Raw genomic sequence first — 143,360 nt, 5'->3', positions numbered from 1 at the left:
TGATGCATAAGGTGAGGATGATGGTTCAATCACTCCCATTTGTAACATTTTAATCACTTCCTTTTCCATGGTTTGCTGTAGAGCAAAAAGGAAGTGGATAGGGCCTTAAGCGCACTACCTCTGGAGAAGTCAGTCTAATTTGGTGCTCAATTTCACCGTTAAACTGTCCTGGCATCACGGTCAGTATGTGTTGATAATTCTTTAGAATATTCCTCAATTGTGTGGTCTGGAGTTCTGTCAAGTCGGGCCCCACTTTCATGCTGTTTATGTCTCTTCCATCTCCCCAGGAAGAACTGGTATTTCCACGGAATCATCATCGTATCGGCTATCAATAAGGTCACATTTGCCAGGTGTCTATTTGATTCCTTCTCGGATACTCCTGACGGCATGATAAATCTTTGGGGGCACATCTCTTCCGAGATAAGATCCGAAAAAGCCATGGGTTTATCGTCATTGGTCTGTCCACAGTTAGCCGTTTTGGTGGTGTCTGGAATCTTCACATCAATCGGCGGTTCACGTCTGTGATATTTGCGCAACATATTAATGTGCATAACCGGTCTTTTCCCTGCATATGGATCGCGTAGTCTGGATGACATTCCCGGATGACTGGAAAAGGTCCCTTCCATTGCATGAGTAGTTTATTCGTGGACGTAGGTAACATTATCAGCACTTCTTCCCCACCTGCAGAGTTCGTTGTTGCGTTTTTTCTGTCAAAGTAACGTTTATTTCTCGCCGCGTCCTATGGCTATTCTCTTGGGCCAGTTGATAGCTTTCCTGTAGTAGATTTCTCAACTCATATATGTATTGGTAAACAGGTTTTGCATCCTCATCACTGATTTCCTTCTCTGTCCAAGTTGAGATAAGGAGATCAAGTGATCCCTTTGGTCGCGTCCGAAAACGAGTTCGAATGGTGAGAAACCTGTACTTTCGTGAGTTTTCTCTCTGCAAGCGAATAAAAGAGCAGGAAAGATAGCGATGCCATTCTCGAGGCTGGCGATGTACCAACTTCCGAGCATTGGTTTTAATGTCCCGTGGAATCTTTCCACGCACCCATTCGTTTGTGGATGGTAAGGGGTGGAACGTAAACCCTTGATGGACAGCAGTCTGAGAAATTCCTTCATGACATCAGACATGAATTGTGTCCCTGGTCGGATAGAATTTCTTCGGGAAGACCCATTCTGGCAAATACAACCAAGAGTGCTTCAGCCACAGATACACTGTCAATTCTTTTTTAACGGTATTGCCTCTGGATATCTGGACGCCATGTCTATTATACTCAATACATGGGTATGGCCCTCATTAGATGATGGATGTATAGGACCCATGATATCTATAGCCACTCTCTTGAAGGGCTCATCGATGACTGGCACATGTACGAGTGGCACTGGTCGATTTCTTCCGTGTGCCACGGTTTTCTGGCACGCGTCACATGTTTGGCAATACTTTCGGGTGTCGCTTTTTACTCCCGGCCACCAACAATTGGCGAGCACCCGATTCAGCGTGGCACGGACGCCTGTATGTCCGGCTAAAAGACCATCGTGAGCCGCACATAACACTGGATGCCCTGAGTGTTTGTGGCACACCACTTGTTGAAAAGTCCTGTAGTGGTGCGGGATGATCGAATCAACATTCCCTGCTGAAGATGGAAGTTCGTCTCCAGGTTGGCTTCTTCGCTCCTTTGACAGGCTGCAGCTCGGCATGTGATCAATGTCGGATCCTCCCTCTGGAGTCGAAACTAACTCCTCTCTAGTGATGTCCATTGCTGGCTTTGAATATGCAGCGGAATTGGCAGTTCCAATTCCCGCTTCTTCTGTCCTCTGGTTGTGACTAAGGCTGCTTTTGGTTTTGTCACCAACACTCCCTCTACCCCGTCTATATTACCCAAAATTAAATCTGTTATTGGTTCGTCTATTACGCAACAGCGTAGTTTAACCCGCATAGAAAGGGGTCTCTACCTGTACCTCAGCGACTGGAAAGACTTCCGTATTACCCCCAAACGTAATACAGGACTGGGACTGTCCAGTGTATTCTGACTGCCTAACCAGGGAGGCTCTTATGCCTGCTGTTGTGGCTCCCGTATCTCTTAACACCGTTATGGGTTTATCTCTAATATAACCTGGATAGAGAGGAAGTCGATCCATCTCTTCACTATTAAGAGTGCTACACAGGATGGAAACGCTGGTTTTACTACCGGAGTGGATACTTCTGTGTTTTCTCTCCGTCTTAACATAAGGGCATTCACGGGCAAAATGTCCAATTTCGTTACAAGCGAAGCAAATGAGCTCTCTCTTAGGTCTTCGCAGTACCCTCGTCTCTTTGCCTTCTCGGCCCGTTACTTCCTTTGGGAAAGGTTTTGTTGGGACTTGATTTACGAGGACTATTTGGCCTATTAGGAAGCCTAGATTTGGTGACCGAGGACGCCAATTCACCCGGTGTTGGCAACTCGATACGACTCGGCTCTCCTCGCCATACTTTTATTGGCATGCGCCTGCCTGTACTTCTCTGCACTTGCTATCATCTCGGCTGCGGACTTAAATTCACGTTCTTGCAGGAAGATAGCTAATTCCTTCGCTACGCTCTGGAGAATCTGTTCTCGTAACATGAGGTCCAAAAGACCATCATACGTTTTGTCTGCCTCGGCTAAAGTTATCCAACGGTTTGCTAAACCGGACAACCTAGAAAAAAATGCGCCATTGATTCCTGCGGTTCGGGTCGGATGGATCTAAATCGTTTCCCGAAATCCCTCAGCGGTACACTGATACTTTTGAAGTAATTCCCTCTTGAGTGTTTCATAATCAACTACCCCACTTGCACAAAGTGCATGATACAGGGTTAAAGCCTCACCCTGTAAAAGAGCTGACATAAGCAAAGGCCATCGCGGCTCCTCCCACCTAAGAGCAGTTGCATGCGCTTCAAACCTAAAAGATGAAAGAGTCTATATCATCTTTATCCTCACGGAAGATTGGAAGTTTGGGCAGGTTACCACGCGGACCCCCGTGGATTGAGCTACTTCCCTTCTGTCCTGCTTCCTGCTTGTAGCCTAAGTCTTTCTAACTCAAACTCCCTTTCTCTCACTCTTTCCCTTTCTTCTCTTTCTCTTTCTTTTTCCCTTTCTTCTTTCTCTTTCTCTATCAAAACGTTCTACACACTGTTGGACGTACTTTTCCAGGTCACTATTAGTCTTTCCAAATTTCTGTCCTTGGGCTATGAAGCTATCTATATCCGGGAATTCCATGTCTCTCAAGAACAATTTAAAAAATGTACCCTACGATGGCAAAACAAGAGTAGTCAAAAATAATCCACCAGATACAGTACTAATAATACCTTTTGTACAATATTTGTAAACCACCTCGCCTAGTACCGCCTCACCCTAAAGCGATCACGTCGGGGGTCACCAAGATGTCACGGACCGTCCGCAGACATGCGCATTCTTTCCACAAACCAAATATCCTGATCGCTTGAGGGTGGGCGTACCTTCTTAGAGGCACAAATAATTATTCAAATCAAATACAAAGTCAAATGAAACAAAGGCAAAATCCACACTCATAGATTCACTCCTTCATTCGCCACACAAGATGTATTACCAATATGTTATCATTCATCCACATAATATTAAAGGTAACAATAAATCGACTCTCCTAAATTATTGTCACTGAAAGAAGAACCCAATGTTCGCTCCCGATGAAACATCAACCTCTTATTTTAAAGTCTTTGAGACCCCTCCAAGTCCTCTATTCCAATTAATCCCACTGATCTTCTTTCCACGAAGTCTATTTATGATTGAAAATAAATGGTTTTTCACAGTACCCACAGTTTATAAGCAGACGTCTCGATCTTGCGCATGCGGCCGCCTCCTAGATGTTTGGCCGGATGATGTTAGATTCGCTGAAGGCCGGGAGGAAACCTTTCCTCCACCGGCGCTTACTCTCAGGCTGTGAAGAGCTGCCCCTTCCAGGCGACAGATGGAAGTCGGTGCCCCAGTCTTGCACCAAGTTTTCTGTTCTTTTCTCGCTGATACCAGTGTTTAGTTTCTTGACCCCGCCAAGAAACTGGGATGCCCAAGCCACAGAGCTCCCCCACGGTGCGAACACGGACTACAGTGACTCACGACCTGTGAAGTACATCCACCTGTAGTTTACCCACGGTATTACTTCCCGTAATACTTTTTCCGCTGTCGCAGCAGTTGCGAGAAAGTCCCGAGAAAAATCCACCAGCTCTCACTTCGGTTGCCGTCTGCTCTCTGCCCACCGTTATTTTCTCTAACGTTAATTTTCTCTATCTTTTACGTCACCTTATTTTGACGTCCCAGTTTACGTCATTTGCTCAAGGGCAAACAACTTCCAGCCCACTACGCTAAATCAGATCAACCACGGTTGTCGATCTTCCCTCCTAACCCCCTCTACTAAGTACTTATCCGTTACATTCCATCTTCGTTTTTCAAATCGCTCCCGCCACGTGGACGACCCGGTACTTGCGGTTACTGAGCGTGCGAGACACGTGGTGTCTGGCTGTCAACACACCGAGCAGTGAGAGCAGTGGCTGTCGTCGTCTTGCTGACACGCTGTCGACGAATGGTCGTGAAAGTAGCCAACATGTAGCCAAGCTACGGCTACTTTCTAAAATGTAGCTACGGCTACAAGCTACTTTTTTAAAATTTGTAGCCGGCTACAGTAGCTGTAGCTAGACTACTCTACTAGACTACAGCTACTCCCAATCCCTGATAATATGCAACCCTGTCTTACGCCGGTCTTCACTACAAAAGGTTTATTGACTTTCCCATCGTGAATAACGTGGCAGGACGAGTCTTCGTACAAACCTTGAATGATGTTTATGGGGAACAAGTTCACGCACGCTCACAAGCAACTAAACAAGTGTAAAAGGTTGCACCCCACAAGAGCTTTGTGACAGGCAGGCAACCCACAATAGTCTTTACTTGCACGATAAGAGCAGATTATTCAACTTACAATGGCGTCGATCCACGGAAGACGGAGGTCTATATAGGCGTAGCACTTATTTTCATGAACACTCCAGCTGACTGGACAGTGATAGCAGACTGCAAGAAGATAAACAGTTGCTGAGTGATTGAGAAGACAAACTGTAAGAGAACGGTCGTAACGATAGTACAAATGAGCTCACCACACCCTCTGTCGCATGAAATGTCGACTATCTTTATAATTGTATCGAAGATTTTTTTTTCTATGTTTATATTTTACATTTTCTCATATCCATGGATGCCTTTCCTGGCTTTATTCTGATTATATTTTGTATGTCACCCTGGAGCAGGGTGGAGTAGAAATAGAGAGCTGCTGATGAGCCACATACTCGCGCGTGCCGCTGGACATTGGGGCACTCCAATTATAGTATATTATTACAATTTTAAATAAATGAAGACATTAATTCTAATACTTGTAAGAGTGAGAAGGGTGGAGACCTGTTTACTCATATAGCACCCGTTCCCATGAGATACATACGTGTGTTGATAATTTGAAACAACCCTGACACATGGCTTACCACAGAGACTGACGCAGGCAGACAGGAGGAGCAGGACTCGAACCATGGCTGCTGAAGTACGAGAAGAATGTCTGGTGAACTTGTAGGTAAAGCTACTGAGTCGTTTCTAACAAAGAAAGCCGACAGTTAATCGCTGCACGCTCCACCTCGTATCATCAGGTCTCGACCAATCATTTCTTGACTTTATCACATTCGAATATGTTCGTTGTCGTCAAGGAAACACGACGCTAGACGAAATTGACGTAAGACATCAGACGTGATAAAAGATGGAAGGAAGATAATAAAAAGTCTGACTACAACATTTTGCTGGAGATGTTGGTTGTTTGGTAGCAACGTGAGCTGTTAGGTGGTGAATGTGAGCTGTTTGTGGAAATGGTAGAGGCCTGGCTAGCTAAGACAGTTCATCTACCTACAGACCTTCTCTGCCAACACGTTACCATGTGAACAACGAACACGTCACAGTGTATGAGTGTATAGAGACTGTAGAGACATTGAACAGACACTGGGTGACGAATGGACGGGCTATTCGTGGGTGGAAAGCCAAGTCGTCGTCTGCATGGGCATTGTTGATAATGACTCAGATGATGAGATCTGTATTGTCCCCCCTACATCTTCATGTCATTCTGTACGTCACAACTGGTGATTGTCTCCCCTAACCAATAGTTGTCTGAAACATCTCTAGTTCATTCATACAAGTTTCACATTTATTGTAAACTTTGTCTCGTGTCGCTGCTGTCCGCTGGTCTGTCGCTGATGTGTTTCTCAAGCTGTGTAGTCGTGTCTAGGTCAGCTGACTACATTATGTCTATGACAGTCTGTGCTTTGTCCTGACTACACGATGTAAAGTCAGGTGTGGTGAGAATGCTTTCATCACTATAACTCTCTTGAGCTGTCAACCCTATACACGTTATTCAGGGGAGACAACGTCACACCTTGGGGGGGGATTACTGCCCCTGACTGTCTATAACCGGGCTTTACCGAGAAAGAAAATAGGAAACACCATCAAGTGAAGAAATGTTTATTATTATTTTTTTGTTACATTCGACACAATTTTTGCTTTTTAACCTTCAAAAATGATGAAAGGGTGACGTTCATGGACGTGGTGTAACACTGGTGATAACACCGTCTGTGACGTCACTTGTGTATAGGGAGGTCGTGATCGATGAGTCCTCACACCTGGGAGACTGAGCTGACATTTTTTCTTTATTTTAATGATAGAAGAATTCTCTCTAGGTGTTCAGCTGAAGATTATCATCTGGCACCGGGTTCAGTCCGCCTGTAAAATCAAGGATGAGTAGATGTCACGGATGACGATACAGACAACGAGTAACCTGCCTGTCCACTTGTGCCACATTCAAGTGAAAGTCAAATTTCTCGCCCTCATCAATTTCCTTGTGGTGAATGTACAATTGTATGCACAGAGGACACTGAGAATAGTATGTGACACGAATATGTCAGCTTTGTCTAAGAAAATTAATCTTAGATGAAAATGTCCATCTTACAGAGATATATCAATCATAAATATATAAACACGTGAACCGTCGACTAGTAATATATAAATAGAATGTGCCAAAAAGGAAGGTTTTCTAAGTATGAAAATAAAGTTAGTTTTTTTTACAACGACCAACAATAAAACATATATGCTCATAAGCAAAAGTTGCCGGAGGCTGAGATAAGACATCGCATGTTCTCACCAGGCGTTGACAGACAAAAGTGAACTTGGTGCCGGGGTCACAGCTGAGGTCATCCCACTCACCAGAGTTGCTCATTACTCCACAGTCCTGATCACCACTATCATTAGGCTCACCCCGACCCCAGGACTGATATACCATTGGTTGGTTGGAAGTGGCAGACACCCAATGGCCTTCTTTGACCAAGTCGTTAAAGCCCAACCATGTGAAGCGAACTTACAGGAAGGAATGTGAAACAATTCATAATTTCTAGTTTCTTTAACTAAAGGTATGGCGGATAAAATATGACCTGTCTGTAAATGATATTAAGATATAAGTAATAATGTTTTATCGCTAAACATGTTTAATGTTCAAAACAAATTTATTTAACACATAAAATGTAAAAACCCAATATTTTTGCTATTTTTGACACTTGGGGTTTATGATGAAGCACGATGTTTAAAATAATACTACTGTTTTCTGTGTGTTTTATTTATTGCTCTCACTAGTCATTAAGTCTCTAGTTCATCAAGAACTAATTACTAACTCAAGTGTGAAGAACCTCTTTCCTAAACATAGAGAAAAAAACCGTACAAAATTAGTTTTCTTATTACTTGATGAAATATGTTTTAAATGAGATTTTTTAAACACTGTACTTACCGCCTTTGATGTGCATTAGTCGACTCACAAAATGATTCTCAGTGGCCGAGTTGATTTCGACAAGATGGCCGCCAAGAGTCTTGCAAGTGTCCTGATGGGAGAATGATGACAATGAGCCAAACTACCAACCTCCAGGGTTTGTACACACCAGACCTGATATTCGAGTGTTTGTCAAACCACTCGATTCTTTTTGGAATATTTATAATAACTACGAGAACTTGTAAAATAAATAAACTGTGACCAACACCATGAATAATAGCGGGGATGGTGAAGACGACTCTGACAATCGTAGTTGTCGGTTGTGAATTTGCTCGCACGAGGCGTTAACTCTGAGAGATAAAAACTGTAAGTAAAATACCACGTGACTAGGGTCATGTAACGTTTCATTTGTTGTTGTCTTGGGTTGTCTTGTGCATAATCCGGACTATGACCATCAGGAAGGTTGTCGGTGATAATATTCAACCCTGTCTTACGCCGGTCTTCACTACAAAAGGTTTATTGACTTTGCCATCGTGAATAACGTGGCAGGACGAGTCTTCGTACAAACCTTGAATGATGTTTATGGGGAACAAGTTCACGCACGCTCACAAGCAACTAACCAAGTCTAAAAGTTTACACTCCACAAGAGCTTTGTGACAAGCAGGCAACCCACAATAGTCTTTACTTGGACGATAAGAGCAGATTATTCTACTTACAATGGCGTCGATCCACGAAAGATGGAGGTCTAGACAGGTGTAGCACTTATTTTCATGAACACTCCAGCTGACTGGACACTGATAGCAGACTGCAAGAAGATAAACAGTTGCTGAGACAAACTGTAAGAGAACGGTCGTAACGATAGTCTGTGTACAAATGATTTCATGAAACCCTCTGTCGCATGAAATGTCGACTATCTTTATAATTGTATCGAAGAATTTTTTCTATGTTTATATTTTACATTTACTCAAATCCATTGATGTTTTCCCTGGCTTTATTCTGATTATATTTTGTATGTCTCCCGGAGCAGTGTGGAGTAGAAATGGAGAGCTGCTGATGAGCCACATACTCGCGCGTCCCGCTGGACATTCGGGCCCTAGGCTATCGTGTACTATTTTAAATAAATGAAGGAAAAACCATCAAGTGAAGAAAAGTTTATTATTGTTTTTGTTACATTCGACACGATGTTTGCTTGTTAACCTTCAAACCTGATAAAGGGTGACGTTCATGAACGTGGTGTCACTGTCGTGATAAAACCGTCTGTGACGTCACTTGTATGTAGGGGGCGTCGTGATCGATGAGTCCTCACACCTGGGAGACTGAGCTTACATTTTTTGTTTATTTTATTGATAGATAGAAGAAGTCTCTCTAGATGCTCAGGCTGAAGATTATCATCTGGCGCAGAGTTCATTCAGCCTGTAAAATCAAGGATGAGTAGATGTCACGGTTGACGATACAGACAACGAGTAACCTGCCTGTCCACTTGTGCCACATTCAAGTAAAAGTCAAATTTCTCGCCCTCATCAATTTTCTTGTGGTGAATGTACAATTGTACGCACAGAGCACACTGAGAATCGTATGTGACACGAATATGTCAGCTTTGTCTAAGAAAGTTAATCTTAGATGAATATGCCCATCTTACACAGATATATCAATCATAAATATATATACACGTGAACCGTCGACTAGTAATATATAAATAGAATGTGCCAAAAAGGAAGGTTTTCTATATTAACAATGACCAACAATAAAACATATATGCTCATAAGTAAAAGCTGCCGGAGGCTTAGATAAGACATCGCATGTTCTCACCTTGCGTTGACAGATAAAAGTGCGCTTGGTGCCGGGGTCACAGCTGATGTCATTCCACACACCAGAGTTGCTAATTTGTCCACAGTCCTCATTACCATTATCATTTGGCTCACCCCGACCCCAGGACTGATATACCATTGGTTGGTTGGAAGTGGCAGACACCCAAAGGCCTTCTTTGACCAAGTCGTTAAAGCCCAACCATGTCAAGCCAGCTTACAGGAAGGAAAGTGAAACAATTCATAATTTCTAGTTTCTTTAACTAAAGGTATGGAGCATAACATATGACCGGTCTGTAAATGATCATTAAGTCTCTAGTTCGTCAAGAACTAATTACTAACTCAAGTGTGAATTACTACCTTCCTAAACATAGAGAAAAAACAATACAAAATTAGTTTTCTGATTACTTGATAAAATATGTTTTAAATGAGATATTTTAAACACTGTACTTACCTCCTTTACTGTGCATTAGTCGACTCACAAAATGATTCTCCGTGGCCGAGTTGATTTCGACAAGATGGCCACCAAGAATCTTTCAAGTGTCCTGATGGGAAAATAGTAACAATGAGGCAAACTACCAACCTCCAGGGTTTGAATATTTGTCACCCCAAACTACGATAACTTGTAAAATAAATAAGCTGTGACCAACACCATGAATAATAGTGGGGATGATGAAGACGACTCTGACAATCGTAGTCGTCGGTTGTGAATTTGCTCGCACAAGGCATTAACAAGTTCACGCACGCTCACAGGCAACTAACCATGACTAAAACTTTACACTTCCCAGAGGCTTTGTGACAGGCAGGCAACCCACAATAGTCTTTACTTGGACAATAAGAGCAGATTATTCTACTTACAATGGCTTCGATCCACGGAAGATGGAGGTCTATATAGGCGTAGCACTTATTGTCATTAAAAGTCCAGCTGACTGGACAATGACTGCAGATTGCAAGAAGATAAACAGTTGCTGAGTGATTGACAAGACAAACTTGAGAAGGGAGGAGACATGTTTACTCACATAGCACCCGTTCCCATGAGATACATACGTGTGTAGATAATTTGAAACAACCCTGACACACGGCTTACCACAGAGACTGACGCAGGCAGACAGGAGGAGCAGGAGTCGAACCATGGCTGCTGAAGTACAAGAAGAATGTCTGGTGAGCTTGTGGGTCAAGCTAATGACTCGTGTCTAGCAAATATATCTGCCAATTAATCGCTGCAGGCTCCACCTCTTATCATCAGGTCTCGACCAATCATTTCGCGACTTTGCAGTAGTTTGCGCGAGAAGCCCTCGCAGGAAGACTTACCATGCCCGACCTTGGACAGAACCTGTCTGTTAGCAGTCAGTTAGCTGCTTTCGTCTTATCAGGACATGTTAATGAAGCTAGCAACATCTGAATTAAGGAAGCAGTCAGGTGAATCAAATGTGGGCCACAGTTCACAGGATTTCAGTCGTGAGAGGTCAAGTCTGAAATTCAAAATCTGTCAAACTCTTATCACATTCTAGTGACTGCGAGATTAAGTCATCTGCATATTAATACTCAGTATCACGGTGAGCAAGCATGCCACACATACTCACTACGGGATTAAGCCACGTGCATATTAATTAATACTCAATGTCACGGTCAGCAAGCATGTCACACATACTCCACCAAAGGTCACCGTGTGACGTCACACCACTGTGTCAGTGTCCTTGTGGTGCTGTGTGACACAGCTCCTATGGCTGCCTCCATACCGAAGTCCTCTGTAGACCTGTGTTTATGTGGATGTCCCAGTGGTTGCTGGGCTTCTTTGCTGTCAAATCGTTGGATTTGTTTTCTTCTATGATCTTGTGTCCATCGCCTTCTCTGTCGCTGCTGTCGTCGTCCTGCAGATGTCGCGAGTCAAAGTTTGTGCTGAGGTCGCTGACTGTCCTTACAACACTGAGTAGGTCTCAAGAACTGACAGCCGCAGTGTGTTTGCGCGTGCGTTCATGAATATAATTAGGAAAATCGGCCTGGCTGGCTTCACTGACTTTGACTGAGATTTTTAAAAAAATTCACTGAAGCATCGCGATGTGATTTTTGGACAAACTTTATTGATCATCGATATCGACGATTCTCCACCACTGATGTGAACAACACGAACACAGCGCAAACACGCACACACACACACACAAGCATGCAAACTTATTTTCTAGATTATTGACGACAGATTGTTGCCATAAATTGGCAACTATAAATAATATTTGGAAATGCAGCTTAAGTTCAGTTAAAGTAAAACTTGTTCTAGCTAAAACTGAATATTTGTGTCTTTTAAAGTTATGTAAAGTCTGTGATTTTTTTGTTTCTTTTTTTTAAATTATCAGTTGTGCACAGTGCTATAGAGTAAACATGTAAACTGGACCTTGTGATGGCAGATAGTTGTCATCATATGATGGATGATGAGCTCATGGTTGAGTGACGATGAAAAGGATAATGAAGATGAGTTTTTATGTAAGAGAGAGTGAAAGACACAAGACTACAAGAGATGACATGTGTCTGTGTGTGTGTCATTCATGATCAGGAGACTGGGTTTCAGCGGGAAACAATGACAAGTTGTGATGTACAGCGCGACATGAGGTGAAGTCTGACAGAGCCACCAACATCATAAGGACAGACGACGACTTTCCTCTCCAGACCAAGGACATGGTCTCCCACCGCCGCCCACACCACGTCACTGCGGGCCGTGGCCACGTCCTCCATGTCATCATCCTTCATCACCCGCACTGGGATACCCGCTTCAATGAGGGTCCTCACCATACCGCAGCTGTCTCTCCAGCTGTCTGACGATAACAGCAGCACGTCTCTCCACTGCAGGCAGGGTGGTGTTGACCCGCAGCTGATGGGAGTCGAAGATGTTGTCACAGTCGCTGTTAACATATATAGTCAATTTAAATTCTGGACTGTCTCTCATTTCCTTGTTATTTACCGCAAAATAAACTGCTCAGCTGCCAACAGATTTTACACTACACAATGCCCACACCTACCTGTAACACCATCACGGAGACTGTGTAGGAAGCTGGCCACCTCACGACCACACGTGACACAGTCACCTGGCCCGTCACCTGAGTGACCCTGACCTCGGTGATACAGTCGTGTGACTGGCGGGCCGTCTGTGTGGTCGGGCACACCTCGCTTACTGTACGGCTTTACATGACGGTCTGTAGTGATCCTCACGTCCTGCTTAACTTCTCTGACAACGGCCGGAGGAGAGCGGAGGGGTCTGGTTAAATATTCCACTTGCCAGCCGACGGGTGCGTCTCCATGGAAATAGCTTGCCGCCCAAAGATGGAGATGAGGAACTTGTGTCAGCAGCTTGTGACAGAAAGTCTTGAAGATGTTTACCATGCTGAAGAGAACTCTGTGAGAATGGAGATTACCAGTGTTACACTATCTTTGGTTACACGTTGTGCTTATTTTTTGTGCACTGTGTGAATCTGTACAAATTAATATTATAAACTTGAGTAACTTCAAAAACTCAATGAGCCTCAAAATCTAACACATTAGATATGTTTATGCTTGTCTCGAGATATGAAGACAATATCTACATGTACATCACACTCCTTACAACTTACATGTACTCACTCATCACTTCATCAGCGAGCACGTACAGCTGCCCTCCCTTTGTCTCCTGTGACAAGTCGTTGACGGCCTTGTCCACGTCTTCACTGCCATTGAGATCGTATTGGAGAAGGTGAGGCTGACCGGGTGACACACCTGCTGACTGTTGTGTCTTTACTGTCTGCAGCAACAGGTGATACAACATGCTGCTCGCTGCACGACTCCCCCACCACGTACTGACAACGTAGACGTGGTGACCACACCGCAGCCACTGTATGGCCATCAGCAGCAGCACCACAGTTTTACCTGTACCTGGCGGTCCGGTGACAAAGAGTGTGGGAGGCGCCGTGTGTAGCAGGTGAACTTGCTCCGGGAAGAGTGTGATTACAGCAGTATAGCACTCTCCTGTCCACCACACGGCCTGACCCAGGGTCTTGACACTCACACGTGGAGGACATGTGCATGGCACACTCACTGTTGTCGCAGGACCGCAGAATCTACAACAAAGAAAAGTAGGCTGCGATGAACACAAACTGCAATCACAACACATCTAATTACTAAAAAAATAATTGGCTGGTTTGCGCTAGCGTGTGTTGGGAAGGGCAGTTATAGCTTTGTATGAATGTTATTAAAGTAGTACCATGCTCTATTTTGTTTACAAATACTGATATTGTATTGCCCTTACGATTACCGTGTACGTTTTATGTGAATGTTTCAGCAGATGATCATGTTATCAAATTATCCACTAAGAAAATAAAGTTTTTGACTGCATGTAGAGACTTTATTATAGTGCACCAAACCGTGTTTTATTACAAGTAATCGTCAGGAAAAGCTAATCGGCTGCATTATGTTGCACTGTATTGCAAACTTGTGAGTCCATGAGCCAGTATCAATGAGCCTATGTAATGGTCTTGGATAAAGGAATTAATCATTCAATGCAAATTACACAGTCCACTATTGGTTTCATTTCAATTGCTTTTTCTTAACCATCCCATCTCCGCCAGGAGTCTGATATCGTCTCCTTAATGAACCACGTTTTTTGGGAAATAAAACACAAGAAATATTTTTTACACGAGAAATTTCTGTCCCAGGTTTTCTAGATATTCATATTAAATTAATATTCTAACACTGACCTTGCCACTAGTACCCTATACACGTGACGTGTCATGTGACTGTCAGGTCCAGCCCCAGCCACACGTCGCTGCCACCAGTGTCCCAGTTCCCTCAGCACGTGACTACTGACGTCACACGGGGTCTTGGGGTCAGACAACTGATCAGAGCACAGACACAGAGCAGTGATGTCGGCGGGGTCTGATGTTCCCAGACACAGACACAGCTCCTGTAACATAATTACCCTCTCAACATAAATAAATCAAATATTCTGTCTGAGAAACAACAAATGTTGTTGATAGGCTTTAGATTGTTTGTTTAACATTGAACAATCAGCAAGAGGTGATAACAACAGAAAAGCAATTACAGAATGAAAAATAGACATTTGGCACTATGACAGAATCAAAATAAGCATTTTCCACAACTTTTTCATCTTCATTAAAAGAAATTATATTTTCAGCCTCATTCACAGGCCTGTGTGTTTGCTGTTCATCACTCATTAAATGACACTGAACACCTAAAGAAAGATTTTGTTCTTCAACAAATTTTGAAAAGAAGAGAAACATGTACACTTATTTTTACCTGTCAGTGGAGACAATCGCGACAGGGTTCTTACCTGGGTCAGGTGCGAGTCTCCAGAAATCGCCTGTTGTAGCTGACTAGTCGTGAGGTTGGGGAAAGCGATGGTCTTAGTGATGCGCAGACCGGGAGCGATGTCGGACACCAGGTGAGACAACACAGCATTTGCCTTGTCCAGCTGCGCAACAGACTCTTTCAGTTTCTTTCTAAAAGTTTGGTCTATATCTTGCTGTGACAGCTTTAGTTGCTGTAGGTTGTCACCGAAGGACTTCACCTCACAGACGACAATGCCATGATGTCGGTGAATGACGAGCACATCAAAGTCTCCTCTTCTCCAGGCTTTCGGCAGAGCAGGAGGGAGGTTGGCAAGTCTGGGTAGCTGGGTAGTCGCAGCAGAGTAGGAAGGTTCCCCCAGGTACTGTCCGAACTGAAGCTGACTGAGTACAACCATGACGTCCTTCCTCTGGTCACACATCTTCGTCAGACACATCAGCAACCGCCTCATGGATGCGTCATCTCTGACGTCACTGTCCTGAACTCGAGGAGGGTGAGTCAATGAAGGCTGAGGGGATGCTGATGGGCTTGTCGGCGATTGGTTGGTCTGACTACACTGAGCTGCTGATGTGAAGACCAGAACATCCTGACCACCAACTGACTGTCTAGTCATGGGCACGCGGTTGAAGTAGACAGGAGGCAGGAAGTAGGCGCGAGACTCGAGGTCAGGGAACGCGGCCTCAACCCACTGGAGCCAGAATTGTTGGGCCTGCGATGAAATGGATTCCTGTATTGAAATCATCATGATAGTGCACACGATTAACTGCGGTAGAAAGATAGTTTGGACCTCCAGTCGAATTTGGTTTCTGTTTCAGCCAATCATCTTTCTACCACCTCATGGGCTACCTGTGTCGCCTATATTGTATTTACTTCTGTTACAGTTTACTGACATAAAAAATTACGCCAATATTTTTCATGATAAAGATAAAAAGATACTTGTCAGGCTGCTAACATCGACTGTCTTCCTCTCTGTGACTTCAGACAAATGTAAACGTCTTCACAACAGTCTCCTCTTCCCATCTTCATCTACGAGGGCTTCGTCGAACTGTTGTTTGTAGTGTGTCGTACCTGTGCGGGGTAATATATACCTAAGATTACAACAAATGCCCCGGATTTACCTGTTTCCAATCCAATGTTGGACAAGCAGACATGGCTGATGATCTCCACTGGTCATAACTTTCGGGCGAAGCATCTGCGACAGTTGTTTACAGCACGGAAACCGATCTTTGTCACGCTTGAACATATTCTGTAGGACATCGATACAGTGTTTACACGCTGAAAGTGTAGAAAAATCTCGCAAAACTAAAAAGATTTGTCAGTAATACCTCTCACTGTAAAGACTAAATATGTTGTTTTGTAAAGTAGTGATATTTTTTAGTTTATTTGAAATAAAATAATTATTCACACCTGTTCACAAACGATTTGGTTGTCTTTATGTGTCAAGATCAGTCTGACATTACATTGAGGTTTCACACTCTAAAATTATTACATTAGTTTAACTGCGTCAACGTGAACACAACCTTTTCATGGATTCAAAACCTCACATCTCCAAATATCAAAGGAAACAACGCTGAACATCAGTTATTTCTTTTTTTGCTCGTGTTTTTAAGTGTGGCAATTCGTTGGTCTCTACTATTTTTTAAGCCCTTTCATCTCTTACTGTCCAATTAATCGTCTTTTTTATAACGAACATTTTCATTCTGAGATTTGTGGTACTTTCTTGGAGTCAAGTTGGACTGTACATCAGACTTTATGTTTATGAAAGGAAGTAAGGTCAGACAGACCACAGATCATGTAATATCTGTTTGGTAAAAGGAATAAGGTTTGTGTTAGCCATTAGAAAAACAATTTTCTAATTCCATTTGCTGCTTTCTTTATACTGCTCTCCCCTTAATGCCAGTTTGCAGGGCTTTTAAATTACCATACCAAACTGTTGCCAAGTGGTCAGCTTTAACTTTCATTAATGTACTTGACTTTCTGATTTAATAAATCCATACTAAATAAATACAGAAGTGATAATTTGAATACATTATGCCAATGCTTTCAAATTTTTAATATTCTCAAAAGGATCAGATGCATCACCTCTTCTTGTGCTCACCTGCAACTGACTCAACGAAAAGCAAGATACAATGATACATGCCAGCCTTTACTTTTGCCTCAATTTGTTAAAGTGAATGATAAATATTAGTTTATTTTTGTTTAAAATTTCCTTTGACATTGATACTGTATTTATTTTACTTTTTATAAATTTATAATGCTCATTCTGATATAAGGGAAGGTATAATCATATTTGTTGTTATACAGTTTTTGGGTGTTGGATGGGATGAGGTGGTTCAATAATATGCAGTTTGTCATGTTTGAATAAACCTGAATTTGCTAATAATAAACTCACAGTAATGTATGTTTTTCATAATAAGTGGTCACGCATAGTACAGTGGGTTAGCTCAACTACACCCCACACTCAACCATTGCTTGTTTTTGTTAACAGATTGTACATGGGCTTGTTGATGAATGAGTAAATAATTTACAATTTTCTAACACCACTCTTGTCTTTCTTCCCATTTAATGGCACAGTATCATTTGCCCCTGGAAAACATTATTCTTTGAAACTCTGATCATAAGTGTTCTGATGAAGATATATTTGAGGAACAGAATTATTCTGTTAGCCTGAAAACATAATATTGAAACTTGCAGTTCATCACGAATTAAAGCAACCCAACCTTCAGTCTCAGGGTGTATCTGACTTGTTATCTGCATACATCAGGATTGGCAGGAGCTAGGCAATGTCAACCACTTCATACTTGGTGGTGGTTGTTCTAAAGTTTGTTTGCAGAAAACCAGCACTGCAACAAACCAGAGACAAGACACTAAATTTACAGCATGAAGTTTGCTCACAAGTAGTCTCATATACTTGTATGCAAGCATCTGTGTTTTAGTCTGACATGTGTGGATTATTTTTTGGCACAACTACACATTGTAATGTTCACTTCAAGTGTTGTACACTTATGCTAAAAGTAATTATTATTTTCTTGGGTTTAGGAGTTTTGATTCAGTAACAAGGAAACATTAACACTAATTACTTGCTGACTAGTCACAAATACACACTATCCTAGCACTATTGTCACAAGTACACACCATCCTATCATTATTGTGATGTAAGTGAAGGCTCGTGGTTTCCTATCGGGCCGGGTGTCTACAGGTCGACTGTGACAAAGGTACACAGTTACGGGCTTTAAGAGCAAATATACACATGCTAAGCATGCAAATTATAGACACACACATGTACAAGCCTGGTGGTAACAGTACACAGCTGTTGCTACACAGTTACACGTGACAGTTACACCTGGCGACACACGGCACACACACAAAGTTACATGAATACAGAGAAACACGAGTCTTTATTAAATGAATAAGTATATAAACATACAGATGGAATGAACTGACCTGTGGTATACTTCCTGAAAAGATGACAATAAACGTGATGTGCTGACCCTGTCAGCAGGAAGTATTAGAGGAATTTCCTGTCACGTGACACGTTACGCATCTACGTTACCGGGGTTTCCCGCAACTGTCGCACGATAACAAGAGATGAAGCTGTTGCCGCGAAGAAAAAAGTAGAAAATATGAAAAGCAGAAAGTTTCATATCTGTGTTTAGTGTCATTACATCGTCCAGAAGGAGAATAAAGACAGATATTCCACAGTCATGTAAAAGCAATGTTGTTAAACTTGTAAATTCTTTAATAACACAACATTAATAAAGAACAGTTAACTGACCTGCACATGGGAATGTTTCTCCCCCCTGCTCAGGTCCCTCCCTAGTAAAGAATGGAGGATTACTGTAAAAGTAATGTGTTCTTGCGAAAGATTATAGTGTTTGTGTCGGGGGAGCCAGTATTCAAAAGGTTAGCTGTTTTTTATTTGCATCTAGTCTCTGTGTGTTGTGCATGGTTCTGACCTCTTACACGGGTCACTTCCCCTTCCTAACTTGTCTCTTCATCTTCATACTAAAGTCACTTTAGTAAAAAAGTCTACAAGGACTTTCCATTCATCCGTAACCTCAACACGAAAAAAATAAGTCCATTTTAGGTTCTGGGATTTTATGATTCGATAAGTAATTTCACGAAAACGAAAACAACAACATAAACCATTGAACATATCATAGTTATATTATAATAAGAAATATAATAAGAAAGAATGAGATATAATAGGCGCAAGCAAGACAATGGCGTTAATATCTGAGATTAAACAAGATTTAACAGAAATTTTAAAAGAATAATCCTTCGTAAAATAAACAATTAATCATAACAGCACATCTGCAATGTTACATAGCAAAAGCCTTTTAACAAGAAGTACAACTGCTCGTGGATCACATCAACGAATCTCACTCAAAAAATGATAACGGCTTTTGCTGGCCCAGAAATCTCACGTTTATGTGAATGCAGAGTAAGTACAGATTAAACATGTCTGTGAATACATCACACAGTAATAAACATGTATGGGGACATATTACACAGTAATAAACATGTATGGGGACTTAGCACGCACTAATAAACATGTCTGTGGACACATCACACAGTAATAAACATTTCTGTGGACACATCTCACAGTAATAAACATGTGATGTGACAAATCACACAGTAAGCACGGAATAAACATGTATGGGGGACATATCACACAGTAATAAACATGTCTGTTTACATATCACACAGTAATAAACATGTCTGTTTACATATCACACAATAATAAACATGTATGTGGACTTAGCACACAGTAATAAACAGTCTGTGGACACGTCACACAGTAATAAACATGTATGGGGACATAACACCCAGAATAAACATGTATAATAAACATATCACACATTAATAAACATGTCTGTGGACAGGTCACACAGTAATAAACATGTATGGGCACATAACACCCAGAATAAACGTGTATAATAAACATATCACACAGTAATAAACAGTCTGTGGACACATCACACTGTAATAAACATGTATGGGGACATACCACACTAGAAGGAAGCGACTACTGTGTACTATGTTTACAAATGTCAGCCAGTCGTATGCTGCTCATTACTATATATATAGGAAATAGAAATGAAATGTCTCGAGGGAGGAGATGAGACCAGCCACGTCACGCCCTCTCGCAGGTGACGCTGGTGGCCCAGTCGCAGGCGCCGATGACGTCACTGAAGTACAGGCCGTCAGGACAGGTCATCTCGTACACCTGGCCGTTACTACACAGGAGGAACTTGGTGCAGTCGCTGGGGTGGGGCTGGTGCACACGGGTGGGGTCACACTCTGTCTTCTGCTCGTGTCCCTGGGACTGTGGGCAGATAAGACAGACCCTGATTGTTAGTAAACATACGGTAAACAACACGGTTGTATTGAATGCTGTATGTGGTAGGTCACAACCAGTTGCTTGTCTATGATTCAAGTCTCAACGTGACAATGATTTGTGGTTCCTGAGGTCTCAGTCTTCTGAAAGTAAAAAAGAAGACGATCAAAACAGATTGTTTCATGAGTTATGTGAGATGTGTGGATGTCTTCTCACCTGTTGTGAGCTCATATATACAGGTGCCTTCTCACCTGTTGTGACCCGTCATGCACGCAGGTGGTGATCAGCTGGTCCCACACGGTTCCTGTCCCACACTGTCTGAGCACAGCTACACCGTTGTCGCACTGGTAGTACAGGCGGTTGTTGGTGGTGTGGGCGATGAAGGTGATGCTGTCTTGTGGACATCGATCTGAGGAGTAAGATCGAGTTGATGAATCACATCCTGCAACTTTCATCGCATTCCGCATTATCGATGATCTCTCACACAGTAACTAGGGAGGTTGTGTCCATCTCGTCAGCGACCATATGCTGTATAATCATGCAACACAGACTTTATTATTTCATTAATTATGACTCAACTCAATATAATGCTAAGACTGGTTGAACACCAACACAATAATCTGCTACCTGCACAGTTGTCATGGTTACAGGTGATAGTCCGGTTTTCCCGCTCATCTCCATCACACATCCTACCACCAGAGGCAGGAGCGGGGTTGTTGCATTCTCGCTCCCTGACCTGCTGCTCTTGACCCCCGCCACAGAGGGCGCTGCACTCGCCAGTCTTGTGCCACTGGCTCCAGTCGCTCCACCTGCCGTCAACTTCAACACGACACCAAGCAGAGACTATAGACATATATATATACAGTCCAGTCTACTGGCCAGTGAAGCAGAGACTATAGACACAGATGTCTGTCTTCTCCACCTTCCTTCTCTCCTCAGAGTACGAAGTCATCTCTAGGTGGAAGCACCTTCCCTCCAAAGAAAGTAACCAACCTAAAGTTTGCAGGAGGAGGCAATCCCTCGACTTCTTTCTTCTGAATTCTTTAACTGAGCTTCTTTGGCGATTGATGGAGAAGACAGTTCACTGTCTGTAGCTGAACTCAGTTATGAAAACTTTATCCAAATCTTCACTTACCTAGTATTTTTATCTATGACGCCAGTTAATATTTACCTGGGCAAGACTGTGTACTGCATTGTATGATCTCCACTCGGGTGTTGTCCCCTGTGCAGTTACTTCCCCCAAACTGAGGGGCAGGACTGTCGCAGTGACGTCTGTAGGTCAGGGTGAGTTCCCCCACTCCACACGTCACAGAACAACTGCTGGTAGTCTCCAGGTACCACGAGGACCACCCGCCATGGACTACACAAACAACAGGAAGCCTGTGAGTCGCTGTCATTGTGTGATGTCTTGATTGACACAAAGTCTGAGCATCTTGTTGACTCATTTTTACGAACACGAATAAATCAAGTTGATAATGTTTAATGGGTTAGTGCAGGATATGTCGAGAAAGCAATGTAAGACTGATAGAGTAGAAATAGTCTGACGAGACAAGTGTAACGCAAAGTGAGATTAGCCGAGAAATAACGAGTGACGTGCTTCATCAGCGATGAAAGATATTACTAGAGTGTTACATAATGACAGATTATGAGGAGAGTCTCACTGGGACAAGGCTGTGTGTTGCAGACCACGGTGTCCACTCTGATGTCATCTCCGGTACAGTCACTTCCGCCGTACTGAGGGGAGGGGCTATCGCAGCGACGTCTGTACGTGACGTTCATCTCCCCTCCTCCACACGTCACAGAGCAACTCTCGTTCTTCTCCATGTACCAAGAGGACCAGCCGCCATCGACTGGACAAACAGAAGGCACGTGACAGAGACGTGTAGGGACCGTAGTTATCAAACAAATGTGTCTCTGTAATTTTTGTGATGCTATGTACATTTTGCAAATTTAGAATAAAAGTTTACTTTCTCTCGCTCACTCTCCCTTTCTCCTTCGCTCATTCTGACATTGCTGAGAGTTAGAGGTGAGTGTTTCAGTCTCTCTTACTCGGACATTCCTGAGTGTTGCAGGTGAATGTTTCAGTCTTCCTGTTGTTGCCCTCACACACTTTCCCGCCAAACTGAGGAGCGGGGTTATCGCAGTGACGTACATAGGTCATGCTCAACTCTCCTTCACCACACGTCACAGAACAGCTGCCGTTTTTTTCCGGGTACCACGGCGACCAGCCGCCATCTTCTACACAACAAAGTATAGTGTAATAATTATTTCATTATAATCCTCTCTGTGTACATGTTTACGTGTAAACGAGCTCAACAGCTGTGACGTAGTCTGTGTGTTTCCGAGTGTAAACCACAACCAGCATCATTTCCTGACACGTAACAGGTTGAGTCCCCAACCCACAGCCCATCACGTGACTAATATAATGTCACAGACATTGTTTGACTGCCCACCTGGACAGTTCTCTGTGCCACAGGACTCCTCCTCGACTTTCGTGCTGCTGCCAGAGCACGTCACACCGCCGCATGACGTTGCGGGGTTGCTGCAGGTACGCTGGTACGTCACGCTACGTGTTCCACCTCCACACGTCACGGAGCAGGTGCTGGAGTCCTGCAGCTCCCAGTCAGACCAGCCGCCGCTGACTGGTTACAGACGGAAACAAACAAAAGTCACTGAGTCGAGGAAGATAACTCTGGTTGTCGGGAATAGTCGCAAGGGAAGCAACACACATGGGGAGAAGCACGGCCATGACACTCATCTCAACAACACGAGAACATATTATTGCTGCTGACGACTTCCCTTGCATGAAGCATGGCTGTAGTTGAGCAAGGTTCATAGATAATCAAGGAAAGAACATTAATTAACGATCCCACGTGGTTTGTTAGTGACATAATTATCCACTTTGAATATACTTTCTATATTTTAAACAGGAGCGACACCAGGATACCAATCCGCGAGCATGCCAGTCTGCGAGTTAAATAAGATAATGAAAATTCCATTTAATGTAAGAAATGAAGGAAAAACTCGTGCATCTTTCTAGTCTATCGGATATTTTTGGCAGACATGGCATACAAACACCTGTCTACTCTCGTCAACACTTTCCAGTCACTCACATCACCTCACGAGTTCTCTGGCCTTGCGCCTTCATGGCCTCCCAACCCTCTTCAATAAAATGTTAAACTTTGATTACAGGTGAGCTCCGACGCACACCTGCCTTTCATAAAACCATTACACTTGTCTGAAGTGGCACTCTCTGTGTGAAAAGTGAAGAATAGTTGAGGTGAGAGGTTTAGACGGTAGAAACACCAGATCCGTTTGCTGAAGTCAACACTAGACCTGAATCAGACACCCGGGGTGCGGTAGTGTCTGTGGGTCAGGCGTCAGACGTCTTTGGATAATTGTGATTGTTACTTTTATTTCAACATCTTTTTTCAGACATTTATTCAACAACTCAACCCTGACATAAGAACTTCATACATTATTATATCACACGCAAGTCAAAATTAAAAAAAGAAGAAAAATAAAAAGTGGTCATAGTATATTCACAACAGTTCACCAAATGTCTCTCTGCTTTTTTTTTTGGCTTGTATGCTGTTATGGTTTCCTTCAAAGTTATGTAATGTGGAGTTTGAATATTGTACCATTGTCACCTCTACAGTAACTACATCTATTATTAGTCACTGCTACAATATTTAAGTACATAATATTTGTTTTTGCGAATTAAAACATTCAATTTATCTAAATAAATCATGAAAAATAAAAGAAACAAATATTTGTCGTTTGAATGACTGCTTTGTCTTCCTGTCCCAGGCTTCTTGTGTTTGTGTCGTCTATAACGAGAGACACACCCAGACTAACAAAGTCAGCACCCGTGTAATACCATGAAAACACCCGTATCATACCCGGACAACACCCGGCGTTGCAGGACTCGTATTCACTCCGCTTGTTGTTGCCGGGACAGGCGGCGCCACAGTCGGTGGGGGCGGGGTTGTTGCAGTGTCGTTGGTCAGTCCTCACGCGAGTTCCCAGGCCGCAGGTCACGGAACAACTTCCTGTGTCAGAGGTCAACCAGCTGGACCATGCGCCATTTACTGACGACAGCGTCAACAGACAGTGAAGAGCAGACGTGTCATGACAAGTGTCATGTGCAGCACACGATGGACACAGAAACATTTAGTTGAGGTCTTTGTGTACATCAACTACACTCGCATGTGTATCATTGTTGTTTGCTGTGTAAGTCTGTGGTAAGCGGATTTATTTCTATGTAGAAATGTTTGCGCACTGTGTTTGCATGATCACGATCAGGGTACCAGCTGGTCGTTTTAATTTTCACTATCATGATTGGTTTGAAGATAAAGCACACCATCGTGGAAGGGCAAAATAGAAATGTTTGGAGAGTTAGTTTGGATCCATCTGACTCGAATCATTTCACTTAGTGGACTGACAAACACTTACCCTGTATTTTTGGGATACTGATCGCCCAGACACTTACCGCCCGTTCTGTAGCAAGTTGAACCTTCTGCCCTGAAGAATAAAAGAGTGAATGGCTAAGAATTTGAAATAGGAGTTTGACATAAACGTTGGATAAATGGATACAGACTATGAGACATGATACACAACAGTCAGTGGGATCGGTTTCTATGAGAAATCAGATGTCCTCCTCAATTCAAAGCTAGCGAATAAATTACTAGTCATGTTCCTCATTGCCGGTTGCTAGTACGCACTTGCGTTTGTGTGTGTGTGTGACTGACATGTCCAGCACCTTTAGTCAAAGACGAACCTGTATCGGGTGCATCGCCACCAGTTGAATAACCCGCAGCCTGTGGTGTAACGGACAGACCGCGTACAGTAGTACGAGCAGCTGTAAACACGACAACGACAACATCAACAATCACATCTGTCGTGGGTCAGATAATCTTCTAGAAAAAAAATAAGGCATACGTGTAAATGTGACAAAGACTTGACCTTACCTCACAGTACTGCTCGCGACACGGTCTAAACCCACGACGATGACTACAACGACGAGAAGCTTCATCGTCAGCAGCGACAACAACCAGTGAGAGAATAAGGTCTGCGGTCTTGTCCTACAGGTGAAGCAGTAGAGCCGTCAGGTGATGTGTGTCTTCAACAGACAGCCTCCTGTGTTTATAGCCGTGTTTACTGTCCACTGGGCCCGCCACCAGGATTCTTGTCAAGACACTCGTGTCAGTCAGTAAATCACGTAACAGGATTCCCAATCACGTAGAGAGGTTTCTTGACACCGAAATCTGGGCAAGAGATTCCGTCTTCTAAGAGATTTGGACATAGAAGATAACACCACCTAATAAAACCATGAAATCAAAGATACACCTGTTGATAATATTGACAAGTGTACCTGTCTGTGTCTGTCTTGTTGCTGCTGGTCCCTACGACTTCCGGTATTTTTATCGAGGGTACCGGAGACAAAAGCCAACGACTTTAGCAAGGGTTTAAAACTCCACACAATGCAAACTGAATCAAAAATAACAATTTGTAACTGGAAGTCTGAAAAGCCTTTGTATGTTTAGTGTTTGACTGCTTGCCACGAGTTCCTTTGTAATCTGTTACACAGACTTACTCCCTCTCAAATCGTTAACCTCCGGGTAGTTACAGCGGCGCTACCACAGGCCGTGGTTTGATGTCTTAGAGATGACTGGGTGCTGGTGTCACGAACAGGTGTGATCGCGACAATCATTCTGGTTGAACAGGTATGATAATGACATTCTCGTTTAACAGGTGATCACTGTTTATAGTATCTACATCCCTTCATACCTTCATCCACTGCTTTACCTTCTACTCTTGTACCTCATCTTGATGTTGTTTGTGTGTCTGTAGTAGCTCACTGTCCACTGGTTTTTATCTTTCATTTATAATTATTAGTCTGCACTCAGAGTGCGATTTGTCTTGTTCGTGATGCTGCGCGTCATCATCATTATTATTATTATTATTATTATTATTATTATTATTATTATTATTATTATTATTATTATTATTATTATTATTATTATTATTATTATTATTTATAACACATTATACACAAATTATCACAAACGTTAGTGACAGTACATGGTGTAACACATGTAGACACTTGCTTTTACAGTCTTAACAACCGGACAAACTATTTCAAGCCTTTCTGTGACAAGCGGCTGACACAAGTTCCTTGTCTCCATCTGTGGGCGGCAAGTTGTTTCCATGGAGACCCACCCGCCGGATGGCAAGTGGAATATTTAACCAGACCTCTCCGCTCTCCACCGGTTGGTCGTCAGGGAAGTTAAGCAGGACGTGTGGATCACTAGAGATCGTCGTGTTGAGCCGTACAGTGAGCGAGGTGTACCCGACCACACAGACGGCCCGCCAGTCAGACGACTGTTTCACGGAGGTCAGGGTCACTCAGGTTCCTGGCCAGCTGACTGTGTCACGTGCGGTCGTGAGGTGGCCAGCTTCCTACACAGTCTCCGTGTTGGTGTTACAGGTAGGTGTGGGCATTGTATAGCGTAACGCAGTTTACCTGTGATACATAACAAACAGGTGACAAATAGTTTTGTGGAGACAGTGTGTTAGTGACCTGACTTTAGTCATGTTAGTTACATCACGCTATGACGTCATTTAAACCACGTGTCTGTTAGTGTGTATGTTGTATCTGCGGCATGTTAATTAGAGAATAAAAACATTGTGACTGTTGACAGGGAGTGGCATAACAACGTCTACAACAGTCACATCAACCAGCGGTGGCACAACACCACCCTGTCTACAGTGGAGAGACGTGCTGGTGTTGAACTGGTGTCACGTTAGTGACAACTCGGGTGTGGTAAAAGGACTGCAAGAAGCGGGTATCCCAGTGCAGAGGATGAAGGATGAAGACATCGAGGACGTGGCCACGGCCCGCAGTGACGTGGTGTGGGTGACGTATGGAGATCGTGTTCACGGTTTGGAGAGAAAAGTCGTTGTCTGTCTGGAGGATGATCCTGATGTTTACACGGATAGACCTTGGTCCGCAGGACAGCTAGTCCGTAGCTCTGTCCGACTTGACTTCATGTCCCGCTGTACAGCACAACTTGTGATTGTATCCCTTGACCAGTAGCCGCCTAAACATCAGTCAGCTGTCCCTTGATCGGCACCTGTGGTTGGGGGGACCACATGGACAGACGCGGCAGCTGACAGGACCTGCTACTTTTGTCTATTGCCTATTCTCATACAGTTATTTCTTTCGTCTGACTATTCACAAAATTACCATGAAGTCCAGGTACATGTGAGCTACTGAGAGGTGCTGCGACAGTTTTTAGTTGTCATCCTGGTCTAAGGGAAAGAACTAGTTCTGATCTTTCAAATATCTTCCTCGGTAGTCTCCCTTCTACGACAACTTTCCGTTGTCTATTAAACTATGCTGTCAAAATATGCGCAAAGGAGTTAAATCCCAGACTAAAGCTTAGAGTCATGTCTATACAATTCACCTTATTGTCGACAGGTTTCCGATACTAACACAAACGGTCATTCCAAACCGCTCTCTCACGAAGAGTGTAAGAAGAAAAGGACTTCTAACTTTGAAGTCAGACTCTTTAGTGCCTACTTCACTGAAACATTTAACTTTTTCGGCGCTGTGGAACATGTACTTTTGCATTTATGATCTGCCGGCCTGTGCTTTCTTGCTGCAAGAAAAGATTTTGGACCTTTACACCTCATCGATGTCTCTGATGAAGATGTGTGTTTTATTACGGATTCGTGGTTCATGTCGTCGTGCGCCATGAGTGCTTTGAGGCTGCTGGCAGGTTATCTTCTTCAGTGCCAGGATACTTAGCTGTGTGGTCCCAAAACTTGTAAGGCAGTATTCAGAATCTTTTTCCAAGTTCCCTTGACTGGGGAGACCTGAAATAATGTTTTGCATAACGCCGCTGTTTTGCTTGTTTAGTTTCTGTGCGACAGATTGAGATTGTCTATGAAGACATTTAGTTTTGAATTGTAATGAAACAAATGCAGCAATTTAAATTTGAAATTCATAGTACAGACTAACTTTTAGGCCTTAGTGGTCCGCCATAATTTTTACTTAAGTAAAGTGGTCCGCGGTCCGAAATACTTTGAGAACTACTGCTCTAACAGACACTAACATACCACTAGCATACACTAATATACACTAACAGACACTAACATACCAGTAGCATACACTAATATACACTAACAGACACTAACATACCAGTAGCATACACTAACAGGCACTAACAGACACTAACATACCAGTAGCATACACTAACAGGCACTAACAGACACTAACAGACTACATGAATTCTCTACCCCTCCCTCTTTGTTCTGTCTACGTTTGAAGCCTTCAACTTCGTCCTGGGAACCCAACTCTTATTAAAGAAACATCTTGCATAATCAAAAGTACTATTCATTGAATTCCTCATCCATGCATTTAGGTCATGTTTTGTCAAACTGTTTTAAGTTTGCTGATATTTTGTGTATGGACTGTCAAGCTGTCATTGTTCTTCATAATCAGCGGACGGGAAATGCGCTTTATAATTATTATTATTACTACAGGTAAAACATAAAGCCTCGAAGAAACGTAAAAGTGAATGTTGGAATGTATTTAATAAGTGTGTGAAATATAAAAACATATTATCGACAACATCAGCCTATGACATTGTTGTTTGCATCCATTAGGCTGATTTCCTTGTGATTTGGGTTGACTATCTCTGAGTGGATCTGCAACACGATTGATAGAAAATTTTATTGAATTCCTAACGACTGGTTAAAGATCCTCTAGTCTATTAAATTTCATAGATAAGCAGCTCTAAACTGTACTGTACTGAAAGCAAGGAAGCACAAACACACACAAGCAAACACACACACACACACACACACACACATGTATAAATATGCACACTTACTACACACACACTCGTCTACACGCAAACATACCGGACTTCAGCAGTATTGTTTACTTAGCGTGTAAAGAAATGTTGTGAGAAAAATGAGGACTAACTGTTCGCAGATAACATGCGTTTGGAAGGTTTCACATTTGTCATCATTCCATGCGCCAGCCCTGTAGCCAGGGTCGTTAGTGATCCACACACAGTCTTCTCCACTGAGGTCATCGGGTTCACCAGAGGCCCAGTTGGTGTACACCGCCTGTCGCTGGGTTGTGGTCCACAAAAAATGACCCTCCTCTATCAAGTCCTGCAGTCCGATCCAGGAGCCAGTAGCTGAATAACACAGTGAGTGAATTTTGCATTATCTAACAAACATTTCATACAAGACAGTTGCTCTGACAGTATCTTCATACACAGTTCACAAGTTGAATTTTCAAATGACAATCTCGGTCCAGGGCGGGTGGCTTTACGCCGGTTGCTAAAGTACAGACACAATGAGATAGCTTTTATCCATTTTAACATATAAATGATATAATTTAGCTGAACATCATGGCTTGATTATCTATATTCTATAGATATAGGCCATACCAACGACATTCAAGGGAATATTTGTTCATACACTACTACAACTGCTCACTTCTGAGGAAATCAGAAGGAGAAGAAACGTGCTTAGCAATTAGTCTATCATAGGTTGTATTCATCATAAATTAAGGGTGAATAAAAGATGGCCACTAGAATAGTGCATCTCGCTTCACTAGAATCAAACGGTTGCATTATCTTCCTTTTTGACCTTTATGTATCTTTGTATTGCTGTGACCTCCTATTCTTCTGTCTCTTACTGAGCTTTCAAGTCTACTTACCTCCATGAGTCTTCAATAGGTTGAGAATAAAGTTGTTTTCATCTTCACTGTCTATTTCCACCAGATGTCCTCCAACCGCCACACAATACTCCTAATGGCATCCGTTTGATAGAATGAGATTATTTAATGCGTAAAGGGATAAACATAAACAAGTAATTGTAATACACAACTAAAATATTTCGAGCAGACGCTACCCACGGTGGACTGTAGTTTAGACTGTAGTGGACATATATTTAAATTTACATACATAATGCTAGAAATCGTAAATATTTAATGGTGAAACTACCTTTCTTGTATCAATGACTATCAAGACATTCTATACTTGCAGTGTAGGCTTCTATACTGGACATTTGTTGTTCGTTAATCATCCACTTGAAAACTTCAGGTTTGGTTTCGTTATTATAACATTTACTAAAGGAATTAATTTTTTTAATCAATACTCCAAATAAACTTGACCAGCATAAAATATGAATGAATGTCAAATACCAATAGTCATAACGTGTATAGATGAGCGTGATATATAAATACAAACAGCGTGTAGGGACGAGTGCTCAATCACAGGAGAGTGTATATAAAAATAAGCAAAGCATCGCTTACTCTGGCTTTAAGCCACGTGACCTGCTGGTCCAGCAAGGCATAGCAGGACTCGTCCATCTGTGTCCACGACCTTGGGCATTGCTGCTCTGTGGACAAAGTTCAAACATCTTTTACACACGAACAGTTGATTCATTGCCTCCAAATTGAAGAATTTGTTGGTTGAGAAGGAGAGGAGATAGAGGGATAAACAACAAACGACGCATTAGTCCCCACCAACCATGACTTGTCTCACTACACACAATTTCTCTATCTACTGACCACCACCAGATGAGTCAGTAAGTATTTATTCTACTTCACCTGACAGTCGTATGACAGCAAACAGCAGCATCGTCACTACACCCTGTCTCTTCATGTTTCTCAGTTGTTCTAACAGACTGAGGTCTGCAGACCGCGGCGACAACTTCACGTGCGGGACACGTGGTGTGAGAGATAAGCTTGGACTCATCTGTTATCTTTCACAGCTGTAACATTCAGTGCCAATGGCAGACCTGTGGTGGCCCCGGTCACTAAACAGTGACAGCTACTTACATTTTTATTTATGTCTACAGGTCTGAATAAAAAGTGTAACTTAGTGTAACTTAGAGATGTCTGAGAGAAAAGTGTCGAGGAAACATGTCAAGATTACGACTGAGAAGGTCAGCTAGTCTGAACCTTCAACTCGCAGATGAGACGACGGTGATGACACATTCAGACAGCACTGTGATGACACATTCAACCATGACAGCTTCTTGTTCTCTCTGTCCATCATCCCCGCCGCCAGGTGGCTGTCACTGAGACACAGTTCTGAACCTTCTGGTGAGCAACACACAGTTCTGAACCTTCTGTGAGTCACTCGGCTCATCATGAGCCCAGTCTGTGTACACTGGCTCTCGCTGGCTCGTGGTCTTTAAACATTGACACTCTTATGTCAGGTCCTCCATCCGATCCACCAGCCATTCACTGGTAGAGAGCATGGCTGTCGTCAAACTGAGTCAGGCAGTCATACCTGCCAGGTGGGTCGACTGGGGAAATTGATCTTCGCAACACGGATATCGCCGGATCGCCTCTCGGGAACCTCGAGAAAAAAATAAACACACACAAGCTATCTCACGTCTGCAAATCTTGAAAGATTTGAAAAGCTTTTGTAGAATAAAAGTTGAATGGCATGCAAATGGCGTGAAGCAAAACATTATGGACTGCAAGTGGTGTGAGGAGTGGCAGATGACTGACTGTTTACAAATGAGGTGAAACTTGTCGCTGCAGAACGAGTCGTCCCAGAAGCCAGGGGTCCACCACGTCGGGTGGTTAGGGATCCACCCGCAATCTTGATTCCTATTCTGGTCATCTGGCTGGCCCTTGCCCCAGTTAGTGTAGGATGGTACCTCCTGGTCTGAGGACCACACAAAGCGACCCTCCTCTGCAAAGTCCTCCAGTCCGATCCACGGATGTCTGTCTACTAGTCTCACGCCACCTGGTGAGTGTCTGTCTCACCACGTTAATATTTACTGTTGATTACAGTCACTCATTAACCCCTTGTCTCCCACTGTTGTGTCTAGAGGACAGTTAATTACAGACCTCTGTCTGTTGTACCGAAGCAGTCACGTGACCAGGCCACATACCAGGAGCCTGTGAGTTGACTGTTGTAGTCGTTGTAGACACAGAGAGACTGATGTCATGTCATGTCAGTACACTATCCACGTCTCTGTTTTGCTAAAGTTCATTCCAATCACACAAACACAAATGTAATATCGTGTCATGTCACATCGTCCTGTCATTGGGATGATGATTGTTTACAGTGCGTTGATCTAACATCAGTCTTATTTATTTTATTGTCTACTGAAACATGCCAAGATAGATTTTCCCTGGAGGAAGTGAAAACGTTTCTTGAACAGTACACAGTCAGGGGGCGCTACTCACCCGCTGCTCACTCAACTTGTGTTGCTCCCCTATGGGGTCTGGGCAAGTGTGATGGGTAGAGCCTCGTAGTCAGGTCTTTACTACACTCTCGACTACTCTGCCATCCACGCAGACATAATCATGTGCGCGATGCACTTTCACTAAATTTCTAATTAACGCTAATTACCGACTCGAGGTCCCAGCGCACATCACCCCCCCCCCCCAAAAAAAAAAAAAAAAAACAAACCCAAAAAACAAAACAAAAACAAAAAAAAAAAAAACAGACAAAAACAACACAACGCAATTTTAGTGAAAGCAAAAATAATTATTGAGTCACAAGAAACAAATGCCGAGAGCTTACAAAACAACGAAGGAATACAAAGAATATGCAAATGAACTAAATCCCTATCTTGGCTAGTTATCTAGGGTGTCCCGTTAACCTACTCCTTAATACTAATCCAGATAGCTAGTGAGTCAATTAACTACCATGCTCACACCACCACACACTCAGTCGCTCACTCACTCCGTACATTACACATGCACACGCTACTTAGCTTGACCCAAGCGCCTTTGCTGTGTGGTGTTAGTCTCTGATGGACACACAACTGTCACTTGAGATTTCGCACAATGGTTCTTGCTGTATGGAGAGCAGAAGACCACGACGAGAGATGTACGATAGAGAGAATTGGGACGAGCTCTCACGGGTATCGACCCCGTGCACCACGTGCTCCTTATTTCCGTCACCAGCAGGTCTGGAGTTTCCCCAAGTAGAAATCAGCGCCGACTCTTGTGACCAGAGCAACTTTTCCACTACGCTGCCAGGAGTTGATCGTGGGTTCGCAGGGACAGAGTCACTCTTCATTTACACTCAGGCTGATGAGTGGGAAAACGCTTTCTTGGTCTGTCCATACTCCGCGTCTCTTGTCTGACCGGTGATAGCTGACCACGAGGTGGCGAAGACTTGAGTTGTGAAGTCCTCTTCGGATGCTCAACCTCCAAAAATCAAGTAGCGAAAGCCTCGAGTTTGGGTTCCAACCCAATATTGAAACGCTGGCTTGAGCACTCGATTGGTCAGTCATACCACATGACATACCGCTACAACCAATCACGCATCACCGCTAGTGTCAGACAAGGTCCCCCAGCCTTTGGGTTTCCACTTTGTCACTAGTAACACGGGACGTAACCCCGGCGCCTTATTGTCTGGCTTTCCATTCACTGGCTGGCGTTGTGACAATCTTGTCCTTCTTTAGTCGTAATGAAGGGGCGGATGGTGGTCGCCGTGACGTCAAGTATCGTCTCGCATTACGTCATGACCTTACGTGTTGTGTCCGTCGTGACGTGAACGGTCTTTTAATTAGCCATGACCTTTGTTGATCTTACGGTCAGCACCGCCAGAGGCTAACTATTCCTCCTTCTGTCGGTCAGTTTACCTGCGCTTCCGCCGTTCTCGTGAGAGAGAGAGAGAGAGAGCAGAAGTGCTAAACCCACACTATAGCCCTATGACTACTCTACCGTGAAAACTTCTTTTATCTCTACAGGATCTGGCTTCTACCAGCTTGTGCAGGGAAGGACAGAAGTGGTACTCAGTGTGTGTGACTGTGTGGGTATCGTATTTATACTTTCACCTCCTCACGACATCGTCAATCACTGGGAGACTGAGACCTGCCGCAGTATTTACAAGTTAAGAACGAATTACGACAAAAACCAGAATTTCAAGCTTTCGATCGTACAAAGGTTGTGTAGAACTTTGTGACCCTGCTTGGGCTCGGCGGGCAAAGTGTTTCGGACATGAACATTGACATCTTGAGGGTCATGAACTTTGTGGCTGCATCATGAACAGCCGTCTACTATGGGGACTATATCGCCGAGGCTGGTTTCAATGTTCAGTCAGGTGTGTCGTTGTACATGACGGTGATGATACTGGCGATGTGAGCCTGAATGATGAAGTTTTACGAGATGATTAGGACAGAGTGACCTCTGGTGTATCTAAACTTGGACGAGAGATTGGAAACTTGCGGTGTACTTGAAATATGAGAGGAAGCTGCGGTTGTAACACAGAACGGGGATGGAGTCGATGGCGATGGAAGTAACGACGACGACGACTATTGAGAATCAACAGGTCCACCACCAGCAAGTGTCCGAAGCCCTCACAGGGTTCCTCCCCACGGGGACATCAAGTCTTGTCTACACACGGTCACAACCTTGCTGCTCACCTGTTGGACTTTGACATCGTGATATGTTTACACAGGATTGTGACATGCGGGGTCTGTCATACTGTCTGTGTCTGGATGTCATGTGAACAAATAAATAAATATTTGGTGTTTAACAGGTGATATTTTCTCAACGGTTGTGACACGTGATGGAGGTGTCAAAATAGATTAGTTTTGAATCATTGGCTATTACAAGGATTGTGTTGCACCACGTGTCATTATTGTGAAATCGCTTGATGAGATACTTGGTAACGATATTAACCATGAACTGTGGGTCAGGGACCGGCCGCGTGTGTGAGTGCGGAAGCCGGGTGGAGCGAGCCAGCTAAAGACCCCTTCACCCTTGGGCGAGTCAGGCCAGCCTTCTCCCAGCCTAGTTACGTCACACATCCACGCGCACACACACGCGTACACATCAGCGCATACACACGCGTACACACACGCGGCTACACACTCGCGAACACACAGGCGCAAACAAACAAGAACACACACGCGCACACTCACACGCACAATCATACACGAGCACGCACACACGCTTACACACACACACACACACACACACACACACACACACACACACACACACACACGCGCGCACGCACACACGCGCGTACAAACGCGAACACACACACGATCGCACGCACACACGCGCGCGAACACACGCACACGCGCGTACACACACACACGACCACGCACACACACACGCGAAGACACACGCAAACAAAATAATCAGAGCCATAATGGGGAAGAAAGTGTGCGTGTGTTATCATGTGTGCGTGCGCGTGTGTGCGCGTGTATTCGCGTTTGTGTGAGCGCGTGTTTGTACGCGTGTGTGCGTGCGTGTTTGCGTGTGTGTGTGTGTGCGCGTGAGTGTATGCGCATGTGCTCGTTGGTGTGTGATTATAAGCGATTATTTCCGATTATCGCTGATTATAAGTGTTTAGTTCTATATTAATTCTATATTAATTCTATCTTTAGTTCTATCTTTAATTCTATATTAATTCTATCTTTAATTCTATCTTAAGTTCTATATTAATTCTATCTTTAATTCTATCTTTAATTCTATATTAGTTCTATCATTAATTCTATATTAATTCTAGCTTTAATTCTATCTTTAATTCTATATTAATTCTATCCTTAATTCTATCTTTAGTTCTATATTAATTCTATCTTTAGTTCTATCTTTAATTCTATATTAATTCTATCTTTAATTCTATCTTTAGTTCTATATTAATTCTATCTTTAATTCTATCTTTAACTCTATCTTTAGTTCTATCTTTATATCTAGTTACGGTGCAACACTTTAGTCTGGCCTCTCCCCGCAGACCTGTTCGGCATGGTTCAACCTGCCAGGAGAGCAAGGCAAGGTCCCGCCGACATAGCTCTGTGGATCAGCAAGGCACGCAAGCCACCACACCACGACAAGGTAAGTTGCACCAACTGGTGGTGGCCCTAACTTTACATCTATTTTATTTCTATTTAGTTCTACCTTTATTGCTACGTTTAATTCTATCTTTAATTCTATCTTTAGTTCTATATTAATTCTATCTTTAATTCTATCTTTATTTCTATATTAATTCTATCTTTAATTCTATATTAATTCTATCCTTAATTCTATCTTTAGTTCTATATTAATTCTGTCTTTAATTCTATATTAATTCTATCTTTAATTCTATCTTTAGTTCTATATTAATTCTATCTTTAATTCTATCTTTATTTCTATATTAATTCTATCTTTAATTCTATATTAATTCTATCCTTAATTATATCTTTAGTTCTATATTAATTCTATCTTTAATTCTATATTAATTCTATCCTTAATTCTATCTTTAGTTCTATATTAATTCTATCTTTAGTTCTATCTTTAATTCTATATTAATTCTATCCTTAATTCTATCTTTAATTCTATATTAATTCTATCTTAATTCTATCTTTAGTTCTATATTAATTCTATCTTTAATTCTATCTTTAATTCTATATTAATTCTATCTTTAATTCTATCTTTAACTCTATCTTTAGTTCTATCTCTATATCTAGTTACGGTGCAACACTTTAGTCTGGCCTCTCCCCGCAGACCTGTTCGGCATGGTTCAACCTGCCAGGAGAGCAAGGCAAGGTCCCGCCGACATAGCTCTGTGGATCAGCAAGGCACGCAAGCCACCACACCACGACAAGGTAAGTTGCACCAACTGGTGGTGGCCCTAACTTTACATCTATTTTATTTCTATTTAGTTCTACCTTTATTGCTACGTTTAATTCTATCCTTAATTCTATCTTTAGTTCTATATTAATTCTGTCTTTAATTCTATATTAATTCTATCTTTAATTCTATCTTTAGTTCTATATTAATTCTATCTTTAATTCTATCTTTATTTCTATATTAATTCTATCCTTAATTCTATCTTTAGTTCTATATTAATTCTATCTTTAATTCTATATTAATTCTATCCTTAATTCTATCTTTAGTTCTATATTAATTCAATCTTTAGTTCTATCTTTAATTCTATATTAATTCTATCCTTAATTCTATCTTTAATTCTATATTAATTCTATCTTAATTCTATCTTTAGTTCTATATTAATTCTATCTTTAATTCTATCTTTAATTCTATATTAATTCTATCTTTAATTCTATCTTTAATTCTATATTAGTTCTATCATTAATTCTATATTAATTCTAGCTTTAATTCTATCTTTAGTTCTATATTAATTCTATCTTTAATTCTATCTTTAACTCTATCTTTAGTTCTATCTTTATATCTAGTTACGGTGCAACACTTTAGTCTGGCCTCTCCCGCAGACCTGTTCGCATGGTTCAACCTGCCAGGAGCGCAAGGCAAGGTCCGCCTACATAGCTCTGTGGATCAGCAAGGCACGCAAGCCACCACACCACGACAAGGTAAGTTGCACCAACTGGTGGTGGCCCTAACTTTACATCTATTTTATTTCTATTTAGTTCTACCTTTATTGCTACGTTTAATTCTATCTTTAATTCTATCTTTAGTTCTATGTTAATTCTATCTTTATTTCTATATTAATTCTATCTTTAATTCTATATTAATTCTATCCTTAATTCTATCTTTAGTTCTATATTAATTCTATCTTTAATTCTATATTAATTCTATCTTTAATTCTATCTTTATTTCTATATTAATTCTATCCTTAATTCTATCTTTAGTTCTATATTAATTCTATCCTTAATTCTATCTTTAATTCTATCTTTAATTCTATATTAATTCTATCTTAATTCTATCTTTAGTTCTATATTAATTCTATCTTTTAATTCTATTTAATTCTATCTTTAGTTCTATATTAATTCTATCTTAATTCTATATTCTTATTCTATTAATTCTATATTAGTTCTATCTGTTAATTCTCTATATTAGTCTATCATTAATTCTATCTTTAACTCTATCTTTAGTTCTATCTTTATATCTAGTTACGGTGCAACACTTTAGTCTGGCCTCTCCCCGCAGACCTGTTCGGCATGGTTCAACCTGCCAGGAGAGCAAGGCAAGGTCCCGCCGACATAGCTCTGTGGATCAGCAAGGCACGCAAGCCACCACACCACGACAAGGTAAGTTGCACCAACTGGTGGTGGCCCTAACTTTACATCTATTTTATTTCTATTTAGTTCTACCTTTATTGCTACGTTTAATTCTATCTTTAATTCTATCTTTAGTTCTATGTTAATTCTATCTTTATTTCTATATTAATTCTATCTTTAATTCTATATTAATTCTATCCTTAATTCTATCTTTAGTTCTATATTAATTCTATCTTTAATTCTATTTAATTCTATCTTTAATTCTATCTTTATTTCTATATTAATTCTATCCTTAATTCTATCTTTAGTTCTATATTAATTCTATCCTTAATTCTATCTTTAATTCTATCTTTAATTCTATATTAATTCTATCATTAATTCTATATTAATTCTATATTAGTTCTATCATTAATTCTATATTAATTCTAGCTTTAATTCTATCTTTAGTTCTATATTAATTCTATCTTTAATTCTATCTTTATTTCTATATTAATTCTATCTTTAATTCTATATTAATTCTATCCTTAATTCTATCTTTAGTTCTATATTAATTCTATCTTTAGTTCTATCTTTAATTCTATATTAATTCTATCTTAATTCTATCTTTAGTTCTATATTAATTCTATCTTTAATTCTATATTAGTTCTATCATTAATTCTATCTTTAACTCTATCTTTAGTTCTATCTTTATATCTAGTTACGGTGCAACACTTTAGTCTGGCCTCTCCCCGCAGACCTGTTCGGCATGGTTCAACCTGCAAGGAGAGCAAGGCAAGGTCCCGCCGAAATAGCTCTGTGGATCAGCAAGGCACGCAAGCCACCACACCACGACAAGGTAAGTTGCACCAACTGGTGGTGGCCCTAACTTTACATCTATTTTATTTCTATTTAGTTCTACCTTTATTGCTACATTTAATTCTATCTTTAATTCTATCTTTAGTTCTATATTAATTCTATCTTTAATTCTATCTTTATTTCTATATTAATTCTATCTTTAATTCTATATTAATTCTATCCTTAATTCTATCTTTAGTTCTATATTAATTCTGTCTTTAATTCTGTCTTTAATTCTATATTAATTCTATCTTTAATTCTATCTTTAGTTGTATATTAATTCTATCTTTAATTCTATCTTTATTTCTATATTAATTCTATCTTTAATTCTATATTAATTCTATCTTTAATTCTATCTTTAGTTCTATATTAATTCTATCTTTAATTCTATATTAATTCTATCTTTAATTCTATCTTTAATTCTATCTTTAGTTCTATATTAATCTATCTTTAATTCTATCTTTAGCTCTATCTTTAGTTCTATCTTTATATCTAGTTACGGTGCAACACTTTAGTCTGGCCTCTCCCCGCAGACCTGTTCGGCATGGTTCAACCTGCCAGGAGAGCAAGGCAAGGTCCCGCCGACATAGCTCTGTGGATCAGCAAGGCACGCAAGCCACCACACCACGACAAGGTAAGTTGCACCAACTGGTGGTGGCCCTAACTTTACATCTAGTTTATTTCTATTTAATTCTACTTTTATTGCTACGTTTAATTCTATCTTTAATTCTATCTTTAGTTCTATATTAATTCTATCTTTAATTCTATCTTTAGTTCTATATTAATTCTATCTTTAATTCTATATTAATTCTATCTTTAATTCTATCTTTAGTTCTATATTAATTCTATCTTTAATTCTATTCTGTCTTTAATAGTTCTAATGTCTAAGTCTTTAGTTCTATATTAATCTATCTTTAGTTCTATCTATCTAGTTACGGTGCAACACTTAGTCTGGCCTCTCCCGCAGACCTTTCGGCATGGTTTCAACCTGCCAGGAGAGCAAGCAAGAAATAGCTCTGTGGATCAGCAAGGCACGCAAGCCACCACAGCCACGACAAGGTAAGTTGCACCAACTGTGGTGGCCCTAACTTTACATCTATTTATTTCTATTTATTAATTGCTACGTTTTAATCTATAATTCTATCTTTAATTCTATCTTATTCTATATTAATCTATCTTATCTTTAATGAATTCTATCTTTAATTCTATCTTTAATTCTATATTAATTCTATCTATTAATTCTATCTTTAATTCTTCTATATTAATTCTATCTTTAATTCTATCTTTAAAGTTTCTATATTAATTCTATCTTAATTCTATCTTTAATTCTATCTTTAATTTCTATTAATTCTAATTCTATTCTTTAGTTCTATAATTCTATCTTTATTCTATCTTTAATTCTATTCTATCTATATTAATTCTATCTTTAGTTCTATATTAATCTCTATCTTTAGTTCTATCTTTATATCTAGTTACGGTGCAACACTTTAGTCTGCCTCTCCCCGCAGACCTGTTCGGCATGGTTCAACCTGCCAGGAGAGCAAGGCAAGGTCCCGCCGACATAGCTCTGTGGATCAGCAAGGCACGCAAGCCACCACACCACGACAAGGTAAGTTGCACCAACTGGTGGTGGCCCTAACTTTACATCTATTTTATTTCTAGTTTAGTTCTACCTTTATTGCTACGTTAATTCTATCTTTAATTCATTTCTTTATTCTATATTAATTCTATCTTTAGTTCTATATTAATTCTATCTTTAATTTATATTAATTCTATCTTAATTCTATCTTTAGTTCTATATTAATTCTGTCTATATTAATTTCTATCTTAATTCTATCTTAATTCTATCTTTAATTCTATATTAATTCTATCATTAATTCTATATTAATTCTATATTAGTTCTATCATTAATTCTATATTAATTCTAGCTTTAATCTTTAGTTCTATATTAGTTCTATCTTTAATTCTATCTTTATTTCTATATTAATTCTTTAATTCTATATTAATTCTATCCTTAATTCTATCTTTAGTTCTATATTAATTCTATCTTTAGTTCTATCTTTAATTCTATATTAATTCTATCTTAATTCTATCTTTAGTTCTATATTAATTCTATCTTTAATTCTATCTTTAATTCTATATTAGTTCTATCATTAATTCTATCTTTAACTCTATCTTTAGTTCTATCTTTATATCTAGTTACGGTGCAACACTTTAGTCTGGCCTCTCCCCGCAGACCTGTTCGGCATGGTTCATCCTGCCAGGAGAGCAAGGCAAGGTCCCGCCGACATAGCTCTGTGGATCAGCAAGGCACGCAAGCCACCACACCACGACAAGGTAAGTTGCACCAACTGGTGGTGGCCCTAACTTTACATCTATTTTATTTCTATTTAGTTCTACCTTTATTGCTACATTTAATTCTATCTTTAATTCTATCTTTAGTTCTATATTAATTCTATCTTTAATTCTATCTTTATTTCTATATTAATTCTATCTTTAATTCTATATTAATTCTATCCTTAATTCTATCTTTAGTTCTATATTAATTCTATCTTTAGTTCTATCTTTAATTCTATATTAATTCTATCTTTAATTCTATCTTTAATTCTATATTAGTTCTATCATTAATTCTATATTAATTCTAGCTTTAATTCTATCTTTAGTTCTATATTAATTCTATCTTTAATTCTATCTTTAACTCTATCTTTAGTTCTATCTTTATATCTAGTTACGGTGCAACACTTTAGTCTGGCCTCTCCCCGCAGACCTGTTCGGCATGGTTCAACCTGCCAGGAGAGCAAGGCAAGGTCCCGCCGACATAGCTCTGTGGATCAGCAAGGCACGCAAGCCACCACACCACGACAAGGTAAGTTGCACCAACTGGTGGTGGCCCTAACTTTACATCTATTTTATTTCTATTTAGTTCTACCTTTATTGCTACGTTTAATTCTATCTTTAATTCTATCTTTAGTTCTATATTAATTCTATCTTTAATTTTATCTTTATTTCTATATTAATTCTATCTTTAATTCTATATTAATTCTATCCTTAATTCTATCTTTAGTTCTATATTAATTCTGTCTTTAATTCTATATTAATTCTATCTTAATTCTATCTTTAGTTCTATATTAATTCTATCTTTAATTCTATCTTTATTCTATATTAATTCTATCTTTAATTCTATATTATTCTATCTTTAATTCTATCTTTAGTTCTATATTAATTCTATCTTTAATTCTATATTAATTCTATCTTTAATTCTATCTTTAGTTCTATATTAATTCTATCTTTAATTCTATATTAATTCTATCTTTAATTCTATCTTTAGTTCTATATTAATTCTATCTTTAATTCTATCTTTAACTCTATCTTTAGTTCTATCTTATATCTAGTTACGGTGCAACACTTTAGTCTGGCCTCTCCCCGCAGACCTGTTCGCATGGTTCAACTGCCAGGAGAGCAAGCAAGGTCCCGCCGACATAGCTCTGTGGATCAGCAAGGCACGCAAGCCACCACACCACGACAAGGTAAGTTGCACCAACTGGTGGTGGCCCTAACTTTACATCTATTTTATTTCTATTTAGTTTCTACCTTTATTGCTAACGTTTAATTCTATCTTTATTCTATCTTTAGTTCTATATTTAATTCTATCTTTAATTCTATCTTTATTTCTATATTAATTCTATCTTTAATCTATCCTTTAATTCTATCCTTATTCTATTAATTCTATCCTTAATTCTATGTTTAGTTCTATATTAATTCTATCTTTAATTCTATATTAATTCTATCTTTAATTCTATCTTTAGTTCTTCTATATTAATTCTATCTTTAATTAATTCTATCTTTATTTCTATATTAATTCTATCTTTAAATTCTATATTAATTCTATCCTTAATTCTATCTTTAGTTCTATATTAATTCTATCTTTAATTCTATATTAATTCTATCCTTAATTCTATCTTTAGTTCTATATTAATTCTATCTTTAGTTCTATCTTTAATTCTATATTAATTCTATCCTTAATTCTATCTTTAGTTCTATATTAATTCTATCTTTAATTCTATATTAATTCTATCTTTAATTCTATCTTTAGTTCTATATTAATTCTATCTTTAATTCTATATTAATTCTATCCTTAATTCTATCTTTAGTTCTATATTAATTCTATCTTTAATTCTATATTAATTCTATCCTTAATTCTATCATTAGTTCTATATTAATTCTATCTTTAGTTCTATCTTTAATTCTATATTAATTCTATCTTTAATTCTATCTTTAATTCTATATTAGTTCTATCATTAATTCTATATTAATTCTAGCTTTAATTCTATCTTTAGTTCTATATTAATTCTATCTTTAATTCTATCTTTAACTCTATCTTTAGTTCTATCTTTATATCTAGTTACGGTGCAACACTTTAGTCTGGCCTCTCCCCGCAGACCTGTTCGGCATGGTTCAACCTGCCAGGAGAGCAAGGCAAGGTCCCGCCGACATAGCTCTGTGGATCAGCAAGGCACGCAAGCCACCACACCACGACAAGGTAAGTTGCACCAACTGGTGGTGGTTTCTATCTTTACTTCTATCTTTAGTTCTGAAGCACTCTAGTAGTGCGGTGAGTTATGTAATTGTTTGTACAGAGTCGGCTTCGAACGGCCCAGGTTGTCCCTTTCCCACGTCGGCTGTGCACGTTATACCCGGCCCATCAGAAGTTGCAAGTTGAGTGAGCCACTTCTGCAAACAATGACGAGAGAAGGCGGTGTGGATGGTTCTGGAAAGTTCCACGGTAGGGAGTATAGTCAACGTAGCTTTACAGTTGCGACGGACCTTTTAGGATTTGAAAGTAAGATTGGAGGGAGCGCAGGCCAGCCGCCGAGTGAAACACTGAATAAAAACCACAGTAGTGGAGAGTGCAGGCGCTCGAAGTACAAGACGATGTGCTGATGGAGGAGAAGTTCGGCTTCCTGAGACGAAGTCTGAAGGGGGCGGCACATCTCCACACCAAAGACAAACAGTATGGCGCCGTCAGCGAACTGGTTGCAGACTTCCAGGCGCTACGATCTGCAGACGACATGTACATTGAATTGTGCCAGACAAGACCGACCAGAGGGCAGTGCCTGTCACAATTCCTTCTGCAACTCTCCGACAAAGATGTCGGAGCTAAAAGCATTAGGCAGCCTGGCGGAGGAGGAATGCCATCGCAGGATGTATTATGTTTTCTCCGAGGGAATCTCCGAACCGATGGTCGCCGTGGAGATTCAAAGAAAATTTGGAATTCCTGGGGAAAGTAGGCCCACCTTCCCTGAGTTATACCCCCATGTGCGGCAGATTGAGAGTTTGATCTCAAAATGTGATTCACCAAGTGCGAGGAGCGACAGACGCATCAAAGCCCGTACAGAGGTGCGTGTCACCCACGTACAACAGGACAGACCGGTCCGTGAGGTGAGAAGAAGCAAGTACTGTTTGAAGTGCGGGGAAGAGGGGCACTTCTATCGTGAGTGCAACAATCCGGTGAATGCGGCGCTGGTGGTGCAGAGGGAACGAGAACGGAGGAGGCAGGACAACAAGTGGCGGAAGAAACAGGGCCTCCCAAACCTGAGAGGGACCACCACAGAGGGGCGAGTGCTGGTCCGAGAGAGCGATCGTGAGACCCCAGCAGAGAAGGTGAGAAAACATCATCTCCTTTCAATCGCCGTCAAGACCATCGAACAGGGCCTTCTAGACCTACGGCCAGTTCGGTTAAATAGTGCAGTGCTGGATATTCCTCCGCAGCAAACTGGAACTGTGTGGTAGCCTGACAACGACTCTGAACGCACCTGTTACAATCACCGCGCGTTCACAGGAATGGTTACCGGAAAATATCACGGTAGTGTCGGCCAGTGTCACAGGCTCAAGAGTGCATGTGGCGGTGAGAAGCTCCTCTTCCAGACGACATGTGACGCTTCACCCGGCCAGCGTCTTGTGTCACAGTTCAAGTCTTGTCAAGTGGGACTTGTCACTGAGAAGTGAATATTCACTCTGGATGGTAAACAGGTCCGCTACCACACTTTTCCGTTTGACAGTAACGGGTGAATCAGTGGTGTTTAACAAAGTCACTCTAATCCGCGGAAGAGTGTTTGTTGACACTTTACCACTCAACACGCACACACCGTCTGGTAATGCCTCCACTGTCGGCTCCTGAATCAGCACAGCGTCCTTGTTGATGTTTACACCATGACACACAATCCCTCGGACATCGGTCACCGAGCGTGGTGGCAGTGTTATGTCCGGTGTCAACAGTCGGACTGGGCACAGACGTCCATTGGGTGCACTGGTCGCCTCCCGGCACGCATGAGCGATCATGCCACAGAACGGTAGTCTTGTGGTGAAGTTCCGCCCCGCCATACGTTCGCACTGTCGGGCGTAGGCTCTCAGGATGTTGGTGCCGGCTATCACTGGCACTCGTGACGAATACTCCGTGTCTAGACAGACAAGTAGTAAGGTGTCTACTTTACTGTCCACACCAACGACATCTTTAGGCAGCCACACCGACACACGCACAACACCAATATAGGGCACGGAATGACCGCTTGCTCCTATCACTTGCAGTGTAGCATCAAGGTTTCCAGCTGTCTAATGCAGAAAAAAGACTCCGACACAATAGACACCTGCGAGCCGCTGTCTACCAAACAGCGTGACGTCACGCCGTCGATGCGGATGGGTGATTCGCAGCTCGGTCCTACCAACGCCTCGAGGTTTATGTTTGGGTGGTTTTCACGTGACGTCATCAGTTTTTGCGCGCTGCTTCAGCGGCCATTTTGTTTACCCTACTATAGCAGTGCATGGTTACAGAAGCTTGCTAGCAACTGATCGGTTATCATGGTCGTCTGCGGTATAAATTGATGCGGAAACAAGCCCTGCAGTAAACGAAATGTTCCTCTAGATGTATCTTTTCATAGGAAACCCAAAATTATTTTGAAGCAAGGTGACGAAACAAGAATAATTACAGAAGAACGACGTCGTGTGTGGAAGGCAGCCGCTTACCGAAGGATATTACAACAGATGAGAAGTGGAAGAAAATACTTATCTGTTCGAAACACTTTGTTGGCGGTAAGAAACCAGACGCTTTGTTAAAGTATTTAACGTTGTTCTGCATGTTGTACACATTGCGATAAATATTTTCTTCATTGTAGGTTGGTGACCGTTCACGTGATTTGAGTGAACATCAAAACAAGACTTGCATTATGCATGACCATGACTAATAAACTATAGCTATAGAGAGAGAGGATAACAAATGTTATTTCTATTTCATTATTTTTCTTTTTAGACGTGTATTTGGTTTATTTTGTTTCAGTGCTGATTATTATTATTTTTTTGTAGTTAATATCACAAAGATGTAATTCATGGGTTGTTTTATTCTTGTGTCTAGGAAAGCCATCCTATGTGAATTTCCGGAACAGCCCTTCCTGGCTTCCCACTCTACACTTGGGATATGAGCGATCAGGTACTTGCTCAGAAGCTGAGACTTCAAAAAACAGGTATTTGAGGCTTAATTGTGTCTCGCAAAAGAGGTAATGCATCTGTCCCTACTCTACCTACTGCAAGCAAGAAGCAAAAATCAATCAGCAGTGAGACAAGCCAGGAAGAAAAATTGTGTGAAAGTGATTTTGGTTGCTCAAGTGCTTGCAAAGAAAGTTTACATGGTGGCATAGAAGATTCATGTTCAAATGATGAGAACACTGAAACATATTTGACTGGACTAAATATGGATGCAATCATGCAGGACTCTGAGACCAGACTTCTTGATTCAGTTAAAAACAGACAACATTGTTCTATTTATGAAAGACAGGTGTATGTTGAAGATGAAGCTAAAGTTCCATTCTACACAGGACTTCCTTCATTGGCAGTAATGGACCTTATTTTCAGAAAGGTAGAGCCATACATGTCTAATCAAACACAGTCACTGTCCAAAGAGCAAGAGTTTTTGCTGTGTTTAATTAAGATCAGACTGAACTACCAATTCCAGGATATAGGGTATCAGCTGAAAGTATCCGTGTCAACTGTGCAAAGGAGTTTTCATAGAACTCTTGATGTACTTGTAGCACGGTTGTCTTTTTTGTTGCACTGGCCTTCAAGAGAAGCTCTGAAACTGTCTATGCCAATGTGCTTTAGAGAAAACTTTAAAGATAAAGTTGCTGTTATTGTTGACTGTTTTGAACTTGAAGCACAAAAACCCTCAGGCCAAACCAATCAGATCCAAGTTTATTTCAACTATAAAAAATATCATTCTGCCAAATATCTGATTGGGATCACACCACAAGGTTCAATCACCTACATTTCAGATGCATTTGGTGGCAGGGCTTCAGACAAACACATCATTGAAAATACTTCTTTGTTGTCCAACTTGTTACCAGGTGATGTAATTGTGGCCGACAGAGGTTTCAACATTGAAGATGAAGTTCTTTTTTATCAAGCTAAATTAATAATTCCAGATTTTACCCATGGGAAAAAGCAACTACACCCACTACAAGTTGAAAATTCGAGAAAAATAGCCTCTGTACGAATTCATGTTGAGAGAGTGATAGGCTTTGTTCGTAGAAAGTTTGGAATTTTGCAGTCTAAAGTGCCTATTGACCTGGCCCCGTATGCATGTAGACCGGAGAAGGGGTCTAATCGGTAATAACGCTCATCCGGGTGGATAGGAGCGAAAAATTCGTATGCACGAGAGCCCGGAGAAGCTGTCCGGTCTGGCTTCTCGCGTATAAAGTTATCGGTGGCCCCGGGGCTGTGTAACTCGCTATTCGGGAGGAAAAATGGCGGCCTTCACTGTGTTTACTGGCAACAACGTCGATTGTCGAGACGAAATTGGGTGTTTGGTGACAGATCGCACCCGTTTGAAGTGTTGGATGAATTAAAAACTGTATTGCAAACTTCATTTTAGACGAGAGAACATTCTAGCGCTGACCGCTGTAGTGGCATAAGAGATCGCTGTCACCAGTCGGCAAGGCACACTAACGTGTTCACTACAAGTGCTCATCACTTGACGATATTTTGCCACAAATATCAAACTTTCAAGAAGTGTGTGGAGAATTCACTGATGTAGACAAATCGACTGTTATAAGTACTGTGGCGAGAATCACCAATGGTTTGCATCGGCGAGCCCCTAAACGAATTTCATTGCCGGATCAAGGTTGTGCGGAAAAGACAAAGACATGCAGACACATTGGGCCTTAAGTACTTGGATTTATCGACAGCAACTTGATTTCAGACTCCAATGAAAAATAAAGTAAACTTATCCATAATATTAATACTTGAATTTGTAAGGCGCTTGTAAATGTTTGCTGAATGCACCACACATGAATTATTGCAAAACAAACCTACAGTACAAAACATGTATACAAGAAACATGTCGACAAAATGAAACCCTAGAAATGAAAGGCTCTACATACTTTGTAAATTCATTATCTATTCAACTCTAATCAACAAATAAACAGACCCTTATTAGATGAGCTAAGTTTGTTTACTTAGGACGGTAATCTAGAAGAATTAAGAGAATATGTGTGTGGAGGTGGGAGCTTTACATATATATATCAGTAAATATGAGTATATGCATGTGTGGATGTGGGTGGTATATCTATAAGCAAATATATGTATGTGGGGAGATTTACATATATAAGCAGAGATATTTGTGTTGGGAGGTATTAAATATATATATAGATATGAGGGAGGGGGGGATTATATATATATGTAAATATGAGTGCATAGGGTGTGTGTCAGGAGGTATTTTATATATGCAGATATATGTGGGGGGGACAACATATATATATAAAAGCAGATATAAGACTGTGTGTGCCGGGGTTATAAATAAGCAAATATGAGGCTGTTTGTGTGTGTATGTAGTTGGATTATATATATGCAGATATGAGTGAGTAGCTGTGTGTGGGTGGTATATATATATAAAGATATGAGGCTGTGTGTGGTGGTGGTGGTGGGCTAAACCTGCATACATAAGCAGATACAAGTGTGTATGAGTGTAGGGGAATTATATATATGTATGCTAATATGAGTGAGTAGGGGGAGTGTGTTGAGGGGGGGGATATTTTATGTATATGCAGATACATGTGTCTGTGGATTATATACATATGTAGGCATGTATATAGGCAGACATGAGTATGTGTGTGTGTTGGGGGGATATATATATAAGCAGATGTGTGCGTGTGGATGTTTACGTGTATATACATAAGCAGATATGAGACTGTGTGTAGGAGGATTATTTTTAAATATATATACACGTATGAGTAAGTAGGTGTGTGTGTCAGGAGGTACTAGATAAAAATATATATGTGCAGATATGAGTATGTGTGTAAGGAAGGTTACATATATATAAAAGCAGAGATGAGTGTATGTGCATGGGGGGTTTACATCTATATATATAAGCAGATATAAGGCTGTGTGTGTGGGTGGGTGGGGGTTACACATGTATGCTTAAGCAAATGTGTGTGCGTTATATACTGATATGAGTAGGTGTGTGTGTCGGGGGAGGTTTATATATATATATGTGTGTGCATGTGGCCTGTGTATATATAAGCATCAGTGAGTATGTGTGTAAGGGGGGGATTTTATATATGTATGCAGATATAAGTAAGAATGTATGTGTATATATCTGTGTTTAGGTAAGAATGAAATGGAGGGGCAGAAACATCCCCTCCAAAACTTTTTGCATGTTTACATGTGTTTATGTACTTTGATTTATTTGATTACACATGCTGTGATGCAATTTGCATTAAAGGGCTAGAAGAAGGAAAAAACAAGTGAGTGAGGCAAAAAATTAGCTTTTAATGTATTAACTGTTACAAACTGACCAGTGAATGTGTGTGTGTATGTGAGGGAGATTGCATATAAAATATATAGTAATGCGTGTGAATGTATGTATATTTTGAATATCTCAATACTCTTGAAAGGGTGAAAAAAATAAAGATTCTTGAATCATAAGCTTCACAAACTGATGACACTCTGAAAAACATGAACTAAGTGCATGGGTGAAGATGTAAGGAATGAACCAAGTAGTGCTACATCACACAGCATATTTCTTCAAGAATTCTTAAAGTAGCTATAAAATCAAATCCCCACAAATACAAGCACTGGTTAAACATGACAAATGCTGTGCTTGTCTGTCCATGATAGGAAAAGCTTGAACAAAATTGCCCATGTTAGTTATAAGATCATTGGTATCAAGCAGAAGAATTTGGGTTTTTGTTGCAATTAGTAAATTGTCAGGAAATTGTCGTGACATAAGCGGTCCGCGGTTCACGGGCCTACTGATTCCAGGGGAGATAAACGGTGGTGAGACTTCTTGGCCCTTTGTCCACCCGACGGTCCAGTGCCGCCAAAGGCCGGCTACCCGTCTCGCAAACACCACTTACAGTTGCCCATCCCACCTTCTGACAGTCTGCTTACCAGCGCGTCCGCCTGTTTCGTGGAGGGAGCAGAAGTGAGACACCAACACTGTAGCCCTATACTGGTTATCACATGACACCTGTTTACTTCACATTAGAATGAGATAGGGGAAAAAATATACAATGAGGAAATGAATAAAGGAAGATTATATATTCATTGTCTTCTAGCGATTTCATGTTCAATGTATTAAGTGATATAAGAGGTATCACTCCTTGGGTAGGTCTTTAAAATAGTGGGTGATTCAAAGCAAAGAAATGCAACAAAGCTTCTTTATAAGAAAGAACAATTCTTCTTCTAGAGACAGTAATGACATTCTCTTTCTGCAAGCAGCTTAGCTGCTGGATGGCACCTCCTAATGCCGCTGTTCTCAAACGGTGGGGTTACGTGCTTGCAAGGGGGGCACAAAGGTGGTCATTGTTTAAAGTTTCTTATACCGGTATTAGTGAAATTAGCTTACATTGCTGGCTAAGGGGGGTGTGCGGACCTACCTTTGTTCGTCAGGGGGGCGTCACAAGTAAAAGGTTGAGAACCGCTGTCCTAATGTTTAAAATTTCATGCTATATGCTATTTACAAAACAGAGAGGTAAACATGTATACATTACACATCAGAAGAAAATGGTATTGAGGCCAAACTAAACTATCTTGGCTGAGCCAGCCTTGCGCTTGCAGCATGGTGGTGTATGCTTGTCAGATCTTGAAGATGAATGATGGTGATCTTACTGCTGAATGCGCCTAATTTTACTGATATCTTGTGATATTTTACTGCAGATTGGCAGTTGGTTTTTTTTTGTGTAAGTTGTTTATTTGCTGTGTTAAAGAGAGAAATAGCAGGCCTTTGGTCTGCCAAGAAATGCGTGTTCCCACCTGCTTTTAAATATTAATAACTTGGGGTTTGTGCTGATGTCTTGTGTGATGTATATTCATCCCTTGCACCAAGTATACTCATCAAGTTCATTTAACTTGTCATAAAGATGTATATGGAAAACTCACAGATGGGTGACAAGGACTCAGGGGAGAATATCCCAAATAACTTTTTGTTTGAGAGGGGAATGACAGCCTGCTGAACAATGCTTTCCACAATATTGTGAATCGTATTTTTTGAGAGTTTATCTTTATTGCAAAAGTTGCTATTTTCTTGATGCAGCTGTAAAATTTTAATGCAATATTTTCAAGTGAAGCAGTTCAAACAATGTTTTGTGCAGTGCGCCATGCATTGTTTTACTCTTTGCATAGGTACCAGTATATCTTGCAAGTCACTGAAGCCAGCAATATCAGTCTTGTGTGGAGGAGGTGGATAGAAATTTTGCTGATTTTGAATATAAGAACTATAGGGCATTTCATTAGTTATTTTGCCATAACTGTCTATCTATCTATTCCTCTTCGTGCATCAGGTTGCACATCAGGCCTCAACCAGAGTCCGCCACCGATGTCGATCGGCTGAAACCCGCTCTAGGTGACCCCATGTCCAGCCCTTTCCTTTCATCTCCCTTTCCACTGTTCTTCTCCAAGTTTCCTTTGGGCGGCCTCGTTTTCTTCGGCCGTCTGGAGTCCATCGTAGGGCGACTGTGGAGAGGTCTGCTGTCTGCTGGCGGAGCACATGTCCAATCCATCGCCAACGCCTTCGTTGAACCTGCGTGGTGATGGACTCGGTTTCAGTTCTTCGGTGGAGTTCTTCGTTGGTGATGGTATTTGGCCTAAAGATGTCAAGTATGCGCCTGAGGCATCTGTTTTGGAAGACTTCAAGTCTGTTACTGATGGTTTTGGTCATCTTCCAAGATTCTGATCCGTAGAGGAGGGTGCTGATCACAGCTGACTGGAAGATTCTCAGCTTGATCTTCTGACTGATGTTTTTTGTCTTCCATGTGCTCCTGAGTGAGGCGAAGGCCTGGCTGGATTTAGCCAGTCGGCTCGAATCTCCACCTCCGCATCCCCGGTGTTTGACATTTTGGACCCAAGATAGGAGAAACTGTCAACTTCCTCAATCTCTTCTCCATTTAGTTTGATGCTGTCTTGGACTCTGTCGTTCACTCTCATACTTTTCGTTTTCTTTGCACTTACCTTCAAGCCAAGATTTCCAGCTGTTTCTGAGAAGGCATTTGTTTTTTCCTGCATGTCTTGATGGCGGTGCGACAGCAGGGCAATGTCATCAGCAAAGTCCAAGTCTTCCAGCGTTGTTGTTGCTGTCATCGTCGTGGTCTATCTGATCCCTTTCCTATCACTGTCGGTGGAAGTTTTCATGATCCAGTCCATGGCCAGGATGAAGAGGAACGGCGACAGAACGCAGCCCTGCTTCACCCCAGTACTGACGTTGAAGGGGTCTGTGAGCTCTGTGTGACAGACAACCTGGATAAATCCAACACCCATGTACATCAAATTCCATACACAATCTCACAACTACCCCTAGAGGTGTCTGTCAAAAAATATGGCTACTAAATGGGAGGGATCGACCGATCACACTTCAGTTTCAGGTAAACTAAGTAAACTAAGCCACTTCTCCAATACCTCCATTACTTCATTTACAGACTGTATTCCCTGAGAGTGAGTTTTCTGACTAGAACCTAAAAGATTTTGCATCTCCTGTCGGACACCATGAACTTCGCCCTGTCCGACCTATTTCCACTTGCACATCGGTGCATGAGATTTAACCTGTCCACCAGTCGGCGGATTCTGTCGGAGCGGCGTAGAGGTTGCTGTTCTTCACTGTCGCTCTCTGCTATCTCCTCTCTTTTATCTTCCTGCTCTACTCCCTCCTGCCGGTTTTCTGCAGGTACGCTGGTACTCTGGTGCCTCTGGCCTCAACTCTAGGCCCACTTTGATGTCTGGAAATTGCACCAGTTCGTCATCCTCACCATTTCCACAGTCGGGGGGTGTGGCTGCTACCTCGTCTGCGCGCTGACTGAGGTTGTTGTTTCTGGTGGTTCTTTCCTGGGCCAAGGGTGGTGCCCAGCCTAGTGCACCCACTGGGAGTAACAGATTCCGATGGAGTGTCCGTTTTGGTCCAGAGCCATCCTCTCTTTGAACCACATACACCGGTATCTCGTTCAATTTGTCCAGCACGACAAAAAGTCCTTCCTCCCAGCGATCATCTACTTTGGATGTAATTCGTGGCCCCATCTTCTTTACCAGGACTCTGTCTCCCGCTTCTAAGGTAGCTGCCAAAGCTCCTGCATCATACCTTATCTTGTTCTTCAGTGAGGACTTTTCCATTTGCTCTGTGGCCATTCTGTATGCACTACGGAGGCTTTCTTTCAGGTCCTGCACATACTGCCTGCAACTCTTCCCTTGTCGCTTCCCTATGTCCAGGCCAAATGCCAGGTCGACTGGCAGTCTTGGGTGCCGTCCGTAGAACAGGTAGGAGGGTGAGAATCCCGTGCTGCTGTGTATGCACGAGTTGTAGGCGTGCACCACAGACTTCAGGTGTTTCCGCCAGTCTTTCTTTTGTTCAGTCTCTAAAGTTCGCAGCATACCCATCAGTGTTCTGTTCCACCTTTCCATAGGGTTCCCGCTAGGGTGATAGGGCGTGGTCCTGCATTTCTGGATTCCGGCCAGGCTGCACAGTTCTTGGATGAGTTTTCACTCAAAATCCCGACCTTGATCACACAGAATTCTGCCGGGGAATCCATAAGTCATGAAGAACTCGTTCCACAGGGCCCTGGCTGTCGTTCTTGCTGTTTGGTCTTTCTTCAGTACTGCTTGCGCGAACTTCGTAAAGTGGTCGACAATGACCAGTATGTTCTGCTTTTCCCCTTTGACCTCGATGGTGAGAAAATCTATGGTCAGTAGCTCCAGTGGGTGTGATGTCACGATGGTTGACATGGGTGCTTTCTGCGCGTGAGTCCCACTGCGAACACACCGTTCGCAGCTCTGGATTTTCCTCTTGAGATCAGCCGCCATGAACGGCCAGAAAAAACGCATTCGTGCGTGTCGTATGGCATCGTCAAAGTGGGTGTGGTAGAGCTCATCGTGCACACCTCTCATCGCCTCCTGTCGCATGGAACGGGGTACCACCAGCTGCACCCGGGTTGATGTGGCATCAGACACACGCCGGTAGAGCACACCATGTTCTAGCACCAGGCTCTTCCTCTCCCTGGCGTATATCCTGGTCTCTGGCCCCGTCACTGTCAGGTCGGTTCCTTCTGTGAGCGCTTGGCAGACAGCGGCTATGTGAGGGTCTTGCTGCTGTAGCCTCCGCCAGTCGTCGACTGTCAGGGTAGCAAAGTCTGGCTCCCCGCCCTCCGGCTCTAAGATGCCGTCTGGAATCATGTTTGGGTCCCTTACGACAGCTTCGACGGCTGGGGTGAAGTTGTCAGTGACGTCATTGTCACGTGACATGGGCGTGGTGTTCCGGGCTGTCTGCTGAATGGAATGTACTGGCCTTCCTGCGCTCTTGGCTGTCAGTATGCTCACAACTGCACTTCGATTTACAATTTGTGGGGTATCGTCTTGAAATTTCCTCGCTTTCTCCAGTAGGAACCCAACTTTCTCTAAGGTGTCTCTGTACTCTTCATCTGCTTCTGGCGGGTCCTGCTGTCGCCTTGACAACCCGTCCGCGTCTGTGTGTCGAGCCCTGTTTGTACACGAGGTCAAAGTCGTACAATGAGAGGGATGACAACCATCTGTGGCTAACTGCGTCTAACTTTGCATTCTTCAGCACATGGCAAAGCGGGTTGTTGTCGGTAACCACGGTGACGCGGGAGCCCAAGATGTAGTCGTGAAACTTCTCTGTCATCGCCCATTTCAGAGCGAGAAATTCTCGCTTGTGTGCGGGGTAGTTCACTTCTGTCTTGTTGAGCCCTCTGCTGGCGTATGCGATTACCTTAAGTTTGCCTTGTTGATGTTGGTACAGCACAGCTCCCAGGCCAGTGCCACTGGCATCACAATGCAGGATGAAGGGCTGGGAGTGGTCAGCGATGCCCAGCATCGGCTCTGCAGTCAGTACTTTGATCAGGGACTCAAACGCACTTTGTTCTCGCTCTCCCCACAGGTGAGATATGTCTGACGACAGATTGAGTGCACCCGCCTTCTTAGCTGTTTTCTTGAGCTTATGTGGTACATATCCAACAGTAAGGTCGTTCAGAGGCTTGGCAATTTGCGCGAACTGGGGAACCCAGCGCCTGTAAAATCCTGCAAACCCCAAGAACGCCTTAACATCCCGAACTGTTTTGGGGACAGGCCAACAGGTCAGAGCCTCGATCTTTTCGGGATCTGGCCTAATACCTTCTGCGGAGATGAGGTATCCTAGGTGTCTGACCTCAGTGGTGGCAAAAATACATTTATCGGGGTCAAGTTTCTCTCCAGAGCTCTAATTGTTCTATCTTCTAGCTGCTGGAGATTAGTGGCATGTACTAAAATGTCATCCAGAAAAATTATCAGCTCTGCCAAGTTCATGTCACTCAAGCAACAGTCCATCAACCGCTGAAAGGTCATGGGGGCGTTGACCAGGCAAATGGCAACCTCTGGAACTCGTACAGCCCAAACGGGGTGGTAAATGCAGAAATCTTCTTCGCTCGCTCGGACAGAGGTACCTGGTAATATGCCTTTGACAAGTCTAGGCTAGTGAAAACCTTAGCCCCACTCAATGTTAAAAACAGCTGTTCTATTTTTGGTAACGAATAACTGTCCCTCAATGTCCGCGCGTTCACTCTCCTGTAATCCTGAAATCTACCCGACAGTTCAGGAACACTGTTCCTCCCTTCTTCCACGTGGTTTGCATTACAATGAGTCCTGGTGCTCGAAGGGGAAGGTTGTATCCGAAATCTGTTCAAGGCTGTTCAGATTATCCGCTGTGAGTTTGTCTGGGAATCGTGACAACTCCAGCACAACCGACTGAGAGGAGTGTACGACGCTTCATCTCCAGTATCTGTTTGGTGGCAAACAGTAGAGGAAGGCTGGTAGATAAGTGTCGGTCCTGTAGGCGCTGTTAAGATGGAGACAGCAGTCCGACCTAGGGACGTGAGACAGTCACGTGGTGGCACGCGGTGGTGCCAGAGTCTCAGCGCTTGCGAGGGAGTCAGCTACGATCGACAGAGCATCATCAACGGATTCTCGGACGTCAGCATCGGAGGGGCCCCTCACGTGACTAGAGACTTGTGTGAAGAGATAAGTGGCGAGTGCGTGTGCGGTGTGTATTAGTTAAGCTGATTAGTGGCTCATGTTGCCTAGACTAGGGATAGAGAAATAACGGACACCCTAGATAACGGCCATATTTTGAGTGTGTATCATTTGTAAATTGTTGTAAAATACTCTCGATCATTAATAACTTTCTTAAATGCACTAAATTGCCTTGTGTTGTTTATTGCGGAGGTACGCTGGGGGCTCTTGAGTCAATTAAAAGGTAATTAGCAATTTAGTGTAAGTGTGCGCGTACACGTCTATGTCAGCGTGAGTTGGTAGACGTGTCGAGAGTGTCATCAGCCCGAGGGAGCGGCATCGCAACCTCTGACCGTCTCCACGTGCTCTTCCCCAGAGTTACACGACAACAGGTATGGCAACAAAAGCCAGACAACTCAGATAGCTCAATTTTAAAAAACAAATTTTAGTGAACATTTTTTTACAAGTGAAGTACAATATCCTGCCATCATGAAAAGAAAACAGAGCTTACCTTGGGTGTACTTTTTGTAGAACATCACGAAATGTGTCAATCTTTCGCATTTGCTTACAAAGGTCATGAACTCTTAGCCCCTCTTCATGGCTTAGAACTGCCTCGTGTAAGTGCGCTTTTCCTGTCAGGTAGAAACAGAGACAACATAAGTAAACTGTTTAAAATCCTACAGTGCAAACTGTTCATCTGCTACATCTGGACATTGTTAGTCAAAAGCCAGTAGTGTAAAGGTATTATTGAATAAAGAAATTAAATAAGGTTCTGTGGTCTGTGACACTATAAAGCAGTCAAACATCCGATACCTAAAGTTTTCCGCTCTTCTTCAGACTGAGGTATTTGCAATCCATTGTTTTCATCTTGTGACTGTCCCCAGATACAGACTCTCAAACATTGCTAGCAACTTGTCCATATCTTCACTGTCTGAAACAACCATTTAATATATTGTTAGCAACAGCTTCTATAATGCCAGATTCTCAATCGCATCATCCTTACACAAAAGGTATCTTTCCTTGCCTGTTTCATTTAGTTTGGAATCTAAAATGATGTCGATTGCAAGTGATAACATTTATTTTATCTCTTCCAGACAAAAAAGCACATTAACCCTTACCTTTCTGTTCTAGTAGTGCCATGGCAACATAGAAATGTGCACAGCCTTTGTAGAAATAGTGTTTTGTCTGATCCATTGTCATCCAGGGGAAGGGCAGGTAACTCTTCACCACTTCTGAAGACATCTTGCGATGGGTGTCACGATATTTCTCTGACACCTAGAGACAGCATAAAGAGGATGAGGTTAACATGAGATACAATAAGAAACTCCTTTATCCCAGATGACAATCAGTAGCAGCTCTGCACAGATGCAAGGGTTAGAACCACACAGCACAACATTAAAAATATCATCAGACATCATACTCGCCACACAAGACAGGTCCTCATACTCACACTTCAGACTTGTGTGATCACAATTCATTCCACACAGTAGTATTCAGAGGTCGTACCGCAGTCAACAGCTTTCGGTTGTCGATCTGCATACAGAGACAGAATCTGTGGCGAGACACAAGTTCACGGAACTTTCCTATTCTCACGATCCAATGTTCTTGTACAAAAACTTCCACACCAGGCAGCTTAGCATCATCGTCTTATTCTCACATAACTCGGCCACACAAGTGTTTTCAGAGCTGACGTCATCAGCGCAGCGCATTATGGGAAGTCAACAATATGGCAGACGACATCGACGACGAGATACTTTTGGAAGCCACTGCGGCTACGATAGTGATATTGCATAATGTAGCGGAGAGAGAGAAGAAGAAAGAAAAAAATGTGGGTGAGGGGGTATGCTTAGGAGCATAGTCATGTCTTCTAAAGGAAATATCTTCGGAAGATTCACGAGAGAACGTGCAGACGGTTTTTGCGAATGTCGTCTTCCAAATTGTTACCTGTCATGCCATTGCCACGAGCCACGAGCGATTTCCGTGAAGGTATTCTAGCCTTATATCTGTTCATGTACTCGGGGTGTGCAGTGTCGAGCAGACTCGGATAATTCTCTCCAAGAGAAGTCATGAGCACACAGCTCGCATGGCCATTGTTTACAATGTGGAGGTCAAAGGGAGCCTACTGTGTTCAAGCATTCCGATTGGCTACAGTGTAGGTCGTCCTAGCGCAAAAATAGAAACACACGCTATATCTCGTAACCTAGCAACAAGGCCTTTCTGCGTGCCGTGTGCACAACCCGCTAACCCCTGCGGGGGCTGCTAGCCCGCCAAGTGCCGTGTGCACAACTCGTGCGGGGGCTGCTAGCCCCGCTAAGTGCCGAACATTGCCGCGTGATAACAGCCTATAATAACTTACCTTGATAATGTTTGTGTGTGGCATTGTATACCTTACATCCAACACAGTGCACAACTTATGTTCATGAATATTCTCGTATAACTTATGAACATAGCAATATGTTTTCTGCACATAACTATCTTTTATAACGAAGAAAACAAGAACTCGTTATGGAGTTTATCTATCATACATGTGTCATACCAGTGAAAATATAAAGGCAGTGGGCGTTGTGGGTGGAAGAAACGTTTCTCAACATAATAAAGTTGATTGAAATAATCAATTAACAACTCAATGCCAGTGTCAGTTTGCTCTGGTGTTGGGATTGCCTGACGCACTTGTGTCAGTTCACTCATCTCACTCAGATATTTCTCTGGATCCTTGCTGTAATGCTCCATGATGACATCCTATTGACAGATCACAATAATCATTTGAAAATATAAGTTTACATATGTCTCTACCTTTCAACATTTGACCAATATACTGCCAATATAATAACATACTACTAACTTGTTACAGTCACATACAGGACACCTGGTCACAGAGCATAGCTCTACAGTTTTCATTGAGACCCTTTAGTTTAGAAAATAAAAAGGCACAAACTTCTTGGTGATCTGTCTTATGTTACTGTTACAAATATAGTTTGAAAATTCTGTTGTGGTGTTTGCAAACAGTTTAAACTATTTGGTTAGCTCACCTTCAATGGTTGGCTGAAATCCAAATCCACACACAAATACCTCCCACACACACATCCACACCATTACCATGTGTAAGTAAAACACAGTGATGTCCCTTCAGATTACTAACTTGAGTAGGGGCAGCTCTATGTATTTGTCATTTTTTATTTTGACTTGCTGCAAGTTCCATGGCTTTAACTTGAAGCATGCTTCATCATCATCATGCTGAGCTGCTTGTCTGTCCCTATTTGGGTTTTGATCTATCACCTCGTCGACTGCCAGCCTCCTCTATCTACTGCAGTAACAGTTTCTTTGTATAATTCATCTGTAAGAAGGTCACAGTCACCATAGTGTGCTCTATCCTCTCTGCTTTGCCATCATGTAAATCCTACCAACCTATGTACAATCTATGGACAGCACTACTGCGAGTATAAATTAATCTGCTTTTATCTCAAAATAATACTGACTGTAGATCATAACTCCCTATGGTTTGTAAACTCATTATGGTTTTGCAAGGAGGCATTCTGCAGGGTAACCTTATGAGGAGCAAATTAATTATTACAATGCAACTTTATTAATCTACAAGGGCAATATCACATACTGTACGCACTAGTAATATATAGAGATAATGCATACATACGTATATTGAAATAATTTCTCTCTCACACACAAACTCCCAGCAACTGTAGATACAGCTGGTGACCTTAGTTACCTCAGGTTAGTAGAAAATCACAGCCAGTACAGTTGATCAAGTAAACGGCACATGGAGTGAATGAACTGCGGTGACAATTGGCATCTATGTGGTTTATTCTAGGACTGGATTAGTGGTGTGGGCATTAGTAGGAACATTCACAGCCTTGATTACTTTTTAGTATTATTATTATAATAATTATTTGTAAAGTGCTATGAGCTCACCCTTTGGGCTGGAATATAGCGCTATGTGTATACTTTATTAGTAGTAGTAGTAAAACCAGTAGTAACACCAAAAGCAATGCTCTGTCTGATGTCAACACATGTCGCTGGAGGCTGAACAAACATAGTACACCCTGTATTTGTCGCTTGCAGTATATCAACTGTTGCTTTTAAAGGTAATAATCAATGGCTTTCATGTTGTTCAATGAAATTCAAGCAGGAGTTTGTTATTTACTAATGAAAATTGTGTGTTGTATATGATATTTGCAGCTTTGCCATTTCATACATCAACTGCCTTAGCTCTGAAAATAAACACTGTCTTAAGCACATCTCTCTTGTCCTGACATGATTTATACCACCAATATCCCTCGTGGATTGATAGATCATGTTCCAGCATACCTTACACTTGCACTATGTCCTTACCTAATGTGTGCAACATGCAGCTGCTGCCTTCAGTTTCATGTGCATGATGTGACATGACCCACGGCAACAGCAGGCAGTCCTCACAGTCCTCACAGTCCTCATAGTCCTCACAGCCCTCACAGCCCTCACAGTCCTCACAGTCCTCACAGCCCTTTGTCACTGGCTCTGCCCTCGCTCACGAGCTGTCTCCCACATCTACACCTCTTGGCTTCTACCTCCTTGTACTCCTCTAACTGGCATGTCCCCCACTTGGCTGCATCAGGGACCTCAGGCTTGTCCCCCAGCCACTCTCGACCCTAATGGGGACGCTTGTTACGTCACCATCTACTGTCCCATGTGACATTCCTGGTGAAGAGAACCTTTCTAATACATGTCTGTGGATGTAGCTGGTGATTATTACTGATCTTGTACACGAAAGTCTGATATTGGAGATATCTAATGAGTATGTATAACAAGGTTTCAGTCTGTTAGAGTAAAGGATGTGCATCTGACAGTGTTCTCAATAAACTTTTCTTAGAGCCTCCTCACATGAACCTTTAATTGCTCAGCCATGTTTGACACTGGAAATTCTCATAAGGCTGCTTACTTGCAATGATGTGTCGCTGGTAGACGGGTAGATGATAATTTGAATGTTGCTATCTACAAACTGGTAACTATTGTTTTGCGTATTTTGTACAAACACATAACACCAACAACAAAGACATTACAATTTGTAACACTAACAACAAACACATCACAACGTGTGACATTAACAACAAAGTGTGTGACATGTGATGAGATGTTCACAATCACAGAGGGTGGCATGACGTCTGTGACTTGTGTGACTTGCTGTCAGAGCCGTGACTCTGAAGTCACATGGGGGGGGGGGGGGGGGCTGTTCACTTGAGTGAGCCCCAAGTCTCAGGGCCGTAGACCCACTCCCAACACCCGAATGTTGTCTGTGGAAAGGGAAGAGGGTGCAGCATGGCGTCCACTAACGGCAACAGTCATGGCCGCTACACTGTCACACAACAAATCATGCCTGCCCATGCGTGATGCCCGGATGTGGCCAGTTGTCGCCTTCCTCCATCGCGATGACGGTCTGGAGCCTCATCCCGCAGATCTTCCTGGAGGGGGATGGGGTGTTTATTTTTTTAATTTAGTTATTTATTTCAGTTTTTAGGAGGCCATCTGGCCCACATCAACATCAGATAATAATAACAATCAGACAAGATTCAGACAAGATTCTGACATTCATCCTCATGTAATGCTCATGGTCATGCAGATCTCCTTTACAAACCTTGTTTTTAAGTAAAGGACAACTCTAATGGCTACTCTACACTCTAGGTTCTTACACGTGTAGTTTACAATTTCGAAATGCCATTTGGTTCACATCAACCTCTTATATTGTATGTTACATGCATATTAACAGTATGTTGCTGTACATGATCAACATTTTAGTTGTATTTGGTTTTTAGTTAAATGATAAACAGTATAATGACATTCAATGCTAACTAATTATATGTACACTGTCATGATGTCCTCATTTTCAGACATTCTGTTATATAAATGGCAACATTAATAGCTACTTTACCCTTAAGGTTCTTACACAAAAGGGGAACCTTAAAGGATGAGGGGAATTTATGGTAAAAGAGTGGGATATATCTCTTACGTAGAATTGTATATTTAGGGCATATTAACAGAAAATGTTATTGGTCTTCCACACTTTGACTATCACATTGCTTGCACTCAGCTTTGTTGCTAGTTTGGTGACGGGTGTTTCCATTAAGGGGTAAACAATTACTTCTCAGCAAACACAGGATCCGTACAAGTGGCTGTGATTATTTGTTTACACATGTTGTCAGTCTGATGGTAAGGACTAAGACAGTCACATTAACACACCTCCCATGTTTGTTGTTACACGTTAATCACACGTACATGAACAACATCTACCGAACACTACACAGCTCAAAACCATGAACACGCAAACTTCTCATTTTCTACATTATTATTAATATTGTTTGTATCAACAGTGAGAAATGTATTCAAGGTCTTGTAAAGTGAAGTTGCTGTGACTTTTTAATCATGACTCAGAGACAAAGGAGGGTTGCAATGTATGCCTGTGTAGGGTGTAGTTGATGGAGGAATTGGCTGCCAATAGGGACTTGCTCCCTCTGTTAGTCGAACTCTATAATGACCACAATAATGACCACTATAATGAACGGGAAGTGTTTCAGAGAGAAGACACCCGGATACCCGCAGTCAACCACCAAATAGCAGGGTGGGTTCACTGTTCTGTCGGCTCTAAGTCAGACAACATCCACGGTCAGCACACCCAGGGGACAGTCGCCAACTAACTGTCAGTGACCAGGCGATGCTCAACCGATCCAAGAAAACAACCTTCGGTCAAGAAGACCCGCTGTCCCTTGCTGTCCCACAATTGCCAAATCCACGTCAGGAGACGACAGCGAGACCGTTACGACGATCTAACTGTCGTGGAGTGTGATCATTATGGTGGTGGATCCATCATGGTGTGAGTTGGAATTAGGACGGCCTACCTCACTCCTATCTACCTGGTACAAGGGAACCGGACAGGTGTGGCATACAGAGATACTATTTTACAGACTCGGGTACTGTCAGCACTACAAGCTGTTGGACCAGGCGTCGGTCTTAAGGAAGAAAGCGACAGACAGACAGGGTCAGGGTCGTCAATGACTTCCTGCAGCAGTCAACCTCATGGATAGTTATCTATGTTTCTAAAACAGACAAATGCTCCTGGTTGTGAGCTGTATTGCCATCCCATTAGAACAGCATCAACACTTTCATTGGGAGATTTTTAAACATGCACATATTGTAAACTATCTGTGGATTGGTGGCTCTGCTGTCCGTGGGTTTTTTGTATCGTTCATTTTATTTCTTTCAAGCACTTGCCTTTAGTAGTTCTCTAAACGTTTCTTCCTCTACATCGCTTCCAGAATGTTTGCTCTTCTTGTCATCAGCTCATATTATGGATTCTTGTCACCACAGTAACCACAGTAATGATGTAAGGTCACTGGTCTGTGAGGTTAAGTGCAGCAAACTATTGAAGCTCCATTGCCGCTGACATCCGCCACTTACACATCATTGAATCATCTAAACATGCCTTGTAAACAAATCTTTCTCGCGATCACTACTCATAAGCACAGTCGGGAATACGGGTGGTTAAAGCTAGTGACACTGCGACAATTAATTGCTTGAGGGGAGGATGACCCTCTGCCAAGCAGGACCCGGCACCGTACTTTATGGAGAGGTCTGGGCAGGAATATTGAGGCACCCGAGCTTTCTACTCCTCTACCAACAGCACTTGTCATCTTGGGGTAATTAACGTCTGTGGAGGGGGTGGGATTGGGGAAGAGGGTAACCTTGTGGTAGTTGAGGGTCCAAAATTATTACTTCCCGCTGTTTATACACATTTTTGAATGCTGCTGCACCCGCTCGTGCTAACAGCCGAAGTAAAGGGTTGGAAGAATGAACAGGAATGAGATGTTGACAGACGCTCATTCTGTATAAACATCATTTACCTTATTTCAGTTATTGTAAACACGTTTTTAATCTTACATTTTAGGGGCTGAAATGTAAGTGCTGTCTTCGTGTCCCATTTCGTCAATGAGGACATACAACGATCCTCCACTTGCAGGTTGTGACAAGTCGTTGACGGCCTCCTCCACGTTTTTGTGGCGATAAAGATTAACATGCAGAAGGTGAAGCTGACTGACTAATACCTCTGGTGCAAGTTGCTTCTTTACTGTCTGCAGCAACAGGTGATACAACATGCTGCACGCTGCACGACTCCCCCTCCACGTACTGACAACGTAGACGTGGTGACCACACCGCAGCCACTGTATGGCCATCAGCAGCAGCACCACAGTTTTACCTGTACCGGGCGGTCCGGTGACAAAGAGTGTGGGAGGCGCCGTGTGTAGCAGGTGAACTTGCTCCGGGAAGAGTGTGATTACAGCAGTATAGCACTCTCCTGTCCACCACACGGCCTGACCCAGGGTCTTGACACTCACACGTGGAGGACATGTGCATGGCACACTCACTGTTGTCGCCGGACCGCAGAATCTAGTCAAATCAATAAAAAAGGAAGTTCAGATTCTTCTTTAGTTTAAGTCGTTAACATTTAAATAAAATCTTTGTGAGTACCTGTAGGTGTAGGTGTAAGAGCTGTTGACATTTCAATACTTAATCACTACAGCAAAGACTACAACAACTAAGGATGAATCTTTGCGCATTTTGTTATAATATAAAATACATGCAAACAGCTCGCACTGTCAGGGTTACTAGAAGATAAATAAATAATGTAGCCCGATAAAAGTTATAGAAATGATATTTTTATTACAGTGACATACATTAAAAATCATTTAACTGTGTTTAATTAAGCAACCAAGTCCTTGCACCCTACACAAGACAGACCTCGGGACTGTTTGCAATGTTTACTGAAGATTCTACTGAACACGACAGACATGTAAGGTGCTTCCTTCACTTGAGGTAAAGACACATCGACAGTCGACATTATCTTTTTCTCCTGCTGTGTCAAGAACACCATGTTGTCAGGAGAATTAGTGTATCAAGTGTTAAACCTACAACTGACCATTGCGGGACACCACATCCCAAGACAAAGGCATGTAAGTATATTCCATTCACACACAGTCTGGGTTCGGTCCATGAGACAGGATCACTAGTAGGACAAAGCAACAGGAATACCAGAAGAGTGGTGAAGTCTGTGTAGAGGTATACAATAATCTACAGTATCAAATGTAGCTGACAAGTGTAACAACCAGAAATTGTTTTGCCGCCATGTTAAAGATGAAGACAGTTTAGAAGGGTTTCGGGTATCTCTTGTGAAAACTACCCTGGAACTCCAGTGCATGTCTATGAGGGAGGTATGCAGTGTCTACACCGTACAGTCTGGGGTTCACTCGTGTCTTAGAACTGGAACCGCAGTATGAGTGGCCCACCTGTGTTCTCATAAGGTGATTAACTTACCTGTAGACTTCCGTTGACTACTCGCACCGACAGACAAACATGGAGCGCATGTAGCCAGTCCTCTAGCCAACTAAACACACCTGGCAGTTCACATACTAATCACCATGTTTCTACATACTGTAATTTCTCTGTCTGCCTTTAATCGCTTGTTTCAAATTTATGTATTTTTTAAATTTCTGCTACGTAGTCCCAGAGCTCGATGTCAAGCAACATAACTCTTGCTTTTTCTGTCGCCCTCATCAATAAAGATTTGTCATTTATCTACACATGTAGGCTATAAATAGGACGATCTCAGTTATTGCAGTTTCCCGAAAATGGAGAAGAAATTGTCTTTCCTGTCTTCTGGCTCGTTTGCTGTTCAAGATAACTAAAGCAGTTCATTTTATTTGAAAGCAAAGGACAGTTGAAGAGGTTTTGCCTCTTAATTTGTAGAAATTGACTTTGTAAAGTGTGAAATACATGCATTCAGGTAAGATTTATTTGGTCAAGAGTATGTTTGGTAGTTGATTATTGTATTTGTTGTCGGTAAGCAACATGTTGCCGCCATTTGCATGGGTAGGGCGCCAGCTCCTTTATCTTGTCTCATTCTGATCACCGACACTTGTGAACAATGTCTGTAGGTTGTTGTTCCATTGACAGAAGCAGGACAACAAGGACTGCAAACCCTTCACGCTCATGACTTTCAGTCTCTCCCAAGCTGCAGTGTTCAACCATCCACATGTTCCTACTTGAACATATCCCATAATAGTGCACGGTCCTCGCTTTTTAATCATTATACGCTGCCTTGTTATAACAAGAAATTCTTACATTTAAAAAAATTCCTAAGGCAGATATGTCAAGGAATTTCTGTTTGTTTTGGTTGTGCATTCTTTAGTAAACACTTTCCATTTTCTGTTAAGAAAGAACGCCCCTGTCCATAAAATTTGAAAGATAATTAATATTGTCTGCAATCGTTTCCTACTTTTAAGTTTCTTTTGTAAACTGAAGAAATTTAAAGACGGCCTACTAAGATGGAGTAGTTATGATTATTTGTTTGATCAGCAAGAGAAAAGTGTTTCTCTCTTTCTCTTGATATTTACAAAATATAGTCTGCAGTTTATATCACATTTGTTCATTTGTTTGTCTTGGTGTGTCAACAGTTATTATTATGTTACCGGTGTATTTGTGTGTGTGTGTGCATACATTAGGTTAGCTTGTTTCATGTTAAGAACTTTATTATTTTATCTTGTTATGCTTTTTGCGTTAGGACACATGAGTGATTTCTATTGGTTAGGTGTGTCGTACGCCGAGCGAGCTCTTGGTTGTCTTTGTCACCCGGGGTAGAAATCTTTGAAGCATTGTGTTCCGGCCACTTGACGAGCTCCAGACACTTCAGCTCGTGTCTCTTCACCATCTGAGTTGCTATGGTAGCACAATTATATTCTGTGTAACATGCCAGGCCTCTTCCCTCTTGCGATTGGCAGTAAGACGACACACCGTACATATTATCAACCAGGTCAAAGGTTATCTGTCAGGGCCACACTTCAAAACTGCGAATGATAACCGAAGGCGATACAGCAAGCTGGAACATGGAGTGCACGCTGGACAACTTCACTGATGTTTGAAATACTTTCCTTCAACTAAACACTAGTCCTCCCTGCTGTAGAACATTAGAGAATGTTCTTGTGCCCTAGAAATCCACAGTGATGTTGCTAAATGATGACAGATGTGTTTATTGAACTCCCCTATAATATCAGTGAATGTTTACAAACATGTTTAATGAACTGTGGTCAGTGTGTCAGGGAAGCGTGTGTACACGGCACGACACCCTGTCGAAGACTGTCCTTCCAGGCACCTTGGAGGGAAGCCGGCATCCCGGTGGACAGAGGAAGAACCGACTAACGAACCTCTGAGTTTCTTTCTTCCCGTGTATCAAAGTCACGTGTTTGTAGAGGAAGCAAGTAGAAGTGAGATAAACATAAAGACCAGTGCAACAACTGCACACCTCAGTAAACTTCAGCAAAGGACGGGTTTGGTTGTACAGGTCATAGAAATATTATTTCCTTGAAAACTGTTTATTAACAGTAAAGAGTGCGTGATGAGTGAAGGAAAAGATATAAAGGAATCGAAAGATGGAAAAAGTGAGTAAACACAGACAGACAGACAGAGTGTGACGAACTTCCCGCGGACATGCGCACTCTTTGAAATAAACAACAGGAGATGGCTTCAGTTTAGGACAAATACTTATTCACCAAAGCGTCACGTGACATTTTAGAATACAACACAGCGAGGCAGTGCAGGCAACAGTCCCTCCAGAGTTCAGTGGGGACAAAAAAACTAGCAACCTCCCTCTTGAATATTGTAACAGAAAGTTTCTCGTGGAAGTTGTACACAGAGAACACACAGGTGTGTCACCAGGTGTGTGTCGCCATTTTGCTAGCGCCTTGCTGTTAGAACTCTTCAGTGTGGAACAAATATTAAAATAGTTTATTTGTTTGTACAATTAAGTTAAAGATGTGATGTATCAACGACCGTTATCATTAGTTTAAAGGGGAGGTAACATTGAGTACATAGTGATGTCATCACATTTAGTCAAAGCGACAAATACCAACAATACTACTTATAATACTACTAATAATACTACTAATAATACTACTTATACTTTTAATTGCTTTTATGAAAATATCTGTTCATTCTTCGCAATAGTTCTATTTGTTTTTACGAAAAGTAAGCTTCGCTGATAGCTTTGTGAAAATGTCAATTTTCGCTTAAATAAAGCAAACTCCAGGATACGGTAAAGTTTCACAACATAACACAAAATAAACTTGAAGCCTTTTAAATACCAAACAATCAGAGAATGTAGCAATCTGAGTCATGGTCAGTCATCGTCAGTAAGCAAATAATGAACAGCAGTGTTGGATACAATCAGTATCAAAGTTTTTTCATTATTTTGAAAAGGAAACTCTCGGATGAGTGTCATCTTTTTCACACTGAGTCAGCTGCCAACATTGTATAAACTATCAGGTGTATAGCTACAGGTCATTACACGTTTACTGTAAACTATCAGGTGTATAGCTAATATATAGTTCATGACACGTTTACTATAACCTAGGCACAATTAAATGCTGAATTAATTAATTAAACTTAGACTTTACGTTTGTAAGCATGTTAGTTTATCCAAGCAAATACATAGAAATAATACAACACATGTATAATAGAATCACCAGGCAATATACTCAAAGTAAACAATTAAAGTACAGTAAGTAGTCTGCACTAGTGTCAGATGCTAGACTATTGCGAGAGATTAATGTACACTGAGCTCACATCATCAGTGGAACCTGTAGTGAACAGTGAACAGTGGACTGGCGGTGTAAGCAGTGAGTACAGGAGACAAGGTGGTGTTAGTCTGGCTTCATCTTCATCTCCGAGAAAGTCACGCAGCCGATGTCAGCCCAGGTCATGTGACGTCTGTCAGGGCTGTTGAGGTTAGCGTTGCTGGCACAGTCATAGTACGGGTACCACCAGGGGCCCTTAGTGGATTTCACACAGCCCAAATAGTCGTCGTCATAGGTACGAAAAGAGTTAGTGTTAATCAACCCATCTCCTGTAAACACACAAACACACACAATTGTATACTAGTAGACACACAAAGTCCTAAGCACAAATATATCATCACTACAACACATCTATACAAACTTTTGTTATTAAATATGTTATTTCTGTGTTGTTCATCATAACAAAGCCAAACACCACGCAACACAAATACAAAAAGAGATTTTTTAAAATTCCTAATGATGCTTAAGCCAGCATATCATCAAGAGCATAAGAGTGAAGAGAGCAGTTTTTAAACAGAAGAATGTCTCAGCTAAAATATGTACAAATGAATGAGTATAACTAACTCTCCCCTGTGGGACCCCGGGGTGAGCTTGCCTAGCGAGCATTGTAAGAACAGGGTCCCTGCCATCCAGCCAGGCATGTCGTAAGAGGCGACTAAGGTGGACACCTCACCTACAGGTACAGTAAATAGGTTGTGGTAGGGCTAAGAACTCTACCATGTAAAAAAAGGCATGTTACTGAAACTGAAACCAGAGAATTCGACACAGATGGCGAAGGTAATGAAGCACACCAGGAGACTGGACTTCTGACGGACGACAGCCAAACCCCGACAGTGGATTTACTGAAGCCGAGGCAAAAGTTGAGGGTGGGGTGCTGGAACGTCCAGACCTTGTACCAGACTGGCAGGATGCTCCAACTAGTCAAGGAATTTGACATCTACAACTTGGACATCCTGTGAGTCATTGAGGTCAGATGGACCGGCACGGGAAAGAGGAGACTAGCATCAGGACATACCATCTTGTTCTCAGGAAGATCAGTCACTCAGCACTCTGAAGGAGTGGCACTACTCCTCAACAGAAAAACTGAAAAGGCACTGCTGGAATGGAAGCCTTATGGACCCAGGCTTTTGAGAGCAAGGTTCCATTCAAAGTACACCAAGCTGACAGTGCTAGCCTGCTATGCACCAACAAAAGACTCCGAGGCAGAAGACAAGGATGCTTTTTACGATCAGCTCCAAGCAGCCACAGAGAGCGTTCCAGCCCACGATATGTTGCTCATCATCAGCGACCTCAATGCCAAGGTGGGAAGTGACAACACCTGCAGGGAGCATGTCATGGGCAAGAATGGAATTGGAACCATCAATGACAACGGAAAGAACCTGGCAGACTTTTGTGAAGAAAACAACCTACTGATTGGAGGCACACTCTTCCAACACAAAGACATCCACAAGGCAACGTGGACATCACGTGTTGTCGCATCGCCACCAAGCCATGCAAAAAAAAAACAAACAAATGTCTTCTCAGAAACAGCTTGAAACATTGGCTTGAAGGTCAGTGCAAGGAAAACGAAAAGTATGAGAGTGAACGCCAGAGTCCAAGACGGCATCAAACTAAATGGAGAAGAGATTGAGAACGTTGACAGTTTCGCCTATCTTGGGTCCAAAATGTCAAACACCGGGGATGCGGAGGTGGAGATTCGAGCCCGACTGGCGAAATCCAGCCAAGCCTTCGCCTCACTCAGGAGCACATGGAAGGCAACAAACATCAGTAAGAAGATCAAGCTGAGAATCTTCAAGTCAAATGTGATCAGCACCCTCCTTTACGGATCCGAATCTTGGAAGATGACCAAATCGATCTGTAACAAGCTTGACGTCTTCCAAAACAGATGCCTTTTGGCCAAACACCATCACCAACGAAGAACTCCACCGAAGAGCTGAAACCGAGTCCATCACCACGCAGGTTCAACAAAGGCGTTGGCGATGGATTGGACATGTGCTCCGCCAGCAGACAGCAGACCTCTCCACAGTCGTCCTACGATGAACTCAAGACGGCCGAAGAAAACGAGGCCACCCACAGGAAACTTGGAGAAGAACAGTGGAAAGGGAGATGAAAGGAAAGGGCTGGACATGGGGTCACTTGCAGACATGGGGTCACCTGGAGCGGGTTTCAGCCGATCGACATCCGTTGAGGCCTTATGTGCAACCTGATGCACGAAGAGGAATAGAGAGATAGATAATTATCTCTAAAATGACTGTAAAGTTTACAATAGGATATAAAAAGTTCATCTAAACCTTTAGAATGAAAGTAAACAAGAGAGAAAGTATAGAGAGGAAAGTATAGAAGTAGACATGTTGATCCTAAGGTCACGGAGAATGTAGTAAGGTCATTTCGTTCCCAGCATTACCCTCGGGTGGACTACTGTGAGCATCGTCCCTTCCTGTTCCTAGTTCACTATGCTTGTCTTCGTGTGAACAGCTTTCTGTAGGAATCAGCAAGAGAACAGCAAAGTCTGGTGTCTGTTCTGTTTGCCGACAACAACAAGATCCATAGAGTGAGGCTCGGCATGGGCCCTGACGATTGTCTTCAGATTATTAGCTTATCTGTTTCTTTTCATGCTTCATTTTAATTGCTTATATTTCTGGACCTGATATTTATTGCCAAGTGTGACAAATGTACAAAGACATCAACAAATAATGGATTTCAGACCAGAGGGTCCACACTAATCTCTTACTGAATGTAAGCTAAATAGAGTGCACACACTAATCTCCTACTTAGAATATGCTTTATAGTCTGCACACTCAATTCTTACTTAGTGTAAGCTACATAGAGTGCACACACTAATCTCTTACTTAGTGTAAGCTAAATAGAGTGCACACACTAATTCCACCACCACCCAAGTCAAAGGCGAAAGGTCACACTGCCCTGTAGGTCAAAGTGTGAGAAAATTTCTTCCATATGTTAGAACGGGACTGGTGTGGCACTGTGGGATTGGCACAGGTCAACGGTCATGACTTAGGGAGACAACAAACGACAGGGGACATAATCTCTGCTACAGTGGAGAGGATGCCAGAGACAGAGATACATCGTGGTCCTCCTCGTGATAAAGATATTGTTGTAGCTGTCATTACCCAACGACTGCATGTCACTCGCCATTCTCAGTCCTGTAGTCGCTCAAAACAAATTTCAGGACACAAAAATAAATTTTCTAAAATCTAAAGCCACACAAATGAAGTTGACAGTAGTGATAGAACATTCGCCACCTGCGATGACGAAACGAGTCTCAAGTCGCACAGAGCAGTCGGTACTCCAGGCCCCGGACGGTGGTTCCGGTCAACTGAGTGCAGCCTGACTCTTACTGAAAGTTTGGCCACTTGTTCTAGTATTCCGCTATGTCAGCCATGCAGTTTTCTTCATTTTGTTCTAATTTCCCTGCTTACACTAGTAGATAATGTTTGAGTATTGTGCTGTTTCTGTGAGTGTGCATGCTGAGTAGATTGCAGTAACAGTTGTCCTCAATTTCTGTTTATTTTGCTAACAGTTCAAGGTTCTAATAGCACGCACATATTCATGTCTATGTATTTTTATTACCTGAAATGATGTAGCTTGCCGTATGTTATCATCATGCAGAGTGTAGCACAGTGTCAACAATTAAAGTATCGGATGCTAGGGAGACACATGGGTTTGCTGAAAATCTTTGAACCCGCTTTCCTCTATAAGGCAACCACCGTACTTTCACATTTGTAATTCATATAACTCAACTTTGGGATGAGAAGAATAACTTTGTATCAAATAAACAGGCTAAACCCCGTACATTTCGAAAATATCCAATTTGTAAAATCTCAAATTTCCGACTTGACTCATTTCGTCGTGGCGGCTCACATTTCACAATAATTATTAATAATTTGCATGCAGTCAAAGCCTGACAGACACAAAACGGATTAAAAACAACACAATGACTACAGCTCACTAAACACGATTGTACATAATGAAATTACTCTTTAAACAAGTCTGGTCACGACTTCACACTACAGCCCTGAAGAAAACGGTCAGAAGCTCCTAAGAACACACACACAAACACACAAACAAATTCCAGACAAGAAAGAAACCCGCGGAAATGTCTGTTTCCCTGATCATCTCACCTGTATTTTCAAGTTACATCAAAGGAAACGCACGCGATAGGAGGCGCTGTCAGCCTCGCACACATGCACACAAAGCCACACACACAAATGTAGTCATCCACTTATTTCTTAAGCAGCCAGACAGACAGCCTGCCAGCTAACGTGCGTCTCACTCTTTCTTACTGTTGAGTGGTCACGTACGTACCTGCGTCACCAGAGTAGCCCCGCGGGTAAAGTCCGAAGTAAGGCGGATAGGTCAAACCGAAATCCGTGTATTGAGCCCAGTAGCGTCTCCCGGACTCAGCCACCAGGTCCACTCTCAAGGGCGTATCATAATATGCCAGGTCGTAAATCGCGTTTAGGCCTGAGACAAGACAAGGCAATGACCTCATGTCAACAGACAAGTCCAGCAGTGAAATATTTGTGTTGATCTTGCTCAAGAGTTCTCATGAACACAGACATGTCGCTGGTCATTACCTGTCCTATGATGTTATACAAATGTTGACATTATTGCTAGACTTCAGATGATAAAAAGGTAAATCACAAACTGAGTGTTCAGCTATTCGGCTATTGCAGTAGAGTGATGTCCCTTCATTTAACTACCGTGCTAGTGTCAGCTCTTCGGCATAATTTGTTTTTGCCCGTTTATCTGCGTCAGATTTTGTGTACCAGTGCTCAGTGCACAGACACACAGACTAGGGCGGTAAGGTGTCAATATACACACGCAGACTAGGGTGGTAAGGTGTCACTACACAGACACACAGACTAGGGCGGTAAGGTGTCACTACACAGACACGCAGACTAGGGTGGTAAGGTGTCACTACACAGACAGACACACAGACTAGGGTGGTAAGGTGTCAATAAACAGACACACAGACTCGAGTGGTAAGGTGTCAATAAACAGACACACACAGACTCGAGTGGTAAGGTGACAGTACACAGACACACACAGGTGCAAAGTCAGATACATAGACTTGTATTTACACACAAAGCGATATAGCTTTAAAATGGTATGACACTATGATCATGACACATATACACAGGTGGTTATAAGACCATTCTCACAGACTACATGTAGACAAATATAGATAAATAGAAAGGTTGAAGGACAGTTTTACACCCTGTATCATATATCACAACTAAACCTATCTACACCCTGCAATCAGATAATCCTACAGAAAACAAATAAATAAATAAATAAAAAATAAAAAACAAAACAAAAACAAAACAAAGCACTCAAACCACATGATATGCATGATGATTTTTTTGGTCGCAACCTTCGTGTTTCTTTCTATTTGAGACTTTGGCAAGCGAGACACTACAGGATCATCAGCCATCCATTCATTCCATTACTAGCATCATCATTATCACAGCAAACAAAGCATGTTAAGGAAACATTACACAAAATAGTGAGCAATAAGCGCCGTAGGACAAAATTATAATAGAACAACAGAAACAGCAACCTGTGTATTAACCAGTAGACATCACACAAACAACACAATAAAACACAATACTGACTACAGCCTCACTTTGACTGTACAACAAATGTTGAGGTTACAGTTATGCAGGAGGAGGGATAATGCCAGAGAATAAAAGAGATATGTCAACATCTTACCCAGCCAGAAATCTCCAGAGATGTTACCAAAACCGTTTACATATTCTGTCCAGTTCCGGTTGAAGTTAACTGTGAAGTCGCGACGTCTCTGGATGACCTGCACATGACACAAGTTCACAGGTCGTTACTATGGTAACAAAGCGCAGCATGTCGACAGGATTCAACACTAATCACAGTTTAATGAGTTGACAAGTCATAATTGACAAAATATAACAACTTACGACTTTATTAGCTGTGATCATGATTATAATGTCAACACTTGACGGTTACGATAAACTATGTGAACGTGGTGTAATAGTATATAGTGTAGTATAGAGTGTAGTATATAGTGTAGTGAAGTATGTAGTATATAGTGTAGTATATAGTGTAGTGTAGTATATAGTGTAGTATATAGTGTAGCATATAGTGTGGTATACAGTGTAGTATATAGTGTAGTATATAGTGACGTATATAGTGTAGTATGTAGTATACAGCGTAATATACAGTGTAGTATAGTTTAGCATATAGTGTAGCATATAGTGTAGTATACAGTGTAGTATATAAAGTAGTGTAGTATGCAGTATACAGTGTAATATACAGTGTAGTATATAGTGTAGTATATAGTGTAGTAGAAAGTGTAGTATATAGTATACAGTGTAGTATACAGTGTAGTATATAGTGTGTGTAGTATATAGTGAGTGTAGTATATAATGTAGTAGAAAGTGTACTATACAGTGTAGTATATAGTGTAGTATATAATGTAGTAGAAAGTGTACTATATAGTGTAGTATATAGTGTAGTACACAGTGTAGTATATAGTGTAGTATATAGTGACATATATAGTGACATAGTGACAGTCATGTGACCACAATGTACACTTTCCTGGCTGTAAATGTGTGACATCCAGTGGCTGTGCTCAATTATATGGCAACATAATCAAGATAACAAATGCATGATACACGCCGCGATTACAAATAGCATTTTCTTTCAACTCCTTATCAAACCTACAGTCGCTGACGATGAAGCAGCAATGTATGCAAGGGGTTAAAGGATGCGACTACAAACAACCGACACACGCACACCTTCACACTAGATGTCGGTCTGTCTACAACCAGAAGTGGTGTCGCACTGTTGTGAGCAGGATACAGTGTGCTGGAGAGATGCTACCTGAGTCACACACACTGACAAACACGACCACACGTACCAGCCAGCCGCCGCCCGCAGTGTCCATATCACACCACACAGTCAAAGTTCCCTTGTAGAAAAAACCATTTAGCTGAACGGTGTAGACACCGCTCTTGGCGCCAGTCGCCTGCCAGTCTTCACATTTCAATATTTGTACACAAACAAATCATTCCGCTCGTAAGTGATCGTTACAAAGGGCGCAGTGGAACTTCGTACAATGACGGGAACAATGGAGGACAAGTAGGGCAATAACCATGACAACTTCAATAGCTACTCATACAACAGTCAAGGTAAAGACTGAGTCCCTCGGGCGAACAGTTTATATGTGCATACAGCACACAGTTCACACAGCTCTGATACAAGACAGTCCTGACCGCGGGTAACACCAGCCATCCCATAATTCTAGCTCTATGTCTACAAGTATCTGACTGCCACGTGTACATATTCTTGTTCCTCCTCCTTATTGTCACTTCTGCCTCTTCATCTTCATAGCGACTTCCTCCTCTAACCTTTACAATCAGTTTTGTTATAAAGTAATAAAGTGACAGTTAGTAACGACTTTCACTAGAGTAGACAACAAAGATATGGGGTAGTGGCGGCTGTGATGTTCTTCATCCATACATTCCCCTCTGTGGTGCTCTAGTGCTTTAACCCTTAACACAATGTATCTGAGGTTAATTGCCATCTTACAACTATTAGAAAGGAAGAAAACCGTTAGCTCCTGGACATGAATAAACACTGAATGCTGAACTTGTTAAATCCCAAATATTATGTAAACATTGCGATGAAAGTTGTTTGATGAAAATAATTACTGTAAACAACTTACTAGAGTATCTTTACTGTAAGAAACACACAAACTGACGGTAGACAACGTGTGGGGACAAGCTGAGTACTACTCATCCTTCTACTGCTTCTCACTTACTTGCAACAAAACACTTCTTCTGTGCTTCATTGAAGGCAAAATGGCATAGACATCGTCCTGACAAACAATCGCTGTATGGGTCAGGACAATCAATCTTGTTGTGGCACAATAAGTTGTGCCAGGTATGGAGTGTGGCAAAAGTGGAGTTGCAGGATTTCTGGTAGTGGGTCCAGCCTTTGCTCGTCTTAGGATACCAGTCGGAGGGAGACTCATGAGCGGTGACATTATGGAGCCGGCACAGACCTCCATGGACTGGTACAGAAGGTAGAGAGACAGAGACATTACTGAACATGATACAAACATTTTGAACACAGAAGACTGAAAGCAAGTTATGTGAACATTTCACTAAAGGTTATTGTGTTACTTCAAGGTTTTCATCAAACGCCGCGGTACGTAGTTGTTTATTTGTGATTGTTTACTGTTGTCTTGCTAGCAGCATGCCTGTCACACACTAGTTTGACAATAATTATAAAGTGGAATGTTTTCCCCATTCCTGTTGTGCTCCCCCAGTGTTGTCAGTCCATGGTCCTGATGCTAGAGTCCTGGATGTCTTGTTGTCATGTCATGTTTGTAGATTATGGCGCGTGAAGTTTGCTGTGAAAATGTGTTTCGTAGTCTTTATGTAGGCGACTACAGATGGTAGAAATATACACAGACAACATATTTCAACATTGTTGCCATTGTTTACGGGTTTCCGTTGATTTTGTTGACAAAGCGTGCTATTAATAGAACACAGCGCAGGACACGTGACGCAGACTTTAGCAGTTGTAGAGTGCACAGTCACCTGCCATCTCTACCATCATTTTAGTATACCAATGTTTCAAGCTTTTCCCATACAGACCTTTGAAATCAAAGGTGAGGCAAGTCTTGTTAGTCTGACATCTGTCCTTGCAGTCTTCCACAGTGAGTCCATCCTCGCTATCAATGAGGTTTGCACGTAGAGCGCTGTCAGGATAGTCTGTGAAGCTGTCCTGCATGTCGTCTGTGCTACAAGCTAATGTAAACAACTGTGGTAAGCAACTATTTACAGACTGTTGAAGTTGAAGTTAATTGTTCTACATTCACACGCATTTCCAACAACATCCATAATCAAGTGAATACATTTCTAATTTGTTTTCGGCCCACGTGTTGTCTTTCATTCTTTATTCCTTTTGTTCAGTCTATCTAAATGCGGCCATATTTTTTTTATTTTATTCCTTTAAGAATGCGAAAATCTTATAAAAGCTCTTCCGTCCCTAACTGTAACAAGCCGACAACAAAGTGGAGTTTGTTGCTGTCAATCACACCACACAGAATCATTGTCTACTCACTGTCAGTACACGTGTCGTGTGTGGTATAGAAGTACCCGGGGTGACACCTACACACACGTTTGTAGCACGTGGTGTAGGGCTGATCGCAGTCGTCCTTAGTCCTGCAGCTTACATTGTGCCAAGTCTTTGGCGGACAGTCAGTGCCTTGGCAACTAGAATTTGTACTTTTGATAATTCTTAATAAATCAATGTTATTAATTATTTATTTTATATATATTATTTATAGCACCCCAGTCATCACAAGTAAGACATTAAATGTTTACATACATAAAAATAAACAAATAGAGAGACAGGGAGCTCCGGGAAGTGAAGCCAGCAGTGTGAGACAATAGACTATGGTGAAACATGTCACTAAAACAACAATTCTTATTTAAATATTAGTCATTATTGACATATTATTTAGACGACTAACAAACGATCAGTGTTTCAGTTTGTTATTGACTACATAAAAAGCTGATTGTTAAACCTTTGGCATGTATTGTAAGCCAAAAGTCAAGAAGAGTCAACACGTTTTACCTTCCTGTCGCCTTCGTCAGGACACAAGGAGCGAGTGAGAGTAGAGATATAAAGAATCGCAGCATTGTATCCACCTGTTAAGCACATGCAACAACGAGAAGTTTCGTGAGTCTTTCTCGTGTAATATTTCTTTATTATATTAATTTAAATCAGCAAAATATTTACAACTTAGAATATAAACAATTCATAATAAAATAATTTTCAAGAATCACTCGTAGAAACATACACAAAAGGAAGCGATCCCTCAAAGCTTAAGACTAAAACTAGGTTAGTGTGTCTGGCATGCATGAACACACGAAGGACATTAGACACAGTGTCAAAGGTGACAACAAATAGCAATCAACAAAGGTTTATAGGAAAGACAGCCTATTCAAGAGATAGGAATCTAATAAATAAGAGAAAAGGTCAGTAATATAACTTGTTACAACACAGTAGGTATGCTTCTCCCTTTGATACATTATTTCATAAAGAGTGTACAGACAAAAAGTGACTAGCAGTGTCTAAGAAAGTGTAGAAGAAGAAAATACAGGAAGACAGAACAGCTTATAGCAGAGAAAGAAAAGCTGATAGAAATCTGCTAACAGTAAAGAAACAAAACTACAATCAATTAAAAAATCAAGTCTCTAGAAAATGCAGTCAACAAACCAAAGGCCTTCTGGGAGGTGATGAGGAGATACAGAAGACAGCCTGTAGTGGACCAAATCAGTGAAGAGGGTGGGTAAAGCACTTCCAAACAATATTAAATAAAGGGATGATGGATGCTGATGGGCAAGATAACCCTTGTGAGAGTACCAGTAGTCAAATGCACCTGTATGTCCAACCTGTGGGGTTAGATAACAGAAAAGGTCAAAGAGGCAATTAGTTACTTAAAAAATTTTAATCAGCAGGCCCAGATGGTATTGTCTATAATATATTAGACGCTGCATCCCCAGTTATTACTCCCTTGCTAAACTGTTAAATGCTATGACCCAAGGAATGAACTCAGTCTATTACTATCCCACTATACAACAAAGGTGACAACAACCAGTCAGGTAACTACCGAGGTGTCTCTCTTACTAATGCATTTAGGTAAAGCCTTTACATGCTCTCTAAATAAAATATTATTAGTGGGCGGAAAGCAGCCAATTAAATGACAATGACAATGGTAATTCCTTATTAATGAGAGGTAAAATAAGTAAGAAAATGCATTTTCCATTTAGCCTCCGCCCTTTACAGGGAAAGAACTAACTAACTGAAGTAATTGTAAGTATTATGAGATTAAGGTAAGGTAAGTGGAAGCTGAATATGTACAAAAGTGGTGGTTACAAAAAAACATGTTTACAAGATTTCCTAGACTTAGGAGGTACCTCTAGAGGCCTCATCTAATTTTCTTGAATGTGCTGAGGTGGAGTTCATGAAGTTCAATTGCCTAAGATGGAGAGGGAGGCTGTTCCAGAGTATTTCAAACTTTATTTAAAAATGTCTAGAGTCTAGAAATGGAAAGAGTAAGTTTTGGAGAAGTTGTAGTGTTCTTGGAGGAAAATAGTAAAGAGAGTGTATGATACTGTTTACCCGTCAGTATTTTGTACATGAAACTGCATTTGTTAAGTTTAAGTCTGTTTCTGAGAGGAAGGACGCCTTGACATGAACAATGAAACACAAGCAGGTTTGTGTCGGTTTATCCTATTTTCACAGTGTAGGCGGCAGTAGAGAACCAATGATCCCAATTATTAGTGGTCACTATTGGTTGATCTGTAAACACGGCACCTTGCCCAAACTTCCTGTCACCTGTCACAACCACCTCAGCGTCTCGGGTAGATGCCCCAAGGGACGCTACGCTGTGGGGTTCGCTACATTGTCTCCCAGGGGCGGGAACCAATGGCCAGCGCCAACAGCACCCACGTGACTACAGCGCGTGAAGGCTTTTCACGCAAACTGCGGACAGGGTGGGGAGGGGCCATGAACAGAAACATGGCTGACACGCCACAAAGAGAAAAGGAAGGGTAAGATTGATGATAAGTATGTGATAAACTTATACAGAAAGTATTCAAGAAAATAATGGAGCCTGTAATCAGTGCAGTGAAATTTGTTATTAGACCAGGTGTTGACAAACTATAATTAGTATTGTTGGGAAAAAATGTGTCAGGTATTTTTTTAAGGACAAGCAGATGCTGAGAAGAAAAATCCCAAAGATATCAAGACATAGCTATAAGGCTATCAGGAGAGAGCTAAGATGGCGTCTGAGACAACAGATGATTTCATCAGACGTCAGGTTGCTGCTGTCATCTTCCCGTGATGCCGTGCGTGTGTACGTCACAACACGCACTCTCTGCTCGTCACCGTTGTAACGACTAGAGGGGAGATCATCTTGTGAAGAATAATAAAGAGAGGAAGATGTCTTCCTGTGCCTCTTTGATTTTGTATATTCTCTTATGTTTTCTCTCCATCTCTACTGATTTTGTTTCTTTGCAATCTAAGATTACACTGTATCCCAGCAACAACGAGAAGACTGCTGCTGTCTCCTGCTGCTGGTGGATTCCTACATCCTCACCAACCGCCCTAACGACCTGTCGCCTTCCTTCTTTCAACACAGACGAGCTTCCAATGGGTTTGGAAATAACAAAAATACTCCAAACTATTATCACAATGAATAGTTCGAACACTCCTAAGGACCATGCTCTCAGTGCTTAACAACAAGAAGGAAACATGGACAGCATACGAGGGACAAGAAAGCAAACGAATAACGTATGAACTAGTAAATAATAAACAAAAATACTAATGTTGAATAAAAACAAATACAGAAAAGAAATACATTTTATCTTTCTGCAGCTCAGTCCATCAGGTAGAGTCCACAAAGCCGTCACACTGTCAGGAACGCTGTTGTTTAAAATCACTCACTTTCTCTCTCTACACGCACGCGTCCCCTTGCGTGTTCTTCCAATCACTTATCACCAAGATTTGCCGTGGGAATCAAAAACTTTAAATCAATTAACATTAACTAAATACAAAGTCCACAGGTCTTCCAGTTCCTCAAAACGGACAATCCACTCACTCTAGTCCGCTACTGATCCTTTCTCCCAACCGTCTCTGTAACCACACGTACAGTTTCTCAGCTCCTCCGTTTTCACGTCCGTTTTCACTCTCTATCCATTCTTCACTCCCCACTCTAAAACTCCGTCATATAAATCACGTCATAAAATTACGTCATAAAAATGACGTCGGGCTGACGCAAAACCACGACGCCGCAAAAACACTCACATGCCGACTTAAATCTCTAAGCAAAAGACAGGGGCAACAACCACCTGTTCCACAACACACAGGAGCAAGAAAGGAGCAGAGAGCTCTTCAATCAAGTGTATTTATTAATATTTATTACAGATTATCCTGGAACTGACCCTAGTTCTGTGTGTAGATAGACGATGACAAACTAAATGGATGATGCACAGTGGCTGACATCTCCAATCACCATGACCCTACAGCCAGGTGGGGTCAGATCATCAGGTAAACGTGCAATGTATAACACAACAAACAATATAGCACAGTGGCGATGTTGGACAAAGGATTCTTGTCACGTGACGCTGATTGTCCTACTAACAACCTCTTATCTCCCCTGTCAACAGCTGCTGACTGCGGCATGAAAAGGAGGTAAATATTCAGAGCATGTAGATCACGTGACTCTTGATGATCTGGAATGTTTTGACATCTCACCAAGCGTCGCTCGACAGTTCCTACCTGTCATCGATGTTGTCAGGTGTGAGAGGGCAAAGCGGTTTACGCCGAGGCAGCAGCTAAGACCACGTGACGGCAAAACTAATGACACATGCAGAAAAAGAGCCGCGACCCCGAGACCAGACCTGAACCCAGTAAAGCTGCTTCTCGTTGTATTGGTGACTGGTGCTAACTGGCCACGCACTCGTATCAAGTACAGAGTTTGGACAGAAACAGTAAATTAATAAATAGTCAAGTAGGCACAAAGACCTCCATGTCAGCGTGCTTGTCGGGTGGCTGCGACCTTTGTCTTTACAGCAGGATGACCATCTCCGACTGCATCAATAAGTAGTAACAGTTGCCATCTCCACACCTGACAGTCTACATGAGGTTTCAGGTGTGGATGACTTGCTGGCGACCTCTTGTAACTATTTCCATTTGCTCAGGTAACAGACGACCTTTGACGGGGATATGCCGTGTACATGTACTAACAGAACTTAATATTGGAGAAGCTTAATGACAGAAATAACTTACTTTACTTTAAACACACAGTGAGTTAAATATCTCACCCATAGTCAAACATCAAATGACAAAAATGTCTTCAGGTCGACGATAGAGTATCTAAAATAAATCCTCTTCACATAAAACCTGCGGACTAAGTAAATTCACCTTGAGATCGAGAGACAGTTACTAAAATAACTGACATTTACATCAAAACAATGTGAGTACAATAATTAACCGCAGATTGAACACAACATGATTAAAATAACTCACCCGGAGATGATCTTTGTGAGAAAGCTGTTAGTGGAAGTATATCCCGAGGAAAGCAGCGTCTGAGACGAGGTGAGGTTGACAACTGCTGGCAGTCTGCACGTGTGGAGAGGCAGATAGATAGCAGGAGAGAGTGAAGAACCAACGACAGCAGCGATGCTGGCAACATGAGCGTGCAAACCCCTCCCCACACATACATGATGTACAGGAACGACAGCAGCGATGCTCTCCCGATGCATGAGGATTCAAGCCCCTCCCCCCCCACACACATACATGAAGTACAGGAGGCTCCAATTGGCAGCGTGACAAGAATTCACTCACATACCACACAGATGCATGACTTGTCGGTGTCAACAAGTCTTTGAGGTCAGGCAGCCAGCCAGGTGTCAAGAGACAAGTTAACAGCACCGACATCCCACCACCACGTGAGGTCAAAGTGCACTGGGCAGCGTGACAAGAATTCACTCACATACTGTATGTATTGCATCGTCTTCTCCACACCACTGAGTGATGATACACACTGAATGACTAAACACACACACACACGCGCGGGCACAAGTACATACACATGATCCAAACACACGACGCTCCCATGCATGAAGTCCTTGTGTGTGTGTGTTTGTGTATGTTTGTGTATGTTTTTGGAGGATATTTGTGTTTTTATGATTTTTTTCTTGATTTTTTTTCTCCTACTCTGCCCAATGAAAAGAAGCCAAACATATTGATACTTTCTCTACATGCACCTCCTTATGTCTTGATATGTATGATAGAGGACAACGGGAAAAACGCTGTCAACTCTTACAGTTCATTCAGGGGAGGCAATTTCACAATGTAATAAACTGGGGAGTTACTGCCCCTGACTTTCTATGTCTTCCCGTGAAAGAAAGAAAATGAATAGCACCATCGAGTGAAGGAATTGTATTCTTGTGTTCGCTCCATGTAACACGACGTTTTGTTGTTATCCTTGAAACCTGTTGGAGCGTGACGTAGTGTAACGGTCGTGATGTCACTTGTATCCGGGGGGCAACCCTCGACGTAGTTTTCGGGCATTTACTAACTTGCAAGTTGATATGGTAGCCTTATATCATTGACTTTTTAACCCGGAAAACGCAAACTAGGATGGTAGACTCAGCTACCAACTTTAAATGTGAATAGAGCGCAACAATGAGAGCTTGCACCTGACTTGCCGCGAAGTGACAGGTCCTTCTAGGAATTGTAGAAAAAGTTCTGTTACTGAAAACGGATATGACTCTTTCTCCTTCTGTTTTCTCCCTCTTCTGCAAAGACCTCGCTTGTCGTCAGGCGGCAGGACCAGTACAAAGCGGGGAGGCTGCAAGGTCGGTGGATTCCCCTTTGTTTCCTTTCCCCCTTCTCTGCACTTTACAATTGTAGATGGCCGGTCCTGCTCGCTAGATCATCACATTTCAAGTTGACAAGGTTCCCCCTTCTCCCCGTCCTCCCCCCCCCCCTCTCCCGGATTCCTGTTTGCCGCACGCTGACAGGTGACAGGGAAAAAATTTAGTTGATTTTGGCTTTGATAGCCTTTTTAATTTAAATCCGGAAGAACCAATAGTTTTGTCCCATACAAGCCTCAGAAAACCTGTTTTCCATTGGCCCACCTGCCTGAACCCACAGGAGGAGGGGAGTCCACGATAGATGTCAGACCTTTTGAGAGATAGTCTGTGCCTAACCTGTCATACCCTAAAAGGAAAACCATTCCAGTTTGATTAACTGCCAGCATTATTTTTAGCTTTTGACTGTAGCCCAAACTACAAATCGTTTTGAAAGGGTTAGTGCATAAATCACGTGACGCACGTGTGGCTCTGTGGTTGGTTGATGTGACTAGAGCCTCACGGACATAGCAAGAGGTCCACGAGTGCCTACGAGACATCAAGGTCTCTGCCTCTAGTGTGATGACTCACTCGAGATTGATATTTGTGTTTGATGTTGTCAACACTTCTGTCTGTATGTATTATTACAGGTCAAGTCACGTGACATGCGGCACGTCTACACTCTCCCCGGACACGTGCAAGCGATCACACGCACGCACACACCCGCGCACTTTACACCCTGAACGTACGGACACACACGCGAACTCTATGCACTCAAGGACCAAATAATAATAATAATCATCATCATCATCATCATCATCATCATCATCATCATCATCATCATCATCATCATCATCATCATCATCATCATCATCATCGACATCATCATCGACATCATCATCGACATCATCATCACAGGTGTATAAAGTCTCAGCTCAAACACGAGCGAGGTGACATGAAGTACACAACAGAAGACAAAGACGGTCAGTGATGAGGGAGAGGAAGTAGCACTAACACTATCGACAGGATAGACTAATCAAGAGACAAAGAAGGAGGAAGGGAGAGAGTGAAGGAGCGGTTGAGCTGCTGTAAGTGGACTGTGTTCAGCAGTCGTGCTTCTATAAACGGTTTGTGCTTAGTGCTCTGTTATAAGGCTTGTGATACTTGCCCGGTTTACCCAGACCCTCATCTTTGGGTATCACATGTTGTCACTGGATCCCAGCAACCAGTCTACCCTGGTCCACGCTCGCAAGGTTTGGCCTCACCTGCTCCACCTGTGGCAGCGGCCTGTAGAAACTACACTGAGTACCTGGAGACAAATCGTTTTGAGAAGAAACATTGCATTTCCGTGTAATTAGCTGTTACCAGCTGATCAGAAACAGTTGGAATAAACTGACTAGGACTAGTGTCAACCATCACTATAGACATGAGGTTTGTGTCGACCATCACTATAGACACGATGTTTGTGTCAACCGTGACTGTATATATATATACACAGCTATTGTATGTACCCCAAACAGAGAGCGTGTTGTCGTCGTTTACCTGTTGTTACAACAGTTTATCGGTGAAGGACAAGAGCAGCTTGCATCTAGTTTTATTCACTTGCTCCAAAAGTCATCGGGACAACCCAGTGCTGTGGTAGTCAAACTGTGTAACAGGCAGATACTTGTGAAAGTCTGAAACTCTACCTGCTGACAGACATGTCCTGTCAGGAGAATTCTTTGAACTTTGTTGTGGCCGGCAATTCTATTCCCTGCAGGCAGGACCGATAGACTGAGCTTACTCACTCTGCCATGAATGGAGTGACAAAGTCGTTGTCCACAACATCTACAGGTGTCTGTCACACGCTGACACTATCAGTAGCTCCACTGCATAAGCAACAAAGTCATCTGTCACTGTCCATCATAGCAGACGCATAATCCAAAAGATTTGAGATGAAATAAACTGGAGAGATTTTTCTTGTACTAAAATGAACCAAACCATGTATTGAACATTTTGAACATTTTATTTAATGGCTATAAGCCCAGGGGCATTTTTAGCCATAACCTCACAATCACAAAAAACAGAATGACAACTCCATCGCAGCAACAAACTCACAACAGGTGGCGACAACATAGCAAACACATGCAAATAGTCACATGGCACCATGTATAAATACATACAGATCATCCAAACAATGAAAACACCGTTTAAACAAATTTGCTCAAGTCAACAAGCACACGCCTGGATCCAACACTCATCAGCTGCTGAAACCCAAATTCACTCGGATGATATGCAAAACACACCGAAAGTAGCGTTCTCCGCGAGGCAACCAAGAAATGGTGGGTACACACAAACAAATAATGAAATTCATCGCCTACCTCATCTAGATTACACAATGGACATGTTCTTAAATATCTCGGTATACCGCTATATCTTAATTGCTGAATAGGGAGTTTATGACAGCTTAGTCTAAATTTTATTAAGTTTAATTTCAGAGCTGGTGGCAGGTCTATTAAATAGTTCTCAAAACTGAAATATTCTTTAAACATGCGGTAAGAGGTGCAAATCTTTTTAATATCTTTTTCTATGAAAAACATTAAAGCATCCTTGGGGTAATGAGATTTAGGAGTTGCTGTTATTGAGTTCATTCACTCAGTCGAGCTGTGAGATGGACAGACACATGACTAGTAAGTGAACAGCAAGTATTGATCAATGAGAAAGATGAAGAGATCAGAGAGATGCCGACAGTCCGCTTACTCGTCCTTCGTCCATCACCGAGAGAAAACCAAGTACAAACACATCCTGACTTCCTGATTGTTGTATCGCGTGGGCGACTCATCCTGTTACAACCTAAACCACGTGATCATTGTCAGCCACGCTGCCCTTGCCTTAGTTGTGTGTAATCTCACCCGGGGTGTAGGTGTCCTACTCCACTTCAGTCTCATATGAAGCCGCTCCCCGTTTCAGTGGCTGCTTTTTTTTCTTCAACGTGACTGTGAAGCTGGCAGTTAAGCTACTGTCACCGAATGACGTGGATGACAATGTGTGTAGGGACACCTGGAAGAACTAATAAATGTTCGTGTTACACGTAGGTCTAATGATTGCAGGGCGAGGCGGATCGAAAAGATCTACACAAGGACCGTTTGTAAAAATATCTATCACATCCGCAATAATTTATCTGTTACATTTTATATTTCAAATGTTGCTGACGTAGCAATGGTTTCATCCTAACGTCACATACCGTGATATACAGTTTCTCTCCCCGCCATGTTTGTATTCACTTCCTGCTGTCGGCCAGTTCACACCGGTTGTGTCTGCCCCGTACTTGCTGCGTGACACGTTCATGGGTGACGTCAGAGAGCTACGTCACTGAGTGTCGTCAAGGGTACAACAGACTATGAGGTCACTGAACACGCTTGTGTCACGTATAGCATACGTCACGTTATAAAATACTGTCACAGATGACTTGACGATCCGATAAAAATTTTGATCATCGATTGCTGTCCCTCTATTGAAACCAACTGTGCAGCTGGGGGGGAGAGGTCCGATGGGAGACAGTGGCGCCCCTAGGGGTAGGTCCTCAGCCAGCTTTCCTTTCACTAAACCAGCCGGCGTCCTCTGGACACACACACGATAGATGTGATTGTGACACAGGGAGCTGTCAGATGTGATTGTGATACAAGCAGCTGTGTCAGATAGATGTGATTGTGGCACAAGGAGCTGTGTCAGATGTGATTGTGATACAAGCAGCTGTGTCAGATAGATGTGATTGTGGCACAAGGAGCTGTGTCAGATGTGATTGTGATACAAGCAGCTGTGTCAGATAGATGTGATTGTGACACAGGGAGCTGTGTCAGATATATGTGATTGTGACACAGGGATCTATGTCAGATGTGATTGTGATACAAGCAGCTGTGTCAGATAGATGTGATTGTGACACAAGCAGCTGTGTCAGACAATATGCGGCACAGGTAACTTCTCATACAGCCATGTAATGGTGTTTTGTGAATGTAGGAATGTGTAAAACTCTTGTAATTTTCACGATGGAGTTACAAGAAGGGAGGTTTCTCTGTTCTGACTAACTTATGTTACCGTACTTAGAAATCATTGTAGTTGTTATGAAATGAATTTAATGTATGAATTCAATCCATTGTGCTCTACACGTGTACGTGAATACCCAGCTGTGCGTTGCTAGTACGCGAGCAGCTGTAATGATGGATTGTAACTACACTTGTAGATTATAAAGTAATGATGAACTGTAAAGTCTTCAAGATCATCTCGTACACGTTTAACACGGAGTTGTTACTATTTTTGTCGCTACTTTTAGTCACTGATTTGCTTCTACAATATGTTTTGATGTATACATCCTGTGTTTTGTTATATCGTCTGCTACATGTGTACACAGTGTAACATCACTCACATACCTGTATCTCTAGTCAAGTGCCACCTACGTTTACTTCTCTACAGTTAAGACCACACCTTACACTTGCAAAGTTGCTGGAAGTGTAGTCGTCTGTAATTAGACACGTGACCATCTTGTGACCGATGTCTACACTACACACTGTGTCAGCTCTACTGTCCTTGAAGTTGACCAGGTGTCTTTTTCTTCTACGAGAAACTCTCCACGCTTGAGTGAAGATAACACCATCCGGGTAGAAATAATCTGATACTAAAAAACTTCGCAAAGAATGTGATCACGTGAGCAACACGAGTGTACTGCGCATGTCACAACAACTCGATATAGGTGTTGGTTTGAGGAAGACAGACACATACCAGAGAAAACGCCTGACTGATCGAGTTTGTCTCCCTGACTGTGATGTTGGGGTCTGGTGCTGGGCAGTTGACGACAGACACGACGTTGACCATTATAATGACGATGAGGTGAACTCGAAGTTGTCAGGTGATTATAAAAAAACTTGTTTTCCTAATAATCAAAGAGTTAGTCGGAGTTGCCGTCTATCTCTAGGAGAGAACTGTCGGTCAAGTCACGTGACGTACACTGGAGAAAGAGGGTAGGTACACTGTACTTACTAGTGCTCATACTTGTGACACTGCTGAGAACGGAACGTATGTTTGTTGTTTGTTGTTGTGTAGCTGTAGGAAATCAGGTAAACAACTTGTGTAAATTACATAAAAAAGCAGAGAGAACATTTCTGGCCATCAAGCAACTAGTCACCTTTCAAATTGTGTTCTGTCTCCATGATGTTGGTATTTACTTACTACTCTCGACCTCAGACCGATGTTGTCTGTCATCTACCTACTGCGTGACACGTTCAAGGGCGAGGTCACAGCTACGTCACTGATAAAACAAGAGACGAGAATGTCACAAGAAATGTGCTTTACTTTTGCATGTATACAGGTATTGTACTCAGAGTTCAAGCGACATAAGCTATACACCGATGATAATCTTGCATACTTAATACATGAATAAAATTATTTTCACCCACGTGTGTTATCTTGTTTTGCAGCCAGATTCTCACACTGAGTGAACACACCAGTCTAGTTCCTCTCCAGACAAGAAGGGCAGACGACAGACGATTCCTCTGAGACACTTGGTCCTGCTGAGGGGAGAGCACTGTCAACCATGTCTGATAAACAACCGTCTGCTCCACAACAGGTGAGACAAGGTGGAGACACCTGATATTAGGTAAGAGATGAGGTGAGAGGGAGAAAAGTCAAGGAGGTCAATCCTTGTACAGAAGTTAAACATGTTCTTTAATCAAGTTTACAAGTCAGTATGTGGCCTGTCGCACACCCGAGCAGGGATGTCATGGTTGTCATTGAGAATGTTTAATTAGTCATCGTTAATTTTACACACAATACTCAGCTTTTCTTAATTCCGTCATGAGACTATCTTGTTCCTGAGGAGGTAGCAAGGATGAAAAAATTAGTTCTTACTATGTGAGTACAATAGTAACACTGTTTAAGCCTAAACTTTTACACAAACATTATATAAACTATATTTTTAAACAGAAATTACTAACCAGTGTGTGTGTGTGACTTATAATGTAGGCGAGATGTTTTGATGTTTGTGTGTGTTGGGTCTGATATGGAAAATATTTTGTGTCACTGTTATAGCACAATGAGCGATTTACTATTGAGCTCCAGAGATCATCATCATCATAGTCATCAGCATTATGTATGTCAAAGATGATATAAAAATTCTGCCATGTCTTCTTATTGTTTTTACCATGACCAGTTGTGTGCACGGTGTTCAATGTCTGATGTTCTCCTGTAACTGTGTAACCAACATCACAGGGAAAGAGCCGGAAAGGAGGAAGTGGACGAGAAAGTTCTAGAGGCGGTGGCCGGGTCAAAGTTCACCTACACGCCGTGACCGATGAACAGGCTGCGCTACTTACAGGTAAGTTGTTTTCAGTTTGTGTTATTCCTACACGAACAACAGAGGGATGCAGAAAAAAAACCCGACTAGGAGACACAACACACCTTTAGAAGATAATACAATGTATACATGTGCAGCTCATCGCACGATTTTATTTATTTATTTATTTGCCCCTTACAGGTGGTTAAACACGGAGCTTAGGGTCCGTCACACGTGTCTGTCTTTAACAATGTGAGTAGGTCTTGTACGAGACGATAAGTCCTCTCCTCGTTTGTCAGACAGTTCGTCCTCTCACCACCTCAACAGTAAATTATAGAGAGTGGGGATACCTGAGATAATTCATTACCACATCGATGTGTATAATTATTGAGATAAAAATAGTAATATTTACATTAAACATTGATATAGATGACTAAAGATGCATTGTATATAATACACGAAGCAATCTTCTCTATAAGAGACACACACTTGTACAACAGACACTTTTACAGCAAGTAGTTACAGACATGCGCTTTGCACGCTCGGGGTCAGGACAGGGTCACAGTGACGTCATCGTTCACAGAAGATATGTCTTAAGCATGGCCTTAAAATGGTCAGAGAATCAGTGACTGACAGGTAATTTGTTCCAAGTTCTACCGAAGAAAGACCAATTTTCATATGTATTTGCCTTAGTGGAGACAGTGATTTTTTTCATCATAATAATTACAACACAACTACCACTTATAATTCGCCGTATGTATTATACATAAATTTAAAACCAACTGTCAGAGTTATAGTTCAAGATGTCCCGACAGATCAGAGATGATAAATAATCTTGTTTACAGTGAATGCGCGTCTTCTGGAGGAGGTCAAGAAGAAGACAGGCGCGGATGTACACTTTGACCCCAACCCGTCACCTGTACCAGGTATGAAGATTGTCACCCTCCGGGTTGTCTCATCTCAGATCGAGGCTGTCGTCAGACTCATCAGGCAGATGACTGGTAGTCAGGTTAGTAGTAACAATAAACTATAATCACTCATAATCAACAATAATCAGAAACAATGAGAAGTTGTACTTCATAACAATTAATATAGTGAATAACAATAAAAGTAATTAAAAGCCAAAAAAAAGTAAAACTGGAGAACATTTGACAATGATTATATTTCAGTAAACACGAGTAGCCAGAAGAAAGTAAAACCATCTTAAAAACGATTGGAAATTGAAAAAATGAAACATTAACTGTTTTTTTCGCTGAACAAATGCGACTAAATAAAGAGATGTAAAAATAAAGTAAAATCAAGTCACTGCAGTCAGACAGACTGAGGTCCTCTTCGTACAGGCAACACTGTCAGAAGAAGTTGAGACATTCTGGCTCCAGTGGGTTGAGGCCGCCTTCCCTGACCTCGACTCACGCGCCTACTTTCTGCCTCCTGTCTACTTCAACCGCGTGTCCATGACCACAGAGACAGTTGCTGGTCAGGATGTCCAGGTACTATTGCCAGCACCTGAAAAGGAAAGTAAGTTGAAGTGTCTTGTAGAAAGGTGTGGATGTTTACTCAGGTCAGTCAAGACAGACGAGGAGAGCGATGAAGACGGTTTTCATTCAAACCGTCGAGTGAAGAGTCCTCCAGCGACTGCTGCGGCTTTCATTTTTCAACTTGCTGCTGTCCAGGACAGTGACATCAGAGATGACACTCCAGCGACTGCTGCTGCTTTCATTTCTCAACTTGGTGCTGTCCAGGACAGTGACATCAGAGATGACACAGCCATGAGACAAGTTCTCGTCTGTCTTCAGAACTTTTCAGAAAAGGCAGGAGAAGTGTTAGTGGGAATCACTCGACTCCACTTCGGACAATATCTGAGTGAACCTTGTTTTGCTGTGGCGGCTGCCCAGTTACCCCGAGCCTCCAGCCTGCCTCCTGACTTGCCACAGAGCTGGAAACAGGGAGAATTTGATGTTCTTCTTATTCACCGACATTACGGTCTTGTCGTCTGCAATGTGGTATCGCTCGGTGACATCACAAACGACCTTCAAATGTCAGAGGAGGATGTTGTCAAGAACATCAGAAACAAGCTGAGAGACGCCGTGTCACAGCTGGACAAGGCGGAGGCCATGTTGTCTCACCTGGTGTCCGACATCGCTCCCGGTCTGCGCATCACTAAGACCATCGCTTTCCCCAACCTCACGGCTGACCAGGTACAGCAGGCCATCTCTCACGACTCACAGCTCACTGAGGTAAAGATCAGTCTCATATTTTTCCAGAGAATAAATGCAGTTGTTTTGATGTTATGTTTAAGTATTTGACACAAAGTACATTTCCCTTACAATAATTTAGTTTTTTTGCTTCATACTGTAGTAAAGTAATGTCAGTGGCGTCTGACTCGCTGTGGTGAGCACCGACTATGACAAAGACAAAAAGTTCGTGGCGACCTGCATAATAAAGTTGGTTTGTGCAGTCGGTGGGCGTAAACTAGTTTGTTAGTCACTTGCTGAAAACATCTTTAGTCACTGCTACCTGGTAAGAGGTTGTTAGCTTATATCAGTAGCGGCTTCCCAATGAAGTACCACAAGTCAGAGAAAAGGTTTAGTAACATATAGTCACTTAGACATGATGGAGGGAAGGTGGAAATTTACTATGTGCTGTTAGCATATCTTCTGGAGGGTAGAGGTGGGGGCAAAGGATTTCACTTACATGGACGCTCCTAGCTGGTAAGTCTGTCATCTGTCTCCTTTGCTGACCTGTTCAAACAGATTTCTTTATCACAAAATTCTGTCGAAGGACCTGCATTGCTGTCTAAAAACAACAGACCCCGCCGACATCGCTAGAGTGTGTCTGTGCTGTGATCAGCTGTCTGACCCCATGACCCCGTGTGACGTCAGTAGGCACGTGTTAAAGAAACTCGGCAAATGGTGGCAGCGACGTGTGGCTGTGTCTGGGCCTGACAGTCACATGACACGTCACGTGTACAGGACACTAGTAGCACGGTAAGATACACTGTGTACAATGAGTATCACAACATAAACTAACACTGTACGAGTGTTGACGTGTAAATAACATTTGATATCAAATGCACGTGTGGTGACAGTCAGTGGTGACATTGATGTTGAGATGACAAGATGTCAGGTCTACTGTCATCACATCCTCCCACAACCTCCTCCATCTCACCTTCATCGTCACTAAACACTCTTGAGCTTTGAGCCACTCACCCGTTGTTTATGTTGTTTATTTATTAAGTAGCTGTTGTTGTGTACGCTGTAAACACACATGTTTATAAGACACAAGACACAGACTGAACAAGTGTCACACAGTCAAGTATACAAGGATGTCTGTCTACTAGTCTTCCGCCATCTTGTGTCTGTCTCACCGGCTTAAATATTTACTGTTGATTACAGTCACTCATTAACCCCTTGTCTCCCAGTGTTGTGTCTAGAGGACAGTTAATTACAGACCTCTGTCTGTTGTACCGAAGCAATCACGTGACCAGGCCACATACAAAGGAGCCTGTGAGTTGACTGTTGTAGTCGTTGTAGACACAGAGACTGATGTCATGTCAGTACTCTATACACGTCTCCGTTTTACTAAAGTTTATTCCAATCACACAAACACAAATGTAATATCGTGTCATGTCACATCGTCCTGTCAAAAGGACATTGGGATGATCACTACTTACAATGTGTTGATATAACATAATTTATAGTCTTATTTATCTTATTTGTGTACTAAACAATGCAAAAAAGTATATTTCCCTGAAGGAAGTGAAAACGTTTCTTGAACAGTGCGACGAAGAATTTTCGGCAGCTACTGTGTGTCTGCTGTCACCAGGTGGCAGTTAACTGTCAGACGCAGATGAAAGTGGTGATGATCTTGCCAGCAACTGTTACTGACTTTCCCAGAGAGAAATCGAAATGGTTGGGGAAGACATGGACGACGATAAACTGTTCGACGATGAGAGGAATAATGATGAACCAGAAGACATTTAAGAACGGACATTGACAACAAATCTGTTGTGCCATCAGAAATCATACAATTTTCAGTTACGAAAGAAAATTGCTGCAGACATCAAAAAGTTCTGCCCCTCCTACGAAACTTCTCTACTCTGTGGCCTCAACTGCTGCTGACTTTGAACCCTTTTTTTTAACTTGTGTCGCTCACATTATCACACGTGTGATGGGCAGAGCCTCGTAGTCAGGTCTTGACTACACTCTCGACTACTTTGCCATCCACGCCGACATAATCATGTGCGTGATGCACTTTCACTAAATTACTAATTAACGCTAATTATCGATTCGAGCCCCCAAATCACACTCCAACAAACAACGCGATTTCAGTGAAAGCAAAAAATACTTATTAAGCCACATAAACAAAGAGAGCTTTGAAAACAAAGAAGGAATAAAAAGAATATATAAATGAAGTAAATCCCTATCTAGGGTGTTCTGTTAACACGTTTTGTCTCAGCTCTGCCCTTATATAACTCGGGGACGGGGTAAGCTTTCCAAATCACTGCCGAGTCGCCCCTCTCACCCTGCGTCAGCAGATCCCGCCAAAAACTAACAACAGCAACGCCGGACTACTGGCCCTCTACAATAAGAGAAAACTTTATTACTGAATGTAACAAACAACTTGTACTAAATAATGTAAATCACTCAATGTACAGGGTTGGTCACAGCGGGTGATGTTTATTATAACAGTAAGATGAGCTCAAGTGTCCAACATTTGTTTGTTGTAGGTTCTGTGGTCCGGCGACAACAGTGAGTGTGCCATGCACGTGTCCTCCACGTGTGAGTGTCAAGACCCTGGGTCAGGCCGTGTGGTGGACAGGAGAGTGCTATACTGCTGTAATCACACTCTTCCCGGAGCAAGTTCACCTGCTACACACGGCGCCTCCCACACTCTTTGTCACCGGACCGCCCGGTACAGGTAAAACTGTGGTGCTGCTGCTGATGGCCATACAGTGGCTGCGGTGTGGTCACCACGTCTACGTTGTCAGTACCTGGAGGGGTAGTCGTGTAGCGAGCATCATGTTGTATCACCTGTTGCTGCAGGCAGTAAACACACTACAGTCAGCAGGTGTGTCACCCGGTCAGCCTCACCTCCTGCTGTATCATCTTTATGACGGTGACGAAGTGAAGAAGGCCGTCAACGACTTGTCACAGGCGGCGATGGGAGGGTCGTTGTACGTCATCGTTGATGAAGTAGTGGGTGAGTTGAGGTGAGTTGTACAGCGTGTGATGTGATGACAGACACACAGGTAGATGTTGTCTGCATTTACTCCACTAAAACTGTTTGGTGTTTCCTCAACAGTTGTGACACCTGATGGAGGTGTTGTGTTGTCAACATAGATTTGTTTTGAAGCATCGGCTGTTACACACATTGTGTTGCAACACGTGTCATTATTATGACATTACTTACTTGATGACATCATTGGTAACAATATTTAGCATTATACACAAACAAAATCACACATTACTAACAGTAAACAGTGTAACGCGGGTTACTACATCCTATGTTACAGTCGTAGTTACAGAATCAACAACTTCCAGACTTTGTGTAAGAAGCTGCTGAAACAAGTTCCTCGTCTCCATCTGTGGGCGGGAAGTTGTTTCCATAGACACGCACCCGCCGGCTGGCAAGTGGAATATTTAACCAGACCCCTCCGCTCTCCTCCGGCCGTCGTCAGGGAAGTGGAGCACGTCGAGAGGATCACTAGACACCGTGCTGTCAAGCTGTACAGTGAGCGAGGTGTACCCGACCACACAGACGGCCCGCCAGTCACACGACTGTATCACCGAGGTCAGGGTCACTCAGGTCGAAGGCCAGGTGACTGTGTCACGTGCGGTCGTGAGGTGGCCAGCTTCTTACACAGTCTCCGTGTTGGTGTTACAGGTATGTGTGGGTATTGTGTAGTGTAACGTTGTTTACAGTTAAACACTTACCTGTGTGATTAATAACGAACGGGTAAGAAGCAGTCTTGTAAATAAAAAGGTGTGTTAGTGACGTGTGTCTGTCAGTTTAACATGATGACGTCACGATGCTATTGTTTATATCCATGTTGACAGAAAACAGCACAACATCATCTACAACATTGACTTCTACCAGCGGTGACACACCACCCTGTCTACAGTGGAGAGACGTCCTGGTGTTGGACTGGTCTGACATTAGTGACAACTGGGGTATGGTGACAGGACTGCAAGAAGCGGGTATCCCAGTGCGGGTGATGAAGGATGACGACATCGAGGACGTGGCCACGGCCCGCAGTGACGTGGTGTGGGTGACGGATGGACGTCATGTTCGTGGTCTGGAGAGAAAAGTCGTCGTGTGTCTGAAGTACAATGATTACGACTTTGTTAAATCTGAATTGTTACCACGGTACATCAGAGTTTCTCCCCGACTTGACCTCATGTCCCGCTGTACGTCACAACTTGTGATTGTCTGCCCCTTAGCCGCCTGAAGGTGACTGTCATTTACACTGACACACCTGTCACCTGCTGTAGTCGTGTGTCAGTCTCTTACATCAACAATTGTCTTTTAGTGTTTGTGCTCTTCTTCTCTCATTGTATCACCACGTCATCAAGTTGTAATGTCATAGACATGACGTCATTACATTTTTTTTACATCACGGGGTCTGTATCTCTGTTTACACAAGAACACGTGTCAACAAGTTTTTCTGTTACAGAGGTGTTTCTGTAAATGTGTCATCATATCTGTGTCAGACTACCAGTGTGATATCTGTGTCAATGTGTCAGTCTACGAGTGAGATGTCTGTGTCAATGTGTCAGTCTGCGAGTGTAATATCTGTGTCAATGTGTCTATAAGAGTTTGTACACGTTCTGTCAAATGTCATCAGTGTCGCGTGACCGCGACGAATCCAGTCGAACTTCAACCGAGCGCAGACCATACACAGAAATGACAAAGACAAAATTCACGTAACAAACAAAACTAATTTATTAGCCACAAAAAATAATACTGATAGGAATCAAAAATCAAACATTTCACACTCTCACATGAACAAATATAGATCAGCGCGAATAATCCAACAAACAAAAAACAGATAAATTAAAATAAGACAAATCAGCTGCCCTGTGCACAGGCTAATCTCAGTCACCGTATATACAATACATCACCCGCATGCACTGCGGGGTGACAGTTCAGAAGTCCGTTGAAGATGTCCACAGACGGCAGCCCGCCCTCTGGCCTTGCTTGCCGCTCTAAAGACGTATCCCCACCCCTCTGTCTTCTCGTCCAGATGCGATGATGTTGGCCGGCCACTGGCCACGAAAGCTCCTGCTCGAAGATTCCTGCTCTAGGTGTTCAGTCGAAAGCCTTTCCGCACACTGGTGCAGCAGGGTCGCGAGTTCACGCGCCGACGAGATGATGATGATTGTGCAGGGTGGACCCTCGACACGATGACGGACAGCAACGCCAACAAAGGATGTGAAGACACGGTGACACGAAGGAAGAGCGAAAAACACCAACAGGTGGAAGAGTGAAGAAGAACGAAAAATAAGACTGTAGATAAAACAATTCTTACAATCAACAGGCGTGTCCTGAAACTGCTCAATTTCTAAAACAATATTTTCACACTGATACATATATCCGACCATCGGACTAATCCTAAGATTCGTCAAAAATCTAATGTTGATCTTACACAAATCCATACAACGGGAAACGAGTACGCGCTACAAGCGTCGCGACCCGGCAATCACGAACGTTAAGCTAACAAAGTACAAATCTTGTAATCAAACATCGGACTATGGCTTTGAACATAAAAGAATTCTCTCACTTGCACTTCCACCGCCACCCAAAGGCCCCTTACAGACTAGAATGGTGTGGAACCCGACAGAATGGATCTCTATTCACCCAAAACGGCTTGTGGCAGATCGGTCGACACAAAATGAAAAACTCTGACTGTCATGGCCACGGTCAAGCACCGTCTGTTACTTGATGACGACTACCCATGACGTCAAAAAAGGAAAAAGTAAAATGACGCATCAAGGAAGCTGTGCGCGCGCGCAAGACGTAAGACAAAGAGGGGACAAAAGCGTGAAGAAAACACCTAACGATGGGCCAGCTCAGTATGGGAGGCACACAAGGATGACAGCACGATCGCTGACACGTGACATAACTTGTCATCAATTATTTAGAAATGATGCAAGTAATTTTAAATACTTGGATTGGCATCAACCCTCATGAATCACTATTAGAGCAAAGTGTTTTTATATTGTGTTTTATACATTATTGTAAACTATGACGATTGATATTCGGTATTGTATCGACTTAGACTAAACGGTGTTCAGCTCGCTTTATCCTAATGTAACACCATTATTCTATACTTGAAGTCGTTTTCATGATGTGTTGCTAGATAATTCAACATGAATCTACTCATATCTTCAACTACACACACACACACTTAATCCGTATTAAGCTTTCTTTATGATTATCTTTTGTGTTTTTTGTTGTTGTCTTGACATAACACCTCTCTCTCTGTTCATCAGAGTGACCACAAAGTAGTAATACTCAAAAGACCTGGAAAATATTTTTGTGTTTGAAGTCTCAGGATGGTGTAGTTTTCCGTGTGCAAAGCTGTGCATGTAGGAGAGAAGGATGATTGAAAAGACATTGGAACAAGTGAAACGATATGCTGCACACAAAATTCAAGAAAAACTCAAAGAAAAATCAAAATAATCTCACCTGAAAGTTCTTATAGCAAACCCCCGACACAAAGCACCCGGGTGTTGCTGCTGCTGATGGTGTGGTTGCTACAGGACATGTAGTTGTCGGTGGATTTGATAGAAATTATTATCTCTGGAGGAAAGTTGAGTTGCTTTGTTGTAGGCTTCAACACTTAGTGACTTTATGTCATGACAGCTTGGCTTCATCTGACATCGGCCTTTGTAGTCTGTGATGCTCATTACATCCCCGTTGACATCTTTCCATTGGCTGAAGCTTGGCAGGAAGGGCGTGGCCTGGCCTGGAATCCGGTCTTACATCCGCCCTGTGGTCTACTCTGGTCTCTCCTGGCACTTCATGTCTTTACCAAAAGATGTGTTTGTTGTTACACCATTAGGCTCTGTCAATTGGTTTCATTTATTTGTCCCTGGCTTGTCAACTGTAGTCTCACAGAAATACTGGTTGAAATATCTCTAATTAGACATCTAAGTCATTATCGTATCATTGTCACGTGTCAGTCATGTTTCTGTGTCTGTGTTTCTCTTAATGCAAGGGACGCACTCATTAACAGGAACACAGCGAGCAGCAGACGACAGGTTGACGTAATTTTGAAATCTATTTTTAACCGGTTCAAGGGGTTAAGGTCGTGACCTTTTTCGCTGACTCGAGTGGCGCTTGACGTCATGTCCGTTGTACGTCACAGTCGTCTGCCACATGAGCTGCCTTCTCCACCAATGGGGGCTCGCTGTTCATAGCCCCTCCCACCCTGTCCGCAGTTGGGGCGAAAAGCCTTCACGCGCTGTAGTCACGTGGGTGTTGTGGACGCTGGCCATTGGTTCTCGCCCTGGGAGACAATGTAGCGAACCCCACAGCCTAGCGTCCCTCGGGGCATCTTCCTGAGACGCTGAGAGGAGCGGGTGGTTCAAATGAGGTCAGAGGTCGCTAGTGAGCACAGCAGCCACTAGTAACCACGTCGGGTAGCTCTCTGTTATCTCTCTGTGTGTGTGTCGCTCATTAGTGGTTTGGTAATCGTGTGGTCCTGTCGGCTGTATGAGTGGTTGCAAGCGTCCCTTCAAGTCGTTGTCGATATAAACTGTTAGAGAAAACATTTGATCCTTGATCAGTCCTTTGATGATGACAATAGGAAGTGATCAAGAAGCAATCGCCTCGTCCAACATCTGACTTTGACTACCACGTGTTGTGAGCTTAGTCAAACTGATTTTACTGCTGTAGCTGCTGCTGATTTTGCTTCGTTTAAATTATGTTTTCCTTAATTACAATTTTTTTTGTGAGCAATTTTGTTTCTTAGTCGGTCAGCCCTCACTATTTGCTTTACAAAAGTCAGGCGACGCAAATGACAGGTGATAAACAACTTAAAAATATAACGGTTTGAGAAAACTGTCGAGAAATTCATCCTCCAGAGTTCTCTGTCTCCAGAGTTCTCTGTCTGTACTAGCAAACCGCATATATCGAAACAAATAAACAAGACACTGCACATGATCATCAACAGACACTATTGTAATGGGAAAGCACATCGCTTACTATGGAAAGTTGATTACAGTAAATGTCTGACATAAAACACACAACAAGACTTGCAAGTACTGCAGCATTATTATTTAAAGTGCAGAATAGTGAGATTTCTTGAAAATATTCTACTGTTACAGGATGCTGAGCCTTGTCTAATTTTTTTCATTAATTCGTGTTCTCGTATAAAAGCTTTTGAGTCAGCCCATCCTCCCTGTCACTGTCAGAGACGCTGTTTTTTTGTTTTTTTTTATGACACTTTCACTCACTACACGCACGCGTCCCCTTTCGTGTTCTTTCAATCACATATCACTTAGATTTGTCGTGGGCAACCAAACTTTATATCAATCAATATTAAACTAACTATATATAAAGTCTGTAGGTCTTCCATGCAGCGGCTTGTAACTCAAAACTGTCGTATGTTTTTTAATAATTCGTTAGAGTCTTAGCTACTCACACCAAAAAATGAAACGTCTTGGTAAAATCCTCTCTTTCCCTTGTACAGAAGTTGTGTAGTCTTGCTCACACTTGACGGATATCCACACACACAAACGTGTAGAGGAAACCACATACACGTTCCGATACTTAATAATAGTAAGTGCTGACTTGGCAGACACCTAATCGACGACTCAGAATATGTTTTCTGGGATTTACACACCAGATGCAAAGCGAACACCACAAATATATTCCCTGGGATCAACACACAAGAACAGAAGCGAACACCACACACACTTTCAGTCCGCCTCTCTTCACTTCTCACAGCCGTCTGCCTTCTTCCAAATAATTTTCCCCTTACGTCCCTCTCAAATTGCGTCATAAAATGACGTCGGGTTCTGACGCTAAACACGACGCAACCAAAAACACTCTCCGATAGTGGTAAGGGCAATAATCCCTGACTAACAACAGACAGGGGTAACCACCCCCTGTTCCTAACAGTGACAGAGGGGGACACGAGGCTAACAACCCCAAAGTGAGGATGGCTGCCACCTGTTAATGACTAATCCGGCGTTATTTTTTAGGTAGAGGAATAAGAAGTGGGGGAAGACAATTTAAATTAACTTTAGCCGTCCAGCACTTGATGTCCATGAGAGACACGAGGTAAGTGTCGAGAATACGTGTGGGGGAGTGAATGTTGTGTCCTCATATAAAGGTGTGGTGCATCTTGGATTTTTCTTAAATTTTTGTATGTTGACTTTTTCGTGTAGTTTTGTTAAAAGTTATGGGTATGTATGAGTAATTTGTTTTGTTCTCTTTATTAACTGTTATACGAGCAGCTTTATTGGTATCCCGGAGTACTTGGCCCAGGAAAGTTGAGGTCGCTCGTCCCAAAGAGGCAGCACGAGATTGTACAACCTTTGACCCCAAGATGCAGGGTTTGAGATAAAAGTTGTTGAGGTCGCTCGTCCCAATCGACACTGTCATTTAGGGAACAACGTCTGTCACCAGGTCGATACATCAGTTGTGTTTTCTTTGATTGTTTCTACGTTTCAAGATAACGTGTGTGTGTGTGTGTGTGGAAGATATAAACATATATATATATATGGATTATGTAACATTAGTCCCCAGTGACTGTTGATACAGTGAAAGCTAATTTGTGCAGAATTTCACACTGTCTTAGTTTTATTTTCATCACCAAGAAAAGGAACTTTCTTTCAGGACTATGTTTAGAGTTTGAGATATTAATAAGTAATGATAAAAGATCGTAGAGAGTAGTAAGGATTAACTGATGTATGTTTACTGGGAAATTATATTTAACGTTTATTGTGTATATTTATTAGTTAAAATCATAAACTGTATACAGGTCTACAAAAGGGGTAGAGTTGTTTGTGAAGATAAGAAGGCGCAAATGTCCAGGTGTCAACGTGTACACGAGTGTCTGTGACACTTCCTTCCCAAGTGCATTCCTTACTGCAGACACGAGCAGAGAACAAAGAATAAATACAAGAGTTCAGGCCTGTTCTTAGCCCCCGCGGGGCCCGAGGCAAAGGGCATGTGCGGGGCCCTCACGCCACGATCACACGGTTTTCCATATGCCTAGTTACCATATCAATCAAAAGCGCGGGGCCCCTTGAAGCGCGGGGCCCTAGGCAGATGCCTCGTCCGCCTGCCCCTAAGCACGGCCCTGCAAGAGTTAATAGACTACAATAGGGGTCCTGTTTATTATTCATTGATAATAAAATTTCTTTGTTGGTGTTCTTATGTTTGGTTTAGTTTGTTTCTCGTAAACTCACTGATATCATGATCCTTGGCTTAGTCCAGTCTGCACCTGTTGGCGTTGAAATGTCTTCCAGAGAATTGTCGACCTATTGAGTGGCATCATCCTTCTGATAGACATGTGGAGTTCAAGGAAAGTCTCTCAGTGTGTAGTGGGAAGTCTACCAACATGGCGGTAAAGGCAGCTAATTAATTCCCAGTAGTGTCGCTACAGCCCACAGGCAGCACCATGCTTCCCCTTTATGTTCCGGACAATTGACCTTCGTAGTTGAAATGAGAGGAACAACGAGCTCAGTCATCAGATGAGAACATAAACAGGAAAGTTTGATGTGGAGTGATAAGCAGACTGTGAAGAGAGAATTCCTCTTTCCCATCACCAGCACTATTAACTATTAACTGCCATCCTTGATTGCTATCATTCAGAGTTGCAACCTTGAACTTTGAAACAGTGAAGCTGTTTGTTTGTCTGTGTGTTTAAACTTAGCTCTGCCATAGCTATTGCCTCGAGGTTTGGTCCTTTGGCCAGCGTAGCTATGACAGCTTTGTTGTCGAGGATATCTTCAGTTTCATTTATTAATTCATTTTTACATGTGTTCATCGACTGACTGATCAGCTTACACCAGAGGCAGAAAACACTATAATCATTTGGTTACGGCACCATGATGAACACTATGAGGAACACCATGATGAACACTATGAGGAACACTATGAGGAACACCCAAGGAATTCACAAAATGATCTGAGTTTATGGCAGCATCCGGTTGTCATGTGGTCACTTTAATCAGGACACGACAGACACCTACAGCTGAGGTCTAGTCTCGAATAACGAGAAGCCGCAGTCAGGTATATTATCACAGGAGCGTGTACCCGCTTGGAAAGTTGATATACGGGTACACGACCTTCACTGATATACACGCTGTAAAGTTGATGTCATTGAATCTTTGTGTTTATTTTAGAGTATTGACAGTTTGTCGCTTTGCTCTAACCTGCCTTGAGCAGGCCTACCTTAGACATAAATGGTTTGAACAATTAGTAACAGTTTTTATGTTTGTGTTTTCACATTGGCTCTGGAGTTGTCGTCACTGAGCCCCTTGTTCTTATCCTTGTATCGCCATGTCCACCAAACCATCACAGACTGAATCTCATGGTTTTTCTGACCAAACTGTTGGTTTCTTAGTCATTCTACCTTGACACATTGTCATCCTTTAGGATAAATAAAACATGCAAATTCATCCCATCCCATCCCATCCCATCCCATTCATCCCACTCGTCTAGGGGGGAGTCCCAGTGCTATCCGAACTAAGCGTAGTTCCACTATTCCAGTGCTGTTACCTCTCTATCTCCACCATTCACCATTCACTCTCACAGGCGCATCAACTGGGCTCTAATGTTAAAGCTGTCCTTGTTATTGTCGGTTCACGATGATGTTTTTTTGTGAAGACCAATACTTCAGCCGACAGTCTCAGAACAATGCCCAATCAGCATTAGAAAACAGGACCCACATGGACTCACGTTGACCCTATATAGCAGAATCTAGGGGGCATATGGTAAACCTATATAGGTCCTAACGTAGAAAGCGCAAACGGGCTAACCATGGGTCTTATGTGGATTTTCCATATAGGCAATATGGGCAAATCCCAGATAAATCCCAGATCACTTTTTCAGCTGCTATTGGTAATTTTAGGTATTTTGGTGTATTCTGATTTGCAAAAAATATCAAATACATCAACATAACCCTATAAATGCAAAATAAATGGATTAATAATGAGTGTCTTGCAATGATTGCATAAGAAACAGCAAAAACGTTCATAAAAAATCCATAATGTTACAAAAAACAAACATAACTTTTTGTTTACTGATGTTTATTTAACTGTTAATTAAAAAAATGATTATTTACACAAATTCTTAAAGCATTGACCTGTACAGGTTTATGTCAGAGTTTTCCAGACAAATATCGGTTGAAATTTTTACAGCTTTAATTCTCCTGTAATTCACCCTCAACCCCAGAATTATTTATAGGCTTTAAAAGTCTTTCTTTTCTCCCATTTTCGCGATCTCTCGCCCCAGTCAGCCATCTCGAAATCTGAACTTGCAGTTCCACTTCCGTAGCATCAGGATAACTTTTTCTTGCAGCATCTAAAAATAGAACAAATATAAGAATATGAAGTCTGCATAAAAATAAGCATTTAATTGTATGTCGCTGAAATTAAAAATCCAGAATATACGGTGAAATAAAGAAAGGTACAAGCAAATTATAAAGATATGTAAAGTGGCATAAAAATTTTAAAGCGTTATAAACAGAAACAAGTGGAGATGCATACCCTGAACTGTTCTTAAAATAAAGGGGTGGTTTTTCAGACCCTTCTTTCCCTTCAGGCTGTTATAGTTGTAACACCGGGCTAATTGTGTTGAAAATAGCACAGACAGTATACTCTTGACCACGAGCTTTAAGTTTAAGCCTCCCTTCATCGCCAAATAGCATTCCTGGAAACAGAAAAAAATAAACAAACATCCTTTTTTATAATAAAACTTGCTGTGGTCAGTATCATGATACATGTTATGAGAACTAGTATTATAAGACCAAAATATGGATGAAAACCATTAAGGAAGTTTCATATTTTTCTTCGTAACCAAGCTAAAGTGGTTACAGAAAATTTATTATCAGCTGTAATTCATGCCACCATAACAATGCTTTTGTTACTTTTTAGTACTGCAGACATTATACAACATAATGCTATGAAAACCTTTAAAGGGAATAGCACACAGACACTTGACTCCTAACAAATCAGAATAGAGTACATACCAAGCGTGCACGTTTTCCTGGATCTGTCTTTAAATCCAACTTGAGATATTCTACATCCTCTGAAGATTTTAAGGGAAACTGTAACCCTTGTGTCAGATGTCAGCTCCTTTTCTTGGGTTTGGCACTCCATCTGCGCAAGCCTATTTTTCACGTCTTTCACGTAAGTTTTCATCTCTTCCAGAAGAGACAGTATATGCTGTACAGCTTTCTGTAGTTTATCTTGTTTACCTGGAACCAACAAATGCAATAGCAGAAAACATGTAAAATAGTGATCCTTATTTATTTCAATTTTTTTCACTATGGCAAAAGAAGCCTGGGATTTTGCACTTCTAGTTATATTTCACAAAAACGCTTTTCAAAAGTCTTGGCCGAGGGTAAGAACAAACAAAATGTTAAAATGATTATGAACAAAATGACTTCAAATTACCTTCCAAGGGGTTGGGGTCCCTGTGCTGGCAGGATGAACACCAGACAAGGGCGCTGGAGGCGTGAAGGCAAAGGTGCTAATTAGATGTCACAAATCAAGACCAAAAGCACAGCATAAATTTCACTTTAATATAATCAAGTACTTTAGTCCCTTTCACTCTTATAGGGCAAAATCACAACCAAAGTTACACTGTTTGTGCCGTAATGACATGTTATAGAGTTCAAACAGTTCATAAATTTTCTTCTGCACAAGAATTAATTATGAATATTAGGAATCAAAAAATAAATTGCACTTACTTAATGACTTGTGCAGGAGAACTGGAAGCATAGAACATGAGGAATCTGGCTTTATAGCTCTAATTAATGAAGCTTGCATCTGGTTCAACAGATTGTGATGGCCAGTTGCACATCCTGTGACCACTTTCATCTTTAAATGCCAGCAGCCAGCTATCTAGAATAACAGTAAAATAAATTATTGACCATCATACAGTCATTACCATTTGTTGTAGAGAAAATGCCATTAAAGTTAATTTGTCTGAATCGATACTTTTAACGCTACTATACCAGTAAACAGAAGGAACTGTCGAAATTCTGTTGCTTTCGAATCGTAAAGTTCGTGACCTACACTTTCATAATCGCAATTTATTTGAGGAAATTCTGACAGCTCCGAATTCTCTGCATCGCTAACGGCTAAAGATTTATCAAATTGCAAGCTTTCAGAACTGCTGGGCCTGATTTCTACTTCTCTCTGGAAAACTTGTGCATTTATTGCGTTAATGTGTACTCTAATCTTTCTTCTCTTAGCGTAATATTCTGCACTGAACTTGGAACTAAAATCTCAATAACTATGCTAATTTAGAGTATATAAATTATACATACTGTTATTGAAGAGTCCAACACATGTATCAGTATTGGAATTGACGGCTGAAGAAGCTTAATTATAATTCCTTTTGCGAAAAGTGTAGAAACACAGCTTTGCAAATGGCGCGCAGTTCCGATCACGTAGTACACAATTGGCTAAAAGTCACGTGCCATTATTAGGGGTTATGGCCCTTGGTTGGTAAGAGTACTCTCCCCCGTCAATATAGGTAACCTATATAGGGCCTAGATAACGTTGACAGTACGATGCGCATAGGGTGATGACTTTCCCTCGAAAGGGTTTGCTCCACCTGTCCGTCCTCCTTTCTGCCCGATCTGCCAACCTCGTCAGAGACCTGTCTCTGCTCCTTCATAGAGTGAACACCCTCCACGGGAAGAAACAGCTGTCGTCACACTAAACACTTCATCCGCCCGCCGTGTTCCTTCTCATTCAACTACATACCAAATAGACAGCTACGTGTAGACAGTGGTCGAGTCGTCTTATCGCAGTGTTCGAGTTGACCTGTGGTGTCACGTGATCACACTGTGAGGCGTTCACATCTCCCCTACTCACTGTGCTCCCCACATTGACATACCTGTAACTTTACACTTGTGTAACGAGACTGATCCACTGTTTCCATGGCGAGCTACACACTGTGGCTCCTACAAGTCCTGGCTTCGGTCAGTCGGTTAGTTGTTCCAGGCATGGCCCTAGGCTCATGGCGGCCCTGAGCAGAGAGGTTTCTATTGGTTTGAAATTGTCCACATTGTCTCTTTTTTCTGCTGCAGTAGCTGGGATGTAAGAGAAGTTCAGAGAAATAATCAGGGCAGGTGTCAGCAAGGACATGAAAACACAGCACGGACAGTTTTTACTGGATGCCACAACGGATGGGAAGCCAGTGTAGACAACACAAGGGTAAATCTAATCACCTCCCCTGTCTTCCATTTCTTGTGCAATAAAACCACTATTGCTGCAGGCAACGAGGCTAGATGTACTCGTATTTACCACACATGGGGTGTGTGTGTGATACAGAGTAAGAGGTCAAACAAAGTGTGACCTCACTATTCAGAAAAGATAGTCCAAGTACTACTGTACATAAATGCTCTAACTTGGATTTTTTAATACCACCTATCATCCTTGTACAGGTCAGCATCGTGTGAGTGATAGCAATGCTATCTATACACCTTGTACAGGTGTGCGAATTCTAGGAAGCCGTGCTACAGGTTCAGGTGAAGACCTGGAGGTTGCATTGTGTAACAGTCTTTATCTACTGAGGTGAGCTCCGACTGAGGGGACAGACTGGGACTTCATGTTCTGTTCACATTACAGACATCTGCCAAGCTGTGCTACAGGCTTTTGTTCACAGGCCAGGTGGACTTGTGTGAGGCTGTCTTTGTTGTCACCGAGGCTGCTGCCTATTTGTAAGTACGTGTATGTGATTATTGCCTGATGTGTAGAATACTGAATAAGTGATAAGATTTCTTGATGTTTCGAGAATGTACTTAAGTCTCCAACACAATGTTTTGCTTTCAGCATCTCTATGACACACTGTGTTTTCGACATCCTAGACATCAAATGACAGGTGGGGTGGAGGTAGGGCATTTGTAATTCATTGTACACTGTGCACTGAGTGAAGTCCTGCCCCAGCCCATGTACGAGTGTTCTGTCTGATGTGGACACAGGGTTTTGAGGACAACATCCTCTTGACATCCTCGTGACATGCGTGTTGTGTGTGTGCAGGTGAAGTCAACAGTGACGTCACTATAGTGTACTGACCACAAGATAGTCGAAACATGGCGACCATGGAGGTCAATATGCACAACAGGACATTGCTGAAATCTCTCAGAGAAGGCGACTTAATCGAGTTTCCTCGTGGTCTTTATTCACACTGGGCTGTGTATGTAGGTGAGTGATAGACAACCTAATGAGTTGAACTCACTTTAGATAAGGTAGCTTTTAATAGCTCTATCAGTCTATATCATTTTTTTTATTTATCTATTAATTTCGCAGTTTACGAAGCTTTCAATAATTTTGGTCATCAATGTAGGGAAACAAACGCATAAAGTATACATTAATTTCTAACGGTCAATAAAATGATTTTAACATGTATTATATCCTTCAACTGCGCTTCAGACTGCTCAGCGGAAATGCAGGGCCTAAGTGGATGAGGAGCCGCTTTGTTAATTAATAGCTATTTGAGAGAAGCTGTCCGGTAGACTGAGCATTTAACGAAAAGGAAAGATGTTAAAAGACGAAAGTGATGACGATTTAAACGCAAGGGAACTCTGTTTTTTGTTCCTCTACATACTTGTACACCTAGTCAAAGAAGCTTTAAATGAAAAAAGAAAACTTTCAAGACTTATTCACCATGATTTCCAGGTAACCAACAAGTCATTCACCTGGCAGGCGATGACAATGACGGACTCGATGCACAGGTGAACTTTACTCACCTGACTAGTTTCAGTGGAGAGTGCTACAGCAAGGCGACTGTCCGCGTTGACAACTTCCTGGATGTTGCTGGAAGGGACAAGGCAAAAAGAAATAACTGTTTGGATGGAGAAAAGCGGTGAGTTTTCTAACATTAAACAAGCCTGCTGTCTCTTACTATTTGTTTTATGTCTTTTTTATTCCTACAGAAGGGTTCTAATTATACTTGCGTTTTCTTGCGTCTATTGCTATTTATGAGGAACAAATATTCAAATAATCTACTGTAAGAACTATTTACCTCTTAACCTGCATAATTCTATATTTTCTCATCGTGACCTTTTAATATTTCCTCCATCGGAATCTTGACAGGTGTACGGGCCTCTTTTATTTCCTTCTAATATACTAGTAGTAGCAATCAACAGGTTTTTTTTTTCCAAGCACATCAGCTTTTATCTTCTTGTACGATTGCATTGCATGGTATTACCACTTTATTTATGTTTGTAGACAACCTTTTAAAGTTAGACCACATCTCATTATGTGCATGGAGTTCACAGTTATTAACTTCTGGCTCTAGGTCTCACAGACCCAGTATTTTTGTCAATGAAGTACATGTATGCTGTTTGAGTCTGAAACATAGTAAAATAGAAATTAACTTTTGAACATCTTAGTTTTTTGTCCATTAGTTTGAACTTTAAAGAGTGACGACCTATTAAATACAGATTCGCTGATGGATTAACTTGACGAAGAAAAAATAAAACAGGTAAACGAACAAGAAAACAAACAAGAAAACTAACGAAATAATTCCATTACATATTAACATAAATTTTAATCAAATAATAAAGATGTCTTTTCGCAGCCCACTGTCTCCCCAAGAGATCGTACAGAAAGCCTGGTCTAGACTGAATGATGTTGGCTACAATGTCCTCATAAAGAACTGCGAGCACTTCGCCACCTCGTGTCGCTATGGGGAGGCCAGCAGTGACCAGGTGGACTTCTGGGTGAAGACAGCTGCCATTGGTGCCACAGCTGCTCTCGCAGGCGGTTTGATAGCAGCTGTTATGACGCGCGATAACAAGTCGAAGAAGCAGAGCCAATGGCGTTGACCTATGACCTGCATTGCTGCTGACCATGGAGTTTATGCAGAAGCTACTGCAAGAGCGCGTAATGCGATGATAATACAGATCATTAAGATTCAATACAGCCATGTGGTGACCTTTGTGTTTGTTGTTCAAAGGCGGCATCAAATAAAGTATTGGTATTGAACAGAGCAGTCCTTAGTTGCTTAGTTGAAGCGGAGAACACAACATAAATAATGCAACATTCACCATGTATTCTTGCGGTGTGAATCGTGTAATTCACTGCCTATGGGATGTTTTGGGGACTGGCTGACTTAATATTAACATTTGGGTCCACAAAAAGTATATATATATGTGTGTGTGCACTCCTAATGAGCATTCTTTTAGCGTCAGAGAACATAAGAACAAAACCGAAAAATGGACAGCTTACGAGGGACAGGAAACAAAAAGAATAACATATGAACTAAGAAATAAACAGCATTACTAATCATGAATAAAAACAAATACATAAGACGCAAAGAAGAACCAAATAACAAGAACTATGAGTATCATGATATTGCAAATAAGGAAAACCCAAGATACCCGGATTACCAACAGGAGCCAACACGTGCGACATGATGGCGTGGGACCCACTGCCACACAGAGAGAGAACAGCGGCGATGTCAACATGAAGGATGCAAAGCAACCTACTGATGAGGATGTCACGATAGACTGATGAAGATGACGATAATACTTCCCGACAGCTGGGTCTGGCTGTATAGACACGACAGACAGATGAAAACAATAATAATAATATTTCTTTACTTCCATGGCTAACGCCATTTAAAAGGGTGGAAACACTCGGCTATCATCAGCTGACAAGGCGATATTTACTCTGTGTTTGCTTTTGTTCCCTCTTGGTAATTCCTGAAACGCTTGTGTCTAGTGAATACACCAGTCGGACACTAACACAAAAGCATAGTCTACTGTTTGCTGAAAAAAAAAAAAATATATATATATATTCTTAAGGAGTGGAACCAAAATTTAGGCTTTCAGATTATTTTTCTAACAGTTACAAAGATAATAATAATAAAAATTAACAGATCGAGTACCTACTCCAGGCAAGGAATCGCTTTCATTCCCGCTCTCTCTCTCACAGACAACCTCTCCAGCATCTTTCTAGCACGACGGCTTATTATCATTGCTATAGTCGAGTTCCCCAAGAATACAGGGGCTCCTGTGAACACTTTGTTCACACATACTCTTATGACTGATGCTCCCACATATTCATACCAATCGACGCGCAAGGGCGACAGCTCGTACTTACTACATCGCAGTAAGGGTGATAACTCTCGTTCTTGACATTAGGTTTGTTCTCCTCCCTTCATACAAGCTCCCTGCTATTGGAAAACTGGCATTGGTTGTTAGCTGGTAATAATGACAAAATTTACCGAATTTAACGTATCTTTGTTCCACCATGATACACATCCTCTCCATTCATAAACAGCCATTGATTGTTAACTTGTACTAATTAATCCATTTTATTTATTGCTATGTAAGAAAAGGTTTTGTTCTAGGTTGCGTGCATTGACGTACAAAAGTATTTGCAGTTCAACTGTTTCATCTCGATGAAGCCCTGGTGTTAATATTCAAGGGATCATCAATCGTCATAAGACTTTTTCGTTTTTCTCTATTCTCGCTCTTTCTCTTCTTTTTCCTACATTTTCTTCATTTTTAAAACTTATTTTACTTCTTTTTTCTGTTACTATACGTACCTTTAATAATAATAATAAGAGGTCAGGAGAAGAATGAAGATGGAGACTGTACTATTAATTTTTCACGATATTAGGAGCATTGAAAAAATATAAATACCACCATGAACCATTTACAGTTCGTCGTGTTCAATACAGTTTGAAACGAAACTTTAGGTTATATTTGTGTATAAATATGTGTATAAAACAACGATCATGAATACAGGAATTTGTTTTTTTGTAACATAGAACACCCGTCCACTTGACGAGGTGAAGAAAACTCTCGGATATAGGAGAGGGGTGTATGTGTGGTGTGAGGTCTGGGTAGTAAAAGGTTGTGAGAAAGTCCTAGAAGAAAAAAACAGTTTCTAAAAAAAATCATGGAAGGGTAAACACGAGGTTTTCAGCCAACACGTTTAGAGGGTCTGAGATTGGCGACGCGTAGGGAAAATGCAAAGGCGTCCCTCTAGGGCAGCGGTGGGCAATTAATTTTCCCAAGGGGCCGCATGAGAAACTGGGATGGTTCTAGAGGGCCGGACTAATATAGTTAACTCAGTGTTACCCAATACTGTATATATATAGTATATATACTGGGGGCGGGCCAGAGGGCGGGCCGGTCAGAGACAGGAGGCGGGCCGGATCATGCCCGCGGGCCGGCGTTTGCCCAGGTCTGCTCTAGGGCCTAGGCTCACTCGTGAGAAATCGATTTGAGTGACGGGAACTAACCTGATTCAGATCTTTAAATCTTAATCGCTTTGTCGCAGTTAGCAAGCCTAGAGGGGCTCGTTTTACAAGTTTTCTCTACGCGTCGTGAATCTCAAACTACTGTCCAGCAAACTACGGCGACGTCAAGATGCAAACCTACAGCAGGACACTGGACAGGTGGTCACACGCTTTACAACCGTTTAAACATCTTCTGTTGATAAATAATATTTAGCATAATAGCTGACACGCCTCCTTATCTGTCTGCTACAGATAACCTATACTGACAAACTGCTATTAATAGTTTTACAGTTTTGCTGTGGGAAAACCCGATACGGTAGACGGCAGTCACTCCGCCATCTTGCCATTGTGCGTCATGTCCAGAGTAACTAAGTGACAGATACTGTCAGTGTTATGGCGAGATGCACGGTCTGATCATCCAGCTTATCTATTTAATAAAAGGTGAGTAAGTATTACTTTGTGTCGTTATATCGACATAATTCATGTGAGTACATCGATAACATCACGACAGACACAAGAGCCGGAAGAGAATTAAGCGACAGGTCGTCAGAGTTTGTCCGAGGTAATGAGAAGAGAGGAACAGTTGCAGTGATGATGAGTAATGAGCAGTAATAATAAGAAAAAATTAGTCATCAAGAGTATTATGAGAATCGGAATGAACACAAAATGCACGCGCACAAATCTCATTCTCTTGCATTTACACCTAATCAAATCACAACCACACAGCAACACACTCAGGCAAGTGTATGTACAGGTACGCGCACAGGTGTAGCTCCCACCTTTCACAAACACAAACACATGCACACAGATCTTTCGATCAGTAAGTCTGTCGTAGTGATTGAAGCACAAGTCTTTGACATAAAATCTTGAAATGATTGTGATTGCGCATACTTTGTTTACTATTGCTGTGCAGCAATAGACCTTATCATTAGTTACTAGATTATTCTTGTTTACATGTAAACTGCGTAGTTCTCCGAGCAACACATCTCTAAACCAGTAGACTTGCTGAGGCTATCAGAGGAGTGGAAAATAACCCTTTACATTTTTTCGTTTTATCTATATATATGGTAGCTTTACTATTTTTAATTTATTTTAAAAACATATTTATTTATGTAGAGCATTTTTCCAAAACAAATTATCTCTTTTATAAAGTAGTTCACAGCCCAGCTGTTCTAAGTAGCTACTTTCTGGTAGTATAACTTGAATTATACAATTATACTCGTCCATCTATGCTCACTGTGTTTCAGTTTTTTTATCCACGATAGTGACAGCTATCCCCTTGTCGCATGGACTATGGAGGCTATGTCGGTTCCTGCTCTGTACTCGTGTTAAATATGTGAACGTATACAAGTACTGTAGAGACATATTGATGTGTGTTGTATAGGTGTACATATACAAGTATTGTACAGACTCACTTGTGCTGTACAGACATATTCACATGTGTTTTATAGGTACGTATACAGGTATTGTACACATTATTACACTTAGGTGACATCTATTTACACTTCGCGCTTACAATGTAGACAATAAATATCTCACTGCATCTAGTGTCGCCCATGTTTGATATCCTAGCTGTCTACCATCAAGTACAGAGCGTACATTGACAGTCTATGTCCTGTCCTGACAAAGACCGCAGACGACAGTCGCTGAAGGGAGACCACTGTCAGCCATGTCTGGTCTCCTGCCGTCTGCTCCACAACAGGTGAGACAAGGTGTAGTCAACCCAGGTCTGTGATTCTGTTACGGGCGGGGGTGTGCGGGAAGAGGCCACAGAGGTCACAACTTGCATCAATGGTAAAACAAATATTTTTATCTAATTTTAACAGAAGGACTTACAATATAGTGATGTTGGAACAGCCATCGCTGTTATTGTAATTAGTCATCAATAATTTTAACAGAAATATGGGGCTTTCTTTTTTCGCATGGCTATTTTGTTTCTGATTTCTATTTCTATTATAATGAAAAAAATGTTTAAACAGTATTAACACAGCAGTCACAAGATTAACACTTGGGGTGTGTGTGTGCGCGCGCGCACGTGTTGTTTACAATTAAAAAAAGTTAAGAATAAGTTTCGTGCTAGGTGCGTGGTGTGACAGAAAAATATTTGCAGTATAACTATTTCAGCTCAATGATTCCTTCTTGTTAGGATTCAAAAAATTATGAATCTTGACCAGTCTTCATTTTTCTTAATTCTCGCTCTTCCTTCTTTTCCTCATACATTTCTACATTTTTCTACTTTGTTGAACTTCTTTCCTTTTAATATACATATCTTTAGTAGCTATATTTTAAAATGCTCGTACAATATCATCTGATGTGTATTTTCCTCAGACAAACTGTGTATATGGTGTACAGTCTATGATGTTACCATGTAAATGTGTTACATAATACAGGGAAAGCAGAGGAAAGGATGCAGAGGAGAAGGTTGCAGAGGCGGTGATCGGGTCAAAGTTTACCTACTCGCTGTGACCGATGAACAAGCTGCACTACTGAATATAGGTAAGATCGGTATTTAAATTTTGTGTTATTCTTTGAGAAAAAAAATTAATGAACAATACTATGATGATTAAGGTTAAGAGAACAATGAAGATAGTTACTGTATGATTTATTTTTCAAGATATTAGGATCGTTGAACAAAAATTAAATAACTCATTAACCACTTACAGTTCGTCATATTAAATTCGATTTGAAAAGCAACTCTTGGTTAGATTTTTTGATAAAAATATATGTATAGATAAATAGATAATTTTCTTCTCTTTTTTAACAGAAAACACGCGTTCACTTGACGAAGTAAGGACAACGTCAGGTGCTGAAGTAAACTTTGACCCCAACCCGTCACCTGTACCAGGTATGAAAATTGTCATCATACGCGGTGTTCCATCTCAGATCGAGGAAGCAGTCAGGCTCATCAATCAAAAGTCCAATTCAAAGGTTTGTTTGTTTCTTTGTATGTTTCGAAACCAATTAAGTTTTATTTAAATGAAAGCTACAACTGGATACAACAGTATATAATGATGAATATAAGCAAAGGGGTTACAACGGTTACATAATGGCGCAGTTTCACATTAACCCTAAAATGTGCGAAAAAATCTTACGAACGAAATATTTAATTCTGCAAACTCGAATAGTTTCGCTTAAAAGTGAGTGGCAAAGGTTTGTCAAAAAGGAATTAAAATAAATTAACTCGTCGCAGTATGTCACGCCTTCAATTATTAAATTGTACAATTCTTTTGAAACAGTTACCATTATCAGACCAAGCTCAGACATTTTGGCTGAAGTGGGTTGAGGCCGCCTTCCCTGACCTCGACTCACGCGCCTACTTCCTGCCTCCTGTCTACGTCAACCGCGTGCCCATGACTAGACAGTCTGTTGGTGGTCAGGATGTTCTTGTCCTTCAGCAAGAACCAGGACAGGCCGGTCCGTCCAGCCAACCGGCAACGACTACATCCGCTGCTGGTTCTTTTATTCCTCAGCCTCCTCCCGTGTGTGACAGTGACGTCAGAGATGATGCAGCCATGCAGCGACTTCTCTGCTGTCTCAAGAAAATGTGTGAAGAGAACAGAGAAGTTTTGGTTGGAATGAGTCAGCTTTCATTCGGTCAGTACCTGGGTGAACCTTGCTATGCACCTGCAGCTGCCCAGCTCCCCATAGCCGCCAGCCTTCCTCCTGCTCTGCCTGGAAAATGGAAAAATGGAGAGTTTGATGTTCTGCTTTTTCACCGACATTACGGTCTTGTCGTCTGTGAGGTGAAGGCGATTGGTGACAACACACAGACACTGAACTTGTCACAGGAGGATATAGACAACAACATTAGAAAGAAATTACAACAGGCCGTGACACAGCTGGACAAGGCGGAGGCCATGTTGTCTCACCTGGTGTCCGACATCGCTCCCGGTCTGCGCATCACTAAGACCATCGCTTTCCCCAACCTCACTGCTAGTCAGCTACAACAGGCCATCTCCGAGGACACTCAGCTTACTCAGGTTTAGTACCATTGTGTCCTCTTTACACATTGACACATAACTGTCACGTCCTTATAATTACTTTTCTTTAATTGTTATTTTCTTAATCTGCTTTCTATCAGTGGAAGACAAATGTTCGGTTACAATGTTTTTCAGAGGTCAATCTGTTTTGAGTAATACGATCTGGGGACAACTGCACAAACCAATGCTCCAGACCGTCTGTGAAAATTAAGAATTGAAATAAATATGTCTAAGAAATGTTGTACTGGTGTTTCCGAAAAAAAATTACTTTAATTTTGTGATGTTTAAACCTTGTGATTGAGCGACATTTCAAAGAAGACTTGTTGTACAGCATCGTGTTTTAAAATTTTTTTTGGCGTTTGCAGAGCTTTTTTTTTTTTTAGTAACGAAATCGCTTAGTTACGATAGCTTGGGCATTTCTAAACACAGTTACTACCCTTGTAAAGGGAGGGTACTCTGTTTTGACTGAGCTATCGTCAATTTCCCAGAGTAACCGTTCTTTTCCCTTGAAAAAAAAATGGCGAGACGATATACGAGAAATTCGGGCTAGTTCCTCTGATTTTCAGAATTCTGGCATCATTTGTGAATTTCTATGGACAAGAACAATGTGTGTGCATTTCTTTTTGGCTTTCAAAGATCAAAATGTGTTCCTATAAGTCATCTTTGTGTTAGACTTCGTGTACGGTGATAACTTATGTAAACACGTGATGAAAAAAAAAATTCTACTTACATGTACCCGATTTTGTATGGATTACAATAATAAAAGTGAGCTCTCAAGCAAGTTTCAGGTAGGATTGTTAAAATTTTACACATTAGAACACTTTAGTATATACGTATACAAAATGAAGTTGTTGCAAGTAGAAAGTTATTCACCTTTGTAAACATTTCTATCCTGTTGCCAGACTAAACTAGAGACTCCTATTTAAACTGTGTGAAGTGTTTCTACTCAGGTCTTACAGTGCACTCAGCACGACATCTGTCAGAGGAAGACATCTTTATATTTGGTTCTTTTACTCTTTGCATCATGGGCTTCTGTTACAGGACCTGTGTCGGTGTCTGGGAACATCAGACCTCGCCGACATCCCTGGTATGTGTCTGTGCTGTGACCAGTTGTCTGACCCCAAGACCCCGAGTGACGTCAGTAGTCACGTGCTGAGGGAACTCGGACACTGGTGGCAGCGACGTGTGGCTGGGGCTGGACCTGACAGTCACATGACTGATGCTGTGTACAGGACTCTGGTGGCCAGGTAGGTAGAAGTGAAGGGTGATACGATGATACAGGGACGTGTGGCTGCCTGTAGGTGGCATTAGTGATCACTGGACTCGAACAGCGGTTGCCAGTAGCAACCACCATAAGCGGACAGTGTCCAGAAACCAGCTGTCAGTGTAGTGCAGGTAAGGGACCTCACAGCAGTCAGCAACAGGGTCAAGGCAGCTGTCAAAAAGATGCCATTGCAGGTACGAGACAGAGGCTCTCCTCAATGGCTGTGGTCAACTGTCTGTGGGTTTTCTCAAGCGGTTAACAAAGGTACTTCTAATAGAGTAGGGTTTACTATCAGTTGAGTCCCGACTGTCATCCCTGAAACATACATTCATCCATTGCTTTACCTTCTACTCTTGCGCCTCATCTTTATGTTGTTCAGTGTGTCGATACGTACCTCACTGTGCACTGCTGTTATCTTTCATTTATCATTATTGATCTGCGCATAGAGTGTGATCTGTCTTGGTCAGGGTTTCATGTTTAAATGGAGAAAAGTGAAAAGAAAAAAGACAAAGCAAATGAATATTAATTATTAATACAGTCATAGCTTAGTACATCTGAATGGCCGCATGAAAGCATCTGTTGAAAATGTTTCCAATTTCTCAAAAAAATCTGAATTAATTGACTGTTAACTGTTAATCAGATTCTGCGGTCCGGCGACAACAGTGAGTGTGCCATGCACATGTCCTCCACGTGTGAGTGTCAAGACCCTGGGTCAGGCCGTGTGGTGGACAGGAGAGTGCTATACTGCTGTAATCACACTCTTCCCGGAGCAAGTTCACCTGCTACACACGGCGCCTCCCACACTCTTTGTCACCGGACCGCCCGGTACAGGTAAAACTGTGGTGCTGCTGCTGATGGCCATACAGTGGCTGCGGTGTGGTCACCACGTCTACGTTGTCAGCACATGTGATGGAAGTCGTGCAGCGTGCACCATGTTGTATCACCTGTTGCTGCAGACAGTAAACACACAACAGTCAGCATGTATATCACCCGGTCAGCCTCACCTCCTGCAGTATGACCTGGACGTCGGTAAAGACGTGGAGAAGGCCGTCAACGACTTGTCACAGGCGGCGAGTGGAGGGTCGTTGTACGTTATCGCTGATGAAGTAGCAAGTACTTACAGGTGAGTTGTACAGCGTGTGATGTGATGACCGACTTAGAGGTAGACAGCGCTCGCTTGTTTGAGACGATCATATGTAAGACGCGATAATTACCGTGTGACAACCGATGAAGGGTTTGTACTGTGATCGTGTTGTAAGTGTGCTTCACCGGCTGTTACACAAATATTGTAGTAACATGTGTCATTTTTGTAATATCGTTACTTGATGAAGTCATTAGTTGACGACAAAAAACAAACATAAAGACACATATAAGTGACAGTACACACTGTAAATGCGTGTTTCGACATTCTGTTACTATCCTATCTACAGGATCAACTACTTTCAGACTTTCTGTGACAAGCTGCTGACACAAGTTCCTCTTCTTCATCTGTGGGCGGCAAGTTGTTTCCATAGAAACGCACCCGCCGGCTGGCAAGTGGGATACTTAACCAGACCCCTCCGCTCTCCACCGTCTGTCGTCAGGGAAGTCGAGCAGGACGAGTGGATCACTATAGATCGTGATGTCAAATCGTACAGTGAGCGAGGTGTACCCGATCACACAGACGGCCCGCCAGTCAGACTGCTGTATCACGAAGGTCAGGGTCACTCAGGTGACTATCCAGGTGACTGTGTCACGTGCGGTCGTGAGGTGGCCAGCTTCCTACACAGTCTCCATGTTGGTGTTACAGGTAGGTGTGGGTATTGTGTAGTGTAACGTTGTTTACAGTTAAACACTTACCTGTGTGATAAATAACGAACGGGTGAGAAACAGTCTTTAGAAGAAGACAGTTGGTTAGTGACTGGTGTCATCTCATTGTTCACGCAGTACAACATTTTTTTATTGACAAGGGCAGTTTGAGATAGTAGCCGTACTAGCAATATACATACATATATGTTAAAATAGTCTCTCATTCATTCCCAGCAGCAGTAGATACAGTTGGCGACCTAATAAAGATGACTTTAGTCTAGTACACGATGATAGCAGTGACGATTAACAAACTATGAATGTTGACAGAGAGTGGCACAACAACATCGACAACAGTCACATCCACCAGCGGCGGCGCAACACCACCCTGTCTACAGTGGAGAGACGTGCTGGTGTTGTACTGGGGTGACGTGAGTGACAACTCGGGTATATTGAAGGAACTGCAAGAAGCGGGTATCCCAGTGCGGGTGATGAAGGACGATGACATCGAGGACGTGGCCATGGCGCACAGTGACGTAGTCTGGGTGGCGTGTGGACAACGTGTTCGTGGTCTGGAGAGAAAAGTTGTCGTCTGTGTGGACGATCATGTGTTTGACTCCATTAGAACTTCTGTCAGCGACAAAGTGAGAGATATGCTTACACGGTACATCCACAGCTATCCCCGACTGGACCTCATGTCCCGCTGTACGTCACAACTTATGATTGTTTTCCCTGACTCCCAGCCACCTGAAGATGACTGACATTCACTCATCTGTCACCGTTGTAGTTGTGCACCGTTTATATTAACAATTGTTTTTAGCTTTTTTCCTCTTCTACTATCAGTTTATCACGAGATTACCTACGTTTGTGTGCATTAGTGTCAACATCAATATCAGACGTACCTACTTCACACAACATCTAATGTCATCATCAGTTATCATGTGAAATAAACTATTCCGTTCAGAATATATTTTATATTAAAGTTGTCTTATTACAGGTGTGTGTGTGGTAATGTGTGTACATATACGCGCGTGCATGTGTCAGTGCTTACATACACACCACACACACACAGGACAATAGAAAAAGTCCATTTTTATGACGTCTTCCCCTTTCTCAATTGACGTGAACAAATGACGCACACATGACGTCAGACACCATTCACACACCAAGCATTACGAGACAACAGCACGTGACACAGTCACTCCTCATCCTTCTCAAGGCCAGCTATTTGACCTCTGCTCCTTTCTCTCCCGCTAGCTATGTCCAGATGATGTTAGCCTCATCTCAACACCCACCTCATCCATAGATAACTTGTATGAGACGCTAATCACATATTCCGTGGTTTATCGTCTACCTTCATACACCTCCATCGTGTTTGACATCGGGAATACTTATCGCTGTTGCCTGTGTTTCACTCTCGCTTCCCTTCATTGAACATTGATCTCGCCTCCTCAGGTAAAGTGCGATGTACAACTTCATCTGTAATATTTTTTACATTTATAATATGTGTCATTATGTTTTGAAACTAGTGCAGTTTGTACTTTGATTCTAATAAATCGAAACAAACAAAAGACAGTCTTTTCAAACCAAAGGCTGGAAACGTAGACTTTGAAAAAGATAAAATGAAGGGAGGGATAAGTCATGTTGAGAGATTTTACTAAGGCAAGGGTTATTTCTGTATTTGATTTTCTATATAAATACATTGCAAGCACACTCATTATTAATACATTTAATATTTTGGCATATATACGGTTATTTTGATATATGCTGATTTCCAAAATTCCTAAAAATATTAATAATACATGTAACAAAAATATAAGATAAATCAATAATTCAAGTAGGATCTCTCTTTAAGAAATCTGGGAACCATTTGGGAACTATCTAAGCCCCATTTGATTTTTTCTGTGAAACACATGGGAATTGGGGGAGTTAAGGGCGCCATATAATTCCCAGGTACAACAAACACGGGCCTCTCAAAAGCAATATTATATTTCATTTTAACCATTGGACCTAGGCTGATGTGCCATACGCCTCCCGGATACTCAGGACATTGAACCCAGATGTCCCCCTCTTCTTTTGCTACTAGGGTCGGCTTTGGAAGTCTATCTCGGTAAAAGTTGAGGTACTTTTGAATTTTCGGCGTTCCATTCTGCTAAGTATATCGAAAATTAACTAAAATGCGTTCCCTTAGTAACAGACAATAATTACACATCGTAGGCTGCAATCACCGTTATTTTTGACCATTACATTTTGTTTACAACAAGGTTTGGATAACTAATCGCGTCCTTAACCCATTAACACTCGTAGTGACACAGACAGGCGACATGAGGTGCAATGTAGACATTAAGTGACACACAGCTATAGTGTCAGGTCTCAGGAAGGGAGATCAGTTATGTCACTAGAGCAGAACGATTACCGGGACATACATGTAGAGTGGCCAGATGTGACTAATGTAAAGCCTGTGTCATGGTGAAGGAAGCTAAAGCCCAGCTTTGTAGTGGAGGTTGTACTGAGCAGTGTGATAACATCTTAGACCGTTGTTCCGCTTCAAGTTCCGGATAACCTCGAACTGACTTCCTTCACCGACGTTTCTCGAAACCTGTAGTGAGGAGAACAGAGACATGTCAACAGTAAATACTAAGCACACACCACTCGAGAGAAGCGCTCCACGGTGTTGAGTACTGACAAAGTCTTGAGGAGGGCGGTAGTAAGGAGGCTGGAAATAGTTCCGCTTTCATACGCGGTCTTCATCTTTCCGTCATCATCACTTTCTGTGCTTTTCTGTGTAAACCTCGTCGCATGAGTTCAAAGCAAAACTAAATGAGCTTTGTGTACAACAGAGGACTTTAGAACGTATACTGTGCTCCACTTGACCTCTCCCCTATTGTAAGTTCAAGTGTTAAGCGGTGGATACTTCCCTCACTAACGAGAATTGACATTATTAATTTCTCGTAACAGTTGTTGTACCGGTCTCACGTAGACAATATAGACAACAAAGTTAACGGATATCTTGGACAAGAATCGGCCGGCAGTTTAGTTACTCCAATATGGATTACTCCAGGTACACCAGGCAGCAAGCTTGTGAAGGACATAGTCATCCTCATGTTTGTGATCCACGTACAGTGAACACCACGAGTGAACACTACTAATGGAGTACAACTGGACAACTATTCAAGCTTTAATAGACTCTAGGATTTGATGTGACAGTCGATGACTCAGCTGTTGTTCTTTGGTGCCACGGAAAAGACCTCAACACTGCGCGCGCGTGTGTTTGTGTGTTTATGTATGTGTGTGCGCAGTGGGGTTACCGAGCTGCTGGTCATCACCATGGAGACCTTAGCGGTGATAATAGTGGAGGTGTTTGGGGAGATGACAGCCATGTTTGTACTGAGTGGCTACTTTAAAGTATCTTGCGGTCAACCATTTGTGACGTCAGATTTTCTCGCTGCATGCACGAACTAATATCCCCGGATTGCTTGCAGACGAGGCATTAGACGACATAGCTTCCGGTTTAGTCACATTATTTGTTATGGCTCGCCGAGACTAACAGCGGATCACTTGGCAAGAGGCCAAGTGTGAGTCGGCGTACAGACATCAGTCCACCAATACACGTCCATGCTGCGTATGAGGACGTCACGTGACTGTGAGACATTTGACACAAACGCATCGCATTTCTTTATTCCGTGAACACGTGTGTTGCTGACTAACGTGATACGGGACTACACAGGCCACAACTCAAACAGGAAGGTTTATCTGACAAGAACCCTCCGCTTTCCGCCCCTGAAGTGTGTTGTTTGTCCACCTATCTTACCTTTTGACGAGAGACTGATTGTAGGAGGACGGTAGCGTCCTGCCTGTGTCCTGCGGTGAAGGGAAGAAATGTTACTTGAGAGTGACGTGGCTAAAACACATTGATTAAGACAGGAGAGAAGTTATATACGTATCGCACGATGCCTGCCTGGCAGGCTTATTACGGTTAACATATTTCTTAATTAATTTTCTTTGCTGACTGAGCGGAAATTTTTAATTGAAAGTAACCATGGAATAGTTCGTGAAAATGAGAAAGTTTTTTTTTTTATTTTCACGTGTTGAACATAAAGGAGAGCTCTGCTGTGAAAAAACATTTGAAGTGATGCGCAGCTCTACAGCGAGACTTGTACACAGTCTCCTCCACAAAGCCAGGGGAGGGAACTGCGTTGATGTGAAGCAGTTACGTACCTTGGAAACAGGTTGAGACCTTAGTGAGGTAGATGTGCTCTCACAGGCTTCTTCCAAATGGCGTTTAAGGGTCCGGAATATTGTATTCAAGTTTTTACCGAACTAGTACCACGCTTGTAATTTTAAACATTTCTTACAAGTGAGTGTCTGCCTTCCTGACAACAGTGTTTACAGCAGTGTTCACAGTGTTTACAGCAGTGCGGGTAGCTTTACCCTCTAAATACCCGTCACAGCCGAGTCTTTGTTGGCTGCCACTGACTTGTTCGTTCCTCCTGATGACGCTTCAGCTGATGTCCGTAAAGCAAGTGAACACAAACAGGTGGGATTTTCAGGTAAGTGAGTCATTTTACCTTGAACGACAGCAGCTACACGGTGTAATGATACTTATCCTGCTCTCAGATTTTTAGAAGGGAGACACGACCCTCTAACACTGTAGTTTTTAGGGTGCAGACAATGTAGTTTGCCGGGTATTTTACAAGAAGCTCAGGTGTAACACTACCTGCTGCACTCACCTACGTGGCGGCTGTACGGCGACTGGGTGTCACGCGAGAAGAAGGGGACACAGTGAGGGGCACAAAGCTCTGTCCTCAGGACACACTGCCCCAGCTACAGGCTTCCTATACACACATATTTATTTACACAACAGAAAGCTGAAGATCTCCGTGGTGTCCCGCTGTGGCTGTGTAAGTGGTTGTGTGTTGGTGCCGGGTGTGTGAGTGGTTGTGAGCAGAGGGCAAAACGCGATACAGGTGTTGCTAGTATTTCTCTGACCAGGTTCTGTTTCATTGCTTGTATTAGTTTGCTGGTGTGCACTTCATGTCCTACTGTAAGATGTATTTGACATGTTGGTTATTGTACATTAAATGTTATGTATACTTGTATTATATTAAACTGTGGTGCACCCGTGTGTTATGGTCACAGATGTCAACTACAATGACATGAACATCAAACACCCGAGACCAAGCTATACTAAAAGCTAACAATCAAGGTTTACCTATGCTGTTTACAATCATCCTCTGCTAACATTTTAATCAAGCTACACTAACCATTTACAATCAGACATTAATAACTTTTAATCAACCTATATTAATCACCTACACTCAAGCTCTATTAACCACTTACAGTCAAGATATACTATCATCACTTGTACTCAAGATGTGTCAACATTACTTGAGATTCTACACCAATTATTGGTGAGTGCACTCGACTGTGAAGTAAACACCAAAAATATCAGGATTCGATTAACAATTTTAAATTATATTTTACTGAGGTATGTTGTAAAATACTGAAGTTTTAGATAATGCATTCAACATGAAGACACATTGTTGATGTTGTGGATGTTGTGGGATTCTCTCTCCATATTTCTACAATTGTTAGACACTAACAATCTTCAGTCTTACATACATATCATATCTTTGTTTTACATTTAATCTTTATTGAATGAAACATGTTTCAGAAAAAAATCTTCTCTCTATCTATAGGAAAGAATCAGAATACAGACTTGCTTCAGGGAGACAACTCTCAACCATGTCCGATCACCTGCCGTCTGCCTCACAAGAGGTAAGTGAAACAGAACGATAATGTACAACGATATTAAAGACACCAGTAAAATCAATACTATAAGAAATGCCTATAGAAGCAATAACTTTAGAAACGAAGTAAAAGCTACAGTTATTTCTTAATTGATCTTATTAAAACTTATGTTAGCTTATCTTGAGACAAATTACTATTGACATGGTAAAAAAAACCATTACTAATTGGTATTGTCAGGTACTTAGTATAACTCGAAACAAATTACTGGGGTTAATAATGGACTTACTAGTATCTTAATGATAATGTTAATAATAAAGGACACCTTGTCCTCACAGGCCCAGACATTCTGGCTCCAGTGGGTTGAGGCCGCGTTTCCTGACCTCGAGTCACGCGCCTACTTCCTGCCTCCTGTCTACTTCAACCGCGTGCCGATGTCCAGACAGTTGATTGCTGATCAAAATGTTCTGGTCCTTCAGTCAGCACCTGGACAGGCTGGTCAGTGTAGCAGTCCAACAACGGTTTCCTATCCTCCTTCCCCAGAAGAAGGTCCTCAGCCAGCCCTTGTCCAGGACAGTGATGTCAGAAACGATGCAGCCATGCAGCGGCTACTCGTCTGTCTTCAACACTTGTTCGAGCTAATGTCTGACCAGAACAAAGAAGTGTTGGTGACACTGAGTCAGCTGCAGTTCGGACAGTACCTGGGGGAACCTTCTTACGCTGCGGCGGCCGCCCAGCTGCCTCGTCCCGCCAACATTTCTCCATCTCTACCTCGGGAGTGGAAGAGGGGAGACTTCGATGTGCTTCTTATTCACCGACAATATGGTCTTGTAATCTGTGAGGTGAAGGCTTCAGGGGACAACGTAGAGGCACTAAGTATGTCACAGGAGGACATAAATCATATTATCAGAAACAAACTAAGAGAAGCTATATTGCAGCTAAACAAGGCGGAGGCCATGTTGTCTCACCTGGTGTCTGACATCGCCCTCGGATTGCGCATCACTAAGACCATCGCACTCCCTAACCTTACGGCTCATCAGGTGCAACAAGCTGTATCTGGTGACACTCAGCTGAGTCAGGTAGAGTCCTGTAGGCCAATCAAATACAACTAAACTTGCATAAATTTGGTCAGGTACTGAAAACAAATGAAATGTTTGATCACCTACCTTACTGATCTGATCCCATTAGTGCTTCCTTCAAATCAAAATACTCTCTCTTCCTTCAAATAATTTGACAAATTACGTTTTTGATGTCATTACCAACAGCTAATATCAGTTGTTGTCATGTAATTGTACTGCAATTAGAGTCTCGTTTATAATTAACTCTCCTAATATACCTTTAGACGGTAAAAATGTTTTCCACAACCAAGCTTAAACATGGCATGTAATATAGAGCAATGGAAACTATCATATGTTGTAGCAGTAAACAACTTCATATATACAATACTTAAATTATATGCAACAAATGTATTCAAGCTATTTCTGCTGTATATCGCCATTCTTCCATTATGTATGTCTCTTTTAATAATAAACATGATCATCTGTCACTTCTCTTCCAATAACAACTGCATGTGACATTTATTTACAGGACTGACAGCCGTGCTGTACTATAGTCTTAGCTACTGGCTCAGTGTAATCATCAACCCCCACCATCCCCTTTAATCACAAACATGAACCTTTGTCATGTCTCTTTTCTTAACAAGTTAAAACTAAGCGACTAGTCTACGACTGGACTTGAAGACATTTTGTCTCCTGTCTGTACCTGAAGTGACTGTTACAGGACCTGTGTCTGTGTCTGGGAACACCTGACCCCGCTGCCATCACTAGTCTGTGTCTGTGCTGTGACCAGCTGTCTGACCCCAAGACCCCCTGGGACGTCAGTGACAACGTGGGGAGACAACTGAAGACCTGGTGGCAGCGACGTGTGGCTGGGGCTGGGCCTGACAGTCACATGACTGATGACGTGTACAAAACCCTGGTAGCCAGGTGAGAAACAAAAGTGTGGTGTGCGATGATAAACTTTCACAACTAATTGTTGTTCGCGAGTTTACAGTCAGGTGTCACGACAAAGGTCACTAGAGAGAAGCAGCGAGTCACACAGTCGTGTGAAAGTGTGTCGCCAGTTAATTAGTGAAGTGTGATTAGGGTTTGGTTGCCATCTCTTCTGCTTCAAGATCATTTATTTCTTTACATGCCATCTGTTGACTGTTTATATTTCTTTCTTCAGTGCATAATGAAAATAACTTTCAGGTGGAGGGTCTTGGCTGTGTAAAAACGTAAAGCGACATGAGTATATCACGATGTATAGACCACTACCTTCTCTTTCTCCTAATGAGACACAGTCGTCTTCTTGTATCTTTCACTCTAAAGTAGCAATGTCGCTTTTGCTTTGCCATCACCTTTCTTCAAAGAATCTGAAGAAAATGTGTATTTTACAAAATCTGTGTGGCAACAAATTTCATCACAAGACTGAAGAACACAAGGAGATCTCTTGTTCTCTTGATGTTATTTCTATTGCTGTTTATAGACAATGTCCATACTGTGTATGTAATTACATTAATTGTTGTAGATTCTGCGGTCCGGCGACAACAGTGAGTGTGCCATGCACATGTCCTCCACGTGTGAGTGTCAAGACCCTGGGTCAGGCCGTCTCCCACACAGGAGAGTGCTATACTGCTGAGATAACTTTGTTCCCAGAGCAAGTGAACTTGCTGAGCGATGCTCCTCCCAGACTCTATCTCACTGGACCACCTGGCACAGGTAAAACTGTGGTGCTGCTGCTGATGGCTGCACTGTGGCTACAGTCTGGTAGCGATGTGTACATTGTGAGTACTTGTACTGAGAGTCATACAGTGTGCAACATGTTGTACCACCAGCTGCTCCACACAATACACAAGCAGAATGATACAACAGTGACATCTGGTCAGCCTCACTTCCTGCAGTATCATCTTGATCAAGGTGAAGATGTAGATAAGGCCGTGGACGACTTATCAAAGGCAGTGAAAGGCGACACGTTGTACGTCATCGCTGATGAAGCGGCCAGGTATGTAAACAATGTAAACAGACATGTAGATGGCAATGTACAGTATACCGGGTATTTACTTCATGTCTAACAAAAATATCTTTGACAGGCCACACTGGTTTAGTCCGTTGTGTGATAAACTGCTGAGACAAGTTTCTCGTCTCCATCTGTGGGCGGCAAGTTGTTTCCATGGATACGCACCCACCGGCTGGCCAGTGGAATATTTAACCAGACCTCTCCGCTCTCCACCGGCCGTCGTCAGGGAAGTGGTGCAGGACGTGAGGATGTCTGCACTCGAACCTCGTGTCAAACCATACACTGAGCGAGGTGTGCCCGACCACACAGACGGCCCGCCAGTCAGGCAACTGTATCATCGACCATGGGAGGGTCACTCAGGTCGATGGCCAGAGAATTGTGTTAAGTGTGGTGATCAGGTGGCCAGCTTGCTACACAGTCTTCGTGTTGGTGTTCAGGGTAGGTGTAGTGTAGTTTACAGTTACCATTGCACAAAATAACAATCAGGTGAGAGAAATGTTTAGAAGACAGTTTGTTAGAACTATTTGCCGTAATTATTTACATTTATCATGTCAATGTGTAGACTGTAACTTCAAAGTCTGTCTAAATGATGAACCTAACTTTAAATGTTAATAGATGACACGACTACCACCTCTACCAGCAGCGGGAGGTCACCACCCGGCCTGCAGTGGCGAGACGTGCTGGTGGTGGTGTGGCGCGGAGACGTCAGTGACAACTCGGGTATGGTGACGGGGCTGAGAGGAGCTGACATCCCAGTGCGGGTGATGAAGGATGAGGACATCGAGGACGTGGCCACGGCCCGCAGTGACGTGGTGTGGGTGACGCGTGAAAACCACGTGCGGGGCCTGGAGAGAAAAGTCGTCGTGTGTGTGGAGAGTGTTCCTGACAACTCTTCTCGACTTCACCCCATGTCCCGCTGTACGTCACAACTGGTCATCGTCACCCCTGAGGACCCGCCGTCTGAACAGGAATAGCTTCCACAAATGTTGTAATCTGTACTACATTTAAATATGCACTACGACCTGGAGAGAGCGAGAGAGAACGTGTGTGTGTGTTGAAAATCGATGTTACCTCCCCTTCGTGCCCTTTGCGTAGCTCTCAATCTGCTCATTACACGACGTGTTTTATCTGCCCCTGTTTTTCCGACCTCAAGGATGACGATGTGTGAAGGTAGAGCAGCTGATAAACAACTGTTTTGTGAGAAGCACACTGAGATTTAATGTCTGGTGGTTTGGTGTACATGACAATTCAAGGATGCGAACAAGTGCGTAGCCAGGGCAACTCCAGAGCCGATGTATAACTGCTATAACCATGAACGTAGATCCGCTATCTACGTCCATACTATAACTAACTCGTTTGACTAAAGTTAACGATGTTTTATGTGAAACTGATAACAATGGCAGAACAAGGGAGACAACTACTCTGTACCAAGAGTGAGCTCCCAAGACAGCGGATAAAAATTTATGGAACTATTTTTGTTATAATTAGCATCCTTGGTGCACTTCTCTGGTTTGGGTTGGTAGCAACTTTAACTATTTATTGTTGTGATGATCGTTGTTTGTGTTATTAAAAACTCACCGGCAAATCGTTTGTTGTGAGCTGAAAGATGTAGATGTCACAAGCCTGAGTAAAGAGGTTGTGACATGTCGCAGGGATATCCACGTCACAGGACACTGTCTTTATTATTTATCATCCTCATCATCATATTACAATCTTTAGTTACTTATGACATTCAATTTACAGATAGTCTGCCTGTCTCTTTGTCCTTCTGCCTCACCACGCTTTTTATAGTGACTGTAAAAGCAAAGATGAGGGAATACAGCGAAGAAGTAGTTTAAGGCTGACATTAGTCATCGACAGCACGTCAGAAGAAAGTCCGTCATTTGTCTTCAACAGAATGTCAGATGAAATCGACCATGTGTCATCGACAGCAAATCAGATAAGGAATAGAGACGACAGCTAACATTAATTTTTATTTTTATTTTCAGAACTTATTAATATAAACAGTACAGGACAATAAAGACAATTTAATGACAAGTGATCTCCTCTTCTTTACCGCTCTCTTCTGTTCCACTTCTGTTATCAGTTATCTTCATGTCAACATCGCACTGTTTATTATAATAAAGCCTCTCTGCTTTGCTTCTCTCCATCTCTCGCAAACTGTCTCATTCGTTTTAAACAGTAGTTGTCATCATTCGACATTATCATTATATATTATCGTTCTATTTCTGTATACAATCTCTAAAATAATGTTCTCTCACTTCTTCAGTATGGTTCTTTTTTCTTTAACTGTCCCACTTATCTCAATAATTATCATTCCATTTCCAGTCAGCTACATCAGACTCATCTGGACATATGACGCAGTGTTATATATATATTAGTTCAAAGAAGTTAAGAAAACAGTCTTTGAAACTTACAGGAGTTGGCATACATATATAATAAGTAGAGATGACATTTTTACCGTAAGAAATTTTGTTATATAACCAGCATGTTTTAATTATATATAAACACATTAATTATTTTCTGTTATAACTTTTTAATCATTTGTTGCACAGTGTTATCCGTGTGCATAATTTATTTATTTTTAAGAATATGTAATCTAAGAATAATTAGTTGACAATTTTAATGACTAACTTTATTATTCCCAGCGGAAGGTCTGCTCAGATACAAAAGCGAACAAAATTATAAACACAAGTGCTAAAATGAAAAGATAAAGAAGATAAAATAATAAGAAACTTACTTATTGTACATTCACAGTTACTAACATTCTTAGCATGTTGCTATTAAATACATCCGTTATTTGTTTATTACTATTACATATAATGTGTGGAATCCCAGCGTGTATATATACAGCGCATGGTCGTCCATTGTTCTTAACCAAAATAATACAAACATAAAAAATCCCCACAGCTCAACAACTATCCTCCTGTACCAAACCTTCCCAGTCGCCCTGAGCTGTTGCACCAGATGGTCGTTAGGGTCTATTCAAGTCTGTGGTGCTCATCACCGTACACGTGGCTGTGATTATTTGTTTACACAGGCTGTCAGTCTGCTGATGAGGACTGAGACAGACACATTAACACACCTCCCATGTTTGTTGTTACACGTTAATCGCACGTACATCAACAACATCTACCGAATACTACACAGCTCAAAACAATGAACACGCAAACTTCTCATTTTCTACTTTATTATTAATCGTGTTTGTATCAACAGTGAGAAATGTGTTCAAGGTCTTGTTAAGTGAAGTTGCTGTGACTTTTTAATCATGCCTCAGAGACAAAGGAGGGTTGCAATGTATGGCTGTGTAGGGTTTAGTTGTTGGAGGAATTGGCTGCCAATAGGGACTTGCTGCCTCTGTTAGTGAAACTCTATAATGACCACTATAATGTTCATGGACTTTTCCAGCGCCTTCAACACGGTCCAGCCACACCTTCTTGTACAGCGCCTACTAGACCTGGATGTCAACACTGGTCTAGTTCTATGGATCAGATCATTCCTGAAGGACCGACCACAGAGGGTGGGTCTCAGAGTTCCACCGACAGGTACTATAGGGTCCAGCAGCTCGTCTGACGGAGTTTATTTGTCAGTGGATGGAGTGATTCTGTCAGATGAGCAGATCCTCAACACGGGTACCCCTCAGGGATGTGTGCTTTCCCCCATCCTGTTCTCTGTATATACAAATGGGATTACTATTAACAGTGATATTCTCAAACTTGTTAAATATGCAGATGACATGGCCCTTGTGGGCTGCCTGAAAGACGAGCAGTCCCTGTGACAGTACCTGGCCTGTGTGGGGGAGCTGGAGGAGTGGTTTGACCGCAGCTTTCTGGATCTGAACGTTGAAAAAACGGAGGAGATGGCCTTTGGAAGAGCCTACGAAGGAAGAGATGGCACAACCCCTCTCTCCCCACCACTCCAAATCAAGGGACAGCAGGTGCAGAGGGCTGCTGTGTTTAGGTACCTTGGTACAGTGATCGACGGGAGGCTCTCCTTTAGTGATCACGTGAACCAAGTGTACAAAAAGGCCCAGCAACGGCTGTACCTTCTGAGGAGACTTCGCAGCTTCGACGTCAGCTCTGGGGTGCTGGAGACTGTGTACAGGTCTCTTGTTGAGAGCATCCTCTCATTCAACATCGCTGCCTGGTATGGTCACCTACTAGTCAAAGACAAGGCAAGGCTGGCCAGAATCATCCACCAGGCAAATAAAATTATTGGTCAAAGCACAGCTGCCACTTTCTGACTTGTACCTTCATGCAGTCAGAAGGATGGCACATAACATCATTTCGGACCTGAAACACCCTCTCCACACCAGCTTCCAGCTGTTGCCCTCAGGCAGGCGCTATAAGGTACCACGCATAAGGAAAGCTGCCTACCAGAGGTCCTTCGTGCCAGCAGCCATCACCATCCTAAATAAAGGCACAAGGACTCAGGAGGAATCAAACAGAGACTGAAGAAGAGAGAGTGCTGACATCTATTGTCAGCCATCACCTCGTGTGTCATTCTTGTCAATGACATTTTCTGGACGCAGCCGCGGTAAAGTTGAAGAAAAATGAACAAATAGCAAAAATAAACAACTGATCAATGCGTACGTGTCATCTACGGTGTCACCGATCACCGCAACTAAAAAATATATCCATGGTATTCATAATGTCATGGCATAGCGTCGCACGAACTGTTTCATCCTACACTTTGTGCGAGTTTGTTGCCTGTCTCGCGGTAAGTCGCTGCGATCTGCGCGGTTCGGACACGATAGGGACTGTCATTTCTGGTACTTGTCATCTGACACCACAGACACTGTTACTTTCTGGCACCACAGGCATTGTCACAAGAGTTCTGTGGTGATGGTTTGGAAGAGTAGCATACCACCCTGGCGTTTCCTCTTCACTGTCGTCATCCTGAAGGTATGTTGCCTCCCGCAGTTGAATGTCCTTTATCTTGGAGTATACCAAATGATCGTCTAGGTACACAAGAAGGACTGAAATTAAAAAGTTCGGCATGGTGGTCTGCATTAACCTCTGGAAAGTGGCTGGTGTGGACGTCAGAGCCATTGGCATCCTGGAACGGGCGTGTTGCCAGCGGCCCTAGCCAGTCCTTTTGTTGACAATGTCTTCTCAAGATGAGCTTCATGCACGGCTGCCTGTACTGCCTGCGCCACATCTGCGGTAGAGTCCATTATCTGATCAAGGACGTTCTTCCCTAGTAGAAGCGACACGCGCCTCCTGCGCTCACTTGTGCCCACATCGACCAGGTCCTTGACCACCAGGATAGGAACGTCCTCAGACGCTGGCCGTAAACATGTCCACCACCGCCACTCCTGAGTTTGTTTTAGCTGTAAGTCCTGTATGTGCCCTCGTGCCCACTCGTCAGTGACCGTCGTTACCTCACTGCCGGTGTCGAGCAACGCCATCACTCAACTGCCATAAATGACAACCTCCGCCGTCGGACACTTTCCAGTCAGGCCAGCTACACTTTATTTCCCTGTCATCCTGTTACGGAAAACGGGGGCAGTCACTTTCCCTGACCGGTCGGGCTGCAGTCCTCCGAGATGGTGTCAATCGCCGCCACTTCGACGCTCTGCGCCGCCTTCTACCTCGCCTGCTTAAATTCTGGAGCTTCGCGGCGTATTCGTCGACCACCTCATCACGTTGCTGTGGCACTGATGTCGACATCTTTCCGTTCGCCGTACGCCTCCACTAGGACACCCAGATCTTTCTCGGCGTATCTCTTGCGTCATGCGGAAGCATCAACACTCGACGTCTGGCAGGTCCCTCCAGCGAGCTCAAGATGTAACCACGAGCCGCATTCTGACACATCGGGTTTATGGCGAGAGCTAACTCGACCTCTGTTTCAATCTCGTCGACACTCGTTGGTCCACCGGCGAACTACTGAAAGCGGACTAACTAGTATGCTCGTAGAGCCTCTGCCCACCCAACGGATAGCATCATGGTCCTCTCTATGTACTAATCTTCTGTCGTGGGCTTCTGCCGTGATGAACAAATGTTTCTTTTTGTTCAGCAGTGCTTTTAGGCCCTTGGTCACCCAAGTTTGTTGTTAGGATAAACATACACTGCTTTGATGGACTGGTGCAATCAACACTATTTTACTCCTCACTTTTACTCCTAACTGTGTGTTAAATGTCTGTATGGGTATGTGAGCAAAGACAAATTTCTGTCCTGGGTCTCCAGGGCAGACAATAAAGTCTGTTTTGATTTTGATTTGATTTTGATTTGATTTCTTCGCTCCAACTCTTCAAATAGCCTTAACTTTGGTTGCTATATTCCCAGGCACTTTTTTTTTCCTAGCAAAGGGAAATGGCAGAACTTGCCTTCACCTGCTTGTGAGCAAAGAGTCTCAGTTTTAACTTAAAAGCCTTCATGTGTCCACATTTCATGATCAAACAAACCCTTTCCCTGAAACGTCACTTTCAGATCACTTAATTTCTAGAACATATCAACAGCAAACATGAAGTCTAACCTCCACTCCTCACACCCCATTTTGGTTTTGAATTCACAAGAAATTTCCTTCATGTCCAGGAAAACAATGATTTCCTCCCTCAATGCCCGGACTCTGTTTAGCACTTTGCCCAGACTCAAGCACCTAACATTGTTGTCGTTACCGTTACATCTACATTGATCTCCCTTTACTGTCGGAACTCAGCGAGTCCTCGCGTTGTTCTTCCTTCTACATCTCTGTTACAATTGTATGATGTTGTGCTACATCTTTGTTACTTTTTTGTGATGTTGTACTACATATTTGTTACTATCTTATTATCTTATTCTGCATCTTTGTAACTATTTTATGATCTTTTTCTACATCTTTGTTGCTATTTTGTGATGTACATCTTTCAGGAGAGTGATCAACAACAACAAAAACAACAAAAAACACAACAAAGGACTGGTAGAGAAAACATGAGACGTTTTAATTCACAAATTAAGTCTGTGTTGCTAGTCTGTGTCCAGGTCTAACAAGGCCCCGGAAGGACGCCGCATGAATGATAACAAACTTAACAAATTGAACACAGTCTGCTGTCATCAATAAAACTTTTGTTGACATTTACTTCTATCTAAATATAACAACAAATGTTGTTAATTATCTGAACATAGAATATTCTGATAAATCACCAACAAAATCATGTTTATGCTTTTGGGAAAACCCGATAACATAGACTTGGATACCAAACGTTTGTGTTTTGCCGACTTGTTATGATTCCGCCATCTTGACAACCTCTTCATGATCGAGGTGACGACAGGTAAGTCACATACTCTACAACTATTAATTTGTACTGTATAATTCTTTTACTTAAAGAAAAGTGTTATTTCGTGTAGTCAGATGAATGTAAGTTGAATGCAGTGAACACATTGACTACTTGAATACAACGACACCACCACAGACTAGCGGACCTCAAGTGACGATAGACTGTAAGTGTTTCTGTCTTCAGTACTTACGGTGTGAGGAGTAAGAGACAGTATGGACATCAATGGCTAGTATGATCAGTATGAAACAAGTATAAGCAGTCTGAACAGTATCAAAATATACAAAAATGCCTCCACACTGTCCCTGACATTTACACCTGATCAATCACAAACACAAACAACACACACACACACGTGCACATATACATTCTCCACATTATGTGCAGCAAAGGTCGAGTCGTGTGTCAAGTTTCTGTAGCCGCCGTTCCACCCGTACAAAAGAGACCGCCTCCCCGCCTCTAACTGCGTGAGGCTCGTTTACAGATGGCTGTGGCATACTTGATGGTGCATGCAGAGGAAAGAAATCTTCGCAGAAACAGAATATTTCGCGATTAAACTACTCCATCTATTCATGTAATAACGAAGAACTTAATCAACCTTTAAGATTTCGATGTTTATGAATTCTGGAGATCATCGATGACATACAAGCGGACTTAGTAAATTACAAAGTGTGTCTTGCCCTTAGTTTTTATGCAACGGGTGCCTTTCCGAATGTCTGGTGTGTGTGTGGTCTGTGTGTGTGTGTGTATTGCCTGTGTGTGTGTTGTTGTTGTCTGTGTGTGTAGTGTGTGGTGTGTGTGTGGTCTGTGTTATCTGTGTGTGTAGTGTGTGTGCTGATCTAGAAGGCGTCTATCAAAGAACGGGTGGCCGCAATATTAACCGAGTCACGAGAAACTAAAAAAAAATAATCCAAAACCTCCAGTGACAGTTGCTTAGTTTTGAAACAATTCACGCTGTCACTACTGACAGTCTTTAAAGGCATATCTGCACAAATAATAACAAGTAGGAAGTAACCTGTACACAAATGTTTGATGTAAGGAACAGTATACATTGATGCAGCTTGCAATCCATGTACGTTGCATCAGTGGAGTCAACTTGTCTCAGTCAAGTTAGTATATTTGTCCAGTTCGCCTTTTCTGCTTTTTATATGTCGGTATATTGACTTCGTCTCTCTCCCTTCTATTGCTGACAATGACATAAACATAGAAATGTGGCCTATTTCACCTGAATTGTAACAGTACAAATAAACAAAGGTAAGCAGTACCAATGTTGTTATTTTAACCTACAGACTATAGGGACATCGTACGCTGTACTCACGAGCGTTTCTCACAAACACTCGGTTCCTTTCAGTCATTAAGACGGCTGCTAGTCACTGTCATGACACTGATCTTGTTGCCTTCTTAAATACTATTTGCCAAAAAAGTGAGAATCATGAAAACAGTATCAAATGGATTTTAATAGAAAATAATACTTTATATACCATACAACACAAATGCAGGGTGAGGCTTTAACTTTATAGCATGCACTCAGTGGAAGTGGAATAGTTGAATATGACATATGAATATGAATTACTTCAAAATATCAGTGAACGGTGGAGGAATTTCTTGAACGGTTCCGATCCGTTAGACCAGAAACACAAGAATCAATGGCGGCATTTTTTCTAGGTTGTCCGGTCTATCAAATCGATGGATAACATTAGCCGAAGCGGACAAAACCTATGAGGGTCTTCTGGACCTCATGTTACGAGAACAGATTCTCCAGAGCGTGGCGAAAGAATTAGCTGTCTTTCTGCAAGAGCGCGAATTTTAAGTCCGCAACAGAGATGATAGCGAGTCCGGAGATGTATAGGCAGGCGCATGCCAATAAAAGTATGGCGAGGAGAGCCGAGCCGTATCGGTTGCCAACACCGGGGTGAATAGGCGTCGTCCATCCCCAAATCGAGGCTACCTAATAGGCCGGGTAGTTCCTCGTAAATCAAATCCCAACAAAACCTATCCCAAGGGAAGAAGAGGGCCCGAGAAGCAAAGAGACGAGGTACCGCGAAGAACTAGGAGAGACCTCACTTTTTTTGCCTGCAATGAAATCGGACATTTTGCCCGTGACTGTCCTCATGTTAGGCGGAAAGACAAAGCGGAAACATCTACTCCTGTAGTAACCAGCGTTTCCATCCTCTTAATAGTGAAGAGATGGATAGACTTCCTCTCTATCCAGGATACATTGAGACTTGTTTTCTATCAGTCAGTACTCCGACAACAGTTTCTCGAAAATTACTTCTAGCAATCAAGTGATATAATTGATTTGACTGCTCCAACATGTTCATTTTACTACAGGTGATATTTTGAGATAAAATTTTCTGCGGAAATCGTTCGAAAGGGATCGAAACTGCATCTCTTGTTCAGTGAGAGTGAGAGCGTTGTTCAAGATGGCGGCTGGACATGTTTTTTGCAATCGTCCATAGGATCAAATAATGTTTTATAACAGTTAATCGATATATGGTGGTGAATTGTTTATTGCTGAGGAATAAGAGATACGATAGGTTTGTAAGAAATTCGTTGCATGTCTCTGCAACGGACCTTCATGAAGTTCTGAGGTTTTCTCGCAAGAGCCGAAACAGGAAGTTTACCTGTGACAGTGATTTGTGCTTGTGAGCTGCCTCACATTCTCACCTTTAGTCTCTCCAAGGATTTCCCGAGGCTTTGGAAAGCCCAACAGGCTGCAGACATATACGGTACATGTTATTGTGCAGAATACTACGAGGTTTGAATGGTCCTGCTCTTCGAGTACTAATATATTTTCACACCTGTATCAGTAGAGGCTCAAGCTACGTCTAATAAAGAATAGTAATTATCATTGTCATCCTTTCTCTCTCTCACTTTGTGGAACATGCCGGCGGATGCGATCCAGCTGCGAATAAAGACCGAACTTTTTAGCACGGTCTTGATGGTCTTTTCTACGGAAAAAGGCCGATATTGCGAAGCAACGAATCAAGGGACTCAAGCCACGAAACCCTCTTCTCCGTTGTGTCATTCTTTTCTATTTTATCTCACTGCTAGAGGCGATGTTGAACTAAATCTAGGACCTATGCACGAACTGAACGCTCAACAAATTCTTACCAAAGATTGGAGAAAAATATCGAGGAACAACTAAAGAAGCAAAGTGAGAACTTCGAAAAATTATCAAAAAAGCTAGATGATAATCAACACTGAGCTGAACGAAAAAGAGCTCAACTTAAAAAATGATCTGAGTGAAAACACACTCTACCAAAATTCTCGGGACATAAACAATATAAGGGACACACACTCCAACTCACGTCTGAACAAACTAGAGAAAGAAATGGATTCTTCAGAGAATTTTTCCAGAAGAAACAATTTGAAATTCATAGGTGTCAGAGAGTCGGGTAAAGAGGACAACAAGGAGTGTGCACGAAAGATTGTGGGAATCCTAAACGATCACTCGACACGAAGACTGGACAACAGATAATATTGAATATGCTGTGGAAGATGATACATCGCCAGACTCGAGAATGGCATCGGTATCTCCTGTCCTTTTATTCGCCTGCAGAGAGAAAACTCACGAAAGTACAGGTTTCTCACCATTCGAACTCGTCTTCGGACGACGACCGAAGGGACCTCTTGACCTCCTTATCACAACTTGGACAGAGAAGGAATCAGTGATGAAAATGCAAAACCTGTGTATCAATACATATATGAGTTGAGAAATCTACTACAGGGAAAGCTATCAATTGGCTCAAGAGAATAGCCATAGGACGGCGGCAAGAAATAAACGCTACCATGACAGGAAAACGCAACAACGAACTCTACAGGTGGGTGACGAAGTGCTAATAATGTTACCTACGTCCACGAATAAACTACTCATGCAGTGAAAGGGCCTTTTTCAGTCATCCGAGAATGTCACCCAGACTACGTGATTCATATGCATTGAAAAGACCGGGTTATGCACATTAATATGTTGCGCAAATATCACAAACGAGAACCACCGATTGCTATGAAGGTCCCAGGTACAAGCAAAACGGCTAACTGTGGACAGGCCAATGACGATAAACCCATGGCTTTTTTCTGATCTTATCTCGGAAGAGATGTGCCCCCGAAGATTTATCGTGCCATCAGAAGTATCCAAGAAGGAATCAAGTGAACACCTGGCTAATGTGACTTTTTTGATAGCCGATACGATGATGATTCAGTGGAAATACCAGTTCTTCCTGGGGGGTTGGAAGAGGAGATTAACAGCATTAAAAGGGGGCCCGAATTGGCTGAGTTCCAGACCACACAACTGAGGAACATCGTGAGTGTGTGCAGTTTTAGTAACTACTTCACAAGAGTGCTGACCTACCTGTGTGCAGTCGTAGTTACTGCTTTCATTTTGCTGTGTGCGGTTGTGAGATTGACATTATTTTTGAGTGTGTAGAATTGTTTATTGCCTGGACTGCTTGGTTGTAAAATATATTGTATTTCTTATTAGACTTGATGTTTTTCTAGTGCTTATTAAGTATACGTCGGGAAGGGACGTCCCCAAACTGAAGTGATCTCGTGTTATTGATTTGTAAGAATGCGCATGTCCGAGTGGAGGTCATGACAATCAACCAAACTTGAGTAAAGATTTTTATTGCTGTTACGATATTATGGTTATGTACCTTATACCTCTCTTGTGCCTGGGTTTACAAATACATATGCAAGAGCAGCAGCTTGCCTCGGAGTATTTATCTTTTGTTTGTCACAAGTTAGCCACCAAACATAACATGGTAGCAGCGGGTTGTTTGTTTGAGTCCTGTGCAACTGGCGATTGTAAGCAGAGGACTTTTCTGCACTCCATTCGCTGTGCATTCCTCATATTTTGGGACTCGACGGAAAGCCACGATAAACAATATGGCGGAGAATCAAGCTGTAAGGCGCAACAGACACAGGGTGCAGCCTCCACCACCTCAAGTCACCTGGAACAAAGGAGTCCTGGAAGCTCTTCAAGCAGATGTAGAGCAATTACTGTATTAATCTCTCGTGTCCATGCTGAAGATGCTATGTGAAGGCTTTATTCCTACACAACTGTAGGCTCTGACGGCCTGTCTATTTACAATGGAATGCAACTGCGAGAAGGCCACATTGCTGCGGATATCATTGCCGCATTCGATGATCACTTCATCGGGAAGACCAATGAGGCTTACGAACACTAATATGTTCAACATTAGAAACAAACAACATGGTGAAAGTTTCGAAGACTATATCACAGCTCTACGTACTTTACAGAAGACTTGTAACCACTGCGATTATCTGGCAGATTCTCTACTGCGAGACCGCATTGCTCTAGGTATTCAGGGACAATGAAACAGAAAGCACCTGCTGCAAGAAGCTGAGCTTACTCTTAGTCTTGCATTGACATATGCCGTGGATCGGAGGCTACTCACAAACAGCTGAAATCTCTGAAATTTGAGCTGCTCTGACAACATCTGATACTCACCCTGTTGATGAGGCCTGTGCTGCTATCTCCAGGTCCAAAAGGGACCACTCCAAGCCCACCTGCAAGTTCTGTGCACTGAAGCACGCCATGAAGAAGGAAGTCTGCCTGCTTGGGTCAGACATGCTGTAAATGCCAAAGAAAGAACCACTTTGCTGTCAGGTGTCCCAAGAAGTCTTACAGAAAAGGAAAGAAGCGTCTATACTGTGCTAACACACAACATATAGTCTGATGAATCCATCCTCCAACTCCCATACTGATGACTGCTTTCTCTTTCTTATCAGAGGAGGAACTGGTGAGCTCTGTCGGCACCAAGAGGCTGAAGAAAAAAACTCAGAAGATAAAGTGATTAAGGCAAGGATGATATTGCCGGCACAAAAGTTGCATGTCCAAGGTTGACTCTGGCGCTAGTGTACCCAACGTCATTCCCTGAGAAGTATGCCAAAATGCGCCCATCTCACCTTACCAAAACTAAATTAACTGTTTACAATGGCACATCTCTTGCCCCTAAGAGGAAAACCATACTGACAGTTAAGAACCCCATGACAGGAAAGTCCTACCATCTCAGCTTCCTGTGTTGTTGAGAAGGAATCTCACTCCCTTGCTGGGAAAGAAAACCTCTGAAAAGATGGGGTTAATCACTGTGAAACATATGGCAAATTTGAGAGTGTGGACAAGGTCACAACGACACCAGAAGTCACCTGTGCCAGTGAACTTACGATTCTTCACATCCTGGACATCCAGATCTATTCAGTGAGCCCAAGGCAACCTACCTGGTGTTATACACCTTGAAGTTGACCCGACTGTTCCACCTGTCACAGCCCTAGTGGACGGGTACCTCATGCAATGAAGGACAAGCTCAGCAACGAGTTGAAAAGACTGACGAAAAGAGGAGTAATCACACCAGTGGACGAACCAACTGACTGGGTCAGCCGGATGGTCCTTGCGACAAAGAAGTCAGGCAAAGTTGCGGGTATACACTAGACCTCGTCCTCTCCAACAAAGCACTAAAGCGAGAATGGTATCCCCTGCCTGTTATGGAAGATATTCTACTAACTTAGCAAAACTGTTCTCCAAACTCGATCTCACGGATGGCCTAACTGGCATGTCCATCTAGATGAAGAATCTAGTCTACTGACAACATTCCAGACTTCATACGGACGTTACAGATGGAAACGGCTGCCATTTGGACTTGTGTAACCTCAAAACTTTTCCAGAAGTGATTGAACATTACTCTGAAGGCCTCCATGGAGTGATTGGGGTGTCAGATTTTTATCTATGGATAAATCTATGGATCAGTGCACACAACTAAAGAAGCATCCGTGGAT

General features: G+C 42.1%; 9 protein-coding genes and 2 long non-coding RNA genes across 19 annotated transcripts in view; 4 read left to right on the top strand and 7 right to left on the bottom strand.

Moving 5' to 3' along the window:
- Nucleotides 1–5,683, bottom strand: part of LOC112575760 (CD209 antigen-like protein 2) — a 16,427-nt gene extending 10,744 nt beyond the window's left edge. The window contains exon 1 of the mRNA XM_025257770.1: nt 5,512–5,683. Coding sequence (XP_025113555.1) covers nt 5,512–5,557 — 46 coding nt within the window. The 5' untranslated portion in view covers nt 5,558–5,683. The remainder of the gene's footprint in view (nt 1–5,511) is intronic.
- An 830-nt stretch (nt 5,684–6,513) lies between these two features.
- LOC112575759 (CD209 antigen-like) lies at nt 6,514–13,468 on the bottom strand. Of its 3 annotated transcripts, XM_025257769.1 has the most exons (7): nt 13,225–13,468; nt 12,637–13,010; nt 10,713–12,519; nt 8,537–8,625; nt 7,842–7,932; nt 7,206–7,417; nt 6,514–6,787 (listed from the first exon to the last, which is right to left on the bottom strand). In XM_025257769.1, the coding sequence occupies exons 3-7, from the start codon at nt 10,756–10,758 to the stop codon at nt 6,779–6,781; spliced, it is 447 nt and encodes a 148-aa protein (XP_025113554.1). In that variant the 5' UTR covers nt 10,759–12,519; nt 12,637–13,010; nt 13,225–13,468; the 3' UTR covers nt 6,514–6,778. The 3 variants fall into 3 exon arrangements, with proteins under 3 accessions (XP_025113554.1, XP_025113552.1, XP_025113553.1); XM_025257767.1 differs by lacking the exons at nt 6,514–6,787; nt 7,206–7,417; nt 7,842–7,932; nt 8,537–8,625 and having other exon boundaries at nt 11,687–12,519; XM_025257768.1 differs by lacking the exons at nt 6,514–6,787; nt 7,206–7,417; nt 7,842–7,932; nt 8,537–8,625 and having other exon boundaries at nt 11,687–12,519; nt 13,235–13,468.
- A 5,566-nt stretch (nt 13,469–19,034) lies between these two features.
- On the bottom strand, nt 19,035–25,622 carry LOC112575890 (coadhesin-like). 2 transcript variants are annotated; one of them, XM_025258022.1, is made up of 11 exons: nt 25,265–25,622; nt 25,075–25,155; nt 24,787–24,818; nt 24,197–24,385; nt 22,748–22,936; nt 22,344–22,532; nt 21,956–22,144; nt 21,466–21,654; nt 20,922–21,137; nt 20,546–20,703; nt 19,035–20,282 (listed from the first exon to the last, which is right to left on the bottom strand). In XM_025258022.1, the coding sequence occupies exons 1-11, from the start codon at nt 25,327–25,329 to the stop codon at nt 20,091–20,093; spliced, it is 1,689 nt and encodes a 562-aa protein (XP_025113807.1). In that variant the 5' UTR covers nt 25,330–25,622; the 3' UTR covers nt 19,035–20,090. The 2 variants fall into 2 exon arrangements, with proteins under 2 accessions (XP_025113807.1, XP_025113808.1); XM_025258023.1 differs by having other exon boundaries at nt 20,922–21,113; nt 25,265–25,612.
- A 275-nt stretch (nt 25,623–25,897) lies between these two features.
- Nucleotides 25,898–28,752, top strand: LOC112575892. The gene is made up of 3 exons (XR_003101697.1): nt 25,898–26,020; nt 26,413–26,784; nt 26,999–28,752. It is a non-coding gene; the product is annotated as an uncharacterized LOC112575892 (long non-coding RNA).
- Nucleotides 28,753–28,876: 124 nt separating this feature from the next.
- LOC112575891 (perlucin-like protein) lies at nt 28,877–31,375 on the bottom strand. The gene is made up of 5 exons (XM_025258024.1): nt 30,931–31,375; nt 30,634–30,719; nt 30,037–30,127; nt 29,290–29,509; nt 28,877–29,009 (listed from the first exon to the last, which is right to left on the bottom strand). The coding sequence occupies exons 1-5, from the start codon at nt 31,076–31,078 to the stop codon at nt 28,994–28,996; spliced, it is 561 nt and encodes a 186-aa protein (XP_025113809.1). The 5' UTR covers nt 31,079–31,375; the 3' UTR covers nt 28,877–28,993.
- A 22,729-nt stretch (nt 31,376–54,104) lies between these two features.
- Nucleotides 54,105–61,517, bottom strand: LOC112574698. The gene is made up of 7 exons (XM_025255927.1): nt 61,494–61,517; nt 61,181–61,261; nt 59,292–59,360; nt 57,740–57,896; nt 57,133–57,253; nt 55,169–55,777; nt 54,105–55,098 (listed from the first exon to the last, which is right to left on the bottom strand). The coding sequence occupies exons 1-7, from the start codon at nt 61,515–61,517 to the stop codon at nt 54,105–54,107; spliced, it is 2,055 nt and encodes a 684-aa protein (XP_025111712.1).
- A 6,665-nt stretch (nt 61,518–68,182) lies between these two features.
- On the bottom strand, nt 68,183–100,864 carry LOC112575197 (angiopoietin-related protein 7-like). 5 transcript variants are annotated; one of them, XM_025256870.1, is made up of 11 exons: nt 90,150–90,284; nt 83,711–86,029; nt 83,393–83,485; nt 79,577–79,752; nt 78,932–79,005; nt 78,416–78,567; nt 77,947–78,099; nt 77,106–77,357; nt 75,020–75,116; nt 73,610–73,768; nt 68,183–69,555 (listed from the first exon to the last, which is right to left on the bottom strand). In XM_025256870.1, the coding sequence occupies exons 7-11, from the start codon at nt 78,016–78,018 to the stop codon at nt 69,353–69,355; spliced, it is 783 nt and encodes a 260-aa protein (XP_025112655.1). In that variant the 5' UTR covers nt 78,019–78,099; nt 78,416–78,567; nt 78,932–79,005; nt 79,577–79,752; nt 83,393–83,485; nt 83,711–86,029; nt 90,150–90,284; the 3' UTR covers nt 68,183–69,352. The 5 variants fall into 5 exon arrangements, with proteins under 5 accessions (XP_025112655.1, XP_025112654.1, XP_025112653.1 ...); XM_025256869.1 differs by lacking the exon at nt 90,150–90,284 and adding an exon at nt 99,716–100,864 and having other exon boundaries at nt 83,393–86,029; XM_025256868.1 differs by having other exon boundaries at nt 83,393–86,029.
- LOC112575196 lies at nt 95,896–97,701 on the top strand. The gene is made up of 3 exons (XM_025256867.1): nt 95,896–96,236; nt 96,540–96,910; nt 97,084–97,701. The coding sequence occupies exons 1-3, from the start codon at nt 95,968–95,970 to the stop codon at nt 97,473–97,475; spliced, it is 1,032 nt and encodes a 343-aa protein (XP_025112652.1). The 5' UTR covers nt 95,896–95,967; the 3' UTR covers nt 97,476–97,701.
- Nucleotides 100,865–104,904: 4,040 nt separating the features above from the next.
- On the bottom strand, nt 104,905–106,706 carry LOC112575199. Its single transcript, XR_003101581.1, has 4 exons — nt 106,663–106,706; nt 106,236–106,463; nt 105,754–105,916; nt 104,905–105,568 (listed from the first exon to the last, which is right to left on the bottom strand). It is a non-coding gene; the product is annotated as an uncharacterized LOC112575199 (long non-coding RNA).
- Nucleotides 106,707–108,661: 1,955 nt separating this feature from the next.
- Nucleotides 108,662–111,215, top strand: LOC112575198 (HRAS-like suppressor 3). 2 transcript variants are annotated; one of them, XM_025256874.1, is made up of 4 exons: nt 108,662–108,945; nt 109,261–109,425; nt 109,900–110,086; nt 110,804–111,215. In XM_025256874.1, the coding sequence occupies exons 2-4, from the start codon at nt 109,314–109,316 to the stop codon at nt 111,048–111,050; spliced, it is 546 nt and encodes a 181-aa protein (XP_025112659.1). In that variant the 5' UTR covers nt 108,662–108,945; nt 109,261–109,313; the 3' UTR covers nt 111,051–111,215. The 2 variants fall into 2 exon arrangements, with proteins under 2 accessions (XP_025112659.1, XP_025112658.1); XM_025256873.1 differs by having other exon boundaries at nt 108,663–108,941.
- An 11,727-nt stretch (nt 111,216–122,942) lies between these two features.
- On the top strand, nt 122,943–130,895 carry LOC112575710. Its single transcript, XM_025257698.1, has 7 exons — nt 122,943–125,055; nt 126,205–126,283; nt 126,592–127,332; nt 128,033–128,238; nt 128,822–129,295; nt 129,384–129,748; nt 129,926–130,895. The coding sequence occupies exons 2-7, from the start codon at nt 126,251–126,253 to the stop codon at nt 130,282–130,284; spliced, it is 2,178 nt and encodes a 725-aa protein (XP_025113483.1). The 5' UTR covers nt 122,943–125,055; nt 126,205–126,250; the 3' UTR covers nt 130,285–130,895.
- The last annotated feature ends 12,465 nt before the right edge of the window (nt 130,896–143,360 follow it).

This window comes from Pomacea canaliculata, linkage group LG11 (assembly GCF_003073045.1).
Source record: "Pomacea canaliculata isolate SZHN2017 linkage group LG11, ASM307304v1, whole genome shotgun sequence".
NCBI lineage: Eukaryota > Metazoa > Mollusca > Gastropoda > Architaenioglossa > Ampullariidae > Pomacea > Pomacea canaliculata.
The sequence above is the reverse complement of the archived record's forward strand: the minus strand, read 5'-3'. Positions and strand labels throughout refer to the sequence as shown.

What these genes read in the sequence shown, in the direction of transcription:
- LOC112575759 (XM_025257767.1), bottom strand. Translation starts at nt 13,415, where the DNA reads ATGTTGTATCACCTGTTGCTGCAGACAGTAAAGACACAACAGTCAGCA. An exon ending in GAAGTGATGAGTGAGTACAT is followed by an intron (nt 13,011 to 13,224) that starts GTAAGTTGTAAG and finishes CCATTCTCACAG; the next exon opens with AGTTCTCTTCAGCATGGTAA. An exon ending in TCTCCGTGATGGTGTTACAG is followed by an intron (nt 12,520 to 12,636) that starts GTAGGTGTGGGC and finishes ATATGTTAACAG; the next exon opens with CGACTGTGACAACATCTTCG.
- LOC112575198 (XM_025256874.1), top strand. Translation starts at nt 109,314, where the DNA reads ATGGCGACCATGGAGGTCAATATGCACAACAGGACATTGCTGAAATCT. An exon ending in ACACTGGGCTGTGTATGTAG is followed by an intron (nt 109,426 to 109,899) that starts GTGAGTGATAGA and finishes CATGATTTCCAG; the next exon opens with GTAACCAACAAGTCATTCAC. An exon ending in TGTTTGGATGGAGAAAAGCG is followed by an intron (nt 110,087 to 110,803) that starts GTGAGTTTTCTA and finishes GTCTTTTCGCAG; the next exon opens with CCCACTGTCTCCCCAAGAGA.
- LOC112575197 (XM_025256869.1), bottom strand. Translation starts at nt 78,018, where the DNA reads ATGGACTCACTGTGGAAGACTGCAAGGACAGATGTCAGACTAACAAGA. An exon ending in GAAGAAGTGTTTTGTTGCAA is followed by an intron (nt 75,117 to 77,105) that starts GTAAGTGAGAAG and finishes TGTCATGTGCAG; the next exon opens with GTCATCCAGAGACGTCGCGA. An exon ending in GGGCTACTCTGGTGACGCAG is followed by an intron (nt 69,556 to 73,609) that starts GTACGTACGTGA and finishes GTGTGTTTACAG; the next exon opens with GAGATGGGTTGATTAACACT.
- LOC112575890 (XM_025258022.1), bottom strand. Translation starts at nt 25,329, where the DNA reads ATGAAGCTTCTCGTCGTTGTAGTCATCGTCGTGGGTTTAGACCGTGTC. An exon ending in CAACGCCGGGTGTTGTCCGG is followed by an intron (nt 22,937 to 24,196) that starts GTATGATACGGG and finishes GTCTGTAACCAG; the next exon opens with TCAGCGGCGGCTGGTCTGAC. An exon ending in CAACACACAGCCTTGTCCCA is followed by an intron (nt 21,655 to 21,955) that starts GTGAGACTCTCC and finishes TTGTTTGTGTAG; the next exon opens with TCCATGGCGGGTGGTCCTCG.
- LOC112574698 (XM_025255927.1), bottom strand. Translation starts at nt 61,517, where the DNA reads ATGGCTGAGCAATTAAAGGTTCAT. An exon ending in CTGAGCAATTAAAGGTTCAT is followed by an intron (nt 61,262 to 61,493) that starts GTGAGGAGGCTC and finishes CGTCCCCATTAG; the next exon opens with GGTCGAGAGTGGCTGGGGGA. An exon ending in CTACAAAAAGTACACCCAAG is followed by an intron (nt 55,778 to 57,132) that starts GTAAGCTCTGTT and finishes CACTGAGGTCAG; the next exon opens with ACACCTAGGATACCTCATCT.
- LOC112575710 (XM_025257698.1), top strand. Translation starts at nt 126,251, where the DNA reads ATGTCCGATCACCTGCCGTCTGCCTCACAAGAG. An exon ending in TGCCGTCTGCCTCACAAGAG is followed by an intron (nt 126,284 to 126,591) that starts GTAAGTGAAACA and finishes TTGTCCTCACAG; the next exon opens with GCCCAGACATTCTGGCTCCA. An exon ending in ATCGCTGATGAAGCGGCCAG is followed by an intron (nt 129,296 to 129,383) that starts GTATGTAAACAA and finishes TATCTTTGACAG; the next exon opens with GCCACACTGGTTTAGTCCGT.
- LOC112575196 (XM_025256867.1), top strand. Translation starts at nt 95,968, where the DNA reads ATGGCCATACAGTGGCTGCGGTGTGGTCACCACGTCTACGTTGTCAGT. An exon ending in GAAGTAGTGGGTGAGTTGAG is followed by an intron (nt 96,237 to 96,539) that starts GTGAGTTGTACA and finishes CCTATGTTACAG; the next exon opens with TCGTAGTTACAGAATCAACA. An exon ending in TCTCCGTGTTGGTGTTACAG is followed by an intron (nt 96,911 to 97,083) that starts GTATGTGTGGGT and finishes CCATGTTGACAG; the next exon opens with AAAACAGCACAACATCATCT.
- LOC112575891 (XM_025258024.1), bottom strand. Translation starts at nt 31,078, where the DNA reads ATGAGTCCAAGCTTATCTCTCACACCACGTGTCCCGCACGTGAAGTTG. An exon ending in TCACGTGGCTTAAAGCCAGA is followed by an intron (nt 30,128 to 30,633) that starts GTAAGCGATGCT and finishes GGATGCCATTAG; the next exon opens with GAGTATTGTGTGGCGGTTGG. An exon ending in CCTATTGAAGACTCATGGAG is followed by an intron (nt 29,510 to 30,036) that starts GTAAGTAGACTT and finishes TGTGTTATTCAG; the next exon opens with CTACTGGCTCCTGGATCGGA.